Raw genomic sequence first — 144,179 nt, 5'->3', positions numbered from 1 at the left:
CGATTCGATGACTAACTAATAGTTAATCGAATTGCATGGTGGAATTTCCCCTCTCTAATTATTCTTCTCATCATTATAAACACTATTTTAGCTTCTTAAAATTACTGCTTTCATATTATTATAATTACTCTCATCAATGTTCCTTTTGTTTGATTAGTTGAATTTTATTTATGTCTTGATAGTTTATGAGTGGAACGAATCCGTACTCTTTATATATTGCATAATGAATTCAGAGTAGGAATATTGATGTACGAACTTGTTTATGTGGATTGATTAATTGTGTTTATGCATAGATAGTTAGTCCACATAACTTTTGTATTATCAGAACACTTGGTTGAAGTTCTAAACTTACCAAAAGATTAGAGTTTTCATTGCCTTGAGAAGTTCAAGTGGCACATTTGGGGACTGGTCAGAAGATTGTCGTTTTCTAAGCCCATGCATGGTTTAAAGCGGTCCATGGGACTTCTTAATGGTATTAAATACGAATGTTTTTGGGTTTCAAATTCAAATTCCCTCATTTCCTTTAGATATTCCGACTCAAAAAAAAAAAATTATGAAAAGGAAAAAGAAAATAATCATTTGATGGGTTAAATTGATTACTAAGACGAACAATTCTAAAACTGAGTGCTTCTGAAAAGAGAATAATCAAATCACATAAAACTAAACAAATCCACACTGGTCAAGGAAATTAAAATCATATAAAACCCAAAAGGAGTGGAGCAAAGAGTTTATGACCGGCGGCTAACTGAGTAGAACCCACACTTCATACATTTCTGCAACGACTGCAATCAAACAGGAGCATAAGTCAGGAAAGTGTGATAGGGAGATGGTAGTAGATATGACTTTCTCGCATCTGTTTTATTTCATTAGAAAAATGTAACACCCATTCCTTTCTTTGGGATGGCTTCTTCATTGAAGCGTTTTCAATTTAAGGAGACCTTGGGAGCAATTATTAGTGGAGTGACTAATTAATCATAACTCCCTTATTAATTGTGTGTTTCCTTTTTTGTACGTTTTGGGCTAAAACAGGTTGGGTATTTCATTTTTTATTTTATTTTTTGGTGGACGTTTACCCTTTGATGCCCCATTTGGTCATAATGGGAGTGGGCTTTAAATTGTCATAATGTGGACACCTCAATCATTATTATGTTGAAAGAAATTGATGATGTTTGAGGTATATTAACCTATATTTAATAGTCTTTAATTTGTGAAGTCAATAATATAGTTGTTATATTGAGAACACCTTTCAAGGGTGTTCAACTCCATCTCTACTGGATGTACACGTGTTATTAAATTGGGATCTTGCATGATTGCAATTAATTAGGCTCCTAAATTAGTACTTCAATAGTTATACTAGAAACGACCATTTTGACAGTATTTAAATTGGGATATTATTGATTGGTATTGATTGGACTGCTTAACCCTTCAATACTTATATGGCCAATTTGGGTTCTATATTTAGTCAAGGTTAACAAAATCAATATGAAAATCAATACACATTAAATTGGGATATTGATTAGTATTGATTGGGTTTATTTAGTCAAGGCTAATAAAGTCAATATATAGGAAAAATGATACATATTAAATTGTGATATTGATTAATTAGTATTAATTGGGCTGCTCAACCCAATTAACAATGTAAAGACTTAAAGGTCTGAAGCCCACCTAAAACCTGAGAAGATCTCGACTGGACACGTGTCTCCCAAGACGCCGATCCACACCGTGAACTAACACGTCTCTCTAAAAACCAATGTGTTTTGGCGATATTTAAACTGGGATATTATTGACTGGATTGCTCAACCCTTTACTACGTACTTATACCGGAAACAACCAATTTGGGTTCTATATTTAGTCAAGGATAATAAAATCAATATGAAAACAATACACATTAAATTGGGATATTGATCAGTATTGATTGGGCTTATTTAGTCAAGGCTAATAAAGTCAATAGGAAAATCGATACATATTATATAATGATATTGATTAGTATTGATTGGACTGCTCAACCCGGTCAATTAACAATGTAAAGACTTAAAGGTCCGAAGCCCATCTAAAACCGGAGAAGATCTCGACCAGACATGTCTCCCCAAACGCCCATCGACATCACGAACAAACACGTACATCTCTCTAAAAACCAATGTGTTTTGGCGATATTTAAACTGGGATATTATTGATTGGTATTGTTTGGACTACTCAACCCTTCAATACTTATACCGTAAACAACCTATTTGGGTTCTATATTGAGTCAAAGTTAATAAAATCAATATAAAAACGATACACATTAAATTGAGATATTGATCAATATTGATTGGGCTTATTTAGTCAAGGCTAATAAAGTCAATAGGAAAACCGACACATGTTAAATTGTGATATTGATTAGTATTGATTGGACTACTCAACCCAATTAACAACATAAAGACTTAAAGGAAGTATTTATTGGGCTGCTCAACCCAATTAACAATGTAATGACTTAAAGACCCGAAGCCCACCTAAAACCTAAGAAGATCTCGACTGGACACGTGTCTCCCCAGACACCGATCCATACCGCAAACTAACACATCTCTCCAAAAACCGTCGTGTCGTGATATGAGTTACCACCCCTTGATTATTTATACTACCCCAAAAATCTGACTGCATTTTCCAACTGAAATAGAATATTACTACTGAAATAGTAGTAATAATAATGTAATCAATGGCACAGAGTCAAAAAGGGATTCTGAATGAAAGCTATTGATCCATTTTTGTTAATTTTTAAGTTAGTCATGATTTATTTATATTTCTTAATTGTCTTAATAAATTGTCATATACATTTAATCAAATACGTTTCATTAAAATGAATTGTCATTTATAATATGGAAATTAAACAAGCCCAACTGATTGTTAATCTAAGCCCAAAGTCCAAAGCCCACCTCAAACATGAGATGCTCACAACCTCACACGTGTCACCTCAGACGTGATTCATACCGCGTACTAACGCCTCTCTCCAAAAACCGCTATGTCTTATTATATAGCCTAGGTATTATCCGTGCCTTCGGCATGGATGTCTTAATTGAGCACTTTGACATTTGAACAAAGTAACTTTTTTGTTGTGAGTGCGCTAATTTAATTGGTAAAGATGCTAAAGAATATGTACCAAAACGAAATTAATCCCGAGCAAACTTGACAAATTAGATCAACATGATAAAAAAAAAAATGATATGAGAATTGAAAACCTAGTCAGTAAGAAAGGATTGGCTTTTCACTAAAAGTGTTGCCACCTTCAATCAATAGAATACAACCTCGTAAGTTAAAACAAATGATGATTGGAAACACCGGTCAACTACGAAACAACTTCTCAATTATGAAAGTTATATTGACATTGTAGTTTTCGATGAGATATAAAACTGAGCGTTGTGTGACCTACATTTTGGATGTTTCACTTAGTGTGGCTTTCTCTAGCAAACTTTTTTTTTTTTTGCATGACTTCATCATTTCTTCAATGTTCTTCTTCTCTCCCTTATCAAGTCCATGATGTTTGTTGAGTCCCTTGTCAATTGGCTTAAAGTAGAACTTCAATGTTATGGTAGGAATCAAGAAACTTATATATTAGTGGTGCAAAATGAAGTGGTTCTTAGTAACCAAAATAGGAAAAAAGTTCCTAACAAACGAAGACATTTAAGAACTCTGCCCATTCTTTTTAATTAAACCTAGTAAGATAGATCGTCTGGGTATGGTATATAGGTAGCAAATGTACTATTTGACTATGGCTTCACTTTATACCTCCAACCAATGTAACAATTTGAAGTTCCATCACATAAAAATTTCTCAGTAAAAGAAACTACTGAAATATAACACAACGTCACGTGAAGTTTAAATATACTTGGTTAATCACCTTAACCTTGTTGATCAAGCTAATACATTTTGAGGGAAAGAAAAGAACTTAAATCAAAATATTTAATAACATGAGGATACATTTATACAAAACTTCTACCCTTAGCACACGCAATGGATCCATCGGCACTCATCAGTCAATATCATTGCTCTTGACAAATATTTCGATGGCCTTTTGGTCTACTTGTTATATGCTTGCCCCCTGAAAAATTAAATGAGATCAAGAACATATGTAGTGCTCGTAAATATCAGCTATAACATAATAGGATGCCTAGCACATAATTATTAATGAACACAAGATTAAGTTACTTGTGCACATAGGGTGCACATAATAGGGTAAGCGGTGAAACAGACAACTAAGATAGCACACGGACATCAACTTTTTGCTGATGTCGTAAACCAAAGGTTCATGTTTGCAAATCTGCAATCTACAGGATGATACAGACATTGTTTGTCCAAATTGTAGAAGTACTACAAAAACCAATCCTTGAATAAGCTTTCAACAAAGCATCACCATTCAAGAACAATAGGCCAAAGTGTCAAATTATAAAAGCCTTTTTGATTAAAAAAAAACTTCATCCACCCCTCGAACTTGATTCTAGAAGTTTCTTACATGCATTTATTTCTTCCTGACACGTTAATTTTACGTGACCTAAATGGAAAATGATAGCATACACACGGCCAAGCTAAATGCATATACTTTTTAGGAAAAATGATTGCTGGAAACAGAGGGCTACTAATATATGTTCTTTGTTTGTTTGCTTCACCTAGTTACATATAAATAATACATTTGATCAATTTTTTTAAAAAGAAATTTATTGTATTTGTTCAATGCAGTACATAAATAAAAACCGAAAACAGATTCAGTCAAAGCGCCTTTTACGTAAGTGTTATGAAATAACCCTTCAAGTTCATTATGAGAATGAACAACAAAGCAAATGATATTTTCGGCACATTCTTGCAGGTACAAAGATGAACAACAAATAGTTTTTAATGGGGAAAAAGTGAACCATGAGGCAGAGTTCTAGTGATACATTCTCCAAGACTCTTCCTAAAAGTAAATTGCATTATATCTTTTTCAAGGGGTAACAGTTGAAAATATAATTTAATATTGATTTAAGGAATATATATACATATATATACAAAATGCCACACCCCAATCTAACATCATTATGCTCCAATGCACTTACAAATACTATTAAACCAAGAGCTAAAAAGACACAAAGACACAACAGAAACTGAATACCATTACTTAGTCCATGCAATCCATGTCATAATCCTATTTTTAAAAAAAGGGTCTAGTGTATATATCATAATTAAATGCATAGAAAGTAGGATGAGAATATCAATACTAGGACTAAGCAGCTAACTGTCTAACAGATATATTTGTGGTATTCAAGGTGATGTATTTATTATTTAATGTCAATCGGGGGTTGAGCCACCATGTCTATGTAATGAAATGGTGCAATGAAGAAAAAAAAAACCCATATATATAGTAATCAGGAAGTTATGCAAGAGAACACAAACATATTCTAACAAAACGTCATTCTGAAAGTAACAATGTAACATACATGACTAACACACCACAGGCTCCTAACCATTCTAGCGCTAAACGCTTGCACACTCACAGATGTTTATGGTTAGAAACATTAAAGAAAAAAAAAACGCATACACACACACACACTGACACACCACCATAATGAAAAGACAAACCCCAAGGTCATATTCGTATATGTTAAGGTCGGACCTTGATATTTTGCAATAAGAGAAAAAAAGGGTGGAGTTTTGTATAATCTTTAAACCTGCTTAAACAAATTGAATGAATCTAACCTGTCAAAGCTCTAGGAAAACAGAGAAAACAGGATTAGAGTAGCGCGTCTTGGTTTATATGATTTAGCCGTTTATACCCTTTCCAAGTCAAAGTCAAGTTTTGATTGCTGGCTTACTCGACTGTAAGTTTGTCATTAGACCTAAATTAAGAACAAACATATTAATGATCAGAATATAAATACTTCTATTAGGCACTTTAACAAATACTCCGGGAAGTTTAATTCTAATTCCATATTCAGTCAAGAAAACAACAAATTAGAAATGAAAAACCAACCCAACCTAATTACTGTCTTCTCATCCCCCACCCCCAAAAAAGCTTTACCTTACATCAGGTGTTTTCCAATGTACTTTATCATGTTTTGAAAGTGTTGTTGGGGCACAATTAGAAAACCTAACATTTTTTTAGCATTTTCATTGCTATTTACGTACGCGTTGGTAGCGTTGCTTGGATATTGGAAGGTTATGTTGGAATAATGACAGCCGAGAAATCGAAATTTATGTGGAGTGTCAGAGTCAAGAGTATGGTCACTGATGTTGCTGCCCTCACTACTTTGACGCCTTAAAAAAGTGCTCCCTGTGCTCCCTGGAGTACTCTGTTATGGAGGAGACCGAGATGAACTTTGCAATGGAGAAAACTGAGGTGAACTTCGCAATGGAGAAGGTTGTGGTGACCCAACTTGTTGCGCTAACTGTGCCGGTTCAGATGCATTTTCTACAAAAGGAACATGCTGATTTTGTTTTGTTTCATCGAATATAACATCTTGACGAATGATTAGTTTTCTAGTTTCTGGATTATACAACCCATACCCTTTGGTTTCATCACTATAGCCAACAAAGATACATTTCTCACTCTTTTTATCGAGCTTGGAACGGGCACTAGAATCAATCAGTGAATAAGCTATGCTGCCAAAAATCTTTAAACAACTTACATTGGGCTTTCTGTTCCACCATGCTTCATATGGAGTCATGTTTCGCACCGCTTTTGTTGGGGATATGTTTAAAAGATAAACCGATGTCGCCACTACTTTAGCCCAAAATGCATTAGGAAGCCTTTCCTCATTCAGCATGCTTCTCGCCATTTCAACAACCGTCCGATTCTTCCTTTCAGCAACCCAATTTTGTTCAGGGGTTTTCCTCACTGTCAACTGCCTGTGAATGCCATTTCTCTTGCAAAATGATGCAAACTCATCAGAGAAGAATGCTCCCCCTCTGTTTCTCTGCATAGGCTTTAAACTCTTGAAACTTTTCAAATGCTTCTGATTTGTAAGAGAGAAAAAATACCCATCTCATACTAGTATAGTCATCAGTAAATAGTAAAAAATATCTACTCTTACTGAAAGCTAGACATGGTTCTTGTTGGACCACATATATCGGCATGAACAACTTCCAAAAGCATCTTGGCTCTCCATGCCTTTCCAACTGGAAATGGTAAGCGGTGTTGCTTCCCGTAAACACACCCTTCACACACATGATCAAGAACGGAAATAGAAGGCAAACCAAACACCATATCATTCTAACTTAACAATTTCAGCCCATTCAAGTGTAAATGCCCATAGCGCAAATGCCATAATTTTGAATCATCATTAGCACAAACAACTAAGGCACAATCATCAATGCAAGAAATCTCAAGAGGGAACATCTTGTTCTTGGTCATGGGAGCTTTTATAAGAGGGATATTAGACCTATGTTTTCTAATTTCACACATAGTATCATCAAACATAACAGAGTACCCTCGTTGAATCAACTGTCCTACGCTTAGCAAGTTATGAACTAGACCAGGGATATAGTAAACTTCATGAATTAGTCGTTCAATACCTGATTTAGCCATAACAACTATAGTCCCCTTGCCTTCAATTTGGATTGTTTTATCATTGCCAAGCCGAACTTGTAACTTTACAGATTCATCGAGATTACGGAACATACTTCTTTCTCCTATCATATGATTGCTACAACCACTATCTAGGAACCATATATCACTATTACTTTCTTTAAAGTCTAGGCATGTCAGAAAAAGATTACCGTCTTCTCGGTTGTCTTCAATGAAATTGACTTGTTGCTGAACTTTTTGTGGGCAATTTACTGCAATGTGCCCATACTTATTGCATGTATAACATTGCCTCCCTTGATGGTTCTGCCTTTGGTTGCCTCGATCTATCACCATATTGGTTTTTGCCATTATGGTTGCCTCTACCCATACCAGATCTGCCTCTTCCTCTACCATGACCATGATAGCCTCCTCTGCCTCGACCTCGATTACATGAACCTTCTTCTTTGTTAGAAATATCAACCTTGGCTTGAAATGCATGCTCAACACTCTTCTCTGCAGACCTATTAATTCCTCATGTGCTAAAAGAGATCCCGTCAAGTCATTCAAAGAATATTTATCAAAATCCTTAGACTCCTCAATAGCAATAACTACATGATCCCACTTTAAAGGAAGACTCCTCAAAATCTTTTCAACAACCTTCTTATCTGAGATTGTTTCTCCAAAAGTTTTCATTTGATTTACCATGATAGAAACTCTACAAATGAAATCTTGCACAGATTCATTACCTTTCATAAAGAGAGTTTCAAACTCCCTACGAAAAGTTTGAAGCTTTAACATTGTTACCTTGTTGTCCCCATGGAACTCTTGCTTTAAAATTCTCCATGCTTCCTTTGACTTGGTTGCACTTGCAAGGCGATGAAAGATCGATTCTGTCACAGCTTGTTGTAGCACCAGTAGAGCCTTCGCATCCTTCTTGCGAAGCTCCCTTGAATCAGTTCCCGTCTCTGCATAACCTGTAAGGCCCCAAAATCAATAAAGATTACAAGGCGTTAATAAGATTACTTTCAACATTAAAATTTAAATAAACCACCATATATATATTTTTTCTACAAAAATCCGGCAGAGTTTCTTTTGTATATTCAACATTTCATATAGCTAAACCTGTCATAACCTGAAAAATCAAAATAACCTAATATTCATATATCAACCCTTCCAAGTTATATAACTTTACATAGTTTGAAAACCAAAACATATCTATATACAACGCGAACCAAATATATACAACCCCATCAAAACATAAACACAACACCTTCCAAAAGATAAAGTATTGACTACACTACAAACATATACATACAGGAAAATAAAAGGTTAACTATAAATAGCTTCACTCCAAAGCTTCTACTCCTCGTGCTGCTCTACATACTCCACTAAACTCGTACTGCAATCTTCGACAGCTATATCTGAAAAAGGGAGATAGGGGGGTGAACAAAAGTCCAGTAGGAAGATACAACTACTATTAATCATCATAAAAACATTTCACGCATATATATAATATTCTAGTATAAGCTTAAACATTTAAATAACCAATTTAACCTTCATAGCAATATCTACCACAACCTGAGTACATTCCACAAAACCAAACCACATTCTAATTAATCTACAGAGATAAATGGATGCCCAGAAAAGTATGTGGGATTTCCCAGATTACGTTAAGAATGTTTTCATCTATTAGAAACCCTATAACCGCTAAGAGATGTATTCCTTAACCATCCAATATAATTCTTTGTTGTCGGACGAATACAAAGAATTATATTTAAGGAATCGCAACCAACCCTCTTCCAAACATCCCAGAATATCGATATACAAGTATTTAGAATAAACTATGGCCCACAACCTATTTAAACGACAAGCCCACAGCTAATTTAAATGACAAAGCCTGCGGCCAATTTAAATGACAATGGCCCACGACCTATTTAAACGACAATGGCCCACGACCTATTAAAACGACAAGCCCGCGGCTAATTTAAAAGACAAACCCGCGGCTAATTTAAATTACTTACACCCTTAATCAATACTTACCATTCTTCAATCCTGTAATCATAACTGGTAACTCAATAATATAGTAAGCTACACTATCAACTAACTTCCATCTCTAAAATCAATACCATACATAACCAATCATTCTACAGCACAACCAAGCAATCACACGCATCACATCAAAATATCATACAATATATATTTTTCATAAATGACTAAGAGAAGTAATATCCACCTACCTTCTACTCGCAACCAAAACCCAAGCCTCGGTTAACTCGCAACCACTAGTTCTCTTCCATTTCAAACCACTGAAATAAATATTGGTAACTTATATTAATCATTAAGTCATACTCTAAACTTACAAGAACTCTCTAGTTTCTAACCGTAATACCAAACACTACTACACTCTACATGATTTAAAATTCGTCGACGACAATCGAAATACACTCCACTATTACTGTTCATATCCTCCATTCAATATAATCAACTAACACAATGAAAATTACAACTACTCAGCTTCAAATTCGTGTTTCTAAAAATACCTAACAAAAACCAATGAAAAATCATGTCTAAGCACTTAAAAACTAAAGAATATAGTATGGTTCTCATAGCATAATGATAGGGTAGTGTTTAAATCATAAATTTCTACTCGAAATACGATTCTAGATGATAAAAGAAGAAGAAGAAGCAAAGAGGACGGAAAATCAACAAACTTACCACTTAAAAGCTTTAAATTTCGTCACCCAAATCAATACCAAAACCACCCCAATCACCTAGAGAACTCAATTCAATTATTTCTAAACAAAACCTCTCTAAATTTTGTTTGAAAATGCAAGCTTTCTTTGAATATCGAATATGCTTTCTTTTAAAACTAAAAAACTTTGTTTCTGTAAAAGGTTTTATGTTTATCTACTAAAACTCTTAAACAAATAACATATTTATTATAAAGCCCTCCCTTTGTTCCAACTTAAGCAAATAAGCCCTCCCTTCTTTCTACTTTAAAAAAAAACCCTTTTTCTATACTAACACTTTATTAAAAATAATATATATATATATAACCAATGCTAACACTCCAAATAAATTAATATTATATTAACAACTAATATCAATAGTAATTAAGATTAATCCACCCATAAACCTTGCATCATTACATAACCACTTTCAACAATCTCCCAAAGGTCTTGAGAGATGAAAAGGGTCTTCATCTTAATGCTCTAGAATTTGTAATTCTCTCCACTAAATATCGGAACTAGAGAGTGACAATGTGAGACATTAGGAGAATTGACACCATTTGATGTCATGGATACAGCCATGCTTCTCTATGAAGATTTGCTACAACAACTAATCTCCAAAAATGGTGATACGCCCAACCTAAATTGAACCTTGCTCTAATACCAAAACTGTTGGAATAATGACAATAGAGAACTTAAGCACAAGTACAAAACGTACAGAGAGAATAGACTACAAGTGTTACTAGTTTTCTAAGAACTAAAGACTTGACATTTCATTGTACTAACTTTGACTTATTTATAACAGAATCATAGCCAACGTGGGTTATACTTGTGCAACAATCTAAGACTCCATAAGACTAGCACAACTCCTGAAGTATAGCTAACAAACTCCTAAACCACTCAAACACTACAGCCAATTACATAGAGCACTTGGTCTACTAACTTGCAAACACTAATCCACTTGTTTTACATCAATTCTTATCATGTTAGGGAAACTAAAAGAGGATCTACATGTTTAAAACTCTCATTGACAGTAAGATAGCCTCTAAGATGACAAGAAGCACATCACTAAGACATGAAAATACAGAAGAATGAAGTAGATGGGAAGTAAGATGTTATATTTTGTGATTTTTAGAAAAAAAAATATAACAATGGCCTGGCTAATAATTTGACTAACCTTAAAGACAATATGAGGTGCATGAAACTCATGGAAATCCAGCTGTTATTGCCAGTTGTTTGTATTGTCAAAGTGACGCACAAAGAAAAGTAAGTTCTAACCAAGTAAACGTGATTGTTCATTGTTACGTGTAACTGAAAAACATGTAAAAGTAGCTAATTCTCTCACTCAAACTGTTAAAACGAACTTAGCATTGTTGCCAAAACTAGCAGACTGAGCAAAGCATCAATGAAGCGACACTACCTATTCATCACATGCAACACTATACTTAAGCAATGATTGCTCAATAAATTGAACACAACAGTTACATTATATTCAACACTTTGAAGTTGCTATTAGTTTCCATTTAACAAAATTAACATGTAAGCATAAGAAATTTGCAAAGCCTTCAAAATTCAAGTAAACAGAATAATGCCCCCAATCAACCACCCATAGGAAAGAAAAGAGAAATTAAAAATGGAAACAACCGGCAATGTTTCAATTCACCCCAGTACCACTCAAAATTCTTGCTAATTCACAAATATATGATGCAAGCAGTGAGTAACATTTCCTGTGGAAGAATGCATATAGATAATCTATAGATGATTTCAAAACAGGAAAAGTGTTTGGGATTCAGTACTTTTTTCAAAAACGCCTTTTTCCCCATCAGGGAAGAATAATAACTGCAACAAAAATCCCTATTAAGTCAAAAGAATCAAGGTTTTTTTGTTAGAATTTTAGAGATACAAATAGGAGAAGAAATTTTTTTCCGTAAGACATTTGATCTTACTGAGTCGTTGCGCACTCTTAGATGCTTACCAGCAGGAACTTTATGTATTAAGACCGAAAGGTCAAAGAGAAAACGGGATAATTAAATGGTTTACACGTGCACATCCAGTCGATGTGCCGTTTTAAATAAGGACATTACAGGCAATCCATAGTTAATGAACTATACCATCCTTTCAAAAATAGTTCAAATGCCATGTTAAAGTTAGTAAACTACATGTTTCTTACACTTGCACCTCTAACACATCCAGTCGTAAGAGAAGCAACAAATAATAAGAAGACAACCAACAGCCTAGATATAATAACAATAACTAGTATAACTGCATAGCAATGGGGAGTGAGCGGAGCAAGATGTTACTACGAGAAGATTGAGAAGATGTCGCAACTAAATAAAATATAGACATGAAGAACACATAAATGACCTGCAAAATACGAAAGAGTATAATCACATAATAAAGCATCGATTCAACATAAGTTATCAACTTATTATCAGACACCCAACGAACTCAAACGATGAACAATCAAACACAAAAATTTTAATGCAATAAAGCATTCGATGATTATTATAAATTGTGAAGTCTTAATTGGAGAAAAATTAGAAACCAATCACAGAGATCGTTACGAACTAATTAAGAAAGAGTAAAACTCACAAACTTTAGCATATTCCAGGTCAACAACCAGACAACCATCCTGAATTTATAAATCATTGCTCACAAGTGCAGTTCTAAGAATATTTGTATTGACTCATAACAAGTAGAAAAAGATGCATCAATCAAAACTCATCATCCAAATTGAAACAAAATATGTTAAATATGATTATATAAAACTCGGCTCAAACAAACAAACCAAATCGTTTCTATGGGAAAAACATTGGTGAAAAGGAAAAAAAAATCAGGAGTAAAAATCCCAAGAACAAAAAAAAGCATTTGATCAGATACAGAAATGAAAGAAAGTAATAGAAGCATATACCTTTTCAAAGTATGGGGTTTCTTCTTCTTCTTTAGATCTCACGCCGTTTGCAAGACTTGTCTATAGCATTTCAAAGAGAAAAGAGAGGGGAATTGAGTGGCACCTATTCCACATCCCCCAAATCCATTTTTTTCATGAATTCACAGATTAGAAAACACTCGACCAGGAAGAACATGGTGGAAGTTAAGTCTTATTGGGCACAAGTAATTGAGAGAGACGAAGAGTAGGAGAGGGAGATGGAGAGGGAAGGAGGGAGAGGGAAGGTGAGTTTGGGGCGAATAAGAATAGAAGAGAGACTGAGGATAGACAGAAACCTACCAAACAACATTTTAGGCCACATACCCCCCACCCGGCCCAATAACGTTCGCTCCGCTCACTTGATTAAGTTAAAAATTGGCAACACAAGTCCAGGATTAACATTACTGAGTTGATGACCGATGGTATAAGGGAGTTTTGAAGCAGTAAATCAATTGCTAACATAAACAGATCTGGCACCACTAATATCGTCGAAGTCTATAGAAATAGATTAAGCACAACTGATAATCATAAAATGGCACTAAAAGCCTTCATAAAAGGATTCAAAAGACAGACAAGAATTTGAGATGGGAACAAATAATTTCATGGAATTAATGTAGAAATGAAATCATGTTGTACTTTCCCAAAATTGGTTCAGTAAGATTTAGGGAAGTTGAAGCCAAAAATTAGGAGCGCCTTAGGATTTCATTTCAATTGGAATTTGATTATTCACGATGTACGACGATCCCCGTTACGCATCCATGGCTGAATGGTTAAAGAGCCCAACTTGAACTATATTTATTGTCATAACCTAAATTTTCCATAAGGAATACATTTATTTAACCCATGATCATGAGCAAGTGCATAAATGTATTCCTGAAAAAGAGTGGATATAGTTCTTGAGAACCGTTTCTTTTCTCCAGTGTTTTAATTAAATGGTTTTCCTTTTAAATTTCTTGTGGGCTGGGCTGAGGCGTTGAGCAAATGAGCATATTTAACGCACGTATTAGTAAACCGTTTATAGCGTGGAAATTAAAGACGAACCAGGCAAACTGGATTTTTGCATTTAATTTATTTAAGCGCCTTTTAGACATTCAAACATATTTATGTGGTTTAATAGACTCGTACTGTCCAGCCCCGCGGACATTAAGAGGCCTGTTTTTTTTTCTTTTTTTCTTTAAGTGATTTGATTTAATTCATTCACAAACCATTTAATTCATTTACAAAATATTTAATTTATTAAATGAACATTTTAAATGTCATTGAGAATTAGGTTTCAACACGATCCCAACCGCACACATGTCTTTGTCTATCCATTGTGTTTTGTTATAATAGACTGGGTATTACCCGTGCCTTTGGCACGGAGTGCTATTGAAATTCTTTCTTACATATAGTAGGTAAATTGATCAAAGAAAATAAAATAATAAAATAATAGATTATAAAATTAGGAGAAGTCAAATCTTTTTATGCTAGTGATACATTTTAAGCCTTGTGTTAGAAACAATAGAAAAGCTAGTGTGCGCAAGAGAGAGAGTGGTGTAGTCAATCTAGGCCACTCATAACAGCAAAAGGTACATGTGTATTGCATCACAAAGTACTGTCCAAGGGCCTAGATTCTTGCGTACCAGTGCAACCTGAGTACTCTAGAAGCTCTATAGAAACAATACCAATACAAATAATAATCTGTATCGACGGAGACCCTAGCAACACAATATAAAGTACACTACACGTTTTTGTCCACACAAAATCTGCATCTACGAAGATCAAAGATTCAAAGTAGCATAGTAGAAACACACTAATAGTTACCAAATATATCAATTAAACTGAATTGTCAAGCATTAACATATTTCTTCTTGATGTGGTGAGAATCAACTCAATCAAGTATTCTGGTCTACCAAAAAAATCAAAGAAGGCCATCCAAGGGTGCAAGAGATGTCACCAGCAATGCGAAATTACATGGTTTTGATAAAATTCAATATACAATCCTTAATGATGCTCTCCTTTATACCTACTTGCTCAAGTCCATAGATTGCCTCAATTACAATGCACGTTGGGCCATCAAAAGTGAAGTTTTCCTGGAACAATGTCGTCCCGAGCTCTCCATATCAATCAACAAATAGTATATGGTAATATCTTATAACTAATCCATAATAGTAGACCATTCATACAACCATGCCTGAATGTTAAAAAAACCATTTATAATGAGAACGTTGAAAGGTATGCCCAAGCTAGATAAACTTATTGTTAAATAATGTCATAGCTTAGCAAAAGTAACTGTGCATTTTCTTGTGATTAGGTAAAAGTTTGATTGTAGATATTATAGACATGATTGAAAAAACCATACATCAAAACCTAAAAAAAAAAAAAAAAAGCACAACAAAGATAGGATTTTGAAATGAACAAATAGTTTTAAGGCTACTGAAAATGGTAAGCTGAGTGAGTTCAAGATTTTTTTTATTATTATTAGTTTTTTGGTATTTCTTTGTGCAGTACTCTTTGAATAAAAGAAAATGTTTTTTTATTTCTTCTTCTGGAACATATAAAAGAAATACAATTTCTACATTGATTGTCGTTTTTAGCTCAATACTACAAAATCAGTTACTTCGGATGGCCATTCTTGACGCACCACAGACTTCAATATTCTCCTTGCAAATAAACATTGTCATCTTACCTGCCAAGATCACAACGAAGCTATACACGTGGCACCTTCGAGGGAATTCCCTTGAGTTATGGTTTACTTCAAGAGTCTTTTTGTTGTCTTCAGTAGTGGTGTTATAAAAAAAATGATGAACAACAACTTCAGAGATGTTGGCATTGTCGTCTTGATTAATCATACACTTCAAGAAGTAAGGTGACCATGAGAGAGGTAGGAGATACCGGTCATTAGAAACAAAGACACGCAATGCAAATTCTAGTGATGCACTAGTGTGCGTATAGATATAAACCTGACACCGGAGAATCACAAACTGGTTTCTTGTGAGCCACTATGGTTGTTGTGCGCGACAACCGGACTTGAAACTCACAAATTTGCGCTCGTCCTTGAACTCGAATTTGCGTTCGCTTGGACACTCGATAAGGACCTATATCACGTGTGACCACACCTACTACACGTGCATCACCATCAACTGAAGAAGGTAGGAGAATGACTCTATTTTTCTGCTAATTCAAAGAATAAGTATTGTGCTTCCTGTTGTAGATGACATTCCTATCATACAACCATGAACGTCCCAACAATAAATGACCAATATCCATATCAACAATGTCACACCAAACATTATCTGAATAGTTTCCAATAGAAAAGGGAACATAACACTTCTTAGTAACTGCAATCTTAGAAGAATTGTTCATCCACTTGAGGTTATGTGGCTTAGAATGAGTAACCGTTTTCAAGCCAAGTTTTTGAACAGTAACAAATGACACCAAGTTTGCACAACTTCCTGGATCAATCACTACACTACCCATCTTACCATTCAAGTTACATGAGCTACAGAAAATCTAGTCTCTCTGAGATGGTGAGGAGTGAGGCTGAGTAGGCACATGAGATTTTTCTACCATAAGCATCGGAAAACCTATATTATCATAAGTTAAGATGCCTTCTGTCTTAAAGTCTTGTGTTACAGCGCGCTTCTGTCTCAAATTTACTCTCGGCTACCAAGGCTTTCTTAATAGAAGGCTTCTTGCAATCATAAGCTTTATGCCCATATGTACCACAATTGTTGCAATTACCATCAAACTTCGGTTTAGTATCAACAATCTCAGAAGAAGTGCTAGAACTCCAACTGCTTAAATCAGTCATACTCTTCTTTCCTCCCAACCATTTATCCAAATACTTAGCTTTATGTTGGGCATCTGCTAAAGTGTCAGGGTCAAACACCATGAGAGCATTCTGGATATTTGGCTTCAACCCATTGACAAAGCAGGAAACTCTAATAGATTCGCTCTCTTGAAAACCACTAGGAGCATAGGTAGAAGTAAAAGCATCATAATAATCGTCAACAGATTTCATACCTTGGCAAGAGTTCAGTAGTGTTTGATGTTGGATACTTTGGTAGTTGTAAGGAAGAAACTCCTGTCGCATAGCTCGGAGTTGTTTATCATCTGGCACATATCTGGCTGTAAGCACATCATCAACAATTAATACCTTCCCAATCATCGTAGTCATTAAGATTAGTAGTGCCATGAAATTCTGGGATAACTTCTACCTTAAAATTTTTCTCCCAACATGTGTGTTGTTGCACGTCATCTCTAAGTATTGGTACACGTTGTGCTTGTGGTAAATTTGTTCGAGGAGGAGCATTAATTAGTTCGTGTAATTCAGCAAAGTTATCATCAATTTTTTTATCCAAAGCGTCGAATTTCTCATTATGGCTAGCAATGTCAGAAGTCAAACCAGTCAAATTTATCTCCATAGCTTCAAACTTCACATTAAGCTCCTCAATAGATTTAACACGATGAGTTGCCATTGTCTTTTTTTTTTTTTTTGGATTGGACGGGACAGACGGACAGAGTAATGAGTTGGACTGGGGACAGATCTATTCACTAGTCTAACAAGTTGGGCTTTGCGTAAAAGGTTAGACTGATTTATGAAGAATGGATCTGATTGTGTACTTGTGACACGAAGGGTGGGTAACAAAAATAGAAAGCACGGACTGGTGAGACAAAAATAGGAAGTATGAACTGAAGGAAAAGACCGCGAGAAGGAGAAAACTAAAAAACTGAAAAGGGACACGAGCAGAAAGAGGAAATAGGAAACAAGGAGATCAAGTTCACGAGGAAAGAGAAAAGCTTACTATGGCAAAAGACAAATACCTTGCTGGACAGTGAATTGATTCTTCTCTTTCCTCTGATTGTTTACTTTTCTGATTTTTCTTGGATTGGGCGGTAAATCGAGTTTGTGGCAGCGGAAGATAACTTGAGGATGGAGCTGGGAATTGCGGAAGCGACTTTGTGGTGATACTAACAGCAAAGAATCTTATGAATCTGATACCAATTGATGCACTAGTGTGGGTATAGATATGAACGTGACGCCGGAGAATCACGAACTGGTTGCTTGTGAGCCACTACAGTTGTTGTGCAAGACAACTGGACTTGAAACTTATAGTGGCCAAATATCATATTTGTCCTTATTTCGATGGTTATTACAGGATTTGCAGGTACAAAAGAGTAAAGAAAAGTAAAGAAGGAAAAGACACATGTCACCAAACTATTGGATGGAGCACATGTAGAAGCAGCTATAAAAAGAAGAAAGAGACAAGTGAGGAAGGGACCAGATTCATTTCACACATTTATTTTTTCTGTTTTTCACGTGTAAATAGAGAGAGAAAGAGTGAAGAGTTGTAAAACACCATTAAAGGAATAAGAGAGTTTTGTTAATTTTATCTTTCTCTTTTTGAATCTTACATTGGTGCCGTATGTGAATCGAAGACAAGAAATTTTTTCTTTTCTTCTTCTCGATTTCGAATCTACGTTCTTGATAAAGAAGAAATGGATTGGTCAATTGAGTTTTGTTTCTTGCTTTCTACCATGAAAGTTTCTTTGATGGCTTCTTGAAGTGGGCGCGGTATTGGCAACCCGATAAATGGGACTAACACCAATTTGACAAAAAGTAAAACAATAATAGTTATTACTTATATGTCCTTTTACACTCCATATTCTCATAGTTCTACGGCAGGCTGTTGCCGCGAGATCATATCCCACGGCAGGCAACTGCCGCGAAATCGCACAATCTATGACATCGGGTTGCCGCGAGACTGCATATCCCACGACAGGCAGTTGCCGCGACATATTTTTGATGTGTTTTTTGTTTTTTTTCACTTCAAATTTTGCGTATTGAACATACGCGACATATGGATACCTCATTTTCTTCTTTAAAGTTTCTTTATACACGCCAAGAACAACACCAAAACCATAACAAAAAAAATATACAATCGAGCCATAATTTTGTGGTCAAATTAATGAAGAAGAGTTTTGATAATTAACACAAATAAAGACTCCATTTTAGTAAACAAAATAATCTCGCAGCAACTAACTTTTTTTATGGTGGCTATTAAAAAAAATAATAATAAGAGACCCACGGCAGCCACCTTCCTTGGGATATGGAATCTCGCGGCAACCCGATGCCGTAGATTGTGTGATCCCACAACAGGTGCTTACCGTTAGTGTTTTTTGTGTATTTAATAGAAGAGTGCTAGTACAGTTGAATTGGTCAAAGGGGTGCTAGTCCCATTTATGGGGGTGCCAATACCCCGGCCCTTCTTTACTTAAAATGATGAATGGGTAGAGCTGGAAACAGTGGTGAGAAATCTTGGTTGAGAGGATGAATACTATCGAGATAAGTTTTATTGAACTCATTCTGTTATAAGTTTTATTGAACTCATTCTGTTATAAGTTTCTTGAATTCATTCTTTAATTTGTTATTGATTTTAATTCGTTAATACTATGATGATAATGATTGTTAGTTGAGAAGAAGGATATTGAAAAATCCGATTTGGTCATATGATTATTGGTGGTGAAGATGAGTATCTGATTGTGTTTGTAGAGGATCAAATGCATGGGTTGTTGGTGCTGAATGCATCATGCTTGTGGTTATCATTTGATTGATATCACATTTTGGAGCTGATACTAGGCTAAGCTTTGATACAATTTCGAAATTTGTCGATATTCAGAAAGACCTAAATACTTGGCGTCGTGCATTCTAAATGTTCTAACAGATGAAGTTCGATACCGATACCAAGACAAGTATATAGCAATAACAATTTCGATACCCAGTATCGAAATTCAACTTCCATTCCGATACTGATCTTAACATCAAACTCCAAAACCATAATCCAATTTCGATGCTAAATCAAACCCCAGCAACCAAATTCGATACAGAACCAAAACAACAAAAAAATGTCGATACCGAAACCCACCAACCGATACTGGTACAAAGAGATCAAAAGGATGATTGAGAAATGGAGAAGAAACAGCAGTTCAAGAAAACCAATATCGACGTCGGCTTCAGGGATGAGGACTTGCTACCAACACACAAAGATTTCAATACCAAATCCACCAACAACAATTTTGATATCGAATCAACCACCCAACCAAACTCAACATAACACAGTTATCCGATATACAAACATCCAACTTCGATACCAGTCAAATACCAACAGCCAAATTTCGATGCCGAATTCCCAGAAACTTCCCAATTTCATATTTAAGAAAAGAATCAATTAAATGTCTTGGTCAGAGATTGGTGGTGTGAAATTTATTTTTTTTTGGGATTGAAAGAAAGAAGGGATTTGGTCCTCTGAAAAGAAACTAAGAAGCAACTGAAGGGGATTTAAAGTTGAAGGAAATATTACAATTTAGCCTACCATCCGAGATATAGTTTCTCAAGTAGTTGAAATGGTGTTTAAAGCTCGAAGTAGATAGTGGAGTTCAGGTGAAGCCGAAGCATGCAAGGGCACATGGACTATCAAGTGAAGGATAATTAAGGCGTGAGATGAAAAGTAAGAAATGGGCATCCGATTCAAAGAGACCACAAACAATACCCAAGGGTTCGATACCGAATCACCAACAGACCAGCTTCGATACCCAACGCCACCTTTGATATCACCAACAGCCCAACCTCGCTACCCATCTCCCATAAGCTTCATCAAATGAGCTCAAATTTAGAAATCAGTTCAGGACAACCGATATTAAGAACCAAAAACCCAAATCAAAATCCAACAAATAAAGAAGTGGCCTGGACATTGGATTCAAAAAGTTTGGTATGGGTGGTAGCCGATACCAATTACCATTCACCTGGAGGCGACATTCCATAGTTTCATAAATAGAGCTTCAGATGACTTTGAAGTTAGTTTTCAGAAATGGATAAGAGGAGAAATAGTACCTGTGACCTTGTGAGTGATGAAGAGAAATCAAAAGGGGTATACCGATACTGGGGGCGAGTTTTGTGAAGAAGTTGAATACTGATGTCGAGTTGGGCTTGGGCCTGAGAGGAAACGATACCAAATTTTCAATACCAAAATTTTTTGTTTGCGAGATCGAGACCAGAATTTTTCGAGATAGACATCGAAATAAATCATTGGGGGCGAGATGCCGTAGTGGTCAACCACGACCCCGATGCAAACGAAAAATTCAGTGCCGATATACATATAAAATACTGATACTGGGTATATTTTCTAATATTTCATTGATGATTTAAGGAACACCGATACAAAATTATCGTTTGGGGGCGACTTTTTAATGATAATATAGATTTTCAAAAATTCATGAAATCAAATTCTATTTCGAATTCAAAAATCTCATTTATCAAATCTTATTTCTAATTCAAAGATTTTAAATGTCAAAATCTTATTTTGGATTCAAGAATTCATTTTATCAAAATCAAATTCTATTTCGAATGCAAAAATTTTAATTATCAAAATCCAATTTCATACTAAAAAATTCATTTTATCAATATCAAATCATATATCAAATTTAAAAAAATTCAATTGATCAAATCCAGTTCTTGGCAGAAATGCGAGTTCAGGTCAAAAAATCCAGTTCTTGGTAGAAATGTCGAGTTCGGGTCAAAGAAAATCCAGTTCTTGGCAGAAATGTCGAGTTCGGGTCAAAGAAAATCCAGTTCTTGGCAGAAATGTCGAGTTCGGGTCAAAGAAAATCCAGTTCTTGGCAGAAATGTCGAGTTCGGGTCAAAGAAAATCCAGTTCTTGGCAGAAAAGCGAGTTCGGGTAAAAAAATCTAGTTCTTGGTAGAAATGTCAAGTTCGGATCAAGATCGTGATGAAAACCCTGGTGATCTGTAGATCCTCATCTTGATACCAGGTCAAAAATCCAGTTCTTGGCAACAATGTCGAGTTCGGGTAAAAAAAAAAAAAAAATCACTCATGATGTCTATGTCTACCCTCGAGGTCAAAAAGTTTACTCACGATGTCTACCCTCAAGGTTAAAAAATTTTACTCACTATGTCTACCCTCGAGGTCAAATTTTTTTGTTCACTCATGACGTCTATGTCTACCCTCGAGGTCAAAAAATTTTACTCACGATGTCTACCCTCGAGGTCAAAAATTTTTAATCACGATGTCTACCTCCAAGGTCAAAATTTTTGTTCACTCATGACGTCTATGTCTACCCTCAAGGTCAAAAATTTTACTCATGATGTTTACTCTCGAGGTCAAAATTTTTGTTCACTCATGACGTCTATGTCTACCCTCGAGGTCAAAATTTTTTACTCACGATGTCTACCCTCGAGGTCAAAAATTTTGTTCACTCATGACGTCTATGTCTACCCTCAAGGTCAAAAATTTTACTCACGATGTTTACCCTCGAGGTCAAATTTTTTTACTCACAATGTCTACCCTCGAGGTCAAAATTTTTTACTCACGATGTCTACCCTCGAGGTCAAATTTTTTACTCACGATGCCTACCCTCGAGGTCAAAAAATTTTGTTTATTCATGACGTCTATCTCTAAACTTGATGTCCAAAAAAAAAAAATTCAATCTCGAATTTCGAAAATTACTTACAAAAATTCCCATATCAGATGAACAGTATCGAAGAATAGTGTATCGATGAACAGTGTCGATGCACAGTATTGGATAAAAAAAACAAAAAAACAAAAAAAAAACTTATTTTCTGATTTATTTTTGAAATCTTCAAATTTTCTCTTATAAAATTTGAAAATTTTGAGGGGGCGATGTGGTGGCAAAATATTGTATACTTACGATATTTGTCCTTATTTCAATAATTATTGCAAGATTTGCAGGTACAAAAGAGTAAAGAAGGAAAGGACACATATCACCAAACTATTGGATGAAGCACACGTGGGAGCAGCTATAAAAAGAGGAAAGAGACAAGTGAGGAAGGGACCAGATTTATTTCACACATTTACTTTTTCTGTTTCTCATGTATAAATAGAGAGAGAAAGAGTGAACAGTTGTAAAACACCATTAATGGAATAAGAAAGAGCTTTGTTAATTTTATCTTTCTCTTTTTGAATCTTACAAAACTCACAAATTTGAGAAGGGAGATGACAAGTTATCCTTTATAATTGTAAGATGCAAGAAAAGATGATTATGATCAACTAAGTTTCTTCTTTCTTCATTAATGGTGATTACACTATTCACTCCCTCTTTCTCTCTGTTTACATCCGAAAAAATATAAAAAGTAAAGTCGAAATGTATCCCAAATGAATCTCTCCCTTCTTTCTTTTGTCTCTACTCGTTTTATAGCTGCTCCATATGTCCTCCATCCAATAGTTTGGTGACATGTGTTCTTTCCTTCCTCATTCTTTTGTACCTGCAATAATCATTGAAATAAAGACATTATGATATTTGGCCACTACATCGCCCCCTCTCGAAATTTTCAAATTTTATAAATGAAAATTTGAAGATTTCGAAAATAAATCAGAAAATAAACTTTTTTTTTGCGCAAATACTATTCATCGCCATTGTACACCCCGATACTGTGCATCATCGATACTATTCATCAAGACTGTTCATAAACACTATTTATCCGATACTGTGCATCCTCAATACTATTCATCAAGACTGTTCATAAACACTATTCATCCGACGCTGTGCATCGACAATGTTCTTCTCGATACACTATTCCTCGATACTGTTCATTATCACTATTCATTCGATACTGTGCATCGACACTGTTCATCTCGATACACTATTCCTCAATACTGTTCATTAGCACTATTCATCCGATATTGTGCATCAACACTATTCCTCGATACTGTTCATCGGCACTATGCACCCAACACTGTTCAACCGAGATGGAAATTTTTGTAAGTGAATTTTTGAAATTTGAGATGGCATTTTTGTAAATAAATTTTCGAAATCCGAGATGACAATTTTTGCAATTAATTTTTGGAAATTCAAGATGGCATTTTTGTAAATAATTTTTCCAACTCCGAGATGACATTTTTCGAAATTCGAGATGGCAATTTTATTTTCGATATTGGCCTGGTATCGATATAATTCTGCAGACATCAGGATTTTTTTATATTGACCTGATATCGAGACAATGGGCTACAAATACCAGGATTTTTATTATATTGACCTGAATATTGATAAAATTCTATAAATACCAGGATTTGAATTGAAATTGAAAATTTGAAATTTGAAGTAGAATTTTGATATAAGGAATTTTTGAATCTGAATTTTGACAATATAAAATTTAGAATTTAGAATAAAATTTGATAAATTGAAATTTTTGAATTTTGAGATAAAATTTTTGAATTCGAAATAGGATTTGATAAATAAAATTTTTTTATAAAAGAAATTTTTTGAGCTCTTCATCCCATCTCAACTGATCGATCCATAGTTATTAAAAAGTCGCCCCAAGCGATAATTTTATATCGGTATTCTTTAAATCATCAATACAAATATTGACCCGAGGTGAATAGCCTGATATCGACAATACAACTTTTGTCCCCAAGTAATCTGTTTATATCGGTCACAAGTGACATATCTGTTTTGCCCCAAGTGATAATTTTATCTGCCCAAGTGATATCGGGCTCCACGGATTTATCTACCCCTTGGCTTCAAATGGTTTGTTCATATCGATATTGATTTAGTTTCCCAAGTGAGCCTCTAATTGGATAATTGAAAATTAGCCCAACCAAAAACCGAGTTTTTGTCTCCAAGTATTCTGTTTATATCGGTCTCGAAAAAAATTGATTTATATCGGTTGGCTTTCTCTCCAAATGAATCTCCCCAAGATTTACTTATAGCCGGTGACCTTCTCAATTTGAAGTTCAAATGATTCCACCCTATCAAGCTCACAACTGTTTCATCATCTAGTATTTCGCCCCATGTGACTTATCTTTTTATCGGTGTGAAAACTATTGCCCTCCATCTTCCAATGTCGGTTCTCCTTGACCGAAGCCTTAGAAATCTCTGCTGCAATCTAGAATCTTAACCGGAGTCCAATGTCGAAACTCTTCTTATTAGAAAACTTCAGCCTAAACAACACAATTCCCTTCTTTCTTTAATCACAAAAAACCCCAAATTTCACCCTATCAATCTCTGAAAAAGACATTTAAATGATTGATCTATACTGTGTTCGTGATATCGGTGGGGTATTCTTCTTGGTTTTCCTAAATACCGACTATAGAAAGTCGCCCCCAATGTCGGTATCAAAGTTGGAGTTGGGAATCGAAGTTGAAACTGTTGGGTATCGGTATCGAAGTTGGTAATCAAAGTTGCAATGTTGGGTTGAGGTATCGAAGTTGGGTGTCGGAGTTGAGGTTGGGTATCAAGATTTTCTGGTATGGGTATCGACTTCACCAAAGTCATCTTCTCTTTTAATATCTTAAATGAGGTTCATCACTATTCAATACCATCTCCCAAAAATACTCATCAACATCATTACCAAATTTACATAGGTGATTGTATATGGGATATCGGTATCGAGTTTGTTGTTTGGTATCGAATTTGTTTGTTGAATTTGGTCTGTATCGAACATGGTTGTTGGGGTTTCGGTATCGGAGTCGAGTATCAGTATTGAGTTGGGTATCTAAAGGTAAGCATCAGACCCTTTTAGTATTTGACTAGTATCAAAATTGGGTTGGTATTTGAGTGGGTATCGAAGTCAGTAATCTTGGCCACCACTATCCTCTGGATCAACACCTTACTTATTTTGGTCTTTTCTATATCGGTATCGAAGTTGGGTTGGCTATGGTATAGAATTATTTAGGGTATCTTTGAAACCGATGCCCAGTATCGGTATCGAGTCCTTTTGTCTGTTTTTCTCGACCTCGACATCACAGTATCAAAACTGGTCTATCAACAGTTCTTTTCTTTTAGAACTCCCGCAAAGACTCATCAAAAACTAAAATCAAAACTGACAACCACAAACAATCATGCATCCAGCACCAACGACACACGGAAATTAGCTACTATCATCACAACCATATACCTCTCTTCACCACCAATAAACATATAACCAAAACAGAAGTTTCAAAATCTTTTCTCAACCAAGAACCATCATCATAATATTAACTAATTAAACTCAAATAACGAATTAAAGAATGAGTTCAAAAAACTTATAACATAATGAATTCAAGAAACTTATCTCGATAGTTCGATCGTTTGGTTGTTCGACACTTTTGTCATTCACCAACATAGTACTCATCTTCTCAACCAAGATTCATCACCACTGTTTCTAGCTCCATCAATTCATCATCTTCACTTCTTCTACTGTTTGAAGCTATTTCATGAAGCTTTAATGGTGGAGAATAAGAAAGAAAAAACTCAATTGACAAATCCATCTCTTCTTTTTCAGATTCGATCTTCAAAGAGAAGAAAAGAAAACAACACTAGAATTCTCTCCTGATCTTTGAGTCACAGATAGTGCCAATGTAAGATGCAAGAAAAGATGATTATGATCAACTAAGTTTCTTTTTTCTTCATTAATGGTGGTTACACTGTTCACTCCATTTTTCTCTCTGTTTACATCCGAGAAAATATAAAAAGTAAAGTCAAAATGTATCCCAAATGAATCTCTCCCTTCTTTCTTTTGTCTCCACTCTTTTTATAGTTGCTCCACATGTGCTCCATTCAATAGTTTGGTGACATGTGTCATTTTCTTTCTCATTCTTTTGTACTTGCAATAATCATTGAAATAAAGACAAATATCGTAAGTGTACGATATTTGGCCACCACCGTAATCACCCTATAAATAATCAATAACAACAAGAACACACATAGAGAAAACCTTTCTCACACAAACACAAAGTTTATTAATCAACAACCAACTATGGCCAAAGGCCTACAACTCAATATTTAGACTAAAGGAACTATGAAATTAGAAGCTAGCCTTCTAATTCCATTATAGAAATTAAAACAACTAATTTTCAGAATTAAACATAAACCTAAAAGCAACCTATGCTAAAAACACTAAAATAGCAATCAAAGATGCTTTTAAAACCCCCTAATAATTTGTGAACCAATTAGGACTCAAAACAAAGGTTTCTAACCCTAGAATACATCATCTAGCCTGATGTCCAATCCCAAGGATCCCGCCTAGGACCCTCCTGCGGCATTTGCAACATGGTAAAGTTATCCACAACTTAAAATCAAACTTCTTAATAAAAAAAATACAAATGTTTGAACATCGATCTAGTACTGCTTCATTAACAAAAAAGGTTGTGACTATGTATGTAAATGAATCATCCATCATGGAAAGAATAAATTGCCAAAGGGTAAACCAATTACAGAAGCAAGGCACTCAGCAACACCCATAAATGCTTTAATGTATATAATCGGCAATTACCAACACCTTACAAACAGTTTTATAATGTAAATGTTTTTTTGTTTATTCGAACACAATTTCGAGGTCTGTCATCCACTATTCAAAATGATCAAAGTTGTAGTGTTAACCATAAATCCATAATCCTAAGTTATCCTTCAAATGAAAAATTAAATAAGTTTTTCAAGAGAGGTTTCAAAGTCGCACCTAAAAATGAACCAACAACAGTAAAAAAAAAATCCATACATTAAGGGCTATGCACACTGATGTCAAGCTTTAGCCGACCAACCAACTGTACCTGATTCAAGGTTTCAAGAAGATTCCAATTCCTCTACTAACTGCTAAGATTTAAATTAATGTCTCATTTTGAAACCACACTTCCTATTGTTTCAACGTTAACCCCAAAGGACATTGCTAGCATATCTTTTCTTAGTACACACCTTTGTGCTTGAGACATATTAACACGTGCAAATGATTTTGTATTGGATGTGTATTTGGCAGTATATGCATGAATTCAATTATGAAATGGCTTCCAAGTCATGAATGGAAAAGAAAAACTGAAAAATCCTCAACACAGAAATACTAAGAATTTTTTTAAAAGAAAGTCAGGGTCTTAAAAAAATTCAATCTTTAACAAAGAAACTATTAATGAGAACATTAGGGGGATTAATTAACGAAACTTCTTCACCTTTCAGTTGTAAACAAACTATTCATCCATGTTAGCAGTATATACTCTTTGGCTTGCAATCACCCAAAACCAATACGCATATTTTCAAAGGAGAACTCAAGTTCATTTCAAATCCGAGTCTTTCAATAAGTAAACAATATGTGTTTCTTACTGAAATCTAAGTTTGGTTTATTACCAAGAGTTAGCGAAGTATTGACTGGAAATATGAAATGTTCCCGGTGAAAACCACTTAAATTTGTATGTCATCAAACTGAAAATAAACCAGTGAAATAACGGGAAATATGTCTCATTGTTAGATGTACCGATGGTTGAGCAAATAACTATCATGTGCATTCAAAAAAGTATTGTCTATGCAGTCGCTCAACCTAAAATGAACAGTGGGGCACTAAGAAAAACAGTAAGATCGAAACAGAGAACTCCCTCATGTTGTCAAGCGTGACCAACGAAAGTCACGTAATCTATAATGTAAAAGTTACCTGAGATTTAGCTGGTTAGAGACGGAGAAGAGATGCCCGATTGAAGTGATATTGAAGTCGATCACTGACGGTTAAAACACCTTTTACCATAAATCTTAAACAAATGCCAAGAAAAAACGTCAATAAAAGCAAGTAAACATAATTTCTTATCTAGATGATAAAGAAGTTAACTATTAATTGCACATTCGCTAACAAAATATAGATAGGGGAATGTTATTCCGAACGTTTTGAAGTTTTTTCTAAATGGTTCCAGCAAGCAATTTAAAGGAAATTTATACCAAACGGAATGGAGAGAAGAAGTTAGAGAATTTAGAGAATTTGGAACATGGAGAGCGAACGGTTATAGTGTGTGTTAATTAAGATTACAAATGAAGCCGACGTGACAAAGTATAGCTCCAAACGGAAATTTAATATTAAATCCCAAGGCCCATGGGTCACAAAACATTTCCATAAACCCGACAGTTACAAAAATGGGATTTGAGGGTAATGTTTAGTTGCATGCACTTCATGCGCTTAAGGGATAATACTCTTGTGGTGAAGCTTTTATCACGTGAAAACTTATCAAGAGTCACAAAACCATTAATTACAAAACTTAAATTAAATTTTATGCACTCAAAAAGTTCACTTTAATTTGTAAAAAAATTAAGGGGTATTTAGCTTTTGGGCCACATTATAAATGGGTAATATGCAGTTGGTCACCAATTGTTCGTTTATTAGCTATTGGGCCAAAATTAACGGTTGATCATGCGTTGACTTTGTTGCTGACCGCGGATGAACTCATTAGTCTGAAAAATGATTTTTGTAATGCCTAAAACACCCTCGTGACGCGTCTATGATGTGAAATTTGAAATCAAACAAAAAACGGTAAAATTAAGATGGGGTTGATCCAATGGCCCCAATCAATATAGCCGTTAGAACTTAGAAGTCGTCTTCTTCCACTCCTATATATTTTCACCATGGGAGCCTACCTACCTTCAAACATACACTTCAAAAAAATACACTTAAAATCCTTTCAAACATATACTTAAAAAAATGGGTGGAAGTGAAATGGTGGTTCTCTCTCCTCCAAAGGTAAGTTTCTCACCTTGTGACCTGTTCGACCTTTCTCTTTAATGGCAGTTTAGTTGGACCAAACGCAAAATAAACAATTTTAATTAGGACTAATCCCTAATGTGGTAGATTATTGTTGGCACTAATCCCTAATATGTGTTTTTTCAGGTCTGCCAATTTTGCAAGGAAGAAGGGCATTATGCCTCAACATGTACTTACATAGGTGTTCACTGCCCTAAAGCTTGGTGTTGTGGGTTTATGCGTGTGATTTTACAGTATAATGAGGTTGGTACCCTAGAAACCAAGTTGCTTAAGTGCTCATTCGAGGCTTGCAGTATTGTGCAAGAGATCTACTCCAACAAAGAGGTGCTTCCAAGTTGCCAATTATGCAAAGAAGAATTTCCTCTCTGCAAAGAGTCGTCACTTGTGCCCACAATGTCATTTACCTACTAGTACTTGTGAGGGAGTGAGTGAGGGGGAGTGAGTGTGTACTCAATGCAACATGAATAAACATGCTTTTCTAACAAAAATAAAGCTAGTTAAACCTCAGTATTGATAATGTTCATTTGAACTTCCATAATTTAGTCTGCATAGGTGAACTTCCATAATTTAGTCTGCAAAAGTGAACTTCCATAACTTTCATAATTGATCATTCTGCAAAAGTGAACTTCCATAAAGTATACAAAATAACAAAAAATATGTGATGCCCATAAACAGCCACGAAAGCAACATTGCCAACTTCAACAGAGTATCTCAAACAAATAGAGTGTTTCAACTAACCAACATGTTGGCCTGCACTACTAAGGTTGGGATTGAGTAAGAGACTCACTTAACACAATGCAAGGTGTAGATTGTCCTGGTGTCGAGGGTGGTTGTGAATCTTCACCCAACCACCAGCCCAAGCCTCTACCACCTCCTCTGCCTGTAGCACTTCTTGTTCCATATCTCCTAACATTTGCAGCTTCAGCTCTACCAGTTCTTCCACCTCTCCTTGCTTCAGGGACTTGCAGATTCTCAGCTTCAGGCTCAGCTTCAGGTTCAGCTTCAGGGACATCAATCACTGGCTGCAAATTCACATGTTGGCCTGCATCTCTCCTACCACCAGCTCTACCAATTCTTCCACCTCTCCTTGCTTCAGGGACTTGCAGATTCTCAGCCTTCGTGCTCGATTCGGGGACATCAATCATTGGCTGCAAATTCACATGTTGGCTGCACCTCTCCTACCACCACTCTACCAAAATCTATCACTCTTCTACCTCTCCTTGCTCTAGGGACATCATTTTGCGGATTCTCAACTTCAAATTCTCTGGGACATCAATCACTAGCTGCACATTCACATTATTATCCCCACCTCTTCTTCTACCACCACCTCTTCTTCTACCACCTCTAGTTCTTGTAGGGCTATCATGACCACCTTCTGCCACCACCTTTCTTACGCCCGCTCACTTTCATTGTTCTCCGATTCCCAACTTCGTGTTCAATGCCTTCATTTTCATTGGGCTTCATCCGCTTTTCTTGATTTCTTTGATGGTTGATCTTTCCCTAGTGGACATGTCCTCTTATTGTGCCCGGTTCAAGACATTTCTTACACTTTCTCTTACTTGTTGCCTTCTCTTCATCATCACCTCTTATCCTCTATTTTTTTAGGTCTACCTGATGTCTCTCGAGTGGTGGAGGTTGTACAACATCTTCTCGGTTTAACTTTGTCATATAACAATACATAAGAATCCCAATGGAGAATTGGAAATATGATTGATAAGACAAATCCAAAAGTACCTTGCCCCAATCCTCTTCATTGTCAAATGGAAATATATAACCACCATAAGTTGCTCAATGCATTCACATGATAAAATGGACTGCAATACACTGCTAACATTTGAATATCTTACTAAATAGCAACTAAATAACATTTGAATGGTCTTACTAAATAGCAACTAAAAATATACCTTGCCCAACTTTCTTTTTTTTTTTCGCTGAATGGTCCGATCACAAAATATAGCATGCACACATGGAATCCCAAATATTTGCCAAACTATACAAGCATACTCTTGTTTAACCAAATCCACAACAAATTTTTTTTCACTTTTTATGTTGATGGCACAGTATGCAGTTTGTGAGACTCCTGAAACCTTATACCTGGTGTGCTTCTTCTCAAGTCTTTCAATCACATCTCTAACAGCTGGTATCAACTCATTATCTGCCATCTCACATGCAAGCTCTCTTCTCTGGTGCAACAAGCCCATAATTTGTCCACAAATTGAAGTAAGGGTCTGTCCCTAATTTTTAGGATCCAACTGTTAAATGACTCACTGAAATTATTTGTTATAGCATCACATTTTGATGTCAAATCAAAGTGTGATCTAGCCCAACAGTTTAAGGATTCTCTTTCTAACCACTTCTTTGCATCCGCTCCTCCTCTTCCAACCGATCCATAAATGTTACATGCTCGTGTACTTTGTATGCCTTTGCTGTCGCACCCCAACTTAGACTTTGCAAGTAATCACCCTTGAATTCTGACTTGAAATTCTTATACATATGTCTAAAACAAAATCTGTGAACAATAAAGGAAACAACCTATTCTTATACATGCAATTTGTAATAGGATAACAACTATAATATGAATGTAAGTTTGGTTGTACCTGTGATTTGCAAAAGGAAAGTTGAAATCAACAGCATCTATAAGCCCTTTCTGCCTATCTGATATGAATGTAAGTTTCTCTGGGTGTTTGTTCAAATGAGGTTTCAAATTCTTCAAGAAATCATTCCATGTACACTTATCTTCACCTCTGCATATATATATACCAAGAGGAAACAGCCCATTCATAGCATCTAATCCAATGGCACTCAATACACAACCCCTATACTTACCTTTTCGTAAAAGCATCCATCTAGACCAATTCGGGTCTACATCCCCTGAACAAATCCATCAAGTGATGCCTTATAGGCCAGGAAAAAACCAATAAACTCACCATCTTGATCCCTATACCACTTTGCCAATGATCCTTCATTCCTCTTAAGTATTTGTGTTTTCAGTTCTGCTATCTTGTGGTAACTAGCTTCATAGTTACCATTGATCCTCTCAAGTACTCTAACTTTAGCCTTCTAAGCAAGATAATAAGAAATGCCAACCCCAAACCGATCCAACACTTCCAAAATTAGGTCTTTGGGTTTCATCTGGATGAGATCTTAGAAACCCTTCCAACTTATCAGCTACCCATCCACATGTTGCTTGTGCATTCTTATTTTTTCCATCAGCCTCACAACTGTGAGTCTCCACATAGTTCCTCAACTTGAAAGTGTGTTTGTCACTCATCACAGTGCAATACACCCTCCATCCACATTCTGGGTCCTTACACTTCAAGTGGATTCTGGTCTTGTTATTTCTAACTTGAACATAACTAAACTTCTGATATATTGCAAGGTTCTTCATAAACTCTCTACACTCTTTAAATGTTCTCCATTCCATTTTAGGCAGCAGTTGCAATCTCACTTCTGTGGTTCCATTTCCTTCTATTCTCTCCTCGCTTCTTCATCTCAGATACAAATTCTTTGGTAACTTCACAAAAGCATTGATGTCATCATCCTCATCATTATTATTATCCCCATCCAAATCAGGTTGCTCATCCACCAAATCAGGTTCTTCACCTTCACTGTCCCCTGCTCTATAGGGTTAGGCACAAAATCAACATCTTCCTCATCGGAAGAAGCTTCACTAACATAAGCAAGATTTAGCTTAATACTAGGACCATACTCATCTCCCACTTGTATAAACATATCAACCTCATCATCCTCACTGACTCCACCCTCACAATCTTCCACTTCATTATCAACCAAGTCCTCAAATGCCACACCACTATCAATCACAAATTGTCCCAGTCCTTTTAACAACATCTTCAGCGGTGAGTTGAGGTTCCACCCTACCTTCAGCTTCAAAATAGAGTTTTTTGGCTTTCATTGGTGCTGTAGGTGTAGGATGAAGTCTTGGTGACTTTCTTAGCTGAGTAATGGTCTGATTTGGAGCTTTTGGTGTTGTTGGAGTTGTGGAAGGAACATGGTTAAGCCTAGGTGATTTTCTGACTTCAGACACAACCACCCTTTGTTTTTTTGTTTTTGGTGTTGTTGGGACTGTTGGGACTGTTGGGTTAAGGTTAAGCCTAGGTGATTTTCTCACTTCATGGTTGATTTGGTTTGTTGCTTTTGGTGTTGATAGGATTTTGGGTTGTTTGTTGGATGTTGGGGGCTTCAAGGGCTTCAAGGGCTTATTGACACTGGGTTGGGCTTGACTTGGTTGTAGGCTATCTTCAAAACTTGATGGGGTTACAAACAAATGATACCTCTTATCCTTTTCAGGTTTAATCAAATCCCACATTTTCAACATATCCTTATCATTATTGAAGTAAGTCAGATGTCCCCTAGCAATGAATTTGACACATGACACCGGGTTTGTCATCCCCAAACTGCTTATGTATCTCCTTGAGCAAATCAAGATAACACATCTCTTCACCATTTACCTCATAGTCACACCTCTCCACACCTCTATACATAGAGTAATTAACCTTCCCAGGTGCAAAAGGCATCCAAAAACCATCATAGTGCAACACAAACACCCTATCACCTCTCAGAGTTCCCATAACAGATACAACCACACTATTGGAACATAAAATGAAAATAAACTATATAAATCAACAATGGAATAAACTTCATAACATTTATAAACTTCATAACATTTATAATCCATAATAAACTACATTACAATCCATAATAAAACATAGGGCTAAAACACAAACATAAAGACCCTAAACATAACAAGCAAAAGCATGACAACCATTAAAGACCCTAAACATAACAAGCAAAAGCATGACAGCCATTATACCAAACATAACACCATCACATTGAAACAAGAATAACATTACTTCCTCTTATTCTTCCTCTTATTCTTCAGTGCAGTCTGCATAGCTTTATACTCCTGGGGACACATCAAACCCTGCACAACCACTCTAGGTTGTGCTTGACTTCCCCCTCCAGCAGTTTGTGCTTGACTTGAACTTCCCTCACCCTTAACCTTAGCCTGAGCCTCATCCTCACCCTCAGCCTCAGCAGCATTTGGATTACTTATTGCATCAAGCCAATCCAAATACTCCAAGTCATGCTCAGATAGATCCTGATCATCATCAGAATCAAATGGAGGTAGTCCTACAGCAACCCTGTCTGCTTCTTTCTTGTCCCTATATTCAAATATGTGATCATGGACTTCTTCACGAGTTACATCATCACCATGCTCATCAACATAAGCTCTAGCAGCCCTAACCTCATCCTCTGCCCAATTGTTATACCCAAATCTACAAACAGACATTAAATGGTCTGGATACTCCTCACCTCTCCTTTGTTTTGGACCCTTGCCCTTGCCCTTACTTTTTCCCATTTGATAGGTCGTTAGACAACAATCAACAAGTGAACATTGTGTTACATTTTTAAACATTGCCCAAAAGGTGCTACATTTTTAAAAAGTAAAATAATGTGGCAACAAACTACTATATACCTCTAATTTATCAATATAAAATATATTAAAAAATATAACTATAGTATTCCGATTATTTTAAAAGCCCTAATTTTTTGTATTAAAAATTAGGGTTTGGGACCATTATTGTATTTAAGAATTAGGGCTTGGGACCACAACATAATAAACAATTAGGGTTTAGGTCAATTTTTAATTGATAATTAGGGTTTGGTCCAAAAAACACACCCACGCTTCTTTAAACAAACAAACATTCAAACCATGCAAAATAGTATAAACAATTGAACAAACGTAACTAAACCTGAAAAGGTTTAGTTTTTAGGGTTTTACTTACAAACTAACTTCCTCAAGCTTGAATGCACGATAAGATCTACAAGTCCAAATATCTTCTCCAAAGCTACCACATTTATTCCTAGCGTTTGAAAATGTGTTAAGTTGGTTTTAGTGTTTGAAAACAAAGTTGTCCGGAATAGGTTTGCTACCCCTCGCACACAAACAAAGTTGTCCGAAAGAATGATGTAAGTGAAAGAAGTGAGTGTTTGTCCGAAAGAAGTGAGTGTTTTTGGCGGTTAATTAGTGTTTTTCCCGCTAATAGTGAGAGATTAGGACGCGTGTCACACATAAACGGTTAGGATAAAACGTTATGGTGGCTGTTGATTTGAAAATAACTTTGATCTTAGCCGTTTATTTCAATCACGTGCAATACACATGGAAGGGTAAATGTGCCATTTTAGAAAATATGGATGGATCACCGTTAATTTTGGCCCAATAGCTAATAAACGAACAATTGGTGACCAACTGCATATTACCCATTTATAATGTGGCCCAAAAGCTAAATACCCCAAAAATTAATTGATTATCGATTCACTGAAAACGATCCCAACCGCACACTTGTCCCCCACACATATATAACCCAACGAAATCCCCACCACCCTTTTTCTTTATAAGTTCTCCTATTATTTAACTATTTAATGATAATATAACTATTTCACTACTTAGCAACAAACACTAAATTCAAAGCACCATCTTGAAAAGAGAATGAAGAAGAAATCATAAAAGCTACATCAAAAATAGTTATAGAAGACTAGTACACTAGCACGTGGCGGCCGCCACGCAGCGGTCACTTTGGTCGGCAAGACAAAATTTTAAAATTATGTCAGTGGCAATATCGAAAATGACTGAAAAAATGGGGGCAATGTCTTACCCCACATGTGCGGTCAGCTGGATTGGGCAAGGCAACACAAAAATACAAAATTCAGTCAGCGACAATTTCGTAATTTTTAACAAAACCGATGGCAATGTGCTAAAATGAGAGAGAAGCGTCTGAATTTCACTGTGGAAACAGACGATTTTACCCCTCTATAAATTGAGTTATTACAAAAATCATTACTATACATATCCGTAATTACTGAAGTCAGATAAGGGTAAAATCGGAAAGTGCTACTGTTCACGAGACAATTCTCTTTAAAATAGTAAGATGGTGTACCTGAACAACTGGATTGAATGGAGCGTTCATCGGAGAGAGGGTGAAGGAAGGAAGAGATCTCCAAAGCACGCTGAATTAACAGATAAAGTCAGTTAGAATGGCATTCATTAATAGATAAAGACAGATTCTATATGGAAAGCAACCGATACTTTGAATTGAACAGAAGGTCTAATAATACAATTGAGTAAACCTCCACATAAACCACTACATAGAATTCAATTTCTTGTCGGTACCTACAATATGAGCATATCAAATAAGTATTAGAACTATCTAACATTTCCATTCCTACTTCACAACGAATTCAATAATGATCAAACTGTTCCACACGTTAGCAAATAGTCTGTAGTTTCAACTTATGCATGTTCTTTTAACTTTCTAGTACATGTCTTTGGATGTGTTCACAAACCTTAGAAAAAATAATAGATACTTTTTCACAGCTTAAACATCAAATGCATTTCACACAGCGCAGAATTGATTATCATGTATACAACTTCAGTCCCGATTGTAGTTTTCGAGTATTTAGTAAAAACGATAAAGGTATAAACAAATAGGATGATAGTACAGTGAATAAGCTAGCAAGGCATAGTGTAGGCGTACATCACATGCAACTTCTATCCATTATTGTGTTTTGTTATAATAGATAGATGATCCGATTAATTGTGACGAAAGAGAAAATGTTGTATTTTAAGTTAGAGATCCGACTAATATGATTTTCCTATTTTTAATCCAACTAAATTGCTCTTTTTGTGACGTGGAGTTTTTCTTTGGCTCCTGATATTCCATCTATATATATATATAAAAGCTCGCACCTTATCTCTCTCTTCACTATATCACTCTATTTTCCAAACCGGGCATTCTCATAGACTCCTAAAAAAAAGAAGGTGCTAATAATTAGAAACACCTCCCTAAATTTGCTTAATTCTCCCTAATATATTCTTAATTTTCTATAACCTCCCCAAATCCCAATCTAATATAAAAGCTCCGAAAGAACTGCCGAAGATTAATAAAAACCCTCCAATACCCTTCAATGCAATATTAGCAAGAACCAGATGTTCAATCTGCCACAGAACCGCAATTGTATATCGTGCTGGAATTAGTGCAAAATCAGATATTGAACTTTTAGTATTTTGAGGTAGTGAACAAAAACTCAAGTGAATAACAATCATACCCCAATGCCATCCTTGGTAGAATAGTCGTTTCAAAACACTGTTGAGGGTCTCCTGCCTACAGCAATTTGCTGCACAAAAGGCATGAAATTATTTGGGATTCCACGGGGATCTTCACCTATATAGCCACTAGGATGAGCTCCAACTGGATTGAAATATCTTAGTAACATAATTTTCCATTCAGAGTCTGAACGACATATATCCCGACAAATCTCTTCAATGAAAAGCTGTAAAAATAAGCATTATCATCTTATTACTACGTCAAAAAAAGTTTATTGTGACAGATAAAATTATATAATGAAGTGTCTGCCAATTGACAAAACACAAAGTGAAGCATGTCCTGCTTTCCATTTGGTCTCTTGAAACATTACTAGACCGATCACTGGCAAAACTTACCTTTGTTTGTCCGTATGGATTTGAAGCAGACAAGGGAAACTCCTCTGTACATGGAACCTCCTTTGGCCATCCATAAACAGTAGCTGATGATGAAAACACCAACTGAAATGTATAAAAAATGTGAGGATCAGCCAAATATAAAAGTATGACAACATCACAATTAAGCAAATATATATGGAGAATAAACAAATGATAGTTTTGCAATCAAGTCATAGTTGAAACCGCGACTTTTAGTTACTCCATGAGGATGCCAAACCACAGAAGGATCCATTAGGTACACAGATTTCAATCTTGACAAGTTCCTTGCACCAATTTGGACGGTGGGTTCATATTATTTCATGTACTATAATTTATGTTGCACAAGTAATGATTTCATATAACATATGCAAAATGCGATTAAGACAAACCAATAAAATCATGAATCAAAACAAGTATTGTTAATGGAAGATGCAAAATCCAAGATTTATGTGTCGAGAAAAGCCACAAGTTAGTTATTATTAGTTGATATTAATTCTCTCTTATGTATAACACAGTAGATCCACAGTGACTTCTTATTTCAGAAACTCAATTTCGAAAAGAGACCAGATATCCATGTAGCTACTGGGAAAATAGGAGGTGGCAGAATCCTTTCAATGTTCATACCTTCACAAGTATTAACATCACAACAGCTTCTCATGAAATATATTCACCAAATTACAACATATATCACTTACTTATAAACAGACAAACATGCATTACTCAGAGCACATTGGATAAGGAATATATTGAATCAATCACTTGCATGACGTGTTCAATTCGCATATGACATGAGCATGAGAAAATACCTTCTTACACCCATGCTCAGCCATGACTTCCAAGAGAGCTATAGTGCCAATAATGTTATTATTATAGTAAAGCAATGGTTTCTACACACTTTCACCAACTGCTTTTAAACCAGCAAAGTGGATGCCCTCTTAACAATGGTTCCTCACTATCAGAGTCTAAGGCAATGTCAAAAGGTTTGACTTATGTCAATCAGAGGCATTATGTGGGTATTAGACCAATCAAAATTCGAATGACATAAGTGAAAGGTTTACTAGATTCATATTTCAAATTCGTTTTTAAGCAATATGTCAAAGTTAGTGTCAACTATCATTAGTAGCTCACAGCAGGTAAGCAGGTTCTGCTGTGCGGACTACGAATCTAAAAGATTGGGTGATAATGTCGATCAAGACTATCTTGACACAGACATGAATCTGTATGTTGTTCACACTTAGTCATTCTAATATATTCAGACAGATATGTTCAAGATACCCATCATGCAAGAGGGCGAGATTGCAAGGAATTACTTGATAGGACTTAAAAAAAAGAACAAGGTACGACACTATAAGGGTTAATGTTTATCTTCATACGATGTCAAAGTTTATCTTCTTTAAGAAAGATTTACTTACTAAGTCTTTTGTTCAACATTAACTTCCTATTACTATATGTAACTGCATCAATTCCTTAAAAAGCCTTTCCACAGCGCCCATAGACTGATAATGTAGCATTATAAGTTCACAAATCTGGCTGGTAGCTCGAAGCCTCATGGTCGTCATAAATGCACTTAGGCGCACAGCGTGCCATTGGTAATGATTCTACTATGGTGCCACAAATTTGCAAGCTGATCCTAAGTAATCGTTGTTGTTCATTGGATTATGGAAGAACTACTTCGTTAGGATTGGGGAATTGCTGCGATTCTTCCTGAATAACCACGATTCTACTGTCGAGAGTCACTTTGAAAGTATTACCTAACCTCTTCCGACTTAATATGATAAAGCCTATAAAACGACGAGCTACTATCTTTTCTTCATTATAGATTGAGACTTTCTTCGAACTTGATGCACAAATAGATAGAATAGCAGCAAATAACATTTTTCTATCCTGCATATCCGTGGAACTCAATCTCATTTAGAAACATTAGAAGTTGTTTAGGAAAGGACTTTAGAATTGGATGCGCCCAGCCAAGAAAGGCCATGCCCCTGCCAAGTAAAAAAGGAAAGAAGAGAATGAAACGAGAACATAACTTCATATTTTGTAACTCTCTAGGAGTCGTGTTTAACCTTGAATGCTATTAATAAATTCTACAGTAATAGTCGCTCGGACTCGGAAAGTAATAACGAAAATGGCTTACCCAATAGCAAATTCCATAGCTGCCACCGTTGGAACCAATGAAGCAAGTTGAAGAGGTTTTTGTGTTTCAGTCAAGAGTTTGCAATTCTACTACAGAGCAACAGAACAATATCAAAACAAAATAACTATTCACTGAGTCTGACAGGTCTAATAGAGGGAAATGAATATTCAAAGAGAGAAAAAGGATAGGAAAAATTACACTGTGATCACCATAAGCTAGAAAATAATTCAACTAATCGAAACACACAAACTTGCAAAGTATCAAGACATATTACAATTCAAAACAAAAAAAAATGCCCTCCAAAAACAAAAAAACTAAGACCAAGTTTCTAAAACTAACAAAACAGCAGTTGGTATTTCTTAACAATAGCCACAGCTACCTCAGCAGCCAGCTTATGTGACTTTGCTATCCATTTCTGTGTTTACAACAGCCACACATTTGTCTTCCAAATCCATACTCTGACATATTACTCATGATGCAGGTTTACTACTAAACCTGTCAAATCAAACATCAAATATTCAATTCAGCCAAAACAGAAATTAGGAGAAAGACAAAGATACAACAAATAAGTGATATAAAGAGAATAACCTAAGAATGTGGTTTAGAAGGTTTATACAACAACAACAGACACACACACAGAGAAATTGAAAGGGGAAAGAAAGCCTATGACCAACCCAATCTGTAACACAAACATTTTAGGACTGTATGGACCTAGATATGACCACCAGTGAGTGAGTAGGGTACATACGTATGCATCACTAACAATGTGAAGAGACTCCATACAAATCATCACACACTACAAATAGGAAGCCCACAAGGAATAAATAAGCAAAAGGCATGTTAACTACTTCTGTTCAATTGCCAAAAAAATTAACCAATTTCCCTGATGGAAGTGCGAATGGATCAATAATCCCTTCCAATTGCATAAAGCCATGTCATCAATATACAATGCCCTTCTCTAATGCATTTGTAAGCAAATCCAACTATCACACCTATCCCAAGGCATGACAAATCAGTTAAACAACAAACAAAAATAAATAACCCTTAGCTAATCAATATCATAAAACAACACCCACAGATCACTTGAAGAACTAATCTAACCATCTTCAAGAAGTTAATCAAAACAGGTATCTAAAATATAAAACAAAGGATATTAATTATACTATAAACAAAGCAAAAAAATTATATGATAAAAAACAATTACCTATCAACAACTTTTACTGCTAAATTCTTCTTTGTCATTTTTTAGTATTCACATTCCGACCACTTGAAATTCCTTCATCATAAAGTTCTTGGATGCTCTTCATTTCTTCAAAGTTATTAAGGTTAAGAAAAACGATGAGGGAAAAACTTCTACACTTTCACCAAAACAAACTTCAGAACGTAACAACTTCCTATTTTTTTGTGTTTGAACAATTAAATCTCAGTTCACGTGTATTATGTAACAAAAAATTGGAAACTAGATCAAATACATTGAACTAACCTAAACAATTAATTAAACTGGATGCAACTATACTTAACTTAACTCAAAAAATAATTAACAGAAAATCGAAAACTTTATATAAATGCATTGGGTTTTTTTAAAAAATAAACAATGAGGCCAAAACCATTTTATGGACAACTCGATGTTTAGACGACTACACCATCACAAAACTCCAACAAATTAATAGACTATGGGCCAAAGTTTGGGCTTTCGTAAAATACATACATATTTAAAAGACTTTGGCCTTTTGACGTTGTTCGTACATTTTTTTGGCTGGATATACTATTCATACATACAAAATGCACTCTAACGCTTTGTTCAAACAATGTTACAGCATATTCAAACAACATTATGCAAAGTTGCAAATCTGTTTGTAATAATTCTTTGATTCTTCTTCCATCACAACTTAACAATTCAGTAAGTGCAAGTTTATACATCAACAAAAATGTCTTAATAAATAAACCAAGGATACATTTTCATTAAAAAATTAAACTAAACCACAATTAAATGGGTTAATAGACTTTATTATGGGCTATGTCTAAGATGTATTATAGCCCTAAAAAGTGCACTATGGGCCTAAGCGATAAAATCGGACTGTATGTGTCAATTTCGTATTACAGATTACCAAATGGGCTTATCACTTAACTCCACATTTGTATACAACCCACATTTAATATAGTTTGGAAGTAACATTTTTTTATACATAATAATAAAATGGAAAAAATCATATAAAAATGGGTCCCGTTCGTTGAACGGGTCCAAAAATCTAATACCAATTTTGCTGCTTATCCATAACTGGTATTTAAACAATGATTTATCCTTTAAGAAATGGAATTAGTCTTACTTCCTGCTGTTTATGCTATCTTCTGAACGTAACTAACATCTAAATATGGTGAATGTAGGCGATCAGTACCTTAAATTGTATGTGATTTCTGTACCAGAGGTCAGCATAACAGAGCAAATGGAGAAAGGCAAGTTTGTTATATTAGCAAGCGACGGTTTATGGGATGTTATGTCAAATGAGATGGCTTGCCAGGTTGTAAGGCGTTGTCTAAATGGTCAAATTGGGAGAACATTTGCAAATTCCACCAAGGGAAGTGTTGCTGCTGAAGCAGCAGCAGTCCTGGCTAAGTAGGTCTCTTTAAATAGATGAGAATACGTCTAAGAAGATCACTAATTTCATTCAAATACGCATAGCAGCAGACTTCAATTATGAAGAACCATTGCCTACACAACAAAATTATTCAGGCTCATTGTTCCGCATCCAGTGCAGCTAATCTATGGGCTCATACATCGTGAGCTCCCCTGTTAGAGATATGCCAGGGCCTAGAATGTATACCACAGAGGTACAGAGTTGCTACAAAATGTTCAATTAAGATTTCAGTAACTTCCTATCACCACGAGACCAGACCAAAAATCAATATGCATACCATTGAGTAGTTAATCATGTATATGGTTCACCCCTTCATGAAGGCAAACATAGGCAGACATGGGCTGCTTCGGACAAAACTCATTCTTCCGAGATAACAAAAGTTCAGTTTGCTCATCTCAATATTCGTCAAAACATATGTTATTTTCTATGGGCATCGAGAAAATTAAAGTGTATGATATATCTGTGCCCATGAAAAACTTGATCAAGATTACATGTAATCACCTTCTCTTATAGTCAACATATAGCTATCAATTCTAAAATCTATAAAAGAATGTATGGTTTACGTCCATTGCTCATTTAAAATTTATTTTTATGAGTTGTATATAGTTACTAACTTACTATAGTTGCTCTATACCCAATGAAAATTATATATAGACCAAGAAGTGGCCTCCTTTTGGAATACAATAACTTCTAGCTAATTGAAAAAAAAAAAAAATCTAATTTAAGATGTGTCAACTATTTATCCAGATTTTGCCAAAAATCACAACTCGGTTAAGTACCTCAAGGCAAGAAGCATCTAGGCCCCTAAGAATGAAACAGTTGATGAAATTAACTCATATATTATTTCATCACTGCCAGGAGAGTTACAGAGTTATTTGAGTGCAGACTCACTTTGTCCCATAGAAGGTTAGCACATCAAATAAATAAATAAATAAATGTTTTACATTTCTTATAAGATTATTTAATTGTTTGGTAGAAAAGTTGCTGAACAAGACGTTTTCTATCCTACAGAATTTTTGAATACTCTTCAATTTTTTGGAGTGCCAAACCATAACATTAATTGAGCTGAAAATTGGTGTTCCCATAATGTTAATGCGGAATTTGAACCAGAGTGGCAGGCCTTTGCAATGGAACTAGGTTGATTGTGACTAGGTTGGGATCCAAAGTTATTGAAGCAAAAATTATAACAGGTAGTAATATAGGAGATCCAATCTACATTCCAAGAATCATCCTGTCTCCGAGTGACACCAAGTGGCCATTTGTCTTCAAGAGAAAACAATTTCCTATCAGAGTGTACTATGCAATGACTATAAACAAGAGCTAGAGACAAACTTTCAACCATGTTGGTGTTTATTTACCACGACCAATTTTCACTCATGGCCAATTATATGTGGCTGTTTCAAGAACAACATCTAGACAGGGACTAAAATTTCTAATAAAAAGGGAAGACGATGAACCAAAAGGATATACATAGAACATTGTGTATAAAGAGGTTTTTCAAGCAATTTGATTAAGGTACTGTTCTTATAATTAAACTTATCAACATCATAATACTTAATGTTTTTTGTAATATTCTTATTAAGATTTTCTGTTTGCGTTGGAAATTCCTTTGCAATTGATTGTAAGGCTCTATTACTATTTGATTTTTGCAGTGAAGAACTTACCACTAAAATTGTATACATGTTTTTTGCAGAAATACTATGTGTGTATGCTGGAATAGTCATTTGATGATACTGCATTAGAAGCCGGAGAGAAGATTGCGTTTTTATTTCCTATAGTACTGTAAAAAAAAATAACAATAGGAAATTAATTAAGAATGATCTAATTCATTAGGTGAACTCATAAACCTCTTATTCCATGGGTTACTATTTCATACCAACTTTCTCTAATTTCTTTGTCCTGTTTCGTATGACACTAGGGTGTGCCCGTGTTGTACGGCACTGTAACCTCTTACTCATTTATATAGCCAAATAGCCCATCAATATGTTGTCCCATCAAAAAGTAAATTGGATGTTGAATGGGATAGCAAACTGGATGCACTCCTCTTCAAACACCTAGATTCCGCCAAGTCATATTTTGTTGAAAATGAATAACAACCATTGGATGGGGTCCTTTGGGCCCCACACAGTTCTGTTTTATTAGATAGATTTATGAAAAACATCTTATGTTGTCTTCACTTTTTTTTTATTGATGTTTACTGGACACTCAACATCATTCAGTGTGATCTAATGTAGGAACTTTAGATCTGACTCTTGACCAAGGTCAATCTCAGGAATCAGGATTCTATTTTGTGGAAAATCAGACCATTCAATGGTGGGCTGATTTGGCCAATGTTTGTGCAAGTTATATGCCTATTGCCTCTGATAAAAAATATGCATATTGCATAAACTGGATCATTGGCACCCAGGGTTCTTACACGGTATGCTTACTTTTGGATAAGAAGTATTGATTTAGAGTATTTTGCTTTGGTAGTTGTTTTCGTGCAAGTTACATTGACATGTATATAATAACCGCTTTTCGAACTTGGTAAGAGAAACTGTAATAGTGTTTTTGTTTTGTTTTGTTCTAAGGGTTGTTTAGTTCATGACTGAAATTGCTTGATTAATGTTTGCCTCTTCGTAGTCTTTTTAAAGTTTCACTTGTGAGAATATGGGGGTAAACATATATTCATAAAAGGTTGCTAGCCTTATAAATGTGAGTTTGGTTGCAGATCGATATTTAAAGGGTTGTCGTTCAACTCGATACATGTCACACCAGTTGAGAAATCTCCAGGCTAACCTTGGCACAATGAGCATAATCTTTACAGGTTTTGTAATCCCTTTCGATCAATTACATCTACTTTGTTATAAGGTTACTTGGTATCATCTATGCTAAGTTGATAGTGTAAAACTATGGTTATTCTTCTTTTAGGCATATTTTCAGTAGATAGTTGTTGTTTTTCCTTTTAGGCATTTTGTTCAGCAGGAATGTATTAGTGTTACAAATTTAGGGGGATATATGATATGGTGCATATCCATATAATAGCACAATTATCCACTAAAGGAAATTAAAAATTGCCATAGTGATCTTTATTCTAGCATTTGATTAGTACAATATGATATTAATTAGATTGATAAGATCCTATCAAACCAAACCTCATGAAAGCCACCTAAACATGCCATAGTATAAACATACTCATATATTGCAGTTCCACTTTTAGGAGATTGTGGTTGTGTTACCATATCATATATATCTGGTATGGAAAGGTTTGTCTTAGTGTACAATACTTGCTTTCTTCTTTCTATGCCAGTTGTTTTAAGAATAGCAACCAACGTCCTTTACTAAAGTCTAATATTCTAGAAATTTGACAGACATAGTGTGATGTGATATAATTAGGCTGTAGGGCATTACTTCCCCTAAAATGTGTTACTTAAGTCTAGAAGACTAAAACTATTCATGCATGTTCAGCACAAAACATACTACGTTGGTGCTAGGATTAAATATTTCACCACATTAAGATGCACCAAGGGATACATATGCACTTATGACAATCTACTCATATTAAACATATCTTTATCAATATCACTGCATACAAGGATAAAGACATGGGGTTTGGAAAAATTACTATATTATATACTTATATGTTATATGACTATCAGTATAAGATTTTCTGAAACTACGAGGTTTTACCCCTACAAAAGTTTTTGAAAAAAAACGTACTACTATGCCCTCACACACTCTCGCCTCCCCTTTGATTGCATATCATGTGCTAGTTTTTGGTAGGGGGTCCAGTTTGGGTTTTGCCTTGAATGGTAAGGAAGTATTAGTAAGTTTGTTTTCTATCTTTATGTTTTTTTTATACTCAGATTTCCCATTATGTTTAGCTAATTGCTCAAATGAAGCATGGTTGAGAATACTAAATTTGGTAGTCGTGCAATATGAATTTTAAAACCGGCAGAACAAACTCAAGGGATACAAAGATAGCGTCAGATTACATGGCTACATTCGAGGGGCACAACAGATTACAACTATTTATGGTCCTACGAGTGCCAAACTATGAAGGATTAATGTAGAAAGCAATTGTGTGGTATACCATAGAGGATGATTAGACTACGCATATGGTGTTTAATATTTTAAAAATAATGTACACTTGAATGAGTTTTTGGTCGGAGTGTGTTAGAGAGTTTATGACTACTGTTGAGATCATTTATTAGTTATGTACATGTGTTGCTCTGTATGTGAAAGAGAAATATGTAGTTGAATATGACGAATATTTGACATATTTTTGTGTTTCTGTTGATATGTTCAATGGCAGTTCATTTTTGTGTTTCTAATAATATGTTCAATGACAATTTTCCAAGGGAACCAATGTGTAAATCCAAAGGGTACAGTTTCAAGATTGTAAGATAGTATTGTACGTAGTAGTCAGTCATGGTAGTATCCTTCGAACAAAGTGAGGGCAACTAAAGCAATGTAGCCCGGCCAGATGCCCCAGATAAGATGTTACAAAGCTCTCTTGACTACTAAAATTTTGAACCATTTCTATGAAATCACTTAATATGTTAGTAGTGGAAATAGTGCATTCAATAAAGCCTTTGTCATATATCCAATGAAGGAAACTTTTCAGTATCTCATGTGATCTGTATTGTTTCATTCATGACTGAGTGCCATACCAAACCTTTTAACCTTGGCTATTTAACTAAAACATAGAATGGGCTACCCTTATTTACACATAAACAAACATCAATAATCTCTCCTCCCAACCCCTACATATATCTCATAGAGCTTACCGTTTGCAACATTGATCATGGACTTCCACTTGATTCAAAAGTTAATTGGTACTCTCTCTCATCTCCTTATACGTACAACCTTAAAATCCCTCAAACCATCAGAAAATATTAGTTTGACAAGTATAATTTCATATTTAAAATGGTGTGTTATCATACATCTTTTCAATATGATCTTCACTTTCCGTAAGTAAAAATTACTTAAATATCTCATAAACTATGCATAGTTATGAATATTTTTCATAACAATTTAATATAACGCACCTGATTGTAGAGAGTTTATGTATGAGCTTAGTATGTGGTTCGTATAATAGATGATTGAAATTTCTAAACTAAAATTTGGGAATTCAAATCATTCGATATCAATGACGGTTTCTTTTACGACAGTTTTTAAATATTAAAACAAAAATGGTAAAATATGGGACACATTGAATATTTCAAAAAAAAAATCGTTTTGATCAAAACTTGAATCATTCAAATATTTTGGAGTTCAAATTTTTGACACATAATAATTTTAAAAAATAAATTAAAAAAAAATAATATGAAAACGGTCCCCGTTAATATTGGACACATTAAATATTTATATAAATTTGTGTTTTCATCAAAATTTAAATCATTACAATATTCTATAGTTAAAACTTTTTAGTATATAATAATTTAAAAATTAAATTTATAAAATATTAAAAAAAATCAAATCAATTATATGAAAACGGTCCCCGTTCGTTGAACGGGCTCAAAAACTAGTATAGTATTGACTTAAATGGATTTTTTTTCTTTGGCTCTTGATATTCCATATATAGTCGTGTCCAATTCTAGACTTCTAGCCATCATTCCATACGCACTATCCCCACTTGCTGAGTAAGACAAATCTTCACTTCTCTTTATGGCTATATATAACAAGAGTCCATGAAGCCTTAGAAAATTAGTTTTCCTCCAATTATTGTCTGCAATATGGTGTTGCAAAAAACCATTATATTCGTGCTTATGGTCCTATTTAGTTGGAATATTTATGGCTTGAGTTTGCACTGCCACGAGAATGAAAGACAAGCACTTCTTGATTTCAGGCAAGGGGTGATAGCTGATCCGTTCAATAGGTTGTCATCTTGGGTAGGCCAAGACTGTTGTAAATGGCAAGGAGTGGGATGCAACAATAAAACTGGGAATGTAGTCAAGCTTGATCTCCGAAACCCATTCCCATCCTCTGATTACCTTAAAGTGATTGAGGTAAATTCTTCACTTCTTGAGTTGGAACATTTGAATTACTTGGACTTGAGTCAGAATGATTTTACAGGAATCAAAATCCCAAAGTTTTTTGGATCTTTTCAAAAATTAAAATATTTGAACCTCTCTTTTGCAATGTTTGGAGGAACTGTTCCACATGATCTTGGAAATTTGTCAATGTTACAGCATCTTGACCTCAGTGGTCTAAATCTTTCTAGTATGTCATCCGGTTCACTTTCTAGTTCTCTTCCATCTTTATCCGGTCTAGTCTTATCAAATTGTGGATTAGATGAGTTTCCTTTGTTTCTTTCTCATGCGAATCTTTCATTATCTCTTGTGAACCTTGACCTTAGCAATAATAGCCTTAAAGGTTCAATTCCACAAGCTCTTCTAAACATGACTTCCCTTGAGCACCTTGACTTTAGCAATAATAACCTTAAAGGTTCAATTCCACACGCTATTCTGAACATGACTTCCCTAGAGTACCTTAACCTCTCATTTAACGAATTAAGTTCTGATGTCCCAATTATAAATGAGCTAAAAAAACTATACCATCTTGAAACATTAGACTTGTTCTCTAACAGTTTTCAAGGAAAAGTTGGAGATTTTGAAAACTCTTTGTCCCCATCCATCGGATATAGTCTAAAAACTCTAAAGTTGGGGGCTAATAATTTCAGTGGTCATTTTGCCTAATTGGTTGTACCCCTAAAGAATCTAGAAATCCTTGATCTTTCTGCGAATCATTTTGATGGTCCAATTCCTGAATCTGTTGGGGCATTACCAAGGTTGAAGGAATTAGATCTCAGCGACAATTTGTTGGACAGGTGTTATATCTGAGGTGCACTGAGCCAAACTCTCGAAATTAAAATTGTCGTTGAAAAGCAATAACTTTCTCTCTTTGAAAATAAGGTCTAACTGGATACCTCCCTTTCAACTCGATTTTATTTTTATGAGTCATTGTGAAGTAGGACCTCAATTTCCGGAGTGGCTCCAAACACAGACAACACTCATGGTACTGCATATGCATAATTCAAACATTTCAGATTCATTATCAAATTGCTATGGAAACCTTTCCTCCCTAGAAACTTTAGATCTCTCTTACAACCAGATATATGGAAAGGTGCCTCCTTTACCTCGCTATGTAACTATTTTGGACCTTTCAAACAACAGAATCTCAGGACCTATTCCGAAAACTATTGGCCATATGATCCCTTTTGTTGAGTTTCTCAATCTATCCAATAATTCCTTGAATGGAAGCATCCCCGGCTCATTGTGTAAAATGCAAAACCTGGTTGTTCTAGATTTAGCATTCAACACTCTATCAGGAACTATTCCAAGTTCAATTGGTCAGCTCCAGAAGAAGCTAGAAACATTGCACTTGAACAACAACAAATTTCACGGAGAGTTTCCTTCAGCCTTGCGAAACCACACCAGGTTGGGCATTCTTGACCTTGGCGCGAATGCACTTTCAGGGGAGATTCCTTGGTGGATTGGAAAAGACCTAGTTGCTCTGCAAATTCTAAGTTTAAGATCAAACAGGTTCAATGGTACTATTCCTCCAAAAGTGTGTGATATGGGGAACCTACACATATTGGATGTCTCATGTAATAATCTATCTGGGACCATACCTACTTGCTTTCGCAATTTGAGTGGTATGCTGCTTTTCAACGGTAGTATTTCCTTCGGTCAGTATACACAGAAAATTATGCAAGTGATCAAAGGAATATATCGTGAGTATCGTATAAGATCTGAAGTCGAACTTCCCTTTAACTTAGATCTCCCCTCGCAATAATTTTGTCGGCCAAATTCCAGAAGAACTCACGCTCCTTACAGGATTGACTGATTTGAATCTATCAAGAAATCATTTGACAGGAAAGATGCCAGAGAATATTGGTCAGTTGAAAAGGTTGGAATCACTTGATTTCTCGTCAAATCATCTTTCAGGTTCAATTCCACCAAGTATTTCGGCAATATCAACTCTAGGCACCCTTAACTTGTCATTCAACAACTTGTCAGGACCAATACCAACGGGGAGCCAGCTCCAAACCTTTGAAAATTCTTCTTACATAGGGAATTCAGAACTTTGCGGATTTCCACTTCAAAGGAAATGCTTTCATGACGAACAATCTCATAATGATCGCAAAGGACAACCAGAAGGAGATCATCTGAAGATAAATTGGTTTTATATTGGGATTGTATCAGGATTCGCGGTGGGAAATTGGGGTGTTTGTGCTGTCTTGCTATTCAAAAAGACTTGGAGATGTGCTTATTTTCGATTTTGTGATGACATCTATGACTGTCTATTTGTGTTTGTAGCTGTAAGGGTGGTTCGGCTAAAGATTAAACTCAAGTGCAGTGAAGTTCAAGATTGAAGTCGACACGTACATATCACTTGGTTTGTTGTCAAAGGATCCCCTACTGTTTTCTTTGTTTAATGTGATATTCTAATAATGTATTGTGTTTTAAGTTTTCAGCTCATGTTATACTTTTGTTGTTGTGGTTCTAAACTTCTAATGAGAATTCCCTTTCACTTAGTCCATAATGTCCATGTAAGTCTCCATTCTGTAATTTTATCACCAAACTAGTAGAGGGAGGGGTGTTTAGGCAGTCCCTTGCTAGCTATTAAGCATGATGTGGATATGCATGTATGTAGATTGACGAGCAACTTCTACGACCAAGTGTTAGGTTCAACACCCAAGCCTTAAGAAAAAATGTGGTACTATTATATATTAGGGATTTTGAGCAGGACGAGTGAAAGTATATAGGGGTTGTCTTAATTTTTCAGGATTTGTCTTAATCTAGAACCAAATTTAGCCAGTGTTAATTTGGCCTGTGCTATACTGTTTTTATGTAAGGCTTTGCACCCATGTTAAAGTCCATATGTTCCATTACATCAACAACCAAAACTTAGACCAATTTGACTTTTGAGGAATGTGCCAAAACGTTTTCTTTTCAAATGGGTATTCAAACTCATGCTCGTTTAATCCAACTTGGTATGTATACTGATGTTTACTTGTCAAGCAAGCTTCTTTACTTCTACTGTTGTAATGGGTATCTTGGTTCAACTCGTTTGATATTTAATACAACCCCAATTAGTTGTCTTCCTCAGTTTTTTTGGAATACTGTGATTCGAGCTTAAGTCGGCAATTCGAAGTTTATTGGTGGAGTTGAATTGTTTTTGTAAATGTGGGGTTTGAGTTTTATGCCTAATGAATTTAATTACCCTTTTGTTTTCAAGTTTTGTTCTGTTCTTGGGCTTGTTGAGCCTGGTAGAATGATTCGTGGTGTGATGATTGTTAATGGATATTGTGAAGTTGTGTTTGTAGGGAGTGCTTTGTTCAGATGTTTATGTGAAATGTGGGTGTTTTGGTGAATCTATTAAATTGTTTGAGAGAATTCCTCAAAGAAATGAGGTTATTTGGAATTCAATGGTTTCTGGGTATGCTCAGAATGGGTATTGGATAAAAGCATTGGAAGCGTTATGGGGAAGTCTGGAATTGAAGGTAAAGTTAGTAGTTGGAATTCGATTATGTCTGGTTGTGTCCGGAATGGTGATGGGGTTTTGGCATTTGAGACTCTAAGAAAGATGTTAGTTTTGGGATCATGTTTGAATCCCGATTTGGCCACTTTTATTACACTCTTGTCTGTGATATATTGATACCTACAGATGCTTCGTTCATTCGATTGAAGGAGATCCATGGGTTTGCTATAAAGCAGAAAGGGATAATAGATGTGGATTCTATAGATGATGACAAACTGAGGGCTTCTATTGTTGCTGGGTATGCTTTTCATCGTTGTATGAGTTACGCATGTCGGCTTTTTGAGGAGATTTCCTTAAAGACTTCTCAATTGTTGATCTCAATGATATCTGGGTTCATAGAATGTAAGCAAACTAATGAAGCTTTACGTGTTTTCCGGGATATGATAATGCAGAATGGAGGGGAATTTAAAGCTGTATCTAAGGTTCCTTTGACTTTGCTGCTCCCAGAGTGCAGTGCGTCATCTTTGACAGGTTTGGAGATCCATGGTCATGCGTATAGAGTTGAATTTGAATCCGCTACTTCGGATGCATTCACCATGCATTATTCCAGTAGATGCACAATGTGTACGGTGGCGTTTTTGGTCATTTGCACCAGTAACCATATGGAAGTCCTTCAAAATTCCTCTTGATCGATGCAAGGAAAATTCACTGGAACAAAGAAAAAGGGGACATGGACCAGAAAAGAGAGATCCAAGTATCCAACTAACATTTCTTTTTTTGAAAATGAGGACATAGTGCAACTTTAGTGGAGTACCCTGAAGTTCCATCCTTGTTAACGTAACAAACGTCTGAGTAATATTTCAAGTGCGCCAACATCTATATAACAGGGTAGAGATTTTAGTTAAGGATTTGAAAGTGTTTTCATTTTCTTATGATGAGCTGTTTAAGGAAATAACTAAAGTTGTTGACTATAGAGAATTTCTGGTATTGAATAAAATTTATAAAAGTATATGTAATTTCACTCTCACCCATTTTGTTATTGGTAGGTACATGGAAATTTTTTTGACTTGTAGAGAGAATGAGCAGTTATCTAAGTATGGAGACACAAAATATGCTAGGAGTATAATGCTTGCTGAGCTGAAAAAGTTGATTGAGGCTAATCCTCTTTTTCGTGATAAGCTACAGTTTCCTACTCTTAAGACTTCAAGACTGAGAACACTAATTAATCAAAGGTGATGTATATGGAAATATTTCTGTGTTATTTGTTATTTGCACACGACTGTTGGTTTTAATGTTTATATTTTCTGTGTCTTTAATTTCAGCTTAAATTGGGAACATCAGCTTTGTAAGAATCTGAGGTCTAACCCTGACATCAAGACTCTTTCGTGGATCATTCATGTGGGCCACCAAATGGTGCTCGAGCTCCATCCCCTGTTACTAATCCATTGATGGCCATGCCAAAACCTTCAGGAGGTTTCCCACCTCTAACGCACATGGGGTAAGGAAATTAGTTTGTTAAATACGTTGATGAGGAATCAATAAATTGATTTTCGTTTTGGTTTTCATTTCTTCAGCCCTTTCGGCCTGCACCTGCTCCTCTCCCAGCGTCGCTTGCTGGATGGATGGCTAATCCCTCTACTGTTCCACATCCTGCTGTTTCTTGGGGACCCCTTTGGCTTAGGTGCTCCCAACAATGCAGGTTCGTACGATATGCCTCATTGAGCTGAAATTTGAGCTTCTTTACTTCTATTGTTGTAATGGGTATCTTGGTTCAGCTTGTTTGATATTTAATACAACCCCAATTAGTTGTCTTACTCCGTTTTTTTGGAATACTGTGATTTGAGCTTATGTCAATAATTCGAGGTTTATTGATGGAGTTGAATTGTTTTTGGAAATGTGGGTTTGAGTTTTTTGCCTAATGAATTTAGTTACCCTTTTGTTTTCAAGTTTTGTTCTGTTGTTGGGCTTGTTGAGCCTGGTAGAATGATTCGTGGTGTGATGATTGTTAATGGATATTGTGAAGTTGTGTTTGCAGGGAGTGCTTTGTTAGATGTTTATGTGAAATGTGGGTGTTTTGGTGAATCTGTTAAATTGTTTGAGAGAATTCCTCAAAGAAATGAGGTTATTTGGAATTCAATGGTTTCTGGGTATGCTCAGAATGGGTATTGGATAAAAGCATTGGAAGCGTTATGGGGAAGTCTGGAATTGAAGGTAAAGTTAGTAGTTGGAATTTGATTATGTCTGGTTGTGTCCGGAATGGTGATGGGAATTTGAGACTCTAAGAAGGATGTTAGTTTCGGGATCGCGTTTGAATCCCGATTCAGCCACTTTTATTACACTCTTGTCTGTGATATACTGATACCTACAGATGCTTCATGAATTTGGTTGAAAGAGATCCATGGGTTTGCTATAAAGCAGAAAGGGATAATAGATGTGGATTCTATAGATGATGACAAACTGAGGGCTTCTATTGTTGCTGGGTATGCTTTTCATCGTTGTATGAGTTACGCATGTCGGCTTTTTGAGGAGATCTCCTTAAAGATTTCTCAATTGTTGATCTCAATGATATCTGGGTTCATAGAATGTAAGCAAACTAATGAAGCTTTATGTGTTTTCTGGGATATGATAATGCAGAATGGAGGGGAATTTAAAGTTGTATCGAAGGTTCCTTTGACTCTGCTGCTCCCAGAGTGCAGTGTGTCATCTTTGACAGGTTTGGAGATCCATGGTCATGCGTATAGAGTGGGATTTGAATCTGCTACTTCAGATGCATTCATCATGCATTATTCTAGTAGGTGCACAGTGTGTCTGGTGGTGTTTTTGGTCATTCGCACCAGTAACCATATGGAAGTCCTTCAAAATTCCTCTTGATCGATGCAAGGAAAATTCACTGGAACAAAGAAAAAGGGGACATGGACCAGAAAAGAGAGATCCAAGTATCCAACTAACATTTCTTTTTTTGAAAATGAGGACATAGTGCAACTTTAGTGGAGTACCCTGAAGTTCCATCCTTGTTAACGTAACAAACGTCTGAGTAATATTTCAAGTGCGCCAACATCTATATAACAGGGTAGAGATTTTAGTTAAGGATTTGAAAGTGTTTTCATTTTCTTATGATGAGCTGTTTAAGGAAATAACTAAAGTTGTTGACTTTAGAGAATTTCAGGTATTGAATAAAATTTATAAAAGTATATGTAATTTCACTATCACTCATTTTGTTATTGGCAGTTACATGGAAATTTTTTTGACTTGTAGAGAGAATGAGCAGTTATCTAAGTTTGGAGACACAAAATATGCTAGGAGTATAATGCTTGCTGAGCTGAAAAAGTTGATTGAGGCTAATCCTCTTTTTCGTGATAAGCTCCAGTTTCCTACTCTTAAGACTTCAAGAGTAAGGACACTAATTAATCAAAGGTGATGTATATGAAAATATTTCTGTTTTATTTGTTTTTTGCACACGACTGTTGGTTTTAATGTTTATATTTTCTGTGTCTTTAATTTCAGCTTAAATTGGCAACATAAGCTTTGTAAGAATCCGAGGTCTAACCCTGACATCAAGACTCTTTTCGTGGATCATTCATGTGGCCATCAAATGGCACTCGAGCTCCATCCCCTGTTACTAATCCATTGATGGCCATGCCAAAACCTTTAGGAGGTTTCCCACCTCTGTCTGCACACAGGGTAAGGAAATTAGTTTGTTAAATACGTTGATGAGGAATCAATAAATTGATTTTCGTTTTGAATTTTCATTTCTTTAGCCATTTCAGCCTGCACCTGCTCCCCTCCCGGCATCGCTTGCTGGATGGATGGCTAATCCCTCTACTGTTCCACATCCCGCTGTTTCTTGGGGACCCCTTTGGCTTAGGTGCTCCCAACAATGCAGGTTCATATGATATGCCTCATTGAGTTGAAATTATTGTCTATCCTTTTGAAAAACTTTAGCACTTTCTTCTTGAAATGTAAAGTTCTTTAATGCTCTCCTTAGAGGATATTGTGGACCTCGGTCCTTCTTTAGTAATACTTCTTGCAGTGGTTGATCCAGATCTCCTGGTCTTAAAAATTGAAGGAGTGTACTAAACAACAAATAAATTGACAATTGCTCTACCACTATGTGGTTTCTTTGTTTAGGACGTTGTTTCCTAATTTATTTGTTTTCCTTGTTGCATATTTGATATTTCAGGAGAGGAAAGATATCTTTCATTGTATAAAACTTATTCTTATCCTTATGATGGATTTTAGAGGGAATATGATGCATGAGCATGGAATAAATAATTAATCAGTAGTTTCTATTTTATTTGGTTTCCTAATTCAATTAGGAATAGGAATTAGATGGTTTCCTATTTGGTTTCCAATTAGATTTAGCGGTTGTTTTCTTATATAAAGGCATCTAGGCCTTCATTGTTAGGTTAGTTGTTTATAAATATTATTTCTTTCTTCATGTTTGAAGGTTTAAACCCTAGATTTAGGTGTTTTGTCCATTAATCATAATTGATGTTCATCCATTGTTGAAGCTTCCGCCAACAAGATACATCAAATTGGTATCAGAGCCATTAATGTGATGGATTATCAAAGAAGAGGTAGAAGAGAGTCACCAACGCCGCGAAGTCCCCACGGATCGAAGTACCGTACCAATCCTCATACTTGGAGAGATTGTGATTTCGATTGCAGCCGCCGCGCGAGATTTCCTCCTTCAAGAAGGTATGAACCTCCCTCTAGATTTCGTTCCCCAACTCCCAATTGCCGCCGCCAAAATTTTGAGCCGCGGAGATCGTATTTTCGTAATGAATCCTATGATTACGATGAAGAGGAGTCTTTTATTGATTCCGATGAAGATGAATATTCTGATGAGGGATATTCTCACCAAAGTAAGTATGCTGATCCCGAGACATACTACCCATCCCAACAACATCTCATTAACGAGTTGTTATCCTGTTTTGATCCCCAACCGCCGGTGACAAATGAAATCCCCCACAAGAAGCATCGTGATGCACATAGAAGCCATGGCAGTGTTACACGTTACCATGACCAACACCACCCTATTCTTGGAGATTATCGACGACAAAGTCGAGAAATCCACAACCACCTTCGTGAGCATCAACAAAGACGTCTTGCAAACCAGATTCATGAAGAATCTGTTCATCCAGTTTGGGTAACCAATGCCCCAGTACCCCAACATGTTACTGTTCATATCAAGGAACGTCAACATGGTATTGCAATAGAGCATATTAAACCAGAAAAACAGCGCAAAGAAGAGCCGCAAAAGAAGACAATTTCAATTGGTAACAATGTCCCAGCTACTGCTTCATCAATTGGTCTCTTGTATTTCTTCTCTTCCAAAATCTGGTTTTTACAGCACACCAGCTACCAGTCTTATTGTTTTAGAATTGGAGAACACCCATGCTAAAAAAGTGACAATTTCAGACTATGTTACTGCTGTAGGGGAGGTGGAAACCCTGGCCATTGATCCACCAGCGCCAATTCAAGTCAAAACCACTTTAGAAAAGAGAGATGCAGGGTACAAAAAGAGAGATACATGTGCTGCGCGAATTGGTGATGAACAAACAGAACACCAAAATCAAAAGCAGGAAACACAAACTTTTGAGAAGACAAAAGGAGATGACACCAAGCCTACCCCTCTTCTTCGTATACCTTCTATAACTCCATTAGTAACAACGACAGAGAAAGAGAAGGCATATATTTTAGCAGTTTGGGTTTTTGGTAGTGCGACAAAGAACCTTGTTTTGTTGCTTGTTAGTGTTGAGCAATCAAGGTTGTTTACTACTTGTGTGTTTCAATTTCAGTTGCAACATGGCTGCTTCGATTCTTGGGCGCGTGAAAATCTAACCCAACTTCTGCAAGTTCATGGTAAAGGAAGAAGACAACTTTTTCACATTCTAAGTGTTCGTGCTAAATCGGACTTCCCACTGTGGACTTTTAACCAGCATGTCCAAGGGCATCTACACACAAATTATTTTGGACTGGGCTATAAGGATTGTCAATTATTTGATTTAGCACAGGGAAGACTTTCTGATTTTCGTTTTTCAGTACCACATGGGTCACTATTAGGCAGTGGTTCAATACATTCTGGTCTGTCCAATTTGCTTCCTCCAGTTGGTGGATTAGTATTAATGTCACCCATAATAATTATCGGTCATGTGAAGCGCGCACAAAGTGATTATATCGATCCCTTCCTTTGCAACTTTGAAAAAGATTTTACTCAGCACAACATTGCTTTTCAGCGCATAGTTAGTGAGCTGCGGCTCCCAATTTCTTCTCGAAGGATGTTTCAGAATGGAGTATTATTAGCATTGTGGTTCATGATTTCTTTTGTGAGCCATTATTTGGGCAAAATTCGAGGTCGAATTCCTTTGAACCGTGGGAGGGTGATGATAAAGTATAAGAGTTTTGCGGAATATTCACAAGTCTACTTGCAACGCGGGGGAGTATGATGCATGAGCATGGAATAAATAATTAATCAGTAGTTTCTATTTTATTTGGTTTCCTAATTCAATTAGGAATAGGAATTACGTGGTTTCCTATTTAGTTTCCAATTAGATTTAGTAGTTGTTTTCTTATATAAAGGCATCTAGGCCTTCATTGTTAGGTTGGTTGTTTATAAATATTATTTCTTTCTTCATGTTTGAAGGTTTAAACCCTAGATTTAGGTGTTTTGCCCATTAATCATAATTGATGTTCATCCATTGCTGAAGCTTCCGCCAACAAGATACATCAGAATAAGTTTTTGATATTGCTTGTTCTCAGTTTTCATTATTTAATCGGACCTTTATTACTCTTGTTCTTTGTTTAGACAGCTTGTCTGTTTTATGTAAGTTCCATCTGCAATGGCTACACCATTCCCCTGGTTTTGATTTATCTTTGCAGCAGATGTTAAAGCGTCCTAGAACTCCTACCAACAACCCATCTATGGATTACCACACAGCAGATTCTAAACTTCTTATGAAAAGAACAAGGCCTTTGGGTATATCAGACGAGGTATTATGTAATCCTGTTTGCCGTTCTATTGCTTCATTTCTCTCTTCTCGGTTACTCTAGATTAAAGCACTTTTATTGAAACTTGTGTTTTCAAACTTGAAACATTCTTTTGGTCAAAGACTAACAACTCATTAACTTGCTGCGTTGTCTCATTATTATCTTGCAGGCCAGTAATCTGCCTGTTGCCTATGACATACACTGGCCAAAGCATGCACAGAGCTTATTCTCTTCCGATGAACTTCCGAAGAATGTTGTTACAAGTCTAAATCAGGGATCTGTTGTTAGGAGCATGGATTTCCATCCAGTGCAATAGACCCTTCTTCTTGGTTAGTATTCCTGGCCATGAAGTAAATGTTCTACTTTCTCAAAAAATGATTTCCTTTGTGAAAAAGTTGATATGTACCTAAGACACCTTTATATGAACATTTCATTTTCAGTGGAAACAAATGTTGGCGATATTGTGGTGTGGGAGTTGGGTAGCAGGGAGAGGCTTGCTTATAGGAACTTCAAAGTTTGAGACATTGGAACATGCTTGGTGCCCCTGCAGGTAAAACTTTCTGCAGCAAGTAAGCTTTAGAAATAGTCACTTTCTACATTGCCATTGGAAGAATAACTTCTTTTTTTCCCCCTTAATAACAACTATTGAAACAGACGGCTCTAGTCAAGGACACTGCGATATCTGTTAATCGTGTGGCATAGAGTCCTGATGGTGCTCTCTTTGGTATGTTTTTTTTTATAGTCCTTTAAACAGATATTAATGTACATGTTAAAAATTCTAGACTGCAATGTTAGGCGATATTCTTGAAGGTGAGAACAGACCAGATGCTGCCGCTACTTATTTTAATTTGCTCATCTGTTTCAGGTGTATCATATAACAAGCACATCGTGCATGTATATTCGTACCACAGCAGTGATGATATACGACACCACCTAGAGGCTTGAAAGTCAATTTATACTTGTATTTGTTGTCTTCATTTGGTTCATGTGACAGTTATTCCTGTGGAGAAAGAACCGGTACTGATTAGAATGTAGGAATGTAGTCTGACTAGGGCCTGAGGAAGTGAAGTAATGCACCTAATTAAAATCAGCCAAATATCCTTTCTCCAAGTGTTCACCAAGCAAAAGTAAAAACCCTAGTGTTTGTAAGAACTTAAGTTGAAGCCACAAGGGAGCTTGTCACAGACTAGTTTGATTCTTTTTCTTAAAAAATATTTCTAGACTATACAAAATTGTAAGGGCCTCCATGTCAGAATGCTCATATGGATAATTGTTAGGCTAACCTCTGAAGGTAATTTATATCCACTATCGACCCAACAAGAACCAAACTGCGCCGAACTGATGCTATTCTATGTCGTTCATTGACTTCATTCTTTACATTGTTTGCTGGTCATCAAGGACAACAACAACCAGTCTCTTGTTAAAGGCATGTGTTTGGGTGTCAAATTATGTCTAGGCACACAAATTTCTGATTGGAGAAGAACTTCGTCTCTTGTTCTGTATGTCCCTAGTATGTGAAGTTACTTTTATGTGTTTTTCTCCACCCACATTTAAAGTTGATGAGTTTATTTTTCCTTTGAATATATTAATCTTGTGCAGATTGATGCTCATATTGGTTCTGTCAATGATCTTGTTTTCTCTCACCCAAACAAACAATTGTGCATAGTGAGTTGTGGAGATGACAAGGCTATCAAGGTATGTTTGGTCATACCGTTTTCTTTTTATGTGGTGTAGAAGTATAAGACCTCAGTCATTAAAGATAAACTTGTGCAGGTATGGGATGCAGTCACAGGTGACAGGTGCCAAGCAATACATGAATATTATGTTTGAAGGTCATGAAGCACCTGTGCTTTCTGTATGGCCTCACTACAAGGAAAACATCGAGGTATTTTGTAGTCTAGAATAGCTTCATGAATATTATGTTACTTGTACCTTGTTCTTTTTGGTTTTTTATATAACACACACACACACACCTGGTTTGCGTCCTCACACTCCAATTTGCTTTTTTTTTTCCCCGTTTTCTTCCTTGGTCAGTTTATCTTTTCGACTGCTATGGATGGGAAGATTAAAGCTTGGTTGTATGATAATTTGGGATCAAGAGTTGACTACGATGCACCAGGTCCTACAGTGCCGATGGGACAAGGTTGGAAAATTTTATCTTTCTTTCAACCTTCTTTTATTCAATTTTTTTTTTGTTTTTTTTCAACATTCTATTTTGCCTTTCAACTGTTGACCAGATTGATTTCTTGAGTTGTATGTACCTTTAACTGAAATGTTCTCTGCATCTATGGAAAATTGTAGGCTTTTTTCATGTGGAACTAGTAAAGATGAAGATTCTTATCTTGTGAAATGGAATGAGAGTGAGGAGCTGCCATGCGAACTTATCAGGGTTTTCGTGAGCAATCCATTGGGGTTGTGCAGTTTGATACAACTAAGAACCATTTTTTGGCTGTTGGTGATGAGTTTGTTATTAAGATTTGGGATATGGACAATCCTGACCTTATGATGACCATTGAAGCAGATGGTGGATTGCCAGTGAGTGTTGTTTAATAATTATCTGTCTGTGTACCTGTCTTACTGTGTAAGTATGTATATGTATTCTACACTTCTGTTTACACCCCTTCATTTGAATCTGTGAGGAGATGAGCGCAAATATCTCGTTCCAAGTTTCTTACCGTACCAGCTACGTATGGAGGATTGCGCCAATTTGGGTGTCCCCATTAGGATTGATTGGACGTTTGAATTGGATATTTTGATGTGACCTTATGAAAAAGAGAGCATCGTAATAGCCTGCCCTATGGTGCTATATGCATATAAAAAAACCTGGGCGGTGTGCAGTATATGCTTGTACCTAAGTATATGCATGTAAATATGAATGTATGCTGCCTTGTGTTTTTGTTGGGATTGTTTTGGAATACCCCGAGTAATGAGTATTGACATTGTGCAAGACTGGCCTACCTTTTTAATATGGCTGATAGGTGCCTGGGCAAGAACAGAATGTTTTTTTATGAGTGTTTCACAAGCTCAGTTATGAATTCGCAAGTTCGCGCTGATGTTTCCCCATGAGATTTTAGCTAGTTCGATTATCCACGTTTGCAGATTTTCTACTCTAATTTATATCCTAATCTCATTTTTCTTTTTTCTTTGGTTGAACTTTTGTAATTTCCATTACTGAAATATTGGAATGATTGAATATCACAGTAATATGGGAAAGAACAAAAAATGTGGTTTAGTAAAAGTAATCTCCTTTTTTTGGTAACGTAACATTACAACATTATGAGAAAACAAATGTACTCATATCCATATCCATAAACTCTGACAATATACCATGAGAGGAGTCAGACGGTCTTCCTACACTTGCTTACCATTTGTCTTGAAGATGTCGTTCCACATGTAAGTACCATTATTCTCTAAAATGCATGCAAGCCTCTCCTCGTATTCGATTTAATTAGGAAGAGATGATGTTGGCTGTTTCAATAAATGATAATGGGATCAAGATATTAGCAAATACAGATGGGCTTCGACTTCTGCATTCATTTGAAGCTCCTAGATCTGCTTCAGAGAATGTTGTAAAGGTAGTTTCATATTGAACTTTAGTATCTCATGATGTAGACCTGATTGCTTAGTTTTAAAAATGGCTTATGATGCAGGCATCAGCAAAAGGCACACTGGGAGGTGCTAATGTCAACTCTGGAACAAGTCTTGCAGTTGCAGATCGAGGTGCCCCAGTGACCTCCATTATTGGACTGGTACACAATTGCTATCTTTATCTTGTATATGTGAATGATGTTTCTTATTGTTATATTATTCAGCATCTAGGTCGTCTAGTGTAGAGTGCACTGTGTGGTTGCTGTGTCACTGTGTGTACTTCATATGCTGGTATTTGACTGAGGTGATTACACAATTTTAATCTTTCCAAAAATATTGTAGAATGGAGACGACTGAAGTTTGGCAGATGTGAAACACAGAATTGTAGACGAGTCGATGGAGAAATCTAAGATTTGGAAGCTTTATGAAATCAATGAACCGTCTCAATGTTGCTCCCTGAAGCTACCTGATAATTTATTACCAACAAGGGTACGTGTCAACCCCACTACAATCCATCTCTTTCATGCAATATTGCACTTCTGCATTTCTGTAACATTTTACGTGGGACGGGATTATTTGTTGTTCGATGTTGATATAATGTGTTAAACTTTGATAGTGGTGTTCGATTCAGCTTAACTATTTATTTCGTGTGGAAAACTGGAAAAGTGTCCAGGTGCCAGGTTACTTATTTGTTAATTCTTATTATAATAGTTTAAAAATAAATAAAATAAACGTTAATAAAAATGTGCCTGTGGAGAATGTTTGCCTTATGCCTTGAAAAGCACATCGTTAACAAGGGAAAATAATTCTTATTTCGCCGCAACAAAATTTTCCTAGGGGGGTTGGAGATTGGGATTCTAAAGAAGTTGGTAAGTGTTAAGTTACAAAATTAGTTGTTTTGTCGAAAAAATTAGATGCCTATTTTTCTCAATCAAATATTATTTACCTAGAATATATAAATGTTCATTAGGAAAATAATAAATTTTACAGATACCAAAGGAAATGGTAGTTCTGAGATAAAGATGAACTAAAGTGCATAAGAGAAGTTAAAGGACTGATTTTGTCCATGAGAAATTGAAAACAGTTTGTAACATGTATGTAATTCTTCATTTGGATGGTTTCTAGTATGTAGAACCTAGATACTAAATCGTTTTTCCATCTTAAATTTGTTTTGCACCTATTCGACGTTGTATGCCCCTGCCAAAAGAAAAGGAAAAGAATGTTCCTAGGAAATACATGGCAGCTATTTCTATCATTTAAGCTTAAAGAAAAATTGATACCACTTAATCTGATGTGATCTTATGACGCCTTTGGTCCTTGTATTGATGACTAAATAACTAGATAAGATTTACCATGCATGTAAGTGAAAAACCTTTATGAGGACTAGGGACTGGATTTTTAGTATTGTACAAAACTTTGCAGAACAGTTTTGTGGTTTTAAAATAGGAGGAGAAGCTATAGGGATGTTCAGGAGGGTGGTAAGAAAAATAAATTAAAATCTACTAATGATGGATTGATACCGATCAGAAAAGAAATTACAGTGATACTTGATAGATATTAGTGTAATGTTCTAATTGTCATGATTTCTGGTGATCGTTTCAGGCTTCTAGATTCATTTATACAAATTCTGGGCTTCTATCTTAGCATTAGCATCTAATGCTGTGCACAAGCTCTGGAAATGGCAGAGGAACGAACGGAACCCTACAGGGAGGTATTGACCCTTTTATGGTAGAACTTCATTGGACCCAGATAGTCTCGTTTTCTGAAATCTTGACCTTACCAAGTCCCTTTTTCTCTTTTTAGGCATCTTCTATTGCGCCACCTCAGTTATGGCAACCTTCCAGCGGAATATTGATGACGAATGAGATAAGTGAGGCAAATCCTAAAGACGCAGTTCCTTGTTTTGTACTTTCAAAGATGCCTCCGGAGGAAAATATCACTTTTTAATATGATGATGGTACTTTCTTTTGCCTCCTTCCCCCCCCCCCCCCCTCTCTCTCCTGGTATTACTTGCTTTCTTAGCATAGACGATAACAACATTCATGCCCCCACCTCCAGCAGCAACGTTTCTTGCCTTCCATCCACAGGACAATAATATATTGCTATAGGCATGGATGATTCCTCAATTCAAATCTAAAATGTCAGAGTTGACGAGGTCTATATTCTTCTGTGCTGAAGTTGAATAAGTCTCAGTTATCTTATTAAAAGCAAGGAACTAAACTTAATTTTTTTCTGATGTTATGCAACTGTACAGGTTAAAAGCAAACTCAAAGGCCATCAGAAGAGAGTAACAAGTCTTGCCTTTTCCAATGTTCTGAATGTTCTTGTATCATCAGGAGCTGATGCTCATGTAGCCTTACATGTCGAACAGAAACAAGTTTAAAATTATATAGTTTTATGCTGTTAATAATACAGAAATAGCTACAGTGCAAGAGTTCAAGTGTTCAAGTGTAACCAGTGCAAGAGTTCAAGTGTAAGTGTGTAACCATTCAGAAATGTCAATCCTAACACCCTTACCAGTTAACATATACATATGTGTGTCTATTAGTAACAATTTTTTCTATAAATTTCTCTTCAGTTAACAATTGTGGAGCTGTGTGAAAACAGGAGTAGCTTTTTTTTCCTTATTTTTTTGTTCAATGCCCAAAAATATCCCAGTTATGCGTTTGGAGCACCGATGGATGGGAGAAACGGGCAAAGTAAATTCTTGCAGATTCCAAGTGGGAGAGTTCCAGCCTCTCTTGCAGGACACGAGTGCAATTTCACCAAGATCAGATACACTTCTTGATTGTGCACGAAACGCAGATAACCATATATGAGGAGGCAACAAAGTTAGAATGCCTTAAACAGGTGTGTACATTATGGCCCCCAACTTTATTTTATACTTTGTTACACAAAAGTACTCTATTAGTATAACAGTTGCTCATCAATAACATAGATTAATTGCAAACAAGCCAAGGATGAGATCAAGTCTCCGCGATGGTTGGGATTCACTACAGAGTGCAGACCTCCTTACCTTAAAATTCTTATTTAGAGAGTTTTGAATCTCTCTTGCTCATTGACATGATCAGTAACCCTTACGCCTTTCGAAACATTGTTGTATGTTTGCAGGCCAGATTTGTTTTCTCTCACTTTTTTTAAGTAGGCCTTCGAATGTTTGGTGATATTGTTATCATCTTAATGTTTGGTGATATTGTTATTAAATCTTGGGTTTTTCAACAGTGGGTACCACAAGAATCAAGTGATCCTATTACACATGCTACGTATTCCTTTGATAGCCAGTCTATATATGCAAGCTTTGGGGATGGCAGTGTTGGTGTTCCCTCAGATTAAGGTGTCGTATTCATCCCACCGCATACATACCCTCAAATGATTCTTGGGGACCACAAATAAAAGGAATAACAGGTACAGAGATGGCTAATGATGTTGAATATGTGAAATTTGATCGAAAGATCGATAACGATGATGAGGTTAATGAGGGTGTTGAAGTTTGTGCATTTGATAATAGGGGGATGGGTAGTAGTTCTATTCCGACCAAGAAATCTGAGTACACGTGAGTTTTTAATCATTTTTTATGTAATTTGAATTGCAAAATTTTGTTGTAGTGAATGTTTTCCCAGTTTGAGGTATGGTGTTTTTTGGTGTTGTATGGTTTGCAGTACAACAATCATGGCAAAAGATACAATAGCTTTAATGGATCATTTGGGTTGGAGTAAAGCTCATGTGTTTGGGCATTCCATGGGTGAGTTCCTAAACCTCTTTTGTTTACTTGTTTTTGTCAACCAATTCGAGCTGTTTGAATAAATGGAGTGAGTTTCTTCTTCTGTAGTTGGCCTAAATATATAGTTTGTATGAATTTACTGTCGTAGCTAACAAGTACTATTAGAAACATACGAGTGAACCGGTGATTAAGTTGATTATTTTGATGCCTAGTTGTTCAGTTTACTAAGCATGTTCTTGTACCAACAGGGAAAATGATAGCTTGTAAGTTAGCAGCTATGGTACCTGATAGGATACTATCATTGGCTTTACTTAATGTAACAGGCGGTGGTTTTGAATGTTTTCCAAAGGTATGCTACGCTGAAAAATATTTGTATGTTATATTGTGTTCCGTAGTTGTGGATTCAAACAATGCTATGAATGTGTAAGTACCAATTTGATAGAAGTTTGTAGCACTAGAAAGTATTTGATCTTAGGTGCTAGAGTTCTATTCTTTTGTTTGAAAGTTTTCTTCTTTTAGCTTATAAATTATAACTTATAGTAGATGTTGGTATTGATGATTCGTCAACTTGAATACACGTCTGAACTCTTAAGAGTGGAGGCTATTTTGGTAGTTAGCACAAAATTTCCTTTTCCCACAGATTATGAATGAGAAACGTCAAAGCTATGGCTCACTAGGCCAACCTGTTATCGTATTGTAGTGATATGTCAGATCCTAGTGTTAAGAGTCTAACAGGAAACTCGGTTTGAAACTCATACTTTCTATTGATATTAAAATCCCAGTGAACAAGAAGAAAAAAAAGATGAAAGAAGCAAAATGCTGATATGATTTCAAGAGAAGGGTTTGGAACTCATACTTTTCAATGCTTTCCAGCTCCAGATTTTATCTTAACTGGAGGATTTCAGAAGCATGTTAACTTCTTTGTGATTGTGAATACACAGTATTTGCTTTAACAGGGTCCGCTATTGTATTGGAGATTGGAATTATTGATAAACCATTCATACCTCATATACTATTCACTGAATATGGCTTTTCGGCATTAGATAAGATAAGTATTACAGTAGCTGATACAACCTAAAGGAATAAAATGTACTATGAAATCTCTGCCATATACTTGCATCAAATTTTTGGTAGCTAAGATCAACCTTTCTTCTAGAGTAAGTGATAATAAAGAAGGCAGAGAGATGACGAGTGTTGTTGCAGCCAATGCTGTCAAGGGTGAGGTGAGGCGCTAGGTTTCCCAACTTCTTCCTTGGACAACAACCTGCTATTTTCACTAAAACTTCCTGACTTTGGCACCTTGGTTGCCACAGTGCCTTGCCTTGGTGTCTTGGTGACCTTGAAGAGCAACTTCTGTATATAGATAGCTATGAAAATTCTTCAGCAGTCGATAAAACTTATGATTCTTAATATTCTGATTGATGCATTTGTTACCTTTTCCAACATCAACCTATATCTGGTATGATCGTCAATGTCTTGAAACTTCAGGAGGTTTAATTTGACTTGGACATTACTCCTTATTTGAAGAAGAAAAACTTTCTTAAGAAACAATAATGTATCCATAAACCTCAATGATATGAATCAGTCAGAGATCGATTTGCAGATTGACCGAAAAATGATATCCATTGCACTGCGTTTCTTGAAAGCAAAAACTCCTGAGCAACGGGCAGCTGTTGACTTGGATACACACTACACAAAGGTCAGATGGCACTATATTTCTGTGTATAACATGGTTTCGCTGATACATCAATTTGAACAGTTTATTGACATTTGTTTCATTTGTAGGAGTACCTTGACGAATATGTTGGACCCCACATAAGAAGAATGATTTTATATTAAGTAAGGAACAAGAATTACTCGAGACAAGGGAATATTACATCTAAGCATATGAATGCCTTATTTTGTAAATAAATATAGTGCCTAGAGATAGTAAATGCCGTAGCAGCGTTACAATTATGTGCTTAATAACTATGTGTAATGAATCTTTAGCTTAATTGGAAAAAGCACTTGAGAATTGAACCATGTCTCCAATGTATCTCAAGAGATGGTGGTTCAAGTCCACCAAGATCCTTCAATGAATCTCAAAACTAGAGGAAATCAAATACAAACCTCAAATAACGAGAAATAAAGACCTGATATCATCAAGGGTTTCAAAATTCTTTTCCTTCAGTTTTTCCTTGTATTTTCAGGTATCAGTAGTCTGTTACAGAATAGAGAAAAGAAGGCAACATAAAAAGAAATCCATGCTGCCACTAAATCAGCTCAATTATGAAACCCAAGTTATGTCAGTGGCAAATGATCTCCCACCTCCACTTCTCTTTTTGTCGACTATTTGTTCTGTAATAAGCGACTGCCTTCACCTCATAATCACCCTCCAGTCTTCCTTATATTTCAAAGAATCAACACTTCGCTTCACTTCACTTCACTTCCCATCATAGACGACGAAAAAAAAATTAAAGGGGCATCAACAGAAACAGCAAAATGGTGAAATGCAGGTTTATCTTCCATAGTAACTACGCAAGTTAAGTATATCTATATTAAGAGATTTTTGTTCTGTTGACACTCAAAACCTCATATTGCCAACAACTAAATGAAATATTGCCATAAGCCATGTTCTATAATGAAATAAGCACAGAGTAATTCTTAAGAAATTACAACTAACTATTTTATTTTTCTATCCAACACCTAAAACTAATCTGGATAAACATATTGTAGGTTCTGCATATTGGTCAGAACCGATCCGGCCCACCTGTCCAATTTTCCTTTCATAATAGTTTCCCACACTGTTGCTTCTGGCCATCTAACAGACTGCTAATCTCGCCAAACCGGAGGTAGAGGAGCAATATCCTTTAGCATAACTGACAATGTCCTTTGTTTATGTGGAAAATGGCGATTATCCGGAACATTTCTTCTGAACCTGTTCTCAACGGAAAGTACGTGACACCTAATTGTCGTGGTGCTATGGTGACAAAAACAGAATTAGAAGCACTTGCAGCTAAGGAACCCATGTCCGGGAGATCAAGCCATTCTTTCTCATTCATTGTAGAAGACTTTGTACACTCTAAGTTTCTTTTGTGGTTTTCAAACCCGTCATTACCGTACAGCTCTGTATAGTAATCTGCATACTGCATCAACTCTTCCAACATAAGACCACTTACCGCCATGCTAAATCATTTGTATATCCTAGCAGTGTAGCTATGGATCTATAACCACAATGCCTATCCGGGGTTACCTCAACCAAATCTTTAATCATATCGCAGATCAAATTATTAAAGTCACGTAAAATATTTTTCCACTTATGCTTGATTTCTTCATCTTTTAGAAGTATCTCTGACCTAGTATTTTTTTTTTTCTGCTTCTCTTCATGTTCTCTTTGGCCTTGTTAATGAGTTCTTGAAAGCTAAACGAGTCAAGGTCAGACGATCCACTCACTTCAGGATGAACATCTTCATTTAAATCAGGTAGTCCGCATATGTTGGTTAAAGAATTGGGACATGCAGCTGCTTCACCAATGTTAGAATGAACACTTTGGTTGTTGCTTGTGCCGTGAGCAATATTTGTATCACCTTGTTCTTCAAAAAAGAAATGAGTATGAGACAAGTTAAAATGTTACGCAAAAGTGAAATAAGACCAAGCCAACCGAAAAAACAAACAAACCGAGATATACAATATTACTACAGAACTCTTAAACTAACCTACATACTAAAAAACAACAAATAATCGATGCCCATTACCAACAAATAACCTACTTACCTAAAAACAGTTTAATATGCAATCGTACACAAGTATATATACATATATGACAAACATTTCTTGTTTCTGTTTCTCTTTTTTGAAGTCCCCTGTGTTGTACTTGTGCGCTTCTTTTTAGTTTGCTCCTGTACAACCTGCTCAACATCTTACTAAAATTAATTTAACAAGCTCGACATAATTTAACAAACTTAAATCAAGAACCAAAAATGCTTCCACCCAAGTCCAGCCTATAATTTTTTTTTTTTTTTTTTTTTTTTTTTGGATTTACCTTCCTATCCCAGTCGACAAGTTTTTCTTGAACCTTTGCTATCCACAAGTCAACGATGCCCGGGTATGCTAGATTGTGGTAACATGATATAACTGGTGGCAAGGGAGCATTATCACTAAGTCTAAGCGACACATAATGTATGCCGTTATTTAAATGAGCAACTGAGATAATGAGACTATACTCCAAGTCTAGTGGAGTTCTCAAAGGAAGGTAAGTTAACGACTGCTTTGGCGCTAGGGTGACAAACACACAATTATAAGCACAAGCAGTTAACCAACCCATGTCAGGAAGTTCAAACCACTCAGTTGGGTTCATCATCATCGACTTTGTACATTGTAAATTTCGAATTAAGTGTTCGAAAATGATGAATCCAGACCATTCAATGTACTCTTCTGCATATTCCATCAACTCGACCAACAACCTCTTCCTCACGGTAAACCATCTAGTCTCGTCACCATAGTTCAATAATCTTGCTATGGACCTGTATCCACAGTGTCCATCCCCAAGGACATCCTCACATGAAACAATAAAGTTGTTAAGCAATGGATTCAAATCTTCTAGCAAAGATGTTTGAGTTGGCTTCTTAGGTGGTCTGCCTCTTTTTTTAGGTACTTTTTCAATTGCTTGCGTTTCTCCTTGGTTCTTACGTGGTCTGCCTCTCTTCTTCATAACTTGTTCACTTACTTTTTTCTCCTCTTGCGTTTGTGCATACTCAAAAGCAGATGGTTCTCTTCTTGTGTCATCCTGATCTTGAGTTGATACTTTCACATGTTTCTTTGAAATTGATGGTCTACCTTTGACATTGAGTGTTTCTTGAGGCTCTTGCATGTGTGTAGTCTTTGGATCAGCAAGCTCTAAACATTTCTTCGTCAACATTAGTTTTTGGTGTTCTTGTAAGCAGTTGAACTTCTTCTTAATTCCTTCCACCTCAGGTGAAATGTCCAGCGACTCTCTTGGAAGTTCCATTGGCTCAAAATCAAGTTGCCTCCAACGACGATCTATGGACCCAAGGGGTTACATCACCAAGTTTTACCATATGTACCAACTCATGAGCACATGGAAGACTACAAGTACGCCTCAAAACACACCCACATTCTTTTTCATAAATGCCCACTTTGTTTTAACGTACAAGTTCTTTCGACAACATATCAATCGCCTCCCTAGAGATAAATCCTCTAATCTCATTGTATGCATTGTCTCGACTATAATGACGCATAATGTTGTGGCTAATATTAAATGAAGCTTGTATACCATTGAGCTGATTTTCAAGGAGGTTATCAATTACATCCCAATTTTGGTACAAATTACCGCGTGAACTCCTCAAATTTCTCTTCAAAGATGAATGTTGGGATTCTACTCTATTGCTGGTGTGAGTGCCGAAGTGCATCACTAAATCAACCCAAGCCGCCACAAACTATTCCTTGTACTTGTTCAACAACTCTTCGACGTACTGTACCACACGTGTCATATATATGTGCATATTCATTTCTAAACACAACCAAATTTTCATTATAGACATCTTCAGTAGGTGAACTGAATAAATCACAAACCATTTCGTAGAACTTCTTAAACTCATTGTTTTCTTCAAAAGATTTTTTACAGTTAGTAATCACATTAGTCTGAATGTGCCAACGACAAAGGAGGTGTTTAGCCATGGAAAATACACGCGCCACAGCATTCATCAATGTCAAGTCTCTGTTAGTCATAATGACTTTAACACTAGATGCCTTGCCTTCCAAAACACTATATAACATTTCCAAAGCCCAAACAAAGTTATCTTCCTTCTCTGAATCTAAATATGCAAAAGCAATAGCAAACGTCTTCATTGTAGACGTAAACCCAACAATTTCTAGCAATGGCAGATTGTGAAGATTAGTCCTGTAGGTACAATCAATAATCAACACTTCCGGAAAACACTTGGCCAACTTAATTGATCTCGAATAAGCAAAAAAAAGATCCTTGCATTCTCCTGTAATCAGGTTCTCTCTATAAGACTCATAGTAATCGCGATCGTCCAACATCTTTAATAATTGTTGCATTTGTGATCTCCCTTGCAATTTGTAAGACGATGTTTTGCTCGAAAATTGTAGATGGTACTTAGGGTTGACAAATTTTCTATGCCGTCTTTCCTTTCCAAAGCATTCAAAATTTCTCTTGGTTTAACGCCAACCTCAGACATCTTGATCACAATCATTTCTTCATCTCGTGTTAGCCTTCCCACAAAAGAATGGCCTGTAAGATTTTCAGCAAGACGGTGATTATGAGTTCCGCAAACTATTACCACTTCCCATCCCCCTTGATTACGCTGATAACCCTTCAACTTAAATGAACACTTGCACTTTTTCGTTCCTGTCTGTCGAGGGAGTTTCATGGATAGCTTGTATCGATCTGTCTTCTTTGGTTTTTGAGGTTTAAAAACACCACCTCTCTCACAAGTTAAAAGCACCCTAGGTCTTCGGCCACTTTCAACACTATCCAACTTTGCAATGATAACCACAAAACCAATTTCTCTCCCTACCTCTCTGCACCAATCAACAAGGTCTTTTCGATTTTCAAATACCTGTAATCATTTTGTTATAGATTGTATTATATCACCATTTAGAAAAACGATATACTAAATTTATAAAAGTGTTTTCAAGTTCTTACTGTTGCAGTTGTAAATGCATCGGTCGTATCTGGACAAACAAAATTAGAGTTTTCTGTCGGGCTTTCTTGTTCTTCATTTTCTGACTCATAATTCAGTTGAAGCAAAGACAATGCATTTGGAGATGCACTACTAATAGGATGAGGCTGTTCAAAGTAAAATTTTATCAAAAAAAAATGGTTTGGGTTTCTTATACTCAGTATATACCCAAAAAAAAATAGCATTTTGTTTAATATTGCAAACAAACTCACATTTTTGTTTGGTGTTTGTATCTGTTCATTATAGTAATCCAAAGTATAATAGTTTTCTGCATTCTCCCATTCGTCAAAATTTGATTTTGATTTTTTTTCTTCATCCTCATTCGGTTGGTATTCATCCTCATTACTTTGGTATGATTGATTCAAATCAAAATTGGGTGTTTGCATGTTTATTGATGAGATAAAAGAATAAGAGGTTATTATAGAAGAAAAAAACACACGGTCTTTTTCTTTTGAATCACGTAGAGTAAATGACTTGTTTTAGTCAATCAATATCTTGGGTACTGATAAGCACTCAAAACTGTAATATGAAACCCCATTGAGACATATAAATTTGGTTAATTATGTGTTTAATAATCATGAAATAAATATGTTTTCATACTTTTGCAGGTATTCGCAGTAAACATGGAAATATTGGTTAAACTTGCGATAAAGCACGAGGAACGACGTATATATAAATTCTTCCAAATCCGCACAGAAGCATCAAACTTCCGAAGCTCCTACCTCTTGAACCAGGACTCCGAATGCGACAAGTGAGATGCTCAAACAATCAGGGCGATGAACTCTACGCATAGGCGGAAAGTTGTAAAATTGCCCAAAGACCGGACCGCCACTGGACTGCACATGGACCCACTATACGGGCCTGCAAGATTGGATGAGTCATCAATCATGGAGCATGTCAAGACAAAAATGACAAATTATTGGTGCAAAGTTGACACATTGCATGTAATTAATTAGATTAGGTGTTAATAGTGAAAAAAAAGGCAAGGTGTCACTTTGTTTTAATGTGGTGGATAAAAATGAAGTAAATGTGGTTTGATGTTTCACGTGGGAGGAAATGAGATTTCTCTCAAATGGAGAATAAAACAAAACAAGGGGGGGACACTCCATTTACTCCCTTGACTTATTTTCCTTACCTTGTATTATTTTAGTTCCTTAGTCTTAGATTTTTATTTAGTTTTATTTTGGTAAGAAATAGCTTGTAATAGTTTTAATGGAGGAAACCTTGTGTTCCTCTTGAAAAATTCTCACTTCTTCATGTAAGTGAGTATATAAATAAATAGTTTTCTTCTTTTTCTTCTCTCTCTCTCTCTCTCTCTCTCTCTCTCTCTCTCTCTCTCTCTCTCTCTCTCTCTCTCTCTCTCTTTTTACATTCTACACTTGTTTTAGTGTTCTCCCAAGGATCATGAGCTAACTTTCCCTTTTTGGGGAGTTAATAAAACTCATGTGAGGGAAAATCTTTGTTGTTTGGTTTAGTAAATTGTTTAGGAACAACAACTAGACCTACATCCTATCCCAAAATGATAGTTGGTGTAGTGTCTAGTTAGGGATCAAAGTGATGAGCTTAGAGATAAGTCATTGCTTTGGTTCCACATGCTAGCATGTATGAGCTTAAAGATGAGTCATATATGTTAGGGATCAAGTTTTCTTTTATTAGGACTTGTCTATGAGTTCTAGGAAGATAATAATGAACTTATTAAAATCAAATAACAAAGGTTATCTTCACATGAGGAGGATTAACTCTCCACCTTTGTTTTTAGTAAAATTTTATTGTGTCTTAGTTGCATGATTTTTGTAACTTAATGTTTTTAATTTTTGTGTAGTAAAGAAACCAAGTATTTAGTATTAATATAATCATATTTAAACTTACTCACTAGTTCCCTAAAGAGTAAAACAACCAAGTTGTAGTTTGTCCTAAGCTTTTGGTTGGTTCGAATCCTTACTCCAACTATATGAACACGAAGATCGTGAGTAAGGAAAAACTTTGAATTTGCACTTTCGCCAAAGAAGAGAAGCAATTCTCTAACGTAGCAAAAAAGCAAATATCAAAATGGCGCTGCTGCCATTCTAAAGACAAGGGCTTGTGTTATAGGCTGGAAATTGCTCCAAGGGCAGCCCCCACTTTCATCATTCTTTCCTTTTCGTTTCATTTTTACGTTTTTGTTTTATTTTCGTATTTTTGTCTCGAAAACAACCTGACCTCTCTCGAATTTTTGGTTGTACTTCCAGGGACAAAAATTTAGGACCGGGAAAGTAAACTACACAAGTTTCTAAGGTTTCTGTGAAAATTTGAACTCATTGTGGCATAATCGACACGCGTCGTCTTGTGATCTTGGACTCAAGCGTCCACATTGTAACCAGCGTCCCGCGGTGTATTTTCTCTTTGCTCGTTCTGTTCTACCTCCAAAGATCCATCGATAAATCTTGATCCATATCCAGGCCTAACTCTCTGGAACTGTGACATAAAATTTGAATATCTTCTAGGATTAATTACGTCGACGGATTGAAACGTCTGTTTCATTTCTTTGGCGTACTTGCGGGAATGCGGAAAGCAACAAGTTCCAAATTTTTACTGTTTTTACATGAATGCCATGTACGTAGTTATTATGTGCTAATTTATGGATTATTATTTATGTGTTAGCCTAGAAATATGCATGAATCATGTTCATATACCTGTAAATATTTATATACGATTAACTGGGCATGAATTCCATCTTAATGTATATATACATATAAATGGTACTGTTTTGCATGGTTATCTGTCTTTCTACGTATAAGTGTCTATTGTTGCATGTTTAGTATTTCTCTACGTATAAGTACACGTCTTGTATAATACTTTGATTTTGTCAAGAAAGAGGAGAACATTCCAACGAGGGTTAAAATCTGAGTTGGGTAAGTTGTTTCTAAACCCTACGGGGTGAAGCTCCTCTCTATATGACACTCGCAATCTCAATGAGTATTGTATTGTCGAAATCGATTTATTATGCAATACAAGAGTCGTATTTTAGTCTATGTATAATACGTTGCATGTTTAGTTTTAACATTGTCTTATTTATATGCGTACATATATTATATTCGCATGATACTGTATTTAGATACGTATGAGTGATTCAAATTTGTCTGTTACTGTTGATATACGTCTATGTAATATCGATCTACAAATTAGCGTACATATACGTATTGAAGTATTTATCGATGATACAACCTTGCCTATTCGTATAGCTATACGTATGAGTAGAGTATCTTCACATGCTACTGCATCTAGTATTGTATGAGTAGATCGTATTTGCATGCTTGTATTTTCATCATTGCATAAATCTTTAAAAAAAAAAAAATAAATAAATAATTAATTAAGAACTACCTTGCATAAATTTTAATTCCATAAATCTTAATCATATTCCAATGGTGTCTAGGAAACTTGAAAGATTGAGGTTACTTAATTAGAACCGTGCTTGCACGGAAAGCCTCCCTCATATCTCTCTTGTAAACTGGCCGTTGGTTTATACATATGTATTCCTCGCTTCACTGCTACATTAGCAGCAGCTTAGGCCTACGTTGTTCAACTCCAAAACCTTTAAGAGAATCATAAAATTCAAGTAATAATAAGTTCCTTCTATCAATTAGATCTAATTTTATGCTTGCATGAGATTAAGGTCTGGTTCCACTAAAGAATTTGAACATACCTATCGTCGAAAAAAATACGATAAGCAACTGCATAAGTTCTCACCTAAAAATTGTTCTTCTTCTGTTAATTACCTTCATCAAGATCCTTCGCCGCCATTACCTTACGTTAATAATGGCCGGCGATCCTCCACCAAATGAGAAGCCCCCGGGACTTTTATATCATTCATTACAGAAAGACCTTCTTCCTGCATCAAACTTGAGGACATTGTCGGTGATTTTCGTATCCCACCAAACGTTTTTAGTTTGTTACCTGTGTATCATGGTTTGGATCACGAAAAACTGTACAATCATCTTCGTAGGCTTCAACAAGTGGCCACAACATTTCACCATCCAAATTGCCTCTAAGGAACAACTCTTGTTTCGGCTATTTCCATTCACCTTAGCAGAAAAAGCGTCAATTTGGCTTGCAGGACAACAGCCACAATCCATAGACACATGGAATAAACTTGTTCAAGCTTTCATGCTTCAATTTTACACTCAAAAGAAAACTACTAAAATGCTTCAGAAAATTCAATTCTTTCGTCAAAATCCTCATGAATCATTTACGGAAGCATGAAGTCGCTTTACTGATCTTCTTTTAGAATGTCCTCATCACCAACTAGACAAAGCCGTCCTTGTCCGTTCCTTCTTTAATGGACTTTCTGATCATCAAAAAGAAACTCTTGATATAATGAACGGCGGTTGCTTCATGGACAAAGGAGCTACTGAAGCATATACTTTTCTTGAAAAACAAGCGAAAAAAGGTACACACTGGGGTAACACTGAGCCGTCTAGATCATCAAAGGATACTGTAACAAAGGCTACATCTATTTTTGAGGTAAAACCTAATCCCAAATTAAAAAATTTGATAGAATCCCTAACTAAAAAAGTAGATGCCCTTGCAGTTCAAGTAAACGATTAACTCCCAAAACAGGTCATGAACGTTGACACATCCCCATGTGTTCTTTGTCTCAGTCCTGACCATCCTGATATTTATTGTCCCTTGTTATATGCCTCCCTTTCTCAACCATCAGAAGAGGCATGTGCATTCAACATTCCTAATGCACCTTGGCGACAAAGATCAAATTTAAACGCTTGGCCATAATAACCAACAATCGGGGCTCCTCCGGTGTTTAAGCTAATCCACCTGTTCGACCAACCAACAACTTTATTCCATACCGCCAAGGAAATAATCAACAATACCAACAAAGTCAGAATCAATTTCAAAATACTTTGGATGCTAACTATCAAACCACCGTGGCCTTGTTCCAGCCAATCCAAATCCCAACTATAATCAACAAACTTCTCAGCAATAATCGTGATCTAGTACCTGTTGCACAACCTGCGCCACTCGTTACGGATAGGACAAGTGAGACTTTCTTAGCTTACATGAACCAACAATCTCAAATTTTAACGTCTATCCACCAATCACTTCAACAATTGGCACAAGAAAATAGTCAGAAAGGCGTGTTTCCTAGACAAGCAGTTCCAAACCCTAAGCCAGCAAACACTGCCTTTGAACTCACTAATGCACCTGGTACAAGTACTCCCAACCAAGGTGAGGTGCACGCAATCACTACTCTTCGATCTGGAAAAACTGTAGACAATCAAATACGTATGCTAGATGATCAACCAAAGGAATCCGACAATTCAAATGAATCTATTTCCAATAATGAACCTACGGAGGATTCACCAAATACAACAAAGTCAACATCTCAGAATTTAGGAAACAAGCAAGCGGACCCCTTTGCAAAATTCCTCCCTAAGGCACCATTTCCTGCACGTTTGGCAAAGAATAAACCTGATGAGAATTTTGCTGAAATTCAAGAGACTTTTCAGAATTTGACAATCAACTTACCTTTTCTCGACGCCTTAAAGCTATTGCCAAAACATGCAAAATTTCTGAAAGATATGTGCACCACAAAAAGGATAACTAATGTTCCTCAACAAGCATTCCTCACCGAACAGTTTCCATCCATCACCGAACACAATGGTATAGTCAAATACAAGGACCCTGGTAGACCAACGGTTCCATGCACCTTAGGTGACAAATATACGGCTACTGTACTACTAGACATAGGAGCTAGTGTTAACTTACTTCCATATTACTTATTTAAACAACTAGGTCTTCTTGAGCTGAAACCCACCACCATGACTCTACAGTTAGCCGATCGTTCCATTAAGTATCCAAAAGAAATTGTGGAAAACGTCCTTGTAAAAGTCCAAGACTTTTTCTATCCTGTCGACTTTGTTATTTTGGATACTTAAGTTGCATGTGATTCCATTCCTATCATCTTAGGACGTCCGTTCCTAGCAACTGCTAATGCTCTTATTAACTATAGGGATGGTTCCATGACCATGTCTTTCAGAAATCTTTCGGTCGAGTTAAATGTGTTCAAGATGATGAAACAAATTCCAGAGCCTCACATTGATGGTGAGGTGAACAGGGTTGATAGCATTATGCAAGAGTATTTAACAAACATTTTTCCTGGAGATGAAGTATACCAATTTCTTTCATTTAGCGATTCTGAATTTGAGGACGATGATTATACACAAGAAGTAAACGAATTATTAGAGTCAATACCATTATTTGACCCTACGACCGTGATGTCCAGCAATTGGAAGAACATAAATCTGTTTACTCTATGGACGATGACTTTCCTCAAGAATCTTTAATACCCACTCCACCCGCCCCTGACTTAAAACCTCTTCCTTCGGAATTAAAATATGTACATCTTGATCCATATGGTAGTCATCAAATTATTATATCATCTCAATTGACTGATGATCAAGAGTCCTGTTTAATAGATGTCATTCAACAACACCGTTCTGCTATTGGATGGTCCCTCGATGACATTAAGGGCATTGACCTTAATGTATGCACCCATCGCATACATCTTGAAGAAAATGCTAAGACGTCACGTGAACCGCAGCGTCGTCTAAACCCAACCATGAAAGATGTGGTACGGGAGGAAATTTTAAGATTACTCGATGCAGGTATTATTTACTCTATATCCGATAGTATTTGGGTGAGTCCAGTACACGTTGTTCCAAAGAAATCTGGTATTACAATTGTGCGCAATGATAAAGATGAATGCATCTCCGCTCGTATTCCAATGAAATGACGAATATGCATTGACTATCACAAACTTAATGCAGTAACTCGTAAGGATCACTTTCCCTTGCCCTTCATCGATCATATGCTTGAACGGTTAGCCGGTCATGCGTATTACTGTTTTCTTGATGGTTATTCAGGATATTTTCAGATAGTCATAGATTCTGCTGATCAATAAAAGACTACGTTCACCTATCATTTTGGTATATTTGCATATAAACGAATGCCTTTCGGCCTTTGCAATGCACCTGGTACTTTCCAACGCTGCATGCTTCACATTTTTAGTGATATGGTTGAACGTTTTATGGAAGTATTCATGGACGACTTCTCAATATATGGAGATTCTTTCGATAGCTGTCTATCAAATCTTGAAAAGGTCTTTACACGTTGTGAAGAGAAAAATCTTGTTCTTAATTGGGAAAAATGTCATTTCATGGTTACAAAAGGAATAGTTTTATGACATATCGTTTCAAAAGACGGAATCAAAATCGACAAAGCTAAGATAGAAAAAATTGCTTCACTTCCTATACCAAAAACAGTTCGCGACATTCACGCATTTTTAGGACACGCAGGTTTCTATAGGAGATTATTCAAGATTTCTCAAAGGTTGCTCGACCTTTAACCAATCTCTTGCTTAAAGATGCCGTTTTTTACTTCAGTTTCAATTGCAAACAAGCTTTTGAGACTTTAAAATCCGCCTTAACTACCGCTCTCATAATTCAACCACCTGATTGGTCTAAACCTTTTGAATTACTAGAGCAACGCCGAGAAGATAAGCCAATTGTCATTTACTACGTGAGTAAAACCCTTAATGAAGCTCAACGTAACTATACCACCACTGAGAAAGAGTTTCTCGCCGTTGTATATGCCTTGGATAAGTTTCGTCCTTACCTAGTGGGTTCTTCCACAATTGTCTACACTGACCATGCGGCGCTTCGTTACCTATTAGCGAAAAAAGATGCAAAACAAAGGTTGATCCGCTGGATTCTCCTCTTGCAAGAATTTACTCTAGAAATTAGAGATAAAAAAGGTTGCAAAAATGTGGTTGCGGACCATTTATCAAGACTTGTCGATGATATTGATAATCGATACCGAACCTATCGTGATTCCTTTCCGGATGAACACTTATATTCTTTTTTCGGTCCCCAGTGCGTACCGACATAGTAAATTACTTAGTTACCGAGGAAGTCCCTTCATCTTGGTCTCGTAATGACCGAAAAAAGTTCTTATCCACTGTGAAATTTTATTTCTGGGATGATCCCTACCTCTTCAAGTATTGTTCCGACCAACTAATCCGTCGTTGCATTCCCGACTGGGAACACAATGACATGTTATCCTTCTGCCATGAACAATCTTGTAGTGGTCATTTTAGTGGTAAGAAAACAGCGGCCAGGGTTCTACAATGTGGATTTTATTGCCCAACACTGTTTAGAGATGCACATGAGTATTGCAAAGTATGCAACCGCTGCCAGCAGCTAGGACGCATTACTCAACGTAATATGATGCCCTTAAATCCCATTTTAATTGTGGAAATCTTTGATGTATGGGGCATCGACTTCATGGGTCCCTTTCCAAATTCTCATGGTTTCCTTTACATATTGGTAGCAGTTGACTACATGTCAAAATGGATTGAGGCATTGGCATGTCGTGCTAATGATCATAAAACTGTCATTTCATTTTCTCTCGATTTGGCGTTCCAAAAGCTATTATTAGTGATGGGGGAAAACATTTTTGTAATAAATTTTTTGAATCATTAGTAAAGAAATATGGAGTCATGCACAAAGTGGCAACTCCGTATCATCCTCAAACCAGTGGCCAAGTAGAAGTCTCTAATAGAGAGATCAAATCCATTTTGGAAAAAACTGTTAATCCATCTAGAAAAGACTGGTCTCTATGATTATCTGATGCCTTGTGGGCATACATAACAACTTTTAAGACACCTATAGGGATGTCTCCTTATCGCCTCGTTTTTGGAAAACCTTGTCACCTGCCGGTTGAACTTGAGCATCGTGCTCTATGGGCCATCAAAAGCCTCAATTATAATACTAATGCGGCAGGCGCAAAGAGAAAATTGCACTTAAATGAGCTCGAGGAAATTCGTAGTGATGCCTATGATCTCTCGAAATCTTATAAAGCCAATATGAAAAGAGTGCATGACAAGCACATATTGAGAAAAGATTTCAAAGTTGGTCAAAAAGTTTTGTTGTACAACTCAAGATTACACATTTTTCCAGGAAAATTAAAAACTTCGATGGTCCGGGTCCTTTCATTGTCTCTCTTTGTCACCCCCTTATGGGGCTATATCTTTGAAAAACGAAAATGATGAAAGCGAATTTCAAGTAAATGGCCAACGCGTAAAACATTATCATGAGTTGCGCTCTCCAGATGTCGAAGAGACTCTTCTCAAAGATCCAGTCTACATAGACTAATAAATTCACTGGTGTACTTCTTTCCATGTGATATAAATAGGGAAAGTATGCCATTAGGGTAGCCGGGCTCTCTTCTATTTCTTTTCTAAAAATCCCTAGAGTGTGTGGTTGCAAGCGCCAGAACCTTAGTCCACAAAAACTCTACTTCAGAACTGAGTATAAATGTCTTCTGTTAATCGAGCAAACGTGCCTTCTGGTAAACAATGGGTACCAAAAATTTCAACTCCTTCCTTCTCTTCCCTTTTCTATTCTCTTCCTCATGAACTTCAGCTCATCATTTGATGTAAATCTCACCCATCTCGAATAGGTAATGGTCGTAGTACTTTTGCTCGAAAGTGACGGGCGAAAAGGATGGGGTGGTGTATGAATTGTCAAACACCTTTCTGTCCAGGTCTTGATCTACTATCATATGAGCCGGTATAAGGTATATTATTGTCGACACCAGCTCAGCAGGGGATAAACTTCATCGTCGTCCCGTTGCTCCCACAGGTTGGGATTCGTCTTGAGGATCTGACGTTAAAAGACTCAACTTGTTTATACTTGTGCCGTTTATTTTCACCTTTGCACTAAGTGTTGTGCACAAAGAGAGTCGTGCTATGCAACATCGGATGGTCCCTCATTCGCACGGGCAATGGATTCCACCCAGGCCAACCCCGATCGGTTTTCTATGTGACTGATTTCGGGGCGGTTTGAGACTATACCATATGTACTAAGGGTAATATTATTATTAGACCATTGCACATTGGTCAGAGATGGTATCGTCCTGAACCCTAGGCCCCCAAAACATAAAGGTTAAGCCACGATCAACCGGTTGGATTAGGGTTCGCCTTGTTTCCACATGAAAGTTGCCTAATTTAAGCTGTTGTGATGTTTTGTTTTTTTTTGGACTGCCGGTGTTGTTGACACGTTCCTCTAGACTTGTACATTTGTATATAAAATTTGTAAATAAACAAAAACTTAAAAAAATAATAATAAATAATAAAAAAAATAATAAAATAATAAAAATAATAAAATAATAAAAAAAAATAAAAAAAAAAATAAAAAGGTTTGAATGTGATTTTGTCATATTCTAGTGGATGGAATTTTTAATGCCGATCGTTTTGATATCTCATCCGTTCAATTTGGAGTTAAAACGAATCGAAATTCCACGTTTGAAATTTCGGGACATAAGGGGAATTTCTGGAAATCATATGGGCTTGGGCCAAAAATTGGACCTGACCCAAAATCACGGACCCGATCACAAAAACCCACACGCGGGGCATCACACGCGTCCAACCCTCACATTTCTTCCCCCCACAAATCCGGATCTTGGTCCCCCATAAAACTCCCTCGTGCACGCGGCATCTCAGGCCTACATTTCACCAGCGCGCACGCGGGCACAACTCCACCAATTCGAACCCCCTTCCTCCAGCACCATCTCCTCCATCACTCCTAGCAATTTCCACCCTCAGAAAATCATCTAGACCTCTCTATGGCAGCATGAAAACGAATCACAGTTGAGAGGAATTTCAAAAATCTATTCGATTTAGGCATGTTTCATCCCTTTTTTGATGAAGAAATTGCAAATAGGGAGTGGGAGTATCTGTTGCACAAGGTGCCGGCTAATTACTCGGAAGATTTGGTTTTAAAGTTTTACAACAATGGTGGTTTCCAGGGTGATGAATTTTGGATTACGGCGGATGGGTTGGAACGTGAACTTACTCTGGAGTTAATATCGAATCTGACCTGATTCCGATAAACTCAGATAGTCCGACCCTGTTGTTATCAGAGTATCCGACTACGATGGACTTAATGTTTGACACGCTTCTCGAGGGAGAGTACAATAATGGCTCAAACTGCGTGTACTAGCACTCACTCAGATGAAACCAACTTGCCGTCACTCAATGGCTGGCTTACAACGTTATTGGAACTTCAAAGACGTCTGACGTGAACAAGACATTCTTGCACCTGCTGTGGATCCTCCAGGAGAAGAAGAATACTTTCTGTATGGTCCATTTCCTGGGCCATGTTCTTACGACTGCGTCAAACAGGTCAGCTCCTCTTGCTGTACTTGTTACTCAACTTATGCTTAACTTAGTATTCCAGTTTGCTACTCCTTTCATTCCAACAAGGTCTTTCGAGAATTTTGGAATTTTTGAGACTTGCATTCTGGACCACTGGGACCCAGTAGCTAGAGATGATATTGAGCGTGATAACGTTCCTCCTCCTCCTCCTTCACCACCCAACTGTTTTAATGAGGATATCATGCGCCGAATCAACACTCCCATGGAAGCTTTAAGACACATGAATACCAGCATGCGCAGGATGTTTCTTCATCAGGAAGAGATGCTTACTTCCCAAAATGACTTCCAACAAGAAATGCGCAATCGCCAAGGCCGTTACCAGAGAATGATGATGGCAAATCAGCAGCAATTCCAAGATCAACTGCTCTGATCTTTGGGCCACATTCGGACCGGTCATTTCGGCCGGGATTAAGTAGAGCCGCCGAAGTAGAAACCCCCCGTTCATCTTCTGCTAACCCTGAGGATTCCCAGTAGCTGTTTATTTCTATTGGCTTAGAAATGACTATGTCATTTATTTCCCTTATGCATTGCATTTTTATTTTTCTAGTGATAAAAAATTATACATCGTTTGATTTCTCATAATTTTGTATCTCCAGACGGTTTGAATGAGAAATTATTTATGTTATGCAATTATTGTACTTCTTAATATATTAGTTTGTTCCTTGATACATTGGGCCTACTCTCAAAGCCCAACAGTCATAACCCAACGGACTGATCCAAACGGTCAGATGCCTAACGGTCAGAATTCTAATTATAAATTCAACTCTCCTTTTCCACTTTCACTCATCCACTTCTTTCACTCTTCACAAATTCTTCTTCACAAATTCTCATTTTCTTGAACATAATGAATCCAATCGAGCGATGGGAAAAGGAGCAACGCGAATAGGCTATCACAGTATTCGTGATAACAGTGTTTATCATTGTTCTGCTGTCACTCATGCATAACATGATCCAGAACATCTAGATCTATGTAACCGACATCTCTCTTTCCATTTGTCGTTTTGTATATTAGTATGGTGTGTTAAATAATTCTCACACATTTGTACGGGTTACGTATTAAATGGAGAAGTTTCGTATTAAATATTTGTGTATATTACTTGTCTTTTCCTCTAAAAAAAATAAAATAATAAAATAATAATAATAATAATAATAATAACAAAAAAAATAATAAAACAAACCATAACAAATAAAACACCATCCAAAACTCAATAAAATAATTAAATCAATACTCATGGTGTTCAGAGAAGATCACGCACACTACAAGGTACGCATAACACTTGTCACACATGTAGCTTGATTATTCTATCCATATGCTATTACTGAGGTTTGATCATCATTTCTGAAATTACGTGTAAGTCTAACTACCCTGTGAAACTTTCCTCCGTATTTTCTAACATTGAAACATCTCATTAATTGTTTTTGGAAATCTGACATGACAAGACTTACTATGGACCCCCATTGTTGCTGTTCATAATCACATGGGTCATTAACTACACTTGGAATCCAGATTGGTACAGACTCATAGATTGGCTATAAATCTCTTCTTTTTAGCCATTCTCATTTCAAACAATTTTCACTATCCTTCCCTCCATAATAGTACCAAATGGATCAACCAAGAAAAATAATGTCTGAGAAGGACTACCTAAAAGTTTTTGAAGATGGCCGGTTTTCTCCTTATTTTGACACCGAACTTGTACGTCGGGGAGGGACGCCTCTTCTATATCATTCAGCAGCTGGTTATTCCCGAGAATTGGTTTTGATGTTCTACCAATTTATAGGACCTGAGAATGGAAAATTCTACTTCAATGCTTATGGACGACGATTGGAATTGACTAGGGAAATTATCTCCGACATACTTCAGATCCCAATGAATTCCCAGGAGTTCCTTTTTCCAGAGTCATCATTTGATTCCGTCAAAGCTTTACTAAGAGCTACCATATCTCATGGCAAAGTGGGAAATAGACATCACGTTGTTCTTCAACGCTCTTTGAAACAGAATCAACGAGTTGTGCTCCACTGGTTGGGACACAATGTGATAGGTACATCTCACCAATCAGAAGTCACAAAGTCTCAACTTCACCTACTTTGGGTTTTTCAGACTCAAAGGGATGATTTTTGTCTAATCCAATACCTCTGGAACGTGATCACCAGGAAAACAAGAAAGTCAACACCTCTACCTCTACCTACTTTAGTCACGCAAATTATGATGCGTTGGGGTTATCCAGTAATTTTACCAGAAACACCACTTCAAAGAGCACATATTAGTGTACTCCAAACAGACTACTCCATTGGTTTTTGGACTCCTGATACTCTGACAAATGAACATAACGACCCAAGCTCAAACCCTGACCATTTCTTTGATGAAAATGTCATGCTAAAATTTTTTAATCCCACGGAAGGCATTCAATTTCTTCATCACGGCATGCGGGAACTATATGCTCGTCATAATATTATCATTACAACTCTTAAGGAATTCCAAGAACGTCAAGCAATGTATGATGTTGAACAGGAGGAAATCTTGGAAAATCATTCTCAGTCCTTGAAAAATCACGCTCTCCTAATGGAGAATCAAACTACACTCTCTGCCAGCCAAGGGGACATTCAGATGCAGCTCAGACAACAAATTGAAGAACTAAACACTGTGGTGCACGTTATGCATCTCCAGTAGCATCATAATAATCCATGATTTTCTTATTGAATAAAAATGGAATAATAATACTAAGTGAATAAATAAATAATCGTATATATTATTACGTTTTTCGTCTTATTATTAATTTTGTTCTTATCTTTGTGTCTTCTTTTGTAAGAAATGCTTGCTAGAATTATTTACGTTGTGACTAACTAATTTTAACAGGTGATTTTCAATGTCATTATAGGAGGGTTTATTTTTTTTCCATACTCATTTATCCATCCAGTTGTCTTTCTCATTGCCCATTTCTTTACTTCATCCACCATGACATCTTCATCAAACATTGCATCTTCATCAAACATGACACCTCCAAAACTCATTCCTGAGCAATCCTTTCAGTCTATGATAGATTTCAATACTTATGGTCATCTCTTCCGTGACTACATCACTAACATTGGGTGGTCTTCCCTAGTTCTTCAATCTGACCAAACTTATTCTCCGAGTTTGGCCACATACTTTTATGCTAATATAGAAGACACACCAGCACTCAATCATGCGCATGACTTCTACTTAGACGGGTTCACAATCCTAGTTGGTGACACATATCATATTTTTTCTGAACAACAGATTGCCCTAACTTTAGATCTTCCATATCACGAACCGGCCGCATCATGGCATTATATCTATCATAATTCTTACCGTTCTTTTCAGTGGCAAGTGTTTCGCGAAACTTACGGTGATGGTCTTGAGATTAAACGAGAAGGAGTTGGCCATGTGCCATGGCGCGACATCACCATTCCCTTAGCAAGCATGACTATGAACATGGGACTTTGCGATGTTGTTTGTACTCTGAATATCATGGGAGATTGACATTTTTCTTCGCCAAATGAGGTTTGCGCGTAGTATTTCATTGCAAGGCTCAAGATCATACATTATTTAACATCTTAGGTTATGTTATCTCCAACCTGAAACGAGCTCGCACTTTTTAGGATCGGTATATTCTTTTACCTGTAAATCTTGCGAATCATGAAGACACATTTCCCACGGTTTGCGGCTACTTTTCATGATCAGTCAAGGTAGATTCTATGTGCCCAAAGAAACGAATCATTCATTCATTAAGGTTTAGGCAATGGAAGGCGTCCGCTTCGGTACACGAGGCATGTTAGTTGTTACCCGAAGGATGAAAATATGAAGAAACATTTGAGGAAATCCGGAGACAAAGAATGGGCAGAAATTTGGCAGACTATTATCTTTTGGCGCGATGTTAAGGAAATGCATTTCCTTATTGAGGACGCCAGACCTACACATCCCGCTGGATGGTAAATTTGAGCTCGTCATTGTACATATATCTAGCTAAAAATTATGTTTCGTGTGCTATTGTCTTTCATTATTCCGTGTGCTATGTTTCGTGTGCTATTGAACATTTTATTGTTTCTTTCTGAATAATATATTATGTTTTCCAACCTTTCTATTCCAGCAATCTAGCCCTAATTTTTGCTCACAGTTGTCAGGTAATTTCTCTATTTATTTATTGATACTTCGAGGACTAAGCATCATTCTGTTGGGGGTATTTTTAAACCTGTAGCAAAAATTAGGCATATTGTAACCTGTATATAGTTTTTATTTTCTTGTTAATAATTGTACTTAGTGACAAAGTCTTGTTTCCTTTTCAATGATGAAAATTGTCTAGAAATCTCACATTAGTATCCGAATTAGAATTTGTTTTAAGAAACTTAAGATAATACGTATGCAATAGTTTATACATCTTTTCATGAACATTCATGCACTGAGTATCATCGATTGTACATAGCAGTAAGTTTCTGGAACCAATGGTTAGTTACTTAAACTATAAATCCTGTGAGAATCTAACCAAAAGCCTTGACATGAGTGATTTGTGTGTGATGACACAGAGGAGTAGTTTTTCCGATTAGAGAAAATCACGCGTCTACTTACTTGATCACCACCCGAACCCTAGGCGATAATTTAGGCCTTCTTTGGATTGACATAGCTAAAAATTCTTACCTGTTACAAATTTTACCGCTAGTCACTCCACTGAACCTTTCATCAAACCTTTCACTTTCACAAAAAATTCCTTACCCATCTATTAAACCAAATAAAAGAACCTACCTAAGTGAGGAGTATGAGAAATAGGATGAATGTGAAAAAATAAAGAGAAAGACTTGTCCCAAATAAAAGTCAGTTACTTGCTTCAGGAAAGAAAATAGAATCATGTTCTTAAGCAATATATATATATAAAAAAAAAAAAATCATCGGTATCCAAAGGCTTAAGAACAAGGTTGGAAAACTCAGTTAGAAGAAGGAAAGAAAACAAGGAATTCTCTAGTAGAAATATCTTAAAGACCCTATTCTCTCATACTCGTAAATTTTGATTATCCATTTCCACTTTCTTGTACACTATCATCTAAGCCCCACAATACCTAATAAAGACCTCTAGCTCAATTAGGAGTAAGGTGGTGTGATAATAAGTAGTAGACGTGATTGATCGATATCGGCTCCTCAGACTGTCATTGAGATGTGAGGAAACATGTGCCCACTGCACACTGGAGTTAACAAAACCTGAGTGGTAAAATTTTGAGTGGAATTGTGTTTCGACACATACTTGTGAGAACCCATTTAGGTATGCTCTCCAAAGGATCCAGAAACGGCCCTGCTAGTACATTTCAATGCAAAAGTTCACTGTATGCATTATCATATGTAGATGTTTTAATTATTGAATGCATATTAACTTGAGTTTCAAAGAAATCAATCCTCGTTCCCTGCTAAGGAGATGTATGGATATATGAGATTAATTTAGGAAATGAGTTTTTGTCACTGAGTTGTTGTAGTATAAATGAAGTTTGTGAGTATCTTCTCTGAAAAATTCTCATGAGACTATAACTCGTCCACTTAGGAATTCCTAGTGGTTTAAGGCCTTGTTGCATATGGTCAATGCAACCGCACTCTGCAAAACGAGAATTAATTAGGACTACACATTTTGGCCACTTATCTGTTTTAATGTCTCTTCTTTGCTTGAGGACAAACAAAGTGTTGTTTGGGGGTAGTGTGATAAGCACCCAAAACTGTAATATGAAACCCCATTGAGACATATAAATTTGGTTAATTATGTGTTTAATAATCATGAAATAAATATGTTTTCATACTTTTGCAGGTATTCGCAGTAAACATGGAAATATTGGTTAAAACTCTGCGATAAAGCATGTGGAACGCAGCGATATATGAATTCTTCCAAATCCGTCTGAAGCATCAAACTTCCAAAGCTCCTACCTCTTGAACCCGGGACTCGAATCACGACAAGTGAACTGCTTCGGACAATCGTATGCATATGAACTCTACGCGATAGGCGGGAAGTTGTAAAATTGCCCAAAGACCGGACCGCCATCGATCATTTGCATTATGGACCCACTATGGGGCCCAAAGATTGGATGAGTCATCAATCATGGAGCATGTCAAGACAAAAAATAACAAATTATTGGTGCAAAGTTGACACCTTGCATGTAATTAATTAGATTAGGTGTTAATAGTGAAAAAAAAGGCAAGGTGTCACTTTGTTTTAATGTGGTGGATAAAAATAAAGTAAATGTGGTTTGATGTTTCACGTAGGAGAAAATGAGATTTCTCTCAAATGGAGAAGAAAACAAAACAAGGGGGGGGGGGGGGGGACACTCCATTTACTCCCTTGACTTCTTTTCCTTACCTTGTATTATTTTAGTTCCTTAGTCTTAGATTTTTATTTAGTTTTATTTTGGTAAGAAATAGCTTGTAATAGTTTTAATAGAGGAAACCTTGTGTTCCTCTTGAAAAATTCTCACTTCTTCATGTAAGTGAGTATATAAATAAATAGTTTTATTCTTTTTCTTCTCTCTCTCTCTCTCTCTCTCTTTTTACACTCTACACTTGTTTTAGTGTTCTCCCAAGGATCATGAGCTAACTTTCCCTTTTTGGGGAGTTAATAAAACTCATGTGAGGGAAAATCTTTGTTGTTTGGTTTAGTAAGTTGTTTAGGAACAACAACTAGACCTACATCCTATCCCAAAATGATAGTTGGTGTAGTGTCTAGTTAGGGATCAAAGTGATGAACTTAGAGATAAGTCATTGTTTTGGTTCCACATGCTAGCATGTATGAGCTTAGAGATGAGTCATATATGTTAGAGATCAAATTTTCTTTTATTAGGACTTGTCTATGAGTTCTAGGAAGATAATAATGAACTTATTAAAATCAAATAACAAAAGTTATCTTCACATGAGGAGGATTAACTCTCCACCTTTGTTTTTAGTAAAATTTTATTGTGTCTTAGTTGCATGATTTTTGTAACTTAATGTTTTTAATTTTTGTGTAGTAAAGAAACCAAGTATTTAGTATTAATATAATCATATTTAAACTTACTCACTAATTCCCTAAAGAGTAAAACAACTAAGTTGTAATTTGTCCTAAGCTTTAGGTTGGTTTGAATCCTTACTCCAACTATATGAACACGAAGATCGTAAGTAAGGAAAAATTTTGAATTCGCACTTTCGCCAAAGAAGAGAATCAATTCTCTAACGTAGCAAAAAGGCAAATATCAGGTACGTCAATGGTAATTTAGAAAACTAAATGTGTCTAAAATTATTTTTATTTATTTATTTTAAAGTTGACCCTATTTTGATTCCTATTTTTTGTTTTGTTTCATTTTCTTTTTTATTTCCTTTCTAGTTATTAGTTATTACTTATGAGGGACAATTTCTTTGGTAAAAATGAGACGTGTGTGGCTGAAAATTCGGTCGGAGCAAAAAATAACTCCTACACAGCCTACTAACGAAAAATTAAAAAAAAAACATTTTCCTCCCAAGAGAAGATGAAAATGGGTGTAGTCTGTCAACCCTCCTCAATTCCAACTCCCATGATCTTCAATATCACCAACAAATCCTCCTCACTCCTCTTCTCTTCTTACAAATTCCGTTTTTCATCTCTCACCAACAACAACCACACCAGTCTTCTTAACACGTCACCGAAAAAACGCTCTACTTTTCGATGCTACTCCGGTACGTACCTTATTTTTATCATCCTTTCTTACTAACAAAATAAACTCATTATTTTAATAATAATATTTTGTCAGCGTTGAATCCGGAACTGAAGACAACGTTGGATAAAGTGGTGACATCAAACAAAGTGATACTATTTATGAAAGGGACAAAAGACTTCCCACAGTGTGGATTTTCAAACACGGTTGTTCAGATACTCAAGTCCTTGGACGTGCCTTTTGAGACTTTGGATATACTTGAGAATGAAATATTGAGGCAAGCTCTTAAGGAGTATTCTGCTTGGCCTACTTTTCCTCAGCTTTATATTGATGGGGAATTCTTTGGTGGATGTGACATTACTGTTGGTAAGCTTTTTCCACTATGTTTCTTGCTACTATTTATTACTTACGATATAAGTAACATGTATATTGTGGTGAGCCTTGAGTAATAAGTTAGTTGGAGTGGTGTACTGGAAGATCTTAGTTCAAAGAGGGGCAAAACCATACCAGACTATCTTTCAGTATGTCCTATTTTCGTGATTGTGCCTAATAATATCTCCCATTAAAGTAGCAGAGGATTGGTTTATGCAGATATTGTTATATTACTTGTATCGATTAAGTGGGTTCGGGGATCCCGTGAGCAAAGATGTGTGACGCTGTGTACAAATTTATTAAAGTATGGGGGGAAGGAAAAGGGTGGTATACTAAGAAAATTCAATACACTTTATGTGTGTTTGCTTTGGTGGGATATCATGAATGATTAAGAATTTAACTGCGAGAAAGTCTATTTTAAGATACAATTGGATCAGGGTTCTTGTTGTGAAAATGGTCGGTGTGGCAGTCATCCTTTCATGTTTGTTTCTTGTTTCACCTAGAATCTCTCGGGAAAAATGGAACCAGGATACCATTTGTTCCACAATGGGGAGGCAGGCTTTGTTGGAACCTTGACGTTATGCCTCTTTGATGATTGTGAAAAGCTAGGAGCTTACAAATTTTGTAACTCGTGTAATGTCTTAGTTTTCTTTCAAAGATCCATAGTTGTGGAGGAATTGCTAATGCCCTTTCAGAGCTCATTTAGGTTAGTATCCAGATGCCTCTCAAGATATGTACCCATTGAAGATCCTTGGAATGTTACTCCAAACATAAACCTTGTTCCCAAATCTTGAAATTATAGACCTCCAAAATCTATCATTGTGCTACCTTAATCTCCCAATCCAGTTCATAATGAGGCCTTTATTCTTAAGTTGTAACTAAGACCTGACCACCTATGCATTTATCCATGCAAGCTTCTTTTGTTACACCAAGTATTGATTGTGTGTTAGTTGAATGCCATAGATTCTCATTATCGAAATTTTGTCTTGGACCACACCCTAGGGGATGTGTGAGTAAGTGCGATTTGAGTTACTTGGTAATAATGGTTGTGTGGGAGGACTTAAGGGCTTAGGTCAAGATATGAGAAGTAGGGGAGGATTGACCAGAAATGTTGTACTTCCCTTGCAATGCGACACACTTCTGGGGCACGGGGGAAGGCCTTAATGGCTTAGGGGACGATTTGCCAGAAATGTGTTACTTCCCTTGCAATGTGACGCCTTTGTGCAAAGCTAGCTTCCTCTTAAATCTCTTAAAAGTCGAGCAGAACAAGATACGTGACCGCTCTCACTTGGGGGAAGAGAATGGAATCATTTATTGGGATCTCGGTATTCATACTGATCTCTTTGACAGGGACATTGTGAATGTGACTGCTGTCAGAGAACTGTACTCTATTCCTTCAGTAAGACCGGACGAAGATGAATGACTTTTGCTCTGTGGCAAGAAATGAGATTCTCTACTAAATCATTTTACTTTTGGCTCCGGTTTGTCATTCCCTTCTGTGACCCAGATCTATTCCAAATTTTCTTCCTTCAATCATTTGAGGTATCAAAGTCCCTTCGAAAATTGTTTTTTTCGTTTGGTGTGCTTCTTTAGGTCGCAACCCAACTTTAGATAACCTTAGGCACAGATGCATTGTTGAGGTTTTTATAAACCTTGGTTCCTTATGTTTGAATGATGGCAAGTCTATGAACCATGTTCTCTTGGATGATATGGAGTGCCATTATTTGTTTCGGTGTCCAAGTTCTGTGAAGGAGATGCTTGCCCTCATAGAACTCAAAGAGTGCACTCATAAAAGGGTGGACGCATTTGGAGTATATTACTCTTCGCGGTTTTCGTGTGTGGGGTGGGGGTTGGGGTTGAAAAGGAATAGAAGACACTTTGACGGTGAGGTGAAGACTATGGAGGACGTAGTAATGTCCATCAAAGGCCTCTTATTTTTCTATTCTAAGGTGCACGAGGAGACCCATTTCGAGCATTTCGCGTGTAGATGTGAATCTTTTATGTCTTAAGCAGATGTTCTCATGTCACCTTTATTTTTTGTTTGGCTTGTTTCTCTTTCGATCTTTGTACTAGTAAGACATCTCATCCTACTTTGTTTTGGTTGGTTTTATATTAATAATAAACTTTATTTACCAAAAATAATAATAATGCGAGTGTGCAACCAAAAACATCATCATCTCGATAATAGTGAATTTCTTTGCTGAAATTTAGAGATGTTTTTTTATAATGTAATTAATTTGGGACTAAAAAAACCAAATTTAACTTAAAACATAATTATATAGCTCTCAAAAAAATGCTCATTTATAGTCTAATAGCCTAAACGAGTTTGATGGATGAAATGATGTGTTATGAGTATAGAATGCGAGGATAATTTAGTATTTTTATTATTATTATTATGTTTTAGGCCATGTCAGTCTAGTCCTAGCCCATGCGGCCTAGGTTAGGTTTTAGTATAAATAGAATTGGAGCTTTTATTAGTTTCTTGGTTTAGTTTTAGTTGAGTTTTTGAAAGATTATTATTCTTATGAAGTAATCAAGTTTATTGAGATTTTATTATTCGATTTGACCTTCCACCAATTAATTTACAGCAAAGTGGTAATCAGAGCTAGTGATTCTTGGGGATTTTGTTAAAAAACATTGTTCTCAGCATAATGTTCATCATGGTACTGTTCATGAAACATTGTATATCAATATTGTTCATCGCAGTTACTGTTCACGCGACATTATTCACAAAAAAATTGATTTTGGCAAAAAACAAATCTCCTTTCCGTCTAAGATTCAATTTTTATTACAACACAATATCCAAAATTTCTTCTCTTATTGAGATGTGTAGTGAGACCTAGATTTATTCAACCACTAAACATTGATAGCTCTTGCCATAGGAATCGTAGGTAGCTTTAATTTTTTAACCATCTCTGTTGAAACAAGATTATCACTAGAATCCCATCAGTTATACAAAGCTTCTTGACTGACACACGAGTTCTACAAATATTGTGGCGCTGCCACGTTTCATCAGAAGAATGGGTAATAGGTGTTGTTAGGGAGTAGTTGGCCCTCATATTTGGTTGTACTAACCTGTTGTCCATCTTTTGGTGTACCTTGATTTGGGTGTTGCCCCCTCTATTTTTATTTTTGGAACCGTGGACGCAATACTAGTATGCTTTGTTGCTTGTGGTATCACTATGACCTCTTTTATTGTTGGATTTGGTTTGGGAAGTAAGGTGAAGAGTTTCTTGTTTGGGGTTTGAAACCCATTTGCTAGTAATTGAGTCAAAGTTGACATTTCACTTCAAATCTCTGAAAGAGAAGAAAGTTCGGATAGTGTTGTAATAAATATTGAATCTTGGTCAAAATGGGAAAAAAAATTTGCCATAATTGTTTTTTTTTTTTTTGTGAATAGTGTCACGTGAATAGTAATTGCGATGAACAATATCGATGAATAATATTTCGTCAACAGTACCGTGATGAATAGTATCAATGATCAGTATGTTTTGAATAATGTTTTCATTAAAATCCCCAAGAATCACTAGTTATAATTACCACTTTTATGTAAATCGATTGGTGGAAGCTTCAATAATAAAATCTCAATAATAACAATTTCTTAATAAACTTAATTATTTCATAAGAATAATAATCTTTCAAAAATACAACTAAAAATTGAACCAAGAAACTAATGGAAGCCTACTATCTATTTATACCAAAACCTAAACCTCCTCAAACCTAACCTAGGCTGCATGGCTAGACCTAACATGGCCTAAAATCTGTGTTGCATGGGTACGCCTATTATTCCGGCTTGTCAGGTCGTGGTGTCGCATCATTACATCGACCTTACCCATACCTGGTCGCCATTTGAATCTATACTCTTTCAAAGAAAAAAATAAAAAAGATTAAGAAAGAAGGAAGAGAGCGAGAAATGGAGTAGACTGACCTGATGTTGTCGACTGTGCACCATCTTCTTCCATGGCGGCAGCTGCAACTCATATCTAGGGTTTGTAACTCAGATCTAGGGTTTGTTTAACACAATTAAGAAGATGTGGGCTTTAATAAGTGACGTGGGCTTGGGCTATTTTCTTTCTTTCTTCCATAGATAAGATTAAATGGGGCTTTTAAGCAATGTGGGCTTGGGCTTTTTTGGAATGGTTATATTCAAAATCTAAACTTGTTTTAAATGGCAAATGGGCTTTATCAAAATCTATATATATATTTTTTTTCTATTTAAAATAATTTATCTTTTAATAAAATATAATATTAGCCATGTCCCCGTGTCTTGATTTTCAGACCTCGCCGTGTCCAAATCGCCGTACCTGTGTCCAAACCGGACACTCGTACCCGTACCCATGCAACACAGCCTAAAACATAATAATGACAAAAATACTAAACTACCCTTACACTATGTGCGTGAGACATTAGATTGAGAGCGCGAAGCAAGTCTAAAGCTATTTGGAGGAAGGTGATTGAGAAGGTTTTATCTAGGCTTGGCGGGTGGAAGTCTAAATGCCTATAGTAAGGGGAAGGTGTACTTTGGTTATTTTTTGTCATTGTTTCCATTTCCTTTTGGGGTAGTAAAAAAAATAGAGAAGATATTTAGGGCATTCATTTGGGGTAGTGTTGAGGGGAGGAAGAAGATGCATCATGTCGAGTGGGATAAGCTTTTTCTTCCTGAGGAGAGTGGGTTGGGATGTAAACATCATATTACATATGAATAGAGCATTGATGGCGAAGTGGTTATGAAGGTATGGGGAGGAAAAGTATCATTTTTGGTGGAGGGTGGTGTTGAACAAGTATGGGGAAGGTAGTAGTAATATGAAGGAACCCACAAATCCTTATAGGATCACTCTTTGGAGGGGTGTTGTTAGTGGATGGGGGGACTTTGACATGGGTGTAACCTGTACACTGGGAACCGGCGAATCTATCTCTTTTTGGGCAGACTTTTTGGGGGAGAAGCTTCTTTAAAGGAGTAATCTGGTGGCATTTATTTGTTGGCTAGTTACAAAAATGGAATGGTTTTGGAATACTTGGAGCGAATGGGACAAAATCTAGAGTGGAATGTGTCATTAAGGAGAAGTTTAAATAATTAGGAAGTGGAATCATATGGTTATTTTTTGGATAACAGGGCGAGAAGTTTGGGGAGGTTTATTGGACGAGATTGGTGTTGGAGTGCAAAGAGGAGTTCTTGGTACAATCTTTCTATCAAGAGTCGTCCAAACTATATACTTTAAAAAATCTTTAGGACGAAGATTTAATTTACAACTTCCATGCAAGAATATATGGACGGACTCTATTCCATTTAGACTGGAGTTCTTTTATTTGCTTGCTTACTTTGGGGAGAATTAAGACCATCGACAAGTTGAATAGATGAGGTATGGGTATCCATAACATTTGCTCTATGTGCAAGGCGAGGGAAGAAAGTGTGAATCATATCCTTCTCACACATATTTTCTCAATTAAGACTATCAACAACTTGAATAGAAAAAGGTATGGATTTCCATAGCATTTGCTCTGTATGCAAGAAGAAGGAAGAAAGTGTGGATCATATTCTCTCACATGTACTTTCTCAAAGAGTATCTGGGAGACTTTTTTCTCATTTCAAAAATGTTGGAGAATGTCTACCATTATTTAAGGAAGCATTTAGTAAGAAGTTAATACATCTATCTCTATCTAGCAAGGCATCATGGATGGCGGAGCATCTACCGAGAGTATTTTTATGGACCTTGTGGAAGGAGAGGAATGCAAGGGTGTTCGAGCAACCGGAAAAAGAAATTCACAATGTAGTGGAGGGATTCTAAGAGGAGTTATACGATTGGGCATGTGCTAATGTTTGCTTCAAGGGGGTGACCTATCCAAACTTTATTTGTAATTAAGCCAGATTGTACATTAAAAAATGGTTTGTAGTTGGGTTGGGTTTGGGTTTTGCCTTTTTTTTTTTTCTAGGTCTAGTAGCTCCTTGCTACGACGCCTAATCCTTGTAGTACCTTTCGCAATATCAATGAAATTTGACTTTTACTGATCTCGAAAAAAAAATAAAGAAAGAAAGAAAATAAAAATAAATAGTGCATGAGTGGACCATTTGAACTATTTCTCTAGCCTTTCCATCTAGGATCATTCAGTAAAGCTATTTAGCATGCTCATAGTATAGGCTCTTGTTTATTCTCCTGGTAAGAGGCCCCATTACAGTAAAAAAGTTCACTTATATGTGCGGTAAGCGAATGCATGGTGTTTCGACCCCCACCTACGTAGCAAATGTTCATTAGTAAGGGTCTTCACTTTATTCATTTAATCGACAAGGCTAAGGCCCAATTTGTAATACCATGGATTGATGTACATACCCATTAACTCATGTGTCTAGGGCTGAACCCTAACCACATGGCTTGCTACTTACGTACATTAATTTATGTCCAGATTCGTTTCTTATCAAAGAGATAATTATCAACTAAGAGTTATATTCAATTACAATTACCTTGAGCTACAAGAAGTCTCTACTCTACACATATAAATACAAAATAATTTTTCATACAGAACTATGTTCTTGAGACTTGATCCCATCAATAATTTGGGTACGTAGAGAACCAAAAGGTACAATCTCATCATTCTCTCGATCACCATCACTTTTTATTACTTTTCTACGTTCTTCATCTCTTTCGTTACCACTTAGTGTTTTGACCATATTTGGTCGAAACACATGGGTCCTTTTGAAGGAGTGCAACTGGAGGATATCGAGAGCAAGACCATTGGTATATATAAGATTTCGTTCAGATAAAAGAGATGTTGTATGATTGGTGTAGTAGTTGGGGTACTTGTGATCTTATTTTGTTGTGGCAGTTTATTGGTCGTAGTTGGCATAATTACCTCTATCTCTTTCCATTCTTTAAATGGGTGTGTAGTCATATTGAAAGAGTTTTAACTTTTTAGAAGTTTCTTTTAGGGAGGTAGTGAAGAGTGCGCAAAAATGTATTGGGTTAAGTGGAATCAACATTTTGTTGAAAAAGAATGAAGGAGGGTTCGGGTTTAAATATTCGCCTGTCATGAATGAAGCACTCCTTTCAAAGAGGAGAATCAATTTTGGATAAAATGATAACTGGTAAGTTTGGGGTGGGTGGAAGGAAGAGGCAGTTAAACAAGCCCCGGAATCTTTATCGTATACCTCCTTGGAGATGGATCATGACTAGGTGGCAGAAGTTCAAGAAAGGTATTACTTTTCATCCCGGTAATGGAGCTACCATATACTTTTGGCGTGTTCCTAGAATGTAACTTTAATTTTTATCTAATACAAATGGTAGGGGTGGTCTGCCTAACCCCAGCTTGCTTCTTGCTAAAACCTAGCACATTGCACAATGGGATGATAAACTCTTGGATTACTTTAGAGGTGAGAAAATGGTATTGTATGGATGTGATGTAGCGAAATCTTAGTAATTTGGAGGCGGAAGAGTTTGAGGACCTAATTACCACAATTGACCAAGAGGGATAGGGTTTTGGAGAGGTACACATAAGAATATTGGGTATGGACAATACTATGGCGCTTAGGGACTTAAGGGAGTACCAATCTTTTTATGGATGGGCCCCTTTCTAATACTGTAAGTTTTTTCGTTTGGAATACAAGTAGTTGTCAGTCATTCATCATGCCAGTTTATTGTTAATGAAACATATGTTTTACAAGCTATATTAAAAATAAAAAATAAAATGAAAAAATGAAAAATGGATATTATGTTCAACATGGTTGACCCTTCAGGCAATCATAGTCTTTGTGGGACATTGGCGATGAATTGAATTATGATTTTCAATGATGTATCTACATGAAGATTCTTCCCTAAAAGGCTGAAACAAAATTATTGTGAGATTTCAAAACTTTTAGGAAAAAGTGTCCAATAGCTTAATTTGGATGAGACATTTTGGGGTATCTTGGCTTTCATCATTGATGGTTTCAATTACGTTGAGGTCATCCTCTGCAAAGATCCTGTTTGAGTCGTTGTCTTGTGTCCGAAAATCCAATGTAAGCAACGATTTGACACATCTCATACTGGACAACGGAATGAGTAAATGTCTTCTTCCATCAACCGAGTACACCTGTGTTTTACTGTTTGTGAGATATACAACTGACCAATTTTCCATCAACGGATTGGTTTGTTTAGTTTCCGACTCCATTTTTCTTTTGTAGTTTATTGTCAGCTTGTTTTGGTATTGTGTTACTTGAGAAGGCAATATGTTCCGAACATCTGATACTTGGTCAGCAACGTTATTTTGAAAGTACATTTTACCATTTCATGTGCTTTAGATGCAGGTTTCAAACTGAAACAATTCTTACTTAGTTGTCTGTTTTCCTCTGTGTTTGAATGCATTAATACATTTTGTGCCTATCTGTTATGTTTCTAGTGATGTCTAAATGTGTGAGTATTTCCACGACAGAGGCATACAAGAATGGGCAGCTGCAGGAATTGCTGGAGAAGGCAATGTGCTCTTGATACATCTCTTCCAAGTGATGAAACAGTGTTTTTTTTTGGTTTTTTTATCATTTGATGTACGCTCTACTTTAGACACATTCTGATTTGGACATGTATATCCTCTGTGGCAAATTAGTTATGTTCTTAAAAGTGCATACTTATATATTCATTTTTTTTTCCCAATAATCATACGCCAATCATTCTGCCACTAATTTATTAGCAGAACTACTGCTGCATTTCAGCCATATATATAACTCACAATTTAAGCCAAATATTGATGCAGCGAACATACCCATGGCATTTTGTTGAATCATGTCAGATGACCAACTTCGTTTGATAATTTGCTAAATGTTGACTGGGTTAAGTACCCAACTTTCAAGCAATCATATTTGGTTGAAGCCTCAGGAACGCCTTGTGTTTTTTGGCACTTATTCGTTACAATGCGTTTGTCAAGTCAATGGAACAAACATTAATCGAGTACCTGCAGTAGAACTGTTGAAGTTGTAAAATCAAAAGTCTATATATGATATAAGCAAATCACTACTACAAAACATAAACGATCTTAACAACAGATTATGACCTTCCCACCATAAATGTTAGTCTGTTAATTGGAAACTAATCATCGTTTATGAATTCAAAAATTTGAATGAGGATCGGCCCAAAGCCTTCAAAATACCCAATAATGTTTAGCACATTCCAACAGAGACAAACTCTTGGAGTTCTTTTCTGAATATAGAAATGGATTACTCTCGCCACAGCCCACAGCAACCATTTCAATTTGTGATCTAACACACCATGTTTCTACATTTAAACCACCACTATAGGCAAAACCAAATTCCACTAATCAGTTCTGAAAAGCATTACTAATCAGAGTGTTATCATTTAACCATGCGTTATCCACAATTCAGATTCTATCCATACGGTTTCTTCTTCATTGCACACAATCTAAACTTTTGTTTCCAATAATGATCTTCATTCACTATATAAACTGTTAATAAGTGTAAATGAAAGTTGTTCAAGACCCTATATAAACTGTTCAAGACACCGTCCGTTAACGGATAATCCGTTTAAGAGAAGGCCTTATGCAACTCATTAATAACATTCCTAGTATCTTTGATCTCATGCAAAATCAAATTCCTAGACAGAAGTCAGTTAAGATTATTCTCAACTGTTGTTAAAACGGCATAGATGTGTGGGGTCAGTTGTGAATTAACGATTCCATTTTCTTTTACATGAAAATCAATCTTGGTCGTTTCGGGTGACCGTTTAATTTCCAAGACAGGCTATTCCATTAAGAACTAAAAACAGCACACAAAACAAGAAAAACTGGCCATTTCATTTTAATCCCCTCCTTTTCCTAATGTTCTTTTTCTTCTTTACATTAATGTAATACTGTGGCTATGAGTTATTGGAAGTGGCTTGAAGACCCCAATAATAAATCGAGCATGTCATCCGGGGTTAAAAGGGTTGTAGCACCTAAAATTAATTCGACATCCTCTCTCCCACTTTGTGATAGCGCCTCCTCAACTTCAAGAACCTATGAATACAAAGAGGCAACTGTTAAAACTGTATACTGTCCTCACAAAATCTTGCATGAAAGAAAAAAAAACAAAATCAGGATTCAACAAGGATATCCTCACAAAAAGTCAAAGTAAGGATGCACTTCCTAATGTAAATGTTTGATCTGAACTTTGTGATATGCATCCGTCATGTATTTCAATGCAAAACTCCTTGTCAATGATGCAACCTTTTTTTCATTTTTGTTCTTGAGGATACCCTCTTGGATTCGTAATCCTTTACCACATAAGATAATAGAAGGAACATACTCTGCTCATTGACGTAAGCATAAAAACCCATACAAATCATTCCACTAGTCAATTTGTTTTTCCAAATAAACTAGGTTACATTGACACGCCGTATCGGACACGGATACGAATTGTCCGACACGGCAAAATATCAAAATTCGAGGTAAATTACATGCAATATGTGTTAGACACGGACACGTGGATACGTATCGGACACGGATTTTTTTCAAAATATGGTATGTCCATGTAACCTAGCAAATAAACTAATAATACGGGTATCTGGCTCTTCCAACACACAGATATCAGTGATTTGTAACCGTTAAATCATGAACCTGAAATGTCAATTATTCCATGCAATGAATTTGTCTTTTTCAAGTGCAAGATCTAATACTGAATCACTCTGATATCAAGTGGGTCCATCAAAGGCCGCACAATATACAATTGGTTAAGCACCGAGATACATCAAGACTCATACCGGAAAGATGCTACTCAAGAATAAGAGTAAGGTAGACATGTTCATACCTCATGACCATTGATGCCCCCAACAACGAAAACCAGAATAACAGTTTGGTCCCTGAGGCTTGGTTTTGCCTGCAGAGGAATCACAGAGAGAAAGTACATCAAAATATGCACAATTTATTCAAAACCAAAAGAGACATCTAATCTTGCATTATCCTGCAAAAAGGAAAAAGAAGCAACAACAATAGAGACAATTCTGGATCAGACCACACGTCCGTCCAACTTGGAGAAAGTTCCAAGCATGCAGAGTTTGCCAGTCCATTTACCAATAATGAAAGTGTATTGACTTTTAATGATCTGTGCAGAGAGAATTAGTACCTGTCCAAGGCCAAACCGACCAAATCCACTTTTAAAAAGTCGTCCAACTGCAGAAGAATGATACTCCAACCCAGGTACATCATACTTGCCTAGCACCATTGTCAGAAGCTTATACAGCAATCCTTTGCCCTCACAAGGATCATCATTTGTGCCAGTTTCGAAAGCTAATGGTCCATTTCTTGAGTTAATATGCCTTCTCTTCAAACCACATAACTTGTTCAATAATTTGAAAAGGCTATCCACCCTATCATGCAATTCCAACTTCAACTGCATGTCATCGTATACTTGTTCGCTATCATGATCTGTATCTTCATCACCCCAATTACCCCACTGCTCATCATCAAAATCATCAACTGTCGATTGATTTGAAGAATCTTCCTTGGGCACCTCATCATGCTTTTTTTTGTTTGCATTTGCTTCAAGCTCCTTCTCCAAGCCATGGAAGAATTTCAAACTTGCAGCTCCTGGATCTTCAAGTATAGCATCAACAATAGATTCCTTCAAGAAATGCTCCTCTTCCCAAGAAAAAGGCCCACCTGACCCAGATGTTGGAAAATTTTCACCCGCTAAAATATACCCAGTTATTGCCAAGAGCATTGCATCTCGGAAAGAGAGAAGACTGCGTTCCATCTTATGGTTCTGCTGTTCAGTGGACCTCACTAAAACACTCCTATTAACAAGGTCACGGATTTGGACGGAAAGACTCTGACTCATCTCACTAGTAGCACTTACTCTTAATATCTTTTCAGCACCAGCAAATGCATCCCAATGAGAACAGTGAGGCTCACTTAAAGCAAGTACTAAAGCTACTGTCTGTTGAATAATCCCCTTATTTCTCAAGAAAGATGACTGGTCTTTACTCAGAGCACTAACCAAAGTATCCAACTCTGCAGCAGTAGGAAATCTTGGGTGAGTCTTAACAGCCACGGACAATTTTTCCAAACGTAATATTTCTTCCAGATATCTCTTTATTAGCACGGTTCCATCTTTTGATCTTCTATAGAGCAGAGCTTCAGAGAATTTTAATCCCTGATAATGCTCAGTTGAGACCAGTGACCCACTAAGCTTTCCATAGTCAGCTATTATGGAATCGTTATCATGACCTGTGCTGCTAATGTTAATCAAATCACCTTGAGATCCGGAGTTACTCGAATTCCAACCACGGAGAAAAACTTGGTATTCTTTTACAAGTGAAGTCTCATCTTTTCCAGGTTCTTCCTTGACGAGTTGTCTTAGAGGAATCAGAACATCTTGTGGAGCAAGCTGTATAGTAGCAGGCCCATGTTTATTTGGGATTATTTGAGATGGGGAAGTTTTTCTTTCCCTACGAGGCAGTGCTGAGAAGATGCGATCAATAAGTGAATCTCCATGACAGCATGCTGTAATGAGATCAAGTGTGCGATCAACAATCAATAAACCTGCCGATCTTTTACGTCGACCAACATCATATAGACTTGACATGTCCATCAACATCTTCCCAATGGTTTTTGACAAATCACCAAGCGAATATATTTCCAGCTTCAGGTCCATCTACAATGAACGAAAGAAGTCATAATGCAGTAAGAAAGAAGCCGTTGCCATGTAAGAAACTGATAGATAATAGTAAAAAGGTCTGGTAATAAAGCTAGATCGGTACCTTGGCAGCAAGATGGTAAAGAAAATGTGCTGTAAAAATTGCCCCAGGGGGAGTATCCTCTCCATCAGAAGGTGACCCACTACTTATTGGGGGCAGACCAGGGCTAAGAGAATCCTCATTCTCATTTGATAAGCATGCTTCAGCAACTGTTCCCTCCGAAGGTAAGACAAAAAATCTTGGTGAAAGAGGACACAGAACCATAGGGAAATGATGCACAGAGGCAACCAGTCTTGGCCAACTGTCTTCTCTAGAACTCATTGACTTGGCTTCGTTTGAGTCTCTTCCTCCAGGGCTACCTTCAGAATGAGAGATGCCCTCTTCATGCAAAGTGGGTTGCGACCAACCTTCATTTCCCAAGGCCACTCCGCCACTAAGGCTGCTTCTTTCTGAACTAAATTCATCAAGTTCAGATGAACTGTGGTCTTTTTTCTTGTATTTCCTGTCAATTTCTTCATAATCTTGGATAAGTAAAGATTCATATTCACTAAAAGCATCTGGTCCCAGAGGCGAATCAATATAAGCCGAATGGGCTACCTGGAATTATAAAGCAATAAAATAAGATTAAACCAAACAAGGCTTCAAATTGGGGTATAAACACAACCCAGTTATTATTGAATGAGGTTCACTTCTTAAAAACTCGAGCAACAGAGAATTTTGATTAAATGTACAGTAAATTTTGTTATTAGCGATGGTATCAGCAAAAATGATTTTCTGACCATAACGATAATCCTTAATAAAATTAAAAAATTAGCTCGGTATGAAAACTAAGCTAAAATTTACCAACAAAATGGTGATCCTAAGCGAAAATTTCAGGAGTAAATAAACTTATCGCACGAAAGATACGCATGAAGTCAGATCGTTTCAGTAGAACTATCATTTTCCAACTTTGGGTCCACGAGGGTGCTATCCAATCTGTTAAAGTTTGATGAACCATACGGATAGCACAGTATATTATCTTTCTTTACCAACTTCCTCCAAAACTCTCTCTCTCTCTCTCTCTCTCTCTCTCTCTCTCTCTCTCTCTCTCTCTCTCTCTCTCTCTCTCTCTCTCTCTCTCTCTCTCTCTCTCTCTCTCTCTCTCTCTCTCTCTCTCTCTCTCTCTCTCTCCGGCTGGCTATTTATGTCAGGGGCTCCCTTTATCCCATCGCAAGATGCATATATAGCTATTTATGTGTAATTGGGATACTAACTATACAATCACTTCTTGTATATCGTACTTTTATGAATATGTAACTAGCTATCTCAGTAACTTGCTAAAATAGCTTCTTTTGTAACGCTTTTATAGGAATCAATATACATTTAATCAATCCAAACAAAAAATACCTATCCTATCGCAAGAAGCGATAAATCTATTTGTATGACTTGACTATATAATGTTTGAAGACATGTCCAAGTCCGTTTGTGAACTGTTGTGACCACTGTTTTTGAATCTTTTTTTTTTATACTTAAAATATAATACATAAATATTATAAATACATAATGAACTAGCCAGTAGCTAATTTATCAAGAAAGGAACGAAAAACAGAAACTATAAAATAACCAACAGCAAATGATAATCTACAGTTCCCAAAACAGTTGAAAATCAAAACAAAGAGAGACTAACAACACCCCAACCCACTTCCTACACCAGACTACATGCCCAGTGCACCTTAGATATCGTCTTCCTCCTCTTCCCCAGTTTTTGTAACTGGAATTATCCTTTTCTTTAGCTGTCTGATTTTAAGTTTACATTGAAGAGATGACTGAAACCAATGGTAAGAAGGAGCAACTCTTTGAGGACTCCCACTGCTGGAGCAGGTGGAATTGATGGCTTATCTTCAAATTCCAAAGCATTGGCCCTTTTGCACATCTGCTAAGGTGGATGGTATGAATTATGTAACATGGGGCAGTCCGCCAAAATGTATATTGGCGGGCAAGGATAAATAGGTTATTTGGCATGTCGTACAGAGGAACCTAATGTGGATGACGCCATACACCCTTTGTGGTTGCAGATGATCCTAATGTCACTTGTCAGAACATAGCTGGTTCACGATACAGCCTCACATTGCTTCAGGCTATCTATTTACTTGTACTGGCAAATGGATTCGGAATTCCTTGAAGCGTACCAATTCTAAGACTCAAAATAGCATGAGAATCTTTCAGCTTAATCAGGAAATTATGCAATTCAAGCAGGAAAATAAACCTTTGGAAAAAATTAGTTTATTAGTTTATTCAGTGGCTTGCGGATGGTGCTGCCGAGATATTTACTAAACTCATGAAGAAACATAGGGTGTTTAAGTCTCTAGTTGGGCTTAATTTGATATGCTTGCTTTCATTTGCTAGATCTATAGAACAATTTCCGAATAGAGGCATATGCATATATTGCCTGTCTGATCATAACCGCAGAGCAACATTTCTGTTTTGTTTCTTGTTTTTTGTTTTTTTGCTCAATTTTCTTTCCCTTTTTAAAATCTTTTGATTAGTATGAGGAAGCTTACGACATGGATGCAAATCACTGAAGAAGAATGAAAGCTTATACGGATGAAATCCAAGGTGCAACATAAAAAAAATAGTAATCAGATGAGAAATAATATCACCTCAGAGATAGACGTAAATACAGTACAACGAAGAATAGTCTTGTGCGTGCTCAGGCAGCGTAAAATGTAGCGATGTGAGTCACTTAGAAGGCGTGATGTGATGACAACCACTTCCTTTGCATGACTGAAATTTGATTTCCAATCAACCACCTATATGTGAAAAATCATTCAGAAAACTATAAGAATACAAAACAATACGTCATAACATCTTGACACCTATCAACTTATTATGAGCAGGAAAAAATAGTAGGAACATGCAAGATATGAAGTCCATTCTTCCTGAAGCAAAGAAAGTAAGAGAACTTTTACAACAAGAAGAATGTAATCTGGATGTCGAGAACTACAAAATGACACAGATCCAACCTCTATTTTTCCTTTGGTTTATAGTTTATACCATTTATTGTCGATTTATTAAAGCAAAACTCAAATAAACATTGCAGTTATTCCATTTGTCTTGATTTTGCGTTATTTCTCCCATCTGTCTTCTTAATTATTCCTTATCGCCTTAAAAGTTTCGTCACAACTGTCTCTGTTAGTCATGGGTCGTCGAATATTGTGGGACCCAAGAATCTCTCCCCTCTAACTAAAAGGATAAGTCAATAATTTGGAAACTTATCACACACAGAGAGTTAGAGTTGCAATAGGTAAGTGCACACCCTAATCTCTATATTAGTGGGAGAGGTTGAGAGAAAATTGTATCCAACATACTTGACTTTCACTCTTCTAGGTCCTCTCATATTTTTCACCACCATTGTTATTTCTCATATTTTTCCTCGAACCTTAACTTGGTAGGCATGTCATAACAACAGATATACATGCTGCACATACTTAGGATTACCTTATGCGCGAGAAGCCATAAAATAAAACCCATACTGTTGGTTATACAATAGAAAGCTAAATCATGGTCGTGGCATGTTATAACACTACATTATTCATGCAATTATTCATGCATTGGATATGCAGTAATAAAAGTGGCCATAGCATAACTTACAGGTTGTGGCACGTCCAATTACTCTTCTATGCCCAAATGCCATAGCTCCATAACAAGTACCCATCTATGGTACTGTATGGTAGTTTTATATAATCATATAATAACAAAAAAACATGATAATAGGCATTTATTTAATGATGTTCCATTGATACTACTAGGAATAAGAACTTTACTGTTTCACAATAGGAACCATCATAAAAGTATATATAGCATATAATAGGCATTCAACTGTGTAAAAGACACACTAGTGATACACATCCACAGGAGTCATATGATCAGTGATTTGCCGTTTTATATACTAAACATACATCAGGAACATAGTGTATGGATGCGCATGATAGGTTATTAACTTATGATCATGGGCAACTCAACTATACAAAAAAAGAGATATTGCCATGTGCATTAAACCTTTGAACTATCATAGATCTCACCATCTCTAAAAGAGTTCTATTCCTTCTTTAGCAACAACATTTTGCTGTGGAGTTGAAGGAATAGTAAGCCGTCGTCAAATTCCCTTTTCCCGAGCAATCTCATTGGCTCAGACAAATACTCGCGCCCTCAGTCAGTTCGAAGAGCCTTACTATATCTCTCTAATTGATTATCAACTTCAGCCATAAATCTTTTGACGCAATGAAGCATCAGATTTATGTGAAATCAAGTATACATAACAAAATCGGGTATAATCGTTTATAAATGTGATGAAATAAAGTGCACCACGATGAGCCCTCACATGAAAAGGTCCACATCTGTCGGAATCGATCAACTCTAGAGGAACAAACTAAGCGCCTTTCCAAATGGTTTTCTAGTTGACTTCTCAGCTAGACAGTGTTCGCAGATCAGTAGATTTACTTTTGCAAGAGGACTCAAAAATCCTTCTTTTGCTAATCTATTCATCTTATCCTGCCCAATATGTCCTAATCTAGTGTGTCATTTCACAGAATTTGAAATAACATCATCATCTAAGGGAGTCATAAAAGGGTAACATGGCCTTTAAGAACATTGTTGCTAACCTAAACAAGGGAGAGAAATTGGACGGTCTGTATTACGATATTTGGCACCGTAAGATCCAGTACCTCCTTTTAGAGTAAAATGTCCATGAAACTCTAAGTAATGATATGGAGCAGCTTGAGGAAGGTGCTATTACTCAACACCGACGTAACTTGGAGGCGTAGTAGAATTGGCAAATACAGGATGTGTTACATTCCGTCTTAGACTTGTTTTGCTGTTTACCAACTTTATTACCTATGCAACTCTTATTGACATTCCTTTTAGACGCAAGTGAGCTGTTTTGAGCCCCTGAATTTGTTTTACCATTTTGCTTGCACTTGAACCTTGTCTCGTGTTTGCTTGGTTTAGCAAAATAAGCATTGGTAGCACTATTAGTTATGGCAACTTGCCGCTCTACTTCTAACTCTAAATGTCGCGATAAGTAAGAGAGATTGGTAAACTCTCATTATGCATCATATTGGGTTCATTTGTTCCCAAGTATCAGGGAGGGACCTCAAAACAGCCAGTATTTGCTACTCATCAGTAAAAACATTTTCAGCAGCTTTTAGGTCGTGTATCACCTGGGGACATCTTCCTAAGATGTTCTACCATAGTATCATTCGAAGCCTTCTTATAGGTTTAAGATTTTAGTGTCAACGCAAGAAGCTTAGTAGTTGGGCCTGCGTAAGTCAATTTTAAAGTATTCCACATTTCCTTGGCGGTTTTGTAACTCGCCAATTGGTCATTGTGCATGTTGTTTAACATAGTAAAGCGCGCACAAAAATCCTGTTTTTGCCAATTCTGCTATGCCTCCAAGCTACAACAATATTGAGCAGTAGTTCCTTCCTCAGGTTGGTTCTGCTCCATAACATTACTTAGAGTTTCATGGACGTTTTGCTCATCAAGGAGGTACTAGATCTTATATTGCCAAACATCATAAATCAAACTGTCCAGTTTCTCTCCCTTGTTCAGGTAAGCAACAAATTTCTTAGAGTCGATGTTACACATTTATGACTCCCTTGGATGATGATGTTGTTTCAAATTTTCTGAAATGGCGCACTAGATTATGACATATTGGTCTGGACATGACAAATTGACTGGCAAACGAAGGACTTTTGAATCCTCTTGGAAAAGTCAATCTACCGATCTGCAAATACTGTCTAGCTAGGAAGTCAACTAGAAAACCATTTAGAAAGGCGCTCAGAGCATCTGTTCCTCTAAAGTTAATCCATTCCGACAGATGCGGACCTTTTCATGTGAGGGCACATCGTGGTGCACTTTATTTCATCACATTTATAAACGATTATACGCAATTTGGTTATGTATATTTGATTTCACATAAATTTGGTGTTTCTGATTGGAGAGATATATTAAGGCTCATGGGTCGTCCAATTATTAAGTTGAGAATGAGGTTTGACCATATGTGTAAGTGTGCAACTATTTTTTTTTATGATAATAAAATCTGCATTTGAGCTTATACTTACAGTATGAAGAGAGCAAACATTTTCTAAGCTGCAGACAGCACGAGCTCCAAGCTCCAATAGTAGTGAATATGCTCCGAGAAATTGAAAGGCCTCTGTACAGCCAGCATCCAGGTAAATAATGGCACCGTCAATGTGGTCTGATATCTAATCCAAAATAACAAGGGGGAGGTTGAAGTTAAAAGTAAAAAAATTGGGCATTAAACTAAACAACAATTCAGCGTTACACAGAAATTAATACTTACTTGGCGAATGGAATCTAAGCAAGATTTGATGACATCAGCTGAACCCATTCTCCGCCCTCTAATAATAACATGACCGGAGATGTCCAAAAAACAAAGATTGTATAGAGAGCGACTGACAAAATCAACAATAGTTGTGTGAAAATCACCCGGGACGATGAAATCTCCAATTTACCCTTACAACCATCATTCTTAAAAAAAATTAAAGAAACAAATCTTTACTCTGTAAAGAAAACTCCTCAGGTTTTGGGTCGACTGAATTTTTTTCTTCCAATTTTATCCTCCTTCATATTTTCTATTTACAACGCTCTAATCTGATCTTATATGTAATTTGTTATATTTAACAAGGATAAATATGTAAATGTAAGATTCTCCAATCTAATTAGAGTCGTAAACAAGTGCCACTCTAATTAGGTTGCAATTTGGTTGGGCTTATTTTGACTGGACTAGACTTTTGTTGGGCATGCTTTCATGGCTTGGTTAATTGGACATCTCTCAATTTCACGCTCATTGAGCGTGCCCAAAATGCTAGTAAGGGTAATTTGCCGAGTAAGGCCACGTATAATCTATGTTGTGCTCCAACCGGCCACACCCTTTAATTTTGATCTATTCAATGGGTTTTTGACCCTTTTGCCCTTACTTACAACACTATCTCTCCTCATGCTACACTCGCTCTGTCCTCTTGTCGACATGAGAAGTTACAATAATCCGTTAGATTCTCTTAGCGACATGGACTAGCGATTGTTGACCCTCATAAAATGAAAACGTGGTAGTAATTTATACAGGCACAGTTAGCTACCTTTGAAATCTAGAAGTAACAATTTATAAACCTATTATAAACCTATTGTCCGTAACTTTTTCGTTGTTTTTGTAATTCAAACATGAGACAACTTTTACCTCGTTTTTTTTGCCAACCTCCAAAAGTTTGTATAAAGCTCCAAAACTACTATTTTTTTTTTCTTCCTCTTGATTGTCTTCTCCTTTTCGTTTCTCTAAGGTTTTCCATGGTGGACAATGGTATAGTCCTTATTGTTTATTGATATGTTTTGAATTTTGTTTTGTTGTCTTTAGTGTTGGTTTGTTTCTAAATAGTGTTGGGTTTGTTTTTACATAGTAATGTCAACGTTTGTTTTTACATCGATCCAAAGAAAGCCTAAATTCTCTTATAGGATTCGGATGGTGATCGAGTAAGTAGACGTGTGATTTCTTTACTCGGAATAACTATTATTCTGTGTCATTACTCATAAATCACTTATGTCGAGGCTTTTTAGGCTAGATTCTCACTGGATTTGGAAATTAAATAGTCTAACCGTGAGTCCCAGAAACTTACTGCTAAGTACAATCAATGATACTCATTGCATGAATGTTCATGAAAAGATGTAAAAACTATTGCCTACTACACGTGTTATCATAAGTTTTCAAGAACAATTTCTCATCCTAGTGCTAAGGTGAGATTTCTAGACAATTTTCATCATAGAAAAGGAAATAAGACTTTGTCACTAAATATGCTTACTTAAAAAGAAAATAAAGATATATACAGCCTAAAAATGCCAAATTTTTGCAAAAGGGTTCTAACCACCCCCAAATAGAAGAACGTTTTGTTCCCAAAGTGTAAGAGAGAGAGAAAGAAAGATACCTTAGAAACTTGAGCAAAAATTCAGCTAACATTCTGCAACAAAAAGTTATTTGAACACAATATGCAACATACAAAAAGGAAGCTGAAAACATCACACTAAGCAAAGAAAACAAACAACAGACATGTAAACAAACAAATAACACACAACAAAAAGGGAATAACACGCCACACACACACACACACACACACACACACACACACACACACACACACACACACACACATATATATATATAACCCAAAATATAAATTCATGGCACATCCAATCTAAGATCATCACGTGTGAAGTGTCACTCTTTAGCATCACACCAGTTAATAATGACCTGCCATAGTTTGCTCCATTTTGTAACTCCAGATTCGTCCACGTGTGAAGTGTCACTCCCTGGCAGCAACACCATTTGATGTTTAGTATTTTGATGAGGGATGTCGAACACGCTCAAACAAGCGGAAGAGAAATCAATGTAGACTCAAATGGTTGGGGGAAAGATAATAATTTTTGTGGTTTTTGGTTTGTACTTTACTTGAAAGGAAAACGTGGGTCTAATCAATCAAAATTTTAATTTAAGGATGGATTTAAAAAATTACAAAAGAAATGAATGAGAGTTGTGGAGGGCTAAATCTACTGTGAGTAAGGATTTATCCTCCATTAATATAGCAACTTTCTTGTATCTCTTCATCTTCTCCAAGGTTTATAGACAAACTAAGGAGAGGACTAGAGTTTGATCCCTAGTAGATTTCCCTCATCTCTAAGAGAACATACTAGCATGAGGAGTTGTTAAAAAACTCTATCTCTAGGAGAACCTAACAAGTCCTAGCTTGTTATCATCATCAACTATTTTGGAGTTTGATGTGACAACAAGCTTGTGAAAACTTAAAGCAATGAAGACTCCATTAATGGAACTTCTCCTCACATGAGCATCATTAACCTTCCACATGAGCATCATTAACTATTTTGGAGTTTCTTTATTCTCCCGCTTATGAGATGTATAAACCTTTGAGAATAAATAGGGAAACAAGTCCTTTTGTACTAAATAGAGGAAGTTTGTGAGTACCTTCTCTGGAAAACTCTCACGAGGCTTAAGCTCGTCCACTAGGGAATTCCTAGTGGTTTAAGGCCTTGTTGCATATGGTCAATGCATTCGCACTCTGCGAAACGAGATTAGTATAATAAATCACACATTTGTGATCTTAGTTTTTTTCTCTCATCTTTTGCTTGAGGACAAGCAAAATGCTGTTTGGGGGTAGTTGATCAGTCTTCAAATGTGCGTTTTATTACTTTTACAATGCTTCATATATGTTTTTCTTGTGCTTAATGAACAATCAACTTAAAGCTTTTGTTACCGTTTGCAGGATACCGGTCATTTAGGACGCATATTCCTAATACGTACAGTTTAGCACAAAAAGGATGGCTATTTACGATGCTTGGGAAGATTTCAGCTTCGGAACAAAGTTGCTGAAAAGTCAAGTCAACTGTCAAAGTAAAAAACTCAAGGACTCAAGGCTGAAAGCTACAGACCTAGGGACCTAAAGCAAAAATCAAGACTTCTCTTATGTGGGCTTAGGTCAAGGGCCCATAAGTTTGTTTCTAGAAGGAATGGTATAATTATAAAAGGTGTCCTATATAAACCAAAGTTGTAGAGAGAAACCATTACCCTAGATCTAATCTTTGGTCATTAGGAGTAGGTTAAATGTTTTTAAATTAAATTATTATTTCCTTATTTTCCATTTTCATGTTCTTTAAGCTTTAGTATAAACCAAGTTCTTAATCAATTCAATACAAGTTTTCTAATCATTTCAATACAAGTTCTAAATCATTTCAATACAAGTTAAGATTGAGAGTAATTCTAAAAAGCCAAGTAGGAGAGAAGAGTTACAAAAGTTAGTGTTTTATCCATCACAAACCTTCCTCTAAACAAAGAGTCTAAGATGAACTTCAACACCCTTCTCACCACTATAAAAATATAACTCATCAACTTACTTTTTTGTAAATCAGGGTTCGGGATCAACAAGCTGGAGAGGAGCTGAAGTAGTAGACAAAAGCCGATAGAAGTTTGCCAGAACTGCATGGGTGACCGCAGGCCCACGTCAGCATACTACCACTTGATTTTTTCCAGTATCGGTTGTGTTGAAGTGTTTACCTGAACTCCGAACCCGAATTTTGTAATAGAGTAGGGTAAATCAGTGGAACTTGTTTGTAATAGTTAGAGATAAAAAGAAAAAGCGAAAACAAATTAGGAAAAATTGAGTTTTGATTGGTTTTTGTGGATGAACATGAGTTGAACACACAATAAAAAGCTTACCCAGCTGACGAGTTGAGAATTGGATGGATATTGATATTCGCACCTTTGCGTGTGTTAGAAATTTATATTCTCTACTCTGTTCGGTGTAAACTCAATCTTTTCCTTACTCACGAATTTTCATTCATTTAGCTCGAGTAGGAATTTGTTCCACCTAAAGTCTAGGACAACCTACAACTTAATTATGCTCTTAGAGAACTAGTGAGTAAGTTCTTTATTGGGATTGTTTTATACTCAAACTACTTAGCTGATTTTTTTGGATTCTTTAAAGTTATGTAACATGCACACTAAAACAAAGTAAAAATCGATTTATAGAAAGATGTGGAGAGTTAGTTTTCCTCATGTGAAAACAACCTTTATTGTTTAACTTTATTGCATCTTACATTCTTTTAGAATTCATAGACAAATCCTAATCAGATTGTATTTTTTATCCCTAATAATACAACTTATCTCTAAGATTATATTGCCAGCATGAGAAACCAAGGAAATGACTTATCTCTAAGTCATCAACTTAATTCCTAACTAGACTCTACGCTACTACCATTTTGGGGTAGGATATAAAGTCTAGTTTGTTTTTCCTAAACAACTAACTAGAAAATCAATACAAAAGGGGTTCCTCACATGAACATCATTAACCTTCCACAAAGGGAGAGTCTAGCTCATGATCATGGGATAAGTATTATGCTAAGGTAAAAGGGAGCAAGAAGAAGAATAAGAGAGCTAACTTGCCTTAAGAAATTGGGATTTTATTTAGAACACAAGAGTTGCTACCATTAAAACTATTACAAGCTTTCTTACTTCAAACTAAAAAGTAAAACTAAATTACAAGACAAGGAAATGAATAATGAGTAAAAAAGGAAGTTAATGCTCCCAAATGTGGCTAAGGACTTACTCCAAAAATCAGCCCACACTTAAGCTTTCTCTCCTTTCCTTCCCATGTGAAATCACCTCTCCCTCTTTATTACATTTATTACAAGCTTATCTTAAAAACCAAATCATGCCAAAATTTCACTATTTTGGATAAACATCATTTAACCACATGCAAGGTGTCCATTTGTGCCAATAATTTAGCAATTTTGTCTTGACATGTTCCATGATTGATGACTCATCTTTTCTTGTGGGCCCAAAAGGTGGGTCCATTTGCTGTGTCCATTGGTGGGCACGGACGTCAATTTTTGCAATTTTTGGCCTGAGATAGAGCTAGTCGTGCTGATCATCTAGACAACTTACTTGCCGAAACCGGAGTCCAGGTTCAAGAGATATGAGCTCCGAAAGTTGACGCTTTTCTTCCCCGTCTTCATTGAGCTTGCCACGGCTGATTTGGAGGACTTAAGATATACATCATTCCCGTGCTTTAACGCAGGTTTAACCAATATTTTCATGTCTACTGCGAAAACTTGCAAAAGTACGAAAATATAATTATTTCATGATTATTAAACACATAATTAACCAAATTGATATGTCTCAATGGGGTTTAATATTACAGTTTTGGGCGCTTATCAGATATCAAAAAAATATAAGAGAAAACTTTGTACAAAAATAGATCAGTTAGTTGCTTCGAAAATAAAATAAAGAAAATAAAATAAAGACCCATCAAAAACCAAAAATCCAAAAAAAAAAAATCAAATGAGTCAAAAATCGAATCTCCCAAAAGTTCAAAATCAAAGGGAGATGATATCAGAAACAAAAGCAAAAAGAAATAAAAGAAAAGTTATAACTCCCAAAATTCAAAATCATATGGAGTCACAAAGCCAAAGGGCTAAAAAATGAATCACAATTCGAAAGCAAAGAACAAAACGAGGTTCTTATCTAGTTACGAGTATCTTGAAGACCCAATTTCTCAACTTATCAGATTTTGTTTTTCCCTTCTTTTTTCTTTCTAAACCCCCAACCCCGTAACTCCTAATAAAAAACATTTAGCTCAATTAGGAATAGGGTGGTGTGATAGTAAGTGGCAAGTGTGATAAATCAAACCCGGTTTCCTTTGGACGTCATTCGTGTATGTGAGGAATATAAATGTCCATTGCATTTGAGAGAACAAAACTTGAGTGAATCTATCAGAGAGTTTGTGTTTTAACACATCCCTGTGAGAACTCACCTTAAGGACGCTCTCCAAAAGTTTCGAAAACAACTCTGATTTTGCATTTCATTGCTCATCTTTGTGCATTTATCTTTAGATAATTTAATTACTGTACATATGTTATTCTAAGTACAAAGGAGCTTGTCCTTATTCCCCGCTAATGAGATGTATAGACTTCTGAGAATAAATAAGGAGACAAGACCCTTTGTACTAGATAGAAGAGGTTTGTGAGTACCTTCTCTGGAAAACTCTCAGGAGATTTAAGCTCATCCACTAGGGAATTCCTAATGGTTTAAGGCCTTGGTGCATATGGTCAATGCAATCACACTCTGCGAAACGAGATTAGTATAATAAATAATAAATCACTCATTTGTTATCTTAGTTTTCTCTCTCATCCTTGTTTGAAGGCAAACAAAATACTATTTGGGGGGTGGTTGATCAGCTCCCAAATGTGTGTTTTATTACCTTTACATTGCTGTATTACAACCCTTTTTATGCATAATGGAAAAACAACTCATAGCTTTTATTGCCTTTTTCAAGTTACAGAGCATTTCATACCACTTATCATAAAAGTTGCATTTTAGCGCCAAAATGAGCCGTATTAACGCTTATTATTATGAAGACTCAAGCTGCTATGAAAAAGTGTTGAAAAAGTCAAGTCAAAGGTCAAAGGTCAAATAACTCAAAACCAGAGAACTGAAAGTCACGTCCTTAACTCAAAAGACTAGAGATGGATGACCTTAAATTGCTACAAAAGAATACTTGCTCAAAAACCTAATTTGCTCAAGAAGATATGGAAAAGCAAAAACATAAACATAAAACAACAGAGTAAGGTGTCTTGATTATAGAGGGAGAGGGCAAATCAGCCTTTGGCAAAAGGTGTAGTATATATACCAAAAAGTAGGAGGAGATAAGGCACCTAGACTTATTCTAGTGTCATGTAGGAGTAGAGTATAATTTATTTTTCATGTCATTTACATTCAAGTTTTGTTCTTTTACTTTTTGTTCTTCATTTCAAGTTTGTTTTTTAATCTTCAATACAAAGTTGTTTTTCAATACAAGTTTATATTCAAGTTTGTGTTTCAATATTCATTTCAAGTTTCATTCATCAATCCAAGTTTTCATTCAATGTTTGTCAAGTTTAATACAAGGTTGTTTCATTAAAAAACAAGTCATGTCCTTTTTTCTTTCATTGATGAATTCCTCTGCCAGTCATTGATTCATGGTTTTAGCAGCATTCTACCCAATCACAATCAATTACAGAAAGAATTACTCGAGGACATGTTGCTAAATCTGCATATATAAGAAGATGTGGACTAATTGGCTAATGCTTCAAAAAAATTTAACCCATTCCAAAAGCAACGAGTAGCTGTGCCGTCCAAGTTATTGAATGTTCATTCTCATTATCTGTTATGTATCCTTACTATCATTTAGTTTTCTTGCAAATGATTATAATTATAAAATAATTTGACATCGAATAGTCCAAACATTGTGTGTGTTTGGCCGCCAATCCCAGCTATTTGACACATGAGGAATGCTAAGTGGAAACTCAGTTGTGAGTTTCACACTTACCACATTAGTAGAACCTGCATTCGGTCTCTTTGAGAACAAAAATGTATATTTGAAATTTGAATTTTATACACAAACTTTGCAATTCGTAATTTGGTTAAGTTTATTGATCACCCAGTGACTAGTTCTTTTATTTGTTATTATTCACTCGCTTAGTCGAGCAGTGGTAGCATCCAACTCAGCTTGATGAGGCACAAATAATTGGAATGCTGAATAGCTCATGAATAAATCATAAACTTTCTCCTCGACCAAAACGGCATTATAAAACCTCATAGAGACGTAACATTTCGGTCAATTTTGTGCTTAATAATCATGAAATAATCGCATCTTCATGCTTTTTGCAGGTTTGGAGCAACTAATGTAAAAATGATGATAAAGCCAACATTTAAGCACGGAATAGGGAGTATACATAAGCTTTCCGATCAAGCCCATGTGAAGCCCAACAAATCCAGACTAAAGCCTAAAGACTCAAATAGTACAGAATCCAGTAAAAAACGGGATTATGTGCACAGAAGCATCCAACTACCGAAGCTCATATCTCTTGAACCATGACTCCTAATGCGACAAGTGAGCTGCTCAGACGATCAGTGCGACGAACTCTACGTATTGGCAGAAAGTTACAAAAATGCCAAAAGACCTGACCGCCACTAGACACAGCACATGGACCCACCATGCGGGCCCGCAAGATTTGATGAGTCATCATGCAAGACAAAATAATTGGTGCAAATTTGACACCTTGCATGAAATTAATGAAGTTGGTTGGTTTTAGGTGATGATTATCTAAAAAATGAAAGGTGTCAAATGGGGGTTTAGTTTGGATAAGAGGAGAATAAATGAGGGGGGAGTGTTTCACGTGGAGGAAGAGAAGAAAAAGCTCTCTTATGTAAAGGGGAAAAAGCTAGCATTTACTTTCTTGACTTTTATTTTCTTTTACATGCCTTGTCTTTACTTTTTGGTTTTTAGCTTTTGTTGTTTTTAGAGAAAAGCTTGTAAGATGTTAATGGAGAACCTTAGTTTTAATTTGAAATAAAAGTTCATCATTTCCTTAGGTAATTAGTTTGTTTTTGTATTCCTTTCTTTTTTCTCTCTCTCTTATTTACATATCTATTTTTGTAACTTTCATTTTAATCCCAATGATCATGAGCTAAACTCTCCCTTGTGGTGGGTTAATGATGCTCATGTGAGGGATAACCTTTGTAATTTGATTTTAGTAGTTGTTTAGAACCATAAGCTAGACTCTACATCCTACCCCAAAATGGTAGTTGGTGTGGAGTTTAGTTAGGAACTAAGGTGATGACTTAGAGATAAGTCATTGTTTGAGTTTCTCATGCTAGCAACCTAATCTTAGAGATGAGTTATGTTGTTAGGGATCAAAATATAATCTTATTTAAAATTTGTCTAGGAATTTTAAGAAAGATTAATATGTAATAACTAGAGTCAAGCAAGAAGGGTGTTTCAAAACATGAGTGGATTTACTCCCTCCACACTTTTATAAATCGATTTTCATTTTATTTTAGTTTGCATGTTAAGTAAACTTAAAAAGCTAGAAGAAAACTAAGTAGTTAGTATCAATTCAATCATAGCTTAAAAACTCACTCACTAGTTTCCTAAAAGAGCATGATCAAGTTGTAGGTTGTCCTAGTATTTAGGTTGGTTCGAATCCCTACTCGAGCAAAACGAACGAACATGTGAGTAAGGACTTGAAATCTACACCGAACGGAATCAATTTATATTCGTATCTTTAGACCGTAGAAGTGTAAAGATCAGTAATTGCCTTAATCGGCCATGATAAATCCACATTGTTCTTCAACCGGCCATGCCTTTCAATTTTGACCAATTCAATGGGTTTTTGACCCTTTTGCCCTTCTGTACAACATTCTCTCACCTCCTGCCACACTCTCTCTCCTCTACAACACACTCTCTCCTCTTGTACTTCTAATGTTGACAAGCACAACCATATCTATCCGTTAGATTCTCTTAGCGATACGTACTAGCGATTAATAACCGTTAGATTTCAACCTAGCAAAAATGGAAATGAACATTAGCTATTGTAGGAATCAGGAACCAACAACTTATGGACCTGCTATCAGCAATTTCTGGGTTGTTTTTGTTGTACGGACATGAGACAACGTTCACCTTGATTTTTGTGACAAACTATAAAAGTGTTTACAAACCTCCAAAGCTTCCAGTTTTTTTACTTAATCTTCTTGGTTATCCTCTCCTTCGTGATTTTGGTAAGGTTTTTCATGGAGGACAAGAACACAAATCTTGATAATGGATTTTTCTAAGGTCCATCTTCTTGATTATCCTCTCCCTTTACGGTTCTCATTGTTTATTGATATGTTTTGAACTTTGGTTTGTTGTCTTCAGTGTTGGTTTGTTTCTAGGCCGTCTTAGGTTTGTTTTTACGTAGTAGTGTATAGAGTTTTTTAAGGTTTCCATAGTTGTGTTTACTATTTTCATGTTAATTTTGTTCTTGTTGCATGGAGTGAAGAAGTATGTAATAGGTGAGGTGAAATTGAGAGTGTTTGATGTGTATATTTCCTTAGGAACCCTTTCCTTAGAAGGATTCATGTGTCTTGTGGAAGGTTTGTCCAAGCGCATGAAATTGAGTTTTTGTATGATGTACTTGATGAACAATTCTCTTTCTAGATCGATGAAAAAATTGACTACTTGAATATGATTTAAAAGCAGAAGAAGACAACTGTGTAGTCATTGTGGTGAGCTTGGATTGCCTTTTCAGTAGCGGTTCCGCCAGATTTTAGCAATGAAGACTGTGTGGATGCCACCATAAGTGACACTTACATGTATCGTCAACAACTTGGGTTTCTTTGGAATCCCACTTCTCCTTCACAGATCACCTTATGGAGCTTTGGAAGTATGTTTCACTGTATAGGTTTGGGCATGAATCGATGTAATGATATTTTGTTGTGGGTGTTGTTTGTGAAACGGCCGGTTCATTGTGCTTGAGTGTCAGCACAGTAACTGTTAATGTTGTTCATATATATGTTTGGGTTTTGTTTGTGGGTTATCAGGGGTACCCTTATAACACTGTTGTTGTTTATAACGAGATAATGAGAAAGAAATCTGTATGGAAACTCAATAAGAAAAGATGTATTTAGCATTCACAAAACTGGCCTGGACGTGTTATTCTAAACGGAGATAACCGGTAGCGTATTATGTATGATACATCAGCAACTGAAGCCATAAAGAAGAACACAATTAAGACTATCAGGTTGACTTTAATATACACTTAAAACTTTTGTACAAAATAATATTATCCAATAACTAGTTAAACAAAAGTTAACTTTGATAAGTTTATTCAAGGGTCCTTTATTCAATATCAAGTAAAGCAAAACTGTAGCATTTAATAGCACATACTGAAGTTGAGAAGTAGTAACTATTATCTCAATGCCAAATTTCACCGTTGTTGCCACCCAACTTAGTTACAAGCTTGTTCGTTATTCAATATTTAAAAAGTTTTCTTATACAAATAGCCAAAATGTTTGGAAGTCCCAACCTTTGTAAAATGACCAGACTCAGAAGTTGATGATGGTTTGTACATAAGAATATGTATGTACTTAGATTAACTGGTGAGATGAAGAATCTAGTTTGGGCGGGAAAAATCTTTAACACGTGTTAGGAACAATACGATAACATTAATTATTTGCCGAACAGTTGAAGAAATGATGGTTTTTTAACCTTTAACTAGCACGTGTCGGTAGTAATATGTGTGAGCTATAACGACTGTTCAGTGTTCATTTTCGGACAAAATTTTTCCAAAAAAAACCTACCCAAATTGAATACCTTGAATCCCTAATTTTACGACCATTTCCAATCTTTCAAAAATGAGAAAACTTAATTTGATTGTTCGTATGTCACTCAATAAAATGCATAAATTGTTTAAGACATTCACTACTGCAGAGAGGGAAGATTTTGAGAAGTCTTGCTTTGGGATTTTTTTAGCATTAACGAGAGAATGCACACCACTACTATGCTAGTGTATGTTGTTTTGGGACACCAAGTAGGCAAACTTTGCTACCGAATCGGTAAGAAGGATTTGGTGTTTAAAAAAAGTGATGAAACTATTATAATTGGTCTTAGTGTAAAGTTGGTTTCTAATTCATTCTACACGGCAGATGTCAAGATCCCATCCCAATTTTGTGCAAGGTTTTTTAAAGGAACCAATGCTTCTGAAACAGAAATATTGGAAGCTAGAAACTTGGCAAAATCAAGTGTTGGTGAAGAAAGTCAGAATGATGTGTTTAGGCTGAATAGGTTGTATATACTATTGCAGGTTGTGCTTCCAGGATATGCTAGGACAGTTGATGGGAGGTATATTGATCTGGCCGAGAATTTAAATGCATTTGACATCTTTCCTTGGGGCACACCTCTGTTTGAAATGTTAGAAGAGTCTTTGGAAGACATGTCTAACCTGGTGAGTGTTGGAAAGGATTCTTTCGCAATTTATGGTTGTTTAATTTGTTTTGTTATTTGGGTATATCTTCACATCCCATCTCTTGGGGCTTAGAGACAAGTTGATGGTAGGTTCCCCAAAATACTAGATTGGGTAGACTTGCCTTCCAGAAACATACATCTACATACTTATAAGAAAAAGCTTCAGCCTCTTCAGGGGAAGGCAGTAGTGTTGGAAAGTCTAGATATGTCTGAAGGAGAACTAAATGAAGAAGTGCTAAAGGATGCTTTGGTGCAACAGCCCATGCAAAGTGGTGCCGCAGTTTCAGGGAAATACAATAATGAGGAACTTTTTCAAAGACAGTCAAAAGTAATTAAAGGCCTTGTAAGTAACTTGTTTTCTTTACTGTGTTAAAAAATGTTGTAATATGATATAGGTACCCTATTATATAGTCTTGAATTGGAATTGCAAATGTTCTTAGGACCATGTTGTTATATGAAGCACTGATAATCTGTTGTTATTAAACTGTATGTTGCAGCATTGTTTCATATATGAGGCAGTAATATGTTACGGTACCATGATTGAGTTATTGTCAAACAATATATGTCAGCAATAATGTATCTGTTGTGGTTTACAAATAGTGAAATGGGATCTTGGATCTTGTATCCCAGAATGATAATAGGGTACCCATGATACAAATAGTGAAGTGGGATCTTGCATGTTGTATCCCAGAATGATAATAGGGTACCCATGATACAAATAGTGAAGTGGGATCTTGCATGTTGTATCCCAGAATGATAATAGAGTACCCATGATACAAATAGTGAAGTGGGATCTTGCATGTTGTATCCCATAATGATAATAGGGTACCCATGCATGATACAAATAGTGTAGTGGGATCTTGCATCTTGCATGTTTTTTATATTTGAATTACTCATATAATCTTATAAGGGACCCATCTTATAATGTTATAGAAGTTGTAATATGATATGGGTACCCTATTATATAGTCTTGAATTGGAATTGTAAATGTTGTTAGGACTCATGTTGTTATATGAAGCACTGATAAGGTGTTGTTATTCAACTGCATGTTTGGGATATTGTTAAACAATATATGTCAGCAACAATTTTACAAATAGTGAAGTGGGATCTTACTTATATTCTTTGTTATGTGCTCTGATTAATCTAAAACAGGTCAGTAAGGAGGTTAGGGTTGTTGGGGATATACTCCAGAGTGAAATAAGGACTGGCATGGAAACAATAATTCAAGAGATTGCTCATGGTGGGGTGAAAGGTGGTATGAAAAGTTCAGAGGTTGAGGTTGTGAAACTGCCTAGAACAAGGGGTAGAACAAGGAGTAGAACAAGGAGTAGGAGTAGAACAAGGAACAAAAGTTTAGAGGTTGAGTTGATGAAAGGAGCTACAACTAGAAGTCGAAGCCCAAAGAAGCCAAGCAATGTAGGTGTTAATGCTAAACTGAAAACACCAACAAGGTTTTCCCAGAAGAAGTCTTTCCAGAAGAAGTCTACCCCGAAGAAGTCTTCCCAGAAGAAGGTTCACTCAGAACCTAAGAAAGGGAGTTCATCTGCTTCTAAGAAAGTTACCTTTGAGGTTTCTCCTAGTTCCTCATATAAAAGAAAAGGAGCATTGGACAAGGATTAAAGCCTTGAAGTTGTGGGAGATACTTCAATACACCTTTCGATGATGAAAAAAGAAAAGGAAAGTGGTCAAAGTTTGTGGTACTCGAGTTCAACCATCTAGGGCAAGCAAAAATGAGGCTATAAAGGCTAGTGAGAGGCAAAACTTGAAGAAACAATATCAAATCAGTGAGAGAACAAGGGAAAGGGAGCTGAAGCTTAAGGAAGCTGAGACACCCAAACAAAGAAGGAAGTTGATCCAGGCTGAGTCAGATGAAGATGAAAATGTTGCACAATAACAAAGAGTGCAAAATGATTCGAGTCGATTCTTTGCAAGTGCTTTGCAAGAGATTAGTGAGGTCATACCCAAGGGGACATACCAAGAATATAGTGTGGAGCTGGAGGAGGACCTGGTGGGGGTACATATTGCTATAGTACCTTATGTTGAATCTTCAATGCTTGATCATGTTCCCTTTTACTCTCCTTTGTCTTTTGCTTTAGTCCCTCCTCCTGGGGATCTTGATGGGGAAGTATATCCTTTGGCTTCTGTTTTAGTCCTTCCTCCTGGTGATCTTGATGGGGAAGCAGTCCTGAATAGAGAAATGGAAAAATTCAGTTTTGTTTCTCTATTGGCTGGAAGTGCAGAGCTCCCTGACATAACTGTATTGCTAACCCTATCACCATCAGAAGGAGTAAGCACTGAACATGATGTGGCAGCTGTAGATGATGATCATAACACTGTGGCTCAGCATGATGCTGGTGATGTGGAGGAACCTGATGTGGTACTCATTCACACTCAGATGGAGAAGGAAATGGATAAGAAAAGTGCAGAGAGTGGTCGTAGAAGAAGGAGGGAGAAAAAACTGGAAAAAGAAAGTACTAGTTTATGGGAAGAGAAGATGGGAAAGGACTGTGACTCATTAATCAAGGTTGCTCTATCATCAACCTTTTACAAGAAAATAACTACCACAGGTGAGGTAAATGTGGTCAATTATTACTGGAAGAAGTTCAGTAAGAAGAAGGATCAACAGAGCTCTCCAGATATGAGAGTTTTTGGATATGATCAAGTTATTTCAGTGCATAATTTTCATTCGTTACATGGAAGACAATGAGTGGATGGTGAGATAATGAATCTACCATTAGTAATTGGCTCTAAAACTATCAGCAACTTGGTATTAATATGCAAAGTAAACTACTACATAAAGTTAATTGTTACTAATTCCTATTTGATTATTTTATAGGTTCTCAGCTTATATGTCAAGCTATTGATAAGGTGGTATAAGCAGCACTGTAAGGAACATGCCATTCCGGAAGATGAAGTGTATACTGTTGTAGAGGATGTTTACTTTGCTGTGAGTTCTCTATACTTTAATACTAAGTTTCTGTTGAAGCTTACTCACTATTCTTACTTAAGTTTGATAAGCTTAATCATCACTTTGTGGATGTAGAAATTCATGATAAGAGAGTGTGGGATATTCAAAAATAAGCTACAAGACCCAAGTTTTCGAGTTGCAAGCCCGGAGGAGAGAGTGGTTAGTGGTTTGTACCATACAAATGAAATTGTGAAAGAGTATTTGGACCCCTTTGAAGGAAGGATTAGAAATCAACCGCACCCAATATAAGGTAAAGGAGTAATTGTACCTCTTCAAGTTCATGGTAGTCACTGGATTGTTGATGTCTTTAACTTTAAAGAGATGAAAGTGTGCACCTATGATTCTCTTGGTAGAAACCAAATTTCTGATGAACAACTAGCTTTGGAGAGAATGATTCCTTATGTGCTTAGGTGTGTTGATCCAAACTCTACTGTTGATTTGAACAAATCATGGGCTTGTGAATTTGTTAGTGTCACACAACAACCAGATTCCAACAGCTGTGGGTTATATTGCCTTGCCTTTATTGATAGTCTTCTTAGAGGTGTTCCTGAGAGGGTAAACTATATTGACATGCAACCATTTAGAATGCGGCTGAGGATTGGAATGGACATTATATCCTATGGATTTAATACAGATGAAGTGGCTAAGATCGAAGAGAAAAGAATTTGAAGAGAGGTTGACAGGAGGAAGTCTACAAGCAGAGAACCAAGTGTCCAAGGATGTAGCAGCTACTGGGACAGAGGCATTGAAGCAAGTTGACATTGGCATAGAGGTACAGAGTGAAGTAGATTCAGTTGGAATTGACAAAGAGCCCAAGGATGTTGAAGCAGCTATTGAGATAAAGGATGTTGAAGCTGAAAGTGACCAAGTGGACATTGACCAATGCCAACAGAGTCAAGTGATAAAGGATGTTGAAGCTGGAAGTGAGCAAGTGAACAAGGATGTTAAACCAGCTACTCTGAACCAAGTGGAGATGGAGCAATGCCAACAAAGTGAAGCAGATGCAGCTACAAGTGAGAAAGTGCAGGAGGATGTTGAACTTGCTACTGGGTCCAAGTGGGGACGGAGCAATGGCCACAAAGTGAAGCAGATGCAGCTGTAAGTAAGCAAGTGAAGGAGGATGTTGAACCTACTACTGAGGAGGATGTTGAACCTGCTACTAAGGAGGATGTTGAACCTGCTACTGAGTTGGTCCAAGTGGAGGCTAACTGATCTTAGCACTTTTCAGTGTTTTTAGAAATTTACTTACTACGTGCTAAAACTCAATATTTCCTTACTCACTGTTTTCTTTTTAGAATGTCAATCTAGTTTGAGTAGGGAGTTTGTTCCAACTTCTAAGACAAGAATCTAAATGATCACAACTGAAATCTACACCTTGGAGAACTAAGTGAGAAGGATTTGATAGATAGATTTTTTTTTACACAAGTTATCTAAAATTTGTAAGTTTGTTTTATAGTTAAATGAAAGAGAGAGAAAGATAAGGAAGGATTAATCCTACTCATGCAAGGCCTAGCTACAAGTCTTTTAGAAACAGGTCACTACCATCTCAAATCCCTAACATAATATACTTATCTCTAAACATATCATGCTAGCACATGGAATTGAAATGATATTTCATCTCTGAAATATCATTCCAACTCCTAGTTCTACTTTACAACAGTTGATCAGATATTTGTCAATCTTTGTCATTTTGGGACAGGATGAAAAATAGAATCTAAGTCTTTAAGTAGTGATTATGGAATCCTAAATTTGTAGCCTGATCCTCACATGAGCATCATTAACCCTCTCCTTGGGAGAGTTTTAGCTCATGCTCCTAGGATTTAATTAAAACTACAAGTAAGATAAGTAAAAAGAGATAGAAAGAAGAAATGAATACAAAGCCAACTAATTACCTAAGGTGTTAGCATGATATGTACTAGAGGTCTAGGGTTCGAACTCCGCTACACACAATTGAGTTACTGATCTCTTTAAAAACAGGCTTGCCTACACATTTTTTTGCAGGTGCCGACTAGCAAAGTCGGCAAAACCTTTGGGTGATGATACTAGAGGTTTGGGGCTCGAACCCTGTTAGCATCAAAGAGTTACTGATCTCATTTAAAACAGGTTTGCCAACCAAAAAAAAAAAAAAAAAACAAAAACCTAAGGAAAACAGAAGTTTTTATTCAAGAACTAGAAGGTGTAGTCCTCCATTAACAAGTTACAAGCTTTTTTTCTTAAAACTAAAAACTAAAAACTAAAAGTAAAGACATGGAAGTAAATGAAAAGTAAAAGTCAAGGAAGTAAAAGCTAGCCAACTCCGAAAATTAGCCCCCCTTTACATAAGAGAGCCTTTTTCTCTTCTCCCACGTGAAATACTCTCCTCTCATTTATTTTTCACTTATCCACAACTAACCCCCATTTGACACTTTTCATTTTTTTAAGATAATCATCACATAAATCCAACTAACTCATTAACTTCATGCAAGGTGTCAAATTTGCACCAATTATTTGCACCTTTGTCTTGACTTGCATGATGACTCATCAAATCTTATGGGCCCGCCTAGTGGGTCCACGTGCAGTGTTCAGTGGCAGTCCGGTCTTTTGGCATTTTTACAACTTCCCACTGATAAGAGCCCAAAACTGTAGTTTTAACCCCTTAATAATACTACTTTTAGACCAATTATACGAGTAATAAATAAGAGTTAATGCTAATTACGTGCTTTTATGTATTTCAGGTAGGGAGCTCAATTATGTGCATAAATGTGCCACTTTGGTGATATAAAGGAGCAAAGGGTTAGTTGTTAAGAAGTTCTATGATAAATGCCAAGATTCAAGGAGACAAAGCTTTTATGAAGCCCGGTCAAAAGCTGAAAAGTCAACACGGGCAGAAACAATGCACAAGTCAGCAGAACTTCCAAAGACCATATCTTTGGACTCAAGCCTCAGATTTGGGCCTACCTTACGTCAAAACGACTGGCTCGGAAAGAGCTTTCCAATGGTTCAAGACTTGACCCAATTAGAGGAGCAGAAGTGGACAAAAAGTTTGCTAAAGTCAAAGCCAACTGAAACGGGCTCTGTGGACTGAAGAAATTGGGCATTGGCCGGCTCGATTTTCCAGCCCAAAACATGAGACCTCAGCCCATGCACGAAATTGTGGATCTGGTCTCCTCTTTTACATAAAACAAGACTTAGCTCTTAAGAAAGATATAGTTAGATAGCTTAGAATAGAAAGTAGCCATTAAAATAGCTTGTAGATCTAGTTTTTGGAATTTCAATTAGTTAATTAATTAGTTTCATACATTGTTTTAGATTAGTTATTTGGGAATGATTGTTCTTCATTGATTAGATAAATAAAATAGTAGTTCTTGATCATTTCGATTTTGCCATTTAAATTTGTAGATCTAAGTTCAATTCTTGTTGTTATTCCATTCTTAGTATTAATTAGATTTGAAGTATTGTTAGTTAAAATTAGTAAAGTTCAAATCTTTATATTATGTCTAGTTTTAATTCAATGGAAAATGATAGTTTGATGAATCAAGGCTAAATCTCCATTAGAGGGGTTTGATGAAAACTTGATAGTGTAGTATAGAATCGTTGTAAGAATCTATTCCACTCTAGAAGGTCGTTGATTCGCCATGAGAATGGGTGGACGACCTCATATGCTAGTTATGAATTGGTAGAAATGCCATGTATAATTAGGGATTAAAACGACCAATTCTTACCGTGAGAACGTAAGAATTGGTTTACGACAAATCTACGCTAGTTTATTAAGTTAGAGTCAAGGTGGAATCAAATTCCCCTAATTCTCTATCTAGATTCAACTCTTAGCAATTTGTCATTTCGTTATTTGTAGCTTGTTATTTGAATTCATATCGCAGTATAAATTCCACCATTACTCTCATTAGACTTTGGATAGACTCGTTAATTGTAGAAAACTTGAATGCTAAGGGACTAGGAGTGGAACGAATCTTCTATTCCAACTCTACGTCAATAGATTCGAGAGTAGAAAACAAATATCTTTGATAAGTAACAGTCCAGTTTATAGTTTTACTTGCGTTTAGAGTTTCATAGCTTTATTTGTGAGTAAAGCTATCTTTTTTATATTTATCAAATGGTGTCGCTGCCATCTTAGTACTCTTTAGTATTGTTTTCTTTAGAATTGATAGTTTTTCAAAGTCCCATAACCCACCCACCCTTGTTTGATTCTCATTGTGGTTGTTTGTTTCAGCACTTAAATTTTTCTCGGAAAAAATTACTCGGAGCGCGCCCGCGCCCTGGGCAAGCCAAATTGGAGCGCACCCTGCTCCCAACCGCCTGGAATTCCATCTTTTGGCTGAGCGCCACCTGCGCCCTGCCAAGGCAAAATACGAGCGCACCCCACGCTCACACGCCTGGAATTCTAACTTTTGCCTGAGCGCGACCTGCACCCTACCAAGGCTAACTTGGAGCGCCACTTGTGCCCACATGCCTGGAATCCTAACTTTTGCCTGAGCGCGACCTGCGCCCTGCCTAGGCATATTCTGAGCGCACCCGTGCCCTCTGCTGAAATTGCCCGATTTCCACAGGTTTGTTTCGAACTTCCATTTCTTCAAAGTTTTCAGTGTTCTAACTTGTTATATACACTGAGCACGCGTAAACAAGACGCTATTCATAAGCGAAGCAAGGAGGCTTTCATGTACTCTTTTCTTCCATACCTCGCATCTTCTGTTAGAGGTTCATACTAGCATATCAGGATTGTTTGGAGTGTTGTTGTGTTTCAATAAGATTGGTATTAGCCTTGCATGAGATTAAGGTCAGGCCGAAGAAAAACACCTACGTAATTAACTGACAACGGCAACAAACAAGTCTTTCTAGTATACCACTCACTACACCTCTAGCTAGCATACCACACCTATCACCTGAAGTAATGGCTGAAGAAAGAGAGTCTCCTCTTTCTGACTTTTACAAAGCCTTGAACGATAGCCCTAAATCTTGCATCGTTCTATCAGACCCAGTGGGGGATTTCCGAATCCCCCCAAATATTTTTAATTTGTTACCCGTTTTTCATGGGTTAGACCATGAAAAGCTTTATCAGCACATGCATAGGATTGACCAAGTCCTTACTACATGCCACCATCCTACGGTAGGTGCTGAACAAATTAAACTGAGGGTATTTCCCTTCACCTTAGCCGATAAGGCGGCGTCTTGGTTAACTGCCCAAGCGCCTAATTCTGTGGACTCGTGGGCTAAACTTGTTCAACTATTCATGGAACATTTTTACCCACCACTGAAGACCGATGAAATGCTTTCCAAGATTCATTTCTTTTGACGGAATCCTCATGAATCATTTTCAGAGGCTTGGAATTGTTTCGTCGATCAACTTATAGAGTGTCCACATCATAACCTCGCGAAAGACATGTTAGTTCGTGCCTTTTTCAAGGGACTTCTACACCACCATAAAGAAGTCCTTGACATAATGAATGGGGGTAGTTTCTTAAGTAAAGGAGTCTCAGAGGCTTGCAAATTTTTAGAAGATCATACTAAGCGTTATAATAACTGGGTAGTGACGATATCTCCCGCAATGCTAGTTCTTCTACAACAGTAAAGGCCGCCGGTATGTTTGAGATGAAACCCGATACGGAACTTAAAAATTTAATCGAATGTCTAACTAAAAAGGTAGAGGCTATTTCTGTTCAACAAACGCCTATCCCCGTCATGAATGTCAACTCCAATCCATGTAATTTCTGTTTGAGTCCAGAGCATCCCGACTCCTATTGTCCTTTCGCTTATGAGCAACAACAATCACAACAAGATAACGTTTGTTCCATTAATAGCGATCCTAACGCAGCTAGACGACAAAACCCCAACTTCGGTTGGCAAAATCATCAACAACCTCCAAGGTTGTTTAACCCAAATGTTAGGCAAACAAACAATTATAACCAAGCTCAACCACGACAAGGACAAGGTCAGGGTAATTATAATTATTACAACCAAGCGCAACCACGACAAGGTCAAGCACAAGGTCAGGGTAATTATAATAATTATAACAATAATAATTATAATGCTAATAGAGGTATCATTCCGATAAATAATAACTACCAAAATCCACCAATTAATAATCAACGTGACATAGTTCCTGTCACACAACCAGTAGCAAATACTACTCCACAATCGGATCGTTCTGATACCTTTATGCAATCTCAACAACAGATTTTACAAGCCATCCAACTTTCCTTACATCAGTTAGCTCAAGAGAAAGTGCAACCCAAAGGTGTGTTTTCAAGACAAGCGATACCTAATCCGAAAACACTAGACACAGCCTTTGAGGTAAACGATAATACTAGTAATGAAAATGCAAACGTAGGGGAGATAAATTCCATCACCACTCTCCGTTCAGGTAGAGTGGTGGATAACAAAGTAACTATGTCTATAGTTACCCCGCCAGTAGTCCCTACACAAGATATTATACTAGATACCGAAACAGATACTGAAGATCCTACCTCTGTAGAGGTACCAGTTAAACCACAACCTAAGAAACATAAAGCAAATGTTAGACATCCAGTTGATTCATAAGCTAAATATAGAGAGAAACCATCGTTTTCTCAGAAATTAGCTATGTTAAACAAGGATACAAATTTTGACGAGATTAGGGAAGTTTTTAAAAATCTAACGATAAACTTACCTTTCTTTGAAGCGATTAAAAAGTTACCTCACCATGCTAAGTTTCTTAAAGAGTTGTGCACTACTAGGTGTAAGACAAAGATTCCTAAATACGCCTTTTAACAGAACAGTTTCCAACTTTAACAGAACACAATGGAATAGTTAAGTACAAGGACCCCGTGTCCCTCCCATCGATAATGCACCTTAGGGGATACTCACACGACCACTGCCCTTTATTAGACCTCGGGCGAGTGTTAATTTACTCCCTTATTATTTATATAAACAAATAGGTCTACATGAAATGCAACCTACAACAATGACGTTGCAACTAGCTGATAGGTCTATCAAGTATCCTAAGGGTGTAGTGGAAAACGTGTTGGTTAAGGTTCAGGATTTCTACTATCCTGCGGATTTTGTTATCCTCGATACAGAAATCGCTAATGATTCTGTTCCAATCATTTTAGGCCGCCCTTTCTTGGCAACTACCAACGCGCTTATAAAATGCCGCGATGGTTCGATGTCCTTGTCTTTTGGCCATCTTTCCGTTGCGGTTAACGTTTTTAAGACGATCAAACAGTTGCCTTATACAAATATTGATGGAGAGGCTAGCATGATTGAGAGTTTAGCTTATGATTATTTCAAAACCACGTTTCCGAATGACCAGATGCACAAATTCCTTTCCTTTAGAAGTTCCAACTTCAACAAATACTCCTTGGACGTAGAGGAAATTGAGGAAGATTTCCTTCAACTCTTTTGCAACTCTTCCCTGCCACCTCACGAGTCCCACCCTGCCAACATCCCCTTATCCCTTGACGCTATGACGGAAGATGAATTTTTCACCCTCTATCCCAGTGATTCTTTTGACCCACCTACTGAGGAATGTCTGGCATATCTCAAGGTTTCTAATGATCTAGACCTAAGAGCTCTAGCTGACACTCATTCATCTTCCCTCACTAATATTCCCCACCTTCCACCCTTTCAAAGGAACCTAGAGTTTGCGCTTGACCCTTTTGTTTCTTTTATACTTAATGATTTTATAAATCCTCTTAATACAGAAATAATTCCCGAAGAAAAGGCACATGACACCTACATTTTCATAATTGAGACAGTTCCTACCTACACCTTGAATGAGTTTTGTGCTAAGCCTACATTCTCATTCTTTCCTTCTAATACTTATCCTTATCCACCATATCTTCCACAACCATCCATTTTTTCACACTCATTCACTTGGACAACCTCTCGTTCAAAGATGAATAAGAAGGTGCATGCTCGGTTACGTTCTAGGTCTATCAGACTTCGTTTTCATTCCACTAGGTTGCGTCGTAAAAAATCTTGGTGCCTGATTATGTTTGGGGGTGCATTCCATGTTATTTATTTCTGGAAAGACCCACAACTCTTTAGGTTGTTGATATATGGAAACTGCAGGGTATTAATATATATATCCAGTTATTTGTTAAAGTCTCGCGTATCTGACTATAAACGACTCATTTGGTTGTCTGGTGTACTTCCTATCACTTCCAGATATCTTGTCGTGCACCATTCCGTAACCGGGCCCTCTTTATGGAGTGTGTGGCTGTAAGTACCGGATCCTAAGTCCACGGTCAACATAATTCACGTTTTCCACTCTTGCATGTTTTCTCGGTTTTTGAGTCATGTTCTCCTATGGTGTGAATTATGCATTTATTGCTTTCTTGTTTTTCTTATATTAACTTTTATTCATAAAAAAATTAAAAATCGTTAAAATCACAACTATGGTAAGTTGAGAAGTCTCAGGAATTTAACTTTAAAATACCCACTTTTAAAAAACAAAATTTCTAAACTCTGTGTCTAAAATTTGTTTGGGGGTGGGGTGTTCGTTCCATCCTAGATTGTTCAACTCTTCAATTGTGTTGGTTAGACCGTTTAATTGTATTACGATTCGGGTTGACATTTTCTATTAAGTTAGATTTTATTCGTTCGCATAACTTACATTATGCACGCACTTCGAGGCATTTTTCATCTTTTTATATGTCACCCATAGTCGGAATAGAGCGTTTTATGGATCATTATATTGGAAATTCTCTCCTGATCATTTCCATATCTCATTCGCATAAATCGGATTGGTAACGGAGTGGGAATTTTAGTTTAAAATTGCGTGAAAAATCGACAAAGATCGGAAAATCAATTTGGGCTTGGGCCCAATGCACGCACGTGCGTCTCCTTCCTCCGAATCAAACAGAATCGCGATTCTTTCCATTTCCGCTATTACCAAATTCAAAAACCTAACAAAAAATAAAAACAAAAAAGAACCTTAATACACCCACGCCCATAATACAATTCCACATTCAAATCTTCTCCAAAACACTCCTCCACCAATCCCAAAAATTCCCACCACCGAAAAACACCTAAAACCTCAAAGAATTTGGAACTGTCGCGCCACCCCCGCGCCACCACTACTATTTTGTTAGTGAGGGAGTCTCAAACTCCATTCCTACATTCCAGTTAAACCCCCAAATCGTTCTAAGATATCATGGCTAAAAAACGAAGGTTGTTGCCGGAACAAGCGTTTAAGGCCGACCGCTTCGCGCCGTTTTATGGTGATGAGATTATTAAGAGGGGTTGGAATCAGTTGTGGTACTCGACACATGAATTCTACCACCCCGATTTGGTCGAGCAGTTCTATAAAAAGAGAGAGTTGGACGGTCAGAAAATGTTCATGAAAGTGGCTGGGACTAGGAGAGAATTATCGAGAGCAAAATTGGTTGAAATTTTAGGCATTACGCCTGGATGAAACCCAGAAGCCACAGTGCAGGAGTCCCAGTATACTGGAGTTCCTGCATTGATGAACAACACCCTTATGGAGGGTCAATATAATACGACTTCTCATTATGCTCGACAGTCATCTCTGCGAACCAACCAACTGGCTGTAGCTCAGTGGATTGGTAAGAATGTCATTGGGAAGGAGAAAGTAAGCGACATCGGGTTCACATGTCTGCACGTTCTCTGGATATTGCAAGAAAAGATGTATGAATTCTGTATCCTCGAGTTTTTGCTAAATATGATTAGAGGAGTTGGGAAGAGTATCGCACCATTTCCTGTTTAATTATGAAGATAATGTTGTCTTGGGGGAATAAACCAAGAACTGAGCGGATAATGTTGAAATTGCATGCAAATGAAAGTAGTTATAAGGAGTGTATCCAAAAGACTTGGATGTTGCTGGAGGATAGGGTAGTGGATTCGGATGAGGAAGGGGAGGACATGACATGGTTGGATGAAGATGCCTTGAAGAGGTGTACGTCTGATTCAGAACGCATGTCAGTGTTGCATACTAGCGTGCGTTGCATTTACGCTATTTGTGAAAATATACGAGATAGACAGATTATAATTCAAAATAAACAAACGAACCTTAGCACGAGTTTTGGAATACTCGAAAAGGGTCAGGAATATATCTTGATTAACATGGAGAATATCCACCATCGTCACCAGGCCCAGTATACAGCAATAAAGGCTGAGATGGAAGCACAACGCTTGTTCCGAGTAGAGATTTTACGACGCATGCCACCCTTGGAGGGTTCTATTTCAGATGAGTCTGAGAGGCATGAGCATCGTCGCCAAAGAAAGAATGGACCGTGCCCTTCTTCATCCCATGACCAATCTCCATCTCAGGGCCCTTCTTCATCACATGGCTAGGTGTTTGAATAATTTTGTGTTTCGTTGTTATTTAGTTGTTATTTATTGTTTTATTAGTCGGATATTAGTTAAGTAATTAAATTTGAATTTGGCTGTTTTATGTTGTTTGAATTAAAATTTAATATAATTTGGTTATTTTCAAATTGTGCGTGGTTGTTATCATTAATCCCACCTTCCCGAATTGTTTGGGGGTGGTATTAAATAGCTTAGCATAATTCGTTTATATGTTCGTCTATTTTAGAATTTGTTTTGAAGTGAGGGTTGAGAATATGGCTGATATGGTCATCGCTATGAATAGATATTGTGGTAGGATGAAATCTCGATGAGTTAAGCAGTTTCTATCCTAAATTCAACTTAAAAGATATTAGGGTTGTCTTAGAATCAAGAATATGAGTTATTTCCGTTTTCGGGTTTGAAAATTTTATTATTTCCGGCATTGCCTTAAAGCTTTTTGGCAACTTCTCGATTCGTTTTAGCAATTTAAAACCTATAAAAACTGCATTCATTCTACACTCACAACCCCAACTATATCTCACATTCATCTCTCACGTTTCACTCCCACTTTACCTTATTTTTCCTTCAAGCCCGACCTATCAGCTCCCCGCTGCCTAAGCCCCCGCCAGAGAAATCCTACCTTGAAATACACTGCGTGCCCTACTCTGCCCAAACCAGAGCGCTACCTGCGCCCAAAACACTGGAATTCCAGTTTTCATCCGGAGCGCCACTCGCGCCTATCCCAGGCTAACAGTGAGCGCACCCTGCGCCCAAGTGCCTGAACCTCAAATATCACCAGAGGCCACCACCCCCATCCTGAGCATAGCTTGAAGCACCTGGCATACGACCCCCTGTGGGCACCAAAAATTTCCAATTTTCCGAGGGTTGTTCTAGGATCCTTCGCATCTTTTCCAGCAAGTTTATTGGGGATGACATTCCCTCGTATCATACCGGAACAATCATTTGAAGATTTATTCCAAAGTGACACCTATGGTGTGTGGTTTCGCGAAGTGATCATTCTAGCAGGATGGGAGCCACTATTGGTAAGTCATGATGAACTTTATTCTCCCGCACTTACATCTTATTTTTATGATAACTGTAAGCTCTTTGATAGACCAGATGGAGAACAAGTGTTCTCCATCACCATCGGGGATGAACCAATGGAAATTTCCAGGTTCTTGATAGCCTTTGTGCTTGGACTTGCTATGCCGGCCGGAATACAAGACTCATGGGCCTATTTGGTATATAATATGTACATGTATAACTATGATGATTTGCATGAGTATTACGGGGCAGGAATCTTTAGGATAGAGGACCAAGGGGATTATAACGTCACCCTTGGTAGCCTGTCTATGAACGTGGGCACTGTTATGTTTTGGATTATGCTCAACATTAGAGGGGAATGGCGTTATTCTTCTGTGAATGACGAAACTTGTGATATTTTTCTTGCTTTAGCTGGGGGACGTACACTCTATGATATTCCCCAGATCTTAATGTCTAGTTTAGCCCGAGCCCATGGCAAGAGGCATGAGTACCTTTTTATGCCTGTTTTAATTTGCCGTATAATGCTATGTTTCTTCCCTGTTTTTTGTGCCCGTTTCACGGATTGGGTTGGGGTCGACATTGTGAGACCCACCAATTGTATTATTCGATTGTTCCGTGCAATAACTTGGCAAGGGTGGAGGATACAACCTCATTAGGTTGCGCCTTACACCCCATCCGACCAAGTGGCGCTTGACAGGTTAGCTATAGTAGACGATAAGTGGCGTGAAGCCTGGCAAATTACCATGGCATGGCAGGATGCGAAGGAACCTCATTTCTTTATTAAGGATGAAGAGGGAAATGAGGAGGAAAATGTTTAAATGGGAGTGCAGGTAAGTTTTTATTTCAGTTAGTGTCTGCTTATGTCCCAAGCAAATTTGTTTCTCATTAACCCCATTACGGGTGGAACTCTTATAGAGTTGCGTCAGTTTTGTTTACTATATTAATATGTTATAACCTTGTTTTGCAGATGTTCCAGAATTTCACGTGTTTCAATGGTCACGTGTAATTAAGACATCTGTTAGGATATAGATATGTATAATATGCATTTGTTTTCTAGCTAAAAAATTCAAAATTTTTAAAAAATATAAATAAAAAGTATGCTATAGACTTAGGAATATTGGTATTGTTTTCTTTCTCTATGCTCTCAATAATCTAGAAGTCTCACGTAGCTTTTGCATTAGAATAGTTTTTAGAAACTTAGGCTAATATATAGGTAATAATCCTTATATCTATCTATAAATATGTTACATGAGTATCTATGATTGTTGGCAGTAAGTTTCTGAAATCTAGGCTAGAGTACTTATTCTACAAATCCTGTGAGAATATAGCCTAAAGCCTTATATGAGTGACACATTTGAGAAATGACACAAGGGAGAAGTAAAATATGGATAGAGAAATCACACGTCCACTTGCTAGATCACTATACCATATCCTAAGCGAGAATTTAGGCCCTCTTTGGATCGATATAGCTAGAAATTCCAACCTATGAATTATTTTCCGCTAGTCGCCCCTCTGAGACTTTCTTTAGCCTTTCATAAACCACAAATTCTTGACCCTGTTACAAAACAAAACAAAATAAAAAATCAACCTACCCAATTCTTTGAATAAGTTTGATAATAGAGATGAAGAATATAAAAGAGAATAACCTTTGAAATCAAGAATTCGTTAGTCGCTTCAGAAGAGAAAAGTAAGTTTCCATCTAAATAAAAAATAAATAAATAAAGAGTTAGAACTCCAAAAATAGAATCAAGGAGTCAAAATCCAAAGAAAAAGAATATATATATATATATATATATAGTTTCCATCCTTAGCCATATATATATATATATATATATATGGCTAAGGATGGAAACAAAGTGTAGAAGCAAAAGTAAAGAATAAGGTTTTCTCTAGTATGAAGACTCTATTATCTTAGACTTGTTCTCTTTGAATATCCATTTCCTTCCTTCTTAAACCATCTCCTAATCCCAGCAACACCTAATAAAAACCTCTAGCTAAATTAGGAATAGGTTAGTGTGATAGTAAGTGGCAGATGTGTTTGATCGACTCCGGCTTCCTTGTGTGTCATTGAGTTTGTAAGGTAAAGTGTGTCCATTAATTTGGAGTAAAAGCGAAAATTGAGCGAAAAATCGAGTGGTTTTGTCTTGACATTTACGTGAGGACCTACTTAAGGGCGCTTATTCCGAAGTTTTCAAAACGGACACGCTAGTTCATCTCATAGTATTACTCATTGTAAATATGTTTATTAAGTAGATGATAGATTATTATGCATATATTAGCTTAGGTTTCACTTGATTATTACGTATTCATTGCTAGTGAGATGTATAGATAATTGAGACAAAGATAAGGAAACAATAGTTTTATTTCTGAGTCGTTGTAGTATAGATGAAGTTTGTGAGTACCTTCACTGGAAAACTCTCACGAGGATATAACTTATCCACTAGGGAATTCCTAGTGGTTTAAGGCCTTGTTGTATATGGTCAATGCAATCGCACTCGTCGAAACAAGATTAGTTAGAACTCCATTTTTGGTCACTTATGCTAATTTCTCATATTTGATTGAGGACAAGCAAAATGCTGTTTGGGGGTGGTTTGATAAGAGCCCAAAACTGTAGTTTTAACCCCTTAATAATACTACTTTTAGACCAATTATGCGAGTAATAAATAAGAGTTAATGCTAATTACGTGCTTTTATGTATTTAAGGCATGGAACTCAATTATGTGCAGAAATGTGCCACTTTGGCGATATAAAGGAGCAAAGGGTTGGTTGCTAAGAAGTTTTGTGATAAAGGCCAAGATTCAAAGAGACAAAGCCTTTATGAAGCCCGGTTAAAAGCTGAAAAGTCAACACGGGCAGAAACAGTGCACAAGTCAACAGAACTTCCGAAGACCATATCTTTGGACTAAGGCCTTGGATTTGGGCCTACCTTATGTCAAAACGACCGGATCGGAAAGAGCTTTCCAATGGTCCAAGACTTGACCCAATTAGAGGAGCAGAACTAGACAAAAAGTCTGCTAAAGTGAAAGCCAGCTGAAACGAGTTCTGTGGACTGAAGAAATTGGGCTTTGGTCTCGATTTTCCAGCCCAAAACATGCGATCTCAGCCCATGCATGAAATTGTGGATCTGGTCTCCTCCTTTACATAAAACAAGACTTAGCTCTTAAGAAAGATATAGTTAGATAGCTTAGAATAGAAAGTAGCCATTAAAATAGTTTGTAGATCTAGTTTTTGGAATTTCAATTAGTTAATTAATTAGTTTCATACATTGTTTTAGATTAGTTATTTGGGAATGATTGTTCTTCATTGATTAGATAAATAAAATAGTAGTTCTTGATCATTTCAATTTTGCCATTTAAATTTGTAGATCTAAGTTCAATTTTTATTGTTATTCCATTCTTAGTATTAATTAGATTTGAAGTATTGTTAGTTAAAATTAGTAAAGTTCAAATCTTTATATTATGTCTAGTTTTAATTCAATGGGAAATGATAGTTTGATTAATCAAGGCTAAACCTCCATTAGAGGGGTTTGATGAAGCCTTGATGAAAACTTGATAGTGTAGTATAGAATTGTTGTAAGAATCTATTCCATTCTAGAAGGTCGTTGATTCGCCATGAGAATGGGTGGACGACCTCACATGCTAGTTATGAATTGGTAGAAATGCCATGTATAATTAGGGATTAGAATGACCAATTCTTACCGTGAGAACGTAAGAATTGGTTTACAACAAATCTACGCTAGTTTATTAAGTTGGAGTCAAGGTGGAATCAAATTCCCTTAATTCTCTATCTAGATTCAACTCTTAGCAATTTGTCATTTCATTATTTGTAGCTTGTTATTTGAATTCACATCGTAGTATAAATTCCACCATTACTTTCATTAGACTTTGGATAGACTCGTCAATTGTAGAAAACTTGAATGCTAAGGGACTAGGAGTGGAACGAATCTTCTATTCCAACTCTACGTCAATAGATTCGAGAGTAGAAAACAAATATCTTTGATAAGTAACAGTTCAGTTTATAGTCTTACTTGCGTTTAGTGTTTCATAGCTTTATTTGTGAGTAAGACTATCTTTTTTTTGTTTATCACCCGCCTATGCGTAGAGTTCGTCGCACTGATCGTTGGAACAGTTCACTCGTCGCATTGGAAGTCCTGGTTCAAGAGATATGAGCTTCTGAAGTTTGACGCTTCTGTGCACGTAATCCATTTTTGACTAGATTCTGTACTGTTTGAGTCTTTGGCTTTAGTCCGGATTTGTTGGGCTTCACATGGGCTTGATCGGAAGGCATGTGTATACTCCCTATTCCGTGCTTAAATGCTGGCTTTATCATAATTTTTACATTAGTTGCTCCAACCTGCAAAAAGCACGAAGATGCGATTATTTCATGATTATTAAGCACAAAATTGACCGAAATGTTATGTCTCTACGGGTTTTTATAATACAGTTTTTGGGTGCTTATCAACCACTCCCAAACAAAGACTTTGCTTGTCCTCAAGCAAAGAAGAGACATTAAAACAGATAAGTGGCCAAAACTGTGCATTCTAAGCTAAGTCTCGTTTCGCAGAGTGCGGTTGCATTGACCATATGCAACAAGGCCTTAAACCACTAGGAATTCCCTAGTAGACGAGTTATAGCCTAGTGAGAGTTTTCCAGAGAAGATACTCACAAACTTCATTTATACTACAACGACTTAGTAACAAAAGCTTGTTTCCTAAATTAATCTCAGATATCTATACATCTCCTTAGCGGGGGATTAATTCTTTCAAAACTCAAGCTAATATGCATACAATAATTAAAACATCTACATATGAGCATGCATACAATGAATTTACATTGAAATGCACAAGCAGGGCTGTTTCTGGATCCTTTGGAGAGCGTACCTAAATGGGTTCTCACATGTATGTGTCGAAACACAAATTCGCTCATAATTTTCCCACTCGAGGTTTAGTTAACTCCGGTTAATGCGGTGGGCACACTTTTCCTCACATACTTCGATGACGGTCCCGGAGGCGAGGTCGATCAATCACATCTACTACTTATTATCACACCATCCTACTCCTAATTGAGCTAGAGGTCTTTATTAGGTATCATGGGGCTTAGGTGATAGTGTAGAAAGAAATGGAAGTGGAAGATCAAAAATGATAAGTATGAGAGAATAAGGTCTTCAAGATATGTACACTCGAGAAATCCTTGTTTTCTTTTCCTGCTCCTACCTTGCTCTTAAGCCTTTGTACTTATTATTTTTTTTCAAGGCTTAAGAAACATGATTCTATTTATTCTATTATTATTATTATTTTTATTTTTTATTATTATTATTATTTTTTATTTTTTTGTTTTGAAGCAGGTAACTAATTTTTATTTGGAACAAGTCTTCTTTTATTTTTCTACATTTCGTCCTATTTCTCATACTCATCACTTAGGTAGGTTCTTTTATTTGGGGTTAATAAATGGGTAAGGAATTTTTGGTGAAAGTGAAAGGTTTGATGAAAGATTCAGTGGAGTGACTAGCGGTAAAATTTGTAACAGGTAATAATTTATAGCTATGTCGATCCAAAGAATGCCTAAATTCTCGCCTAGGGTTCGGATGGTGATCAAGTAAGTCGACGCGTGATTTTCTCTATTCAGAAAAACTACTCTTTTGTGTCATTACTCACAAATCATTCATATCGAGACTTTTGGTTAGATTCTCACAGGATTGATAGTTTAAGTAGACTAACCGTGGGTTCCAGAAACTTACTGTCATGTACAATCAATGATACTCAGTGCATGAATACTCATGAAAAGATGTAAAAACTATTGCGTATGTATTATCTTAAGTTTCTTAAAAACGAATAATAATTCGAATGCTAATGTGAGACTTCTAGATAATTTTCATCATTGAAAAAGAAATAAGACCTTGTCACTAATTACATTTACTAACAAGAAAATAGAAACTATATACAGACTACAAGTTGCCTAATAATTTATTATTATTATTATTTTTTTGGATTAAATCACCCCCAAACAGAGTGATGATTAGTCTTCGAAATAGAAATAGATAAAGAAAGGAATTACCTGATAACCGTGAACAAAATTAGAGTTGGATTGCTTTGGAGCAAAGTCAGTGGTAGCATAATATATTATA

At 36.5% G+C, this 144,179-nt stretch overlaps 4 protein-coding genes, 2 long non-coding RNA genes and 1 pseudogene across 7 annotated transcripts; 4 read left to right on the top strand and 3 right to left on the bottom strand.

Moving 5' to 3' along the window:
• Nucleotides 1-48,644: 48,644 nt before the first annotated feature.
• LOC147515917 (uncharacterized) lies at nucleotides 48,645-51,495 on the top strand. Its single transcript, XM_086593100.1, has 3 exons — nucleotides 48,645-49,648; nucleotides 50,070-50,672; nucleotides 50,737-51,495. Exons 1-3 carry the CDS (start codon nucleotides 48,692-48,694, stop codon nucleotides 51,331-51,333), a joined length of 2,157 nt encoding a protein of 718 aa, XP_086449226.1. The 5' UTR covers nucleotides 48,645-48,691; the 3' UTR covers nucleotides 51,334-51,495.
• A 135-nt stretch (nucleotides 51,496-51,630) lies between these two features.
• LOC147515916 (topless-related protein 4-like) lies at nucleotides 51,631-66,353 on the top strand (annotated as a pseudogene). Its single transcript, XR_015213000.1, has 23 exons — nucleotides 51,631-53,330; nucleotides 53,489-53,674; nucleotides 53,765-53,940; nucleotides 54,017-54,141; nucleotides 55,698-55,856; nucleotides 55,947-56,123; nucleotides 56,201-56,325; nucleotides 57,027-57,046; nucleotides 59,337-59,435; nucleotides 59,602-59,761; nucleotides 59,873-59,982; nucleotides 60,087-60,156; nucleotides 60,298-60,371; nucleotides 61,032-61,127; nucleotides 61,206-61,317; nucleotides 61,467-61,575; nucleotides 61,734-61,971; nucleotides 62,859-63,007; nucleotides 63,083-63,181; nucleotides 63,363-63,509; nucleotides 64,623-64,731; nucleotides 65,436-65,493; nucleotides 66,243-66,353. The product of XR_015213000.1 is annotated as a topless-related protein 4-like (transcript).
• LOC147515914 (uncharacterized) lies at nucleotides 63,480-68,760 on the top strand. The gene is made up of 10 exons (XM_086588631.1): nucleotides 63,480-63,509; nucleotides 64,623-64,731; nucleotides 64,824-64,977; nucleotides 65,108-65,175; nucleotides 65,275-65,870; nucleotides 66,243-66,573; nucleotides 66,680-66,762; nucleotides 66,990-67,090; nucleotides 68,345-68,440; nucleotides 68,527-68,760. The coding sequence occupies exons 6-10, from the start codon at nucleotides 66,434-66,436 to the stop codon at nucleotides 68,578-68,580; spliced, it is 474 nt and encodes a 157-aa protein (XP_086444757.1). The 5' UTR covers nucleotides 63,480-63,509; nucleotides 64,623-64,731; nucleotides 64,824-64,977; nucleotides 65,108-65,175; nucleotides 65,275-65,870; nucleotides 66,243-66,433; the 3' UTR covers nucleotides 68,581-68,760.
• On the bottom strand, nucleotides 67,760-68,347 carry LOC147515915 (uncharacterized). Its single transcript, XR_015210826.1, has 2 exons — nucleotides 68,176-68,347; nucleotides 67,760-68,094 (listed from the first exon to the last, which is right to left on the bottom strand). It is a non-coding gene; the product is annotated as an uncharacterized LOC147515915 (long non-coding RNA).
• A 23,310-nt stretch (nucleotides 68,761-92,070) lies between the features above and the next one.
• On the top strand, nucleotides 92,071-101,354 carry CXIP1 (CAX interacting protein 1). Its single transcript, XM_086588630.1, has 3 exons — nucleotides 92,071-92,383; nucleotides 92,458-92,727; nucleotides 101,134-101,354. Exons 1-3 carry the CDS (start codon nucleotides 92,197-92,199, stop codon nucleotides 101,187-101,189), a joined length of 513 nt encoding a protein of 170 aa, XP_086444756.1. The 5' UTR covers nucleotides 92,071-92,196; the 3' UTR covers nucleotides 101,190-101,354.
• LOC147515913 (uncharacterized) lies at nucleotides 96,109-101,134 on the bottom strand. Its single transcript, XR_015210825.1, has 2 exons — nucleotides 97,090-101,134; nucleotides 96,109-96,494 (listed from the first exon to the last, which is right to left on the bottom strand). It is a non-coding gene; the product is annotated as an uncharacterized LOC147515913 (long non-coding RNA).
• A 985-nt stretch (nucleotides 101,355-102,339) lies between the features above and the next one.
• Nucleotides 102,340-111,943, bottom strand: LOC147515911 (vesicle docking protein). Its single transcript, XM_086588629.1, has 7 exons — nucleotides 111,727-111,943; nucleotides 111,485-111,628; nucleotides 108,023-108,172; nucleotides 105,447-105,980; nucleotides 103,811-105,340; nucleotides 103,496-103,564; nucleotides 102,340-102,705 (listed from the first exon to the last, which is right to left on the bottom strand). The coding sequence occupies exons 1-7, from the start codon at nucleotides 111,772-111,774 to the stop codon at nucleotides 102,574-102,576; spliced, it is 2,607 nt and encodes an 868-aa protein (XP_086444755.1). The 5' UTR covers nucleotides 111,775-111,943; the 3' UTR covers nucleotides 102,340-102,573.
• Nucleotides 111,944-144,179: the final 32,236 nt, after the last annotated feature.

Source organism: Coptis chinensis, chromosome 2 (genome assembly GCF_015680905.1).
Source record: "Coptis chinensis isolate HL-2020 chromosome 2, ASM1568090v1, whole genome shotgun sequence".
Lineage (NCBI taxonomy): Eukaryota > Viridiplantae > Streptophyta > Magnoliopsida > Ranunculales > Ranunculaceae > Coptis > Coptis chinensis.
This window is presented reverse-complemented; position numbering and strand designations above follow the sequence as displayed.

Coding starts and splice junctions, on each gene's coding strand:
- LOC147515917 (XM_086593100.1), top strand. CDS start 48,692: ATGGTGTTGCAAAAAACCATTATATTCGTGCTTATGGTCCTATTTAGT. Junction 49,649..50,069: donor ATAATTTCAGTGGTCATTTT/GCCTAATTGGTT, acceptor TCTTACAACCAG/ATATATGGAAAGGTGCCTCC. Junction 50,673..50,736: donor ATACACAGAAAATTATGCAA/GTGATCAAAGGA, acceptor CCTTTAACTTAG/ATCTCCCCTCGCAATAATTT.
- LOC147515914 (XM_086588631.1), top strand. CDS start 66,434: ATGGCTAATGATGTTGAATATGTGAAATTTGATCGAAAGATCGATAAC. Junction 66,763..66,989: donor TGTGTTTGGGCATTCCATGG/GTGAGTTCCTAA, acceptor TTGTACCAACAG/GGAAAATGATAGCTTGTAAG. Junction 68,441..68,526: donor TGGATACACACTACACAAAG/GTCAGATGGCAC, acceptor TTTCATTTGTAG/GAGTACCTTGACGAATATGT.
- CXIP1 (XM_086588630.1), top strand. CDS start 92,197: ATGAAAATGGGTGTAGTCTGTCAACCCTCCTCAATTCCAACTCCCATG. Junction 92,384..92,457: donor TACTTTTCGATGCTACTCCG/GTACGTACCTTA, acceptor ATATTTTGTCAG/CGTTGAATCCGGAACTGAAG. Junction 92,728..101,133: donor TGGATGTGACATTACTGTTG/GTAAGCTTTTTC, acceptor TTTCCACGACAG/AGGCATACAAGAATGGGCAG.
- LOC147515911 (XM_086588629.1), bottom strand. CDS start 111,774: ATGGGTTCAGCTGATGTCATCAAATCTTGCTTAGATTCCATTCGCCAA. Junction 108,173..111,484: donor ATGTTTGCTCTCTTCATACT/GTAAGTATAAGC, acceptor TTTCACATATAG/GTGGTTGATTGGAAATCAAA. Junction 105,341..105,446: donor TTTACCATCTTGCTGCCAAG/GTACCGATCTAG, acceptor CGTTCATTGTAG/ATGGACCTGAAGCTGGAAAT.